Below are 121,896 nucleotides of genomic sequence, written 5' to 3'. Positions count from 1 at the left end.
CAGTTCAGAGGCATGGAGGGGGCGAGCAGGGCCCCACCAGTGAGCATCCCTGCAGAGCCTCCAGCAGGGCCCAGTGCAGCGCGGGACGCTGGGCGGGCAGGTGACATGTCCTCGAGGTCAGGGCCCAGGGGCCGGTGTCCGAACCGGACGGGCTGCAAAGGCCGCAGGGGTCACGAGGCGCAGCCGGGCGCTTGGCGCAGCCCCGGGGGCGGGGCGCCGGGAGGTGCAGCCCGGAGCGATGGTGCGCGCAGCCAACTGTGCTCCGGCTCGCGGCTCGCCGCCCCGCCCCTAGCCGCGCTGCCCAATGGCGAGCGCGCAGACGGTGGGGGGCGGGGCCTGGGCGGTGGCGGCGGCGCGCGGGCGCAGCACCCGGAAGTCGGCGGCGGTGGCGGAGGTGGTGAGTACGCGGTGGACTGCGGGCGGCGGGTGGCCGGCGGCGGGTGGCCGGCTGCACTCCCCGCGGTGCTCGGGGCTCGGAGTCGGGAAGCGGGTCTCGGGAAGTGGGGCGCGGAGTCGGGAGCGGCCGTACAGCCCGCCCTGCCTCAGTTTCCCCTTCTCGAGGCGGTGAATGCAAATCGAGCGGCCGGTCCGGGGAGACCAAGCCGACCCCGGCCGAAGGAGCGTCCCTCCCATTCCTGGAAGGCGTTTCCAGTGTCCCCGCCTGGGTGGGGCGTGGGCCCCGCAGGCAGGGCCGGTGTCCCTCGGTGGGGCAGACTGGCCGACCGGGAGCTGCGCGGTCATCGCGGGGCGAGGGTGGGTGGGCTACGCGGCTGTCGGCCCCAGAGCCCTGAGTCACGCTGCTCCCTCCCTGCGCCCTGCTGTGGGTGACAGCTGATGTCTCTCCGGGGAGGGAGCAAGTGCCAGGTCATCTGTGCGTCTGGACACGGTCTTCCTGGGGTGGCTCAATACTCAGACCTTCCCCCCAGGGCTTCAGGAGAGGAGACTGGGCAGGGCTGCACGCTGGGCAAGGCCTTGTAGCCTCTGGGCTTTAAGACGCCTTCCCGCCCAGCAGCTACCACGCTCACCTCTGGGCCACAGATTTGGCTTGGGCCTTCTGGCCTTGGACCGGTCCCTGAGGCTCAAGCCCCCGTCTGTCCTCCACTGGGGATGTCACATGGTCAGCCAGGCCTGCCCTGCCATCCTGCTGCGGACTTGCCCACTGATGTTTTGCTGTTGCTGTTTTCATGCGGCAGCTGTGCAGTAATGGTGCTGTAAGGGGCGCCTGCAGCTGGTAGCTCTTGGGAATTGCTTTTTGCTGCTTGTTCCTTAGTCTTCTGGGCAGCCTTTCACGGCAAGTGTTTGTTGGCCAGACACCGTTCACAGTGAAGAAAACTCAGGCCGAGGGCCAATGGTGTTCCCAAGGTCAGCAAGAGCCAGGGTTGGCCTCTCCTCCTGAGCACCTCTCCCAAGAACCTTCCTGCGTCGGGTGACCTTTCGTGTGGGGTGGGGCTGCAGGAGGGTGGCTGTGTTGGCAGGTGGACACAGCAGAGCTTCTGTTCCCCCCTCTCCAGGTTCCCAGGGCTCCCAGTGGGCGGAGCATGTTGCCCTGGTGCTCCCACCCCCTTGGACCCCTGACCATTCACTTCAAAAGCATGTGTCCTGCAGTCCTGTGGCTGTGTGTTACTGGTGTGTCTGCAGAATGCAGGCCCCTCAGACCAGACCACTAGCCGTCAGCTCTGCCCCGCTGCCCAGCCCCTGAGCCGTATTACTGCCTCATGCTTTCTTTGTTTTTTCATTTCTGGGCTGTCACTTTGATCATGTTTACCCTGGGTGTAGTTACATGTGGTGTTGTGGGGACTTATTCCTGTGCTGGCTGCTGCTCTAGAAGGCGCCTCCCGGTCCCACTCGCCTGTCCGTGGATGCTGCTGCTTCTGAGGATGTCAGTAGCCCGGGGCAGGGAGGTAGGCGGGCTGCTACAAATAGGGCCACGCTCGTCACTGACACCCCAGATGTGTGAGGACTGGGTCCATCCTTTGGCAACATGTCAGCCGGTGTTGAGGACAGTTTGTTGGTCTGGACTTCGGGGTTTGATGATGGGCTCTGAGAGAATGAGGACACCCCTGGACCACTGAGTTCCCTTTTCAGGGTATCGATGAAGCCTTTTTTTTTTCCCTCTCAACTTTTTTTTTAGGTTGCAGAAATAATGGATACACGCTTAAAAGTAAAGAGGCCAGCCCCCATCTCGTGGTGTCGGCTGGTACTCAGGGCGGCTCTGCTGGGTCTTCAGGACCATGCCTACTATAAGTATTTACTTCCACCCTCTTTCGAAGGGCTGGTGGGAATGCCCCCTTCCTCCCCTATTAACCATGTGAGCTATAGGGGCCACCATGAGGCCGGGCTGGCCCCCGCCTTGTGGGGAAGCTGTGTTCCTGCCAGGAGGGGCCGGGGTGCGGAGCATCCAGAGCTCACCGTGGCTCACTGTATCCCTCATTTGTGTTGCCCTTTTGAACCTTGAAGGGACAATGATACTTGGTATGAGGCTGAATTAGTGCTCCTAAGACATCTTGAAGATCTCAGGAAAGAGTGTCGCCATAGAAAATGTGTCATGGTGAAATGCTACTTATCAGCCAGATGACAGAGTGTAGATTATGGAGTTCTAGGTCGTGGGCAGGGAGGAGGGCACAGTGTTTGCGGGGGGGGGGGGGCGGTGGCGGGCTGCTTGGAACGATTAGGATGGCAGGGCTTTCTCAGCGAAGGCTCCGGAACAGCGACAATGTGTTCCCATGTGTTTACCTCCTCTGCTGGCAGCCTGGGGGGACGTCACACGTCACTTGTAAAGAGCAGCTCCTGCCGTCCAATTCCGCCCTGTGCAGGGTGGGTGGGGTGCCCAGCTCCTCTGCTCAAGGCCAGATGGACAGGCTGGCTAGCCTTGACCACGTTCCTCCACATGTGTGCGGTGCTGGGCGTAAGGAGTGGGGCCGCCGACTCTAGGGCTCCATCACCCCCTGCCCAGAGCCCTAAGCAACAGCCAGAGGAGACTGATTGCTGGGACCCGGGGCCTCACTGTCCCACTGGCCCAGGCCCCCTCGTTCCTGCTTGCTTGCATGTGTCCCCGCATTCCTCGCTGCCTCTGGCCAGCGTGCTCCCCTCTGTCTGACAGAGGGAAGTGCTCCCCGAGGGCACAGGCCCCCACCCCACCCGGTGGTCACCTGAGTGTGTGGGTCCTTGTGCAGAACTCAGGGCAGCCTGGCCGCTCCGTCCTGTTCTGAGGAGCTCTGAGCTGGGGCTGGATCCGCCTTGTCCGGTCTCCTGAGAATTGCTCTTCCTGCCTCACCCCTCAGTGCCCCCCCACCCAGAGTAGCAACTCAAAGCCAGCGGGGAAGGAGGGCAGGGTCTGTCCATGTTCTCCTCATGGGCAGCTTTCCAGGTGGATGATCCTGTTTTCCCTACCGGAAGTGTGCAGCGTCCAGCTCCAGGGATGGTGCAGAGTGAGCCCAGCATGCAGCCGTCATCCAGATCAGGGTGTGGACACCGTCACTAGCACCCAAACGTCTCCCTGCGGGTCTCCATTGTCCCCTGGCCAGGTGGCCTGCCCTGACTTCTGTACCCACGCATGAGTCTTGCTTCTTCCTTGCCTCGTACAAGCACCGAGTGGTATGCTCTCATGGGTGGGGTCCCGCTCTGCCCCACACTGCTCAGGCGGGTGGACACCGCTATGGACAGACAGCCTGGCTTCCAGCTCCGGGCTGTGGACTTCCTCGTCTGTGTCACTTCATGGACACGGGTACCCCACAGTGCCTGGTGTGCCCTGATCAGTCGGAGTTTTAGAAGCTTCTGTGAAAAGCCAAGAGGGAGACTCACCTTCCAGATACCACAGCATGTGCTGAAGCTCAGGGGCCGAGGGGCCGAGTGGTGGGGTGTCCAGGGCGTGACCCAGGTGGTGGCAGACAGCATGCCCGTCTGCTGGGAAGCATGGGGGTCCGTGGCTCACACCTCCCACATAGGCAGACCCTGGATACATCCTAGAACAAAGCCCAAACGCAACCACGCACGGAAATCAAGAGAAAGGGGCTCTTGCTTTGAGATGAGAAGGGCGAGAACCATGCAGTACAAGTGGGGGGACTTGCTGTGGAAGGACATATGGGTTCCGATGGAGGCAGCACAGGCAAAGGGATGGGCCACCCCACCCCACTGCCACCGCACTGTGGGACAGAGGCCCTGGATCCTGGCACGGTGTGCCAGTGGCTGCTGGGGGATGCCAGCAGACCACCTGAGCATCTCCTGCCACTGCGGTGAGGGTGGGGGGAGCAGTGGCGGGTCCCCTCGTGCTGGACGCCCCTGTGCCAGACATTGGAGGGAGTCGGCCGGGCGTGTTCATCTAAGAGCGCCACCCCCTGCCCAGTGATTCTGCCTCCCGGGTGTCTGCCTGGGAGACAGGACGACACCTGTTGGGAAGGTCCTCAGCCTGTTTGCAGAACGTGCGCACCGGGCCCGGCTGTGTTGCTCTGTATGGGTGGAAGCTGGATGGCAAGAGTGGACAGAAGGCGCACATGCCCCGGGCAGCAGCAGGCAGGTGGGGGACGCCGCTACCCCGGGCGTGGGCGAACCGCACGGCCAGGTGGCAAGAAGACAGGGTGGCGGGGTCCTGTGCATGTGATGGAGCATATGTCTGTGGAGTACGTGGAGCCATGGGCGGGGGCCTTCCTTTGGGGCCTTGCAGTGAGCACAAAACGACATGCCCCCCAACCCTAGTGGTGACAAATATGGCTTCTCTCTGCCACCAGGCCCAGAGACCCACTGCCACGCCACGTGGGCACCCTGGGCACTTGTCAGGATGTTCGGCCATCTCACAGCCTGCATGCTCCGGTCCCGGGAGGCCCCCTCAGACTGCTGCCCATGAGGCTTCCCCTCCGCCCAGGCCACCGTCTGGGGTCTTCCTTCCGTGGGGGCCCGTCTGAGGCCTGGCTGCACCCCTGTATGCGAGGCAGTTGTAAGGCAGCCCCCCAGCGAGATACACATGGGCACAGTGATTCCAGGACTGTGGCCAGGACGGAGCCGGCTGCCCCACTGTGAGCTTTCCTGGGGGCTGCTCGCACCTGGGGAGGGTCAGCAGGGATGCTCAGGAGCACGCTGGCTGCCGAGCATTTCCGCGACGTGGCTGGAGCAGCTCATTCGTGTGCCAGGGGGTGCAGATGGGCAGGTCCAGTGCCCGGGGCATCCTGAGAGCATGTACTGGGGTCAGGAGACCCCACGTGTGCCCACACTATCACCCCGACTGCAGCCAGCAGGCACCCCCATCCCCCAGAGCCCTCATGTGGCCTCTGGCACCACCTGAACTCTTGGTGAGAGAGGAGCCTGCCCAGGATGTGCCCGACCTGGGAAAGGGGTCCCCAGCTGTCCCTCCCCTGCCCCGTGGCACTGGGGCCCGGCCTCCTCCAGGTCAGTGTGTCACCTGCCCCATCGGGTGGGGGCCCTGCTCTCCTGGCCTGGGTCCCCCACTGCCATCCTGCTTGCCATGGGGCCAAGCAAGGGGGAGGGAGGGGGAGGGAGGGAGCCCCCTCACCTGCAGAGGGCAGGTGTGTGGCATCCGACTGCCATCCACACACCTGGCGGGGTGTGCACATCACCTTAGCGGCCTCCACACCCGTTGGGCCGGCACGGCTTCCTGTATCGCTTGAAGCCGCAGGCTTTGCCCACCTCCAGGCGGCGTCCACCCTGTGGTCTCTGAGGCCTGTGGGTGAGGCTCCTTGTCAGGCCCCGGGACCTTCCTGCCCACCTCTGGCTCTGCCTCTGACTCTACCTCTGGCCACCTGGCCCTCATGGCGGCCCCAGCAGCCACAGAGCTCTGACATGGGCGTGTGGACACCCCAGGCTCCAGGTGGAGGTGGGCGGGGCGGGGATGGCGTGAGAAAGCCGGCGTGCTTCTGCCCCGGTCGCCCCCCCTCCCTCGGCACTTGCCAGCCCAGGTGCTCTTCAGGGTGACTTCCTCCTGACAGGCTTAGGTGTCACCTGGTGAGGAGGAGCCCTGAGTTTACCTGGAGCAGTGAGACCTGTTGAACTGCTCCCCCGCCTCACCTTCCCACTCCGTGGCCTTGGAAGCCTTAGGAGCGGAGGGGAGCATTTCCCAGCAGCGGAGCGCCCCGGGCAGGATGCCCCAGTAAGTGCCCCGCTGCAGTGCAGTGGTGGGACGGCAGTGGTGTGTCCAGGGCTTGCTCTGGGAGCCCCGAAAGTCAGCAGGGGTGTCAGGGAGGACTCGCCAGGCCCCGAAGAGGGTGTTGGAGCTCGGCCTGGGTTGGGGCAGGATGGAAGAAGGGCCCTGCACCCACAGGACCTGCGAAGGAGGGTGCTGGGGGTGGTGGGAGTGAAGCGGGAAGGGGATGGGCCAGTTGGCAGCGGGCCTGGCTCGAGTGGGGGGTGAGGGATTGGAGAGAAAGGCAGTTCCTGATGGTCTCTTCCCCAGGGGCTGGCTTTCCTCTGGTCCTTCCCTCCCAATGACCGCGTCTTCACTCTTCACTGAGGCCGCAGCTCTGGGTTCCGCGCCCACACCACTGGCAGCAAGCTGCCCGGAGACCTCTCGGCAGCCTTCCTCTGACCACGGAGCCCTTCTTGCCACCACCTTCTGGAGGGCTTGTCTGCTACCCACCTGGGCCAGCTAGGGTGGTGGGATGCTGCAGCCGAATTGGGGGGCTCTGCATCTGGCCTGTGAGCAGCGGTGGCCGGCGACCTCGCCCAGTGCCGGTCATGCAGCCTGGGCTGGGCGTGGGGGGATGGCAGGCATGCTGGCCTCCTTTGACGGCCCAGAGTAGTGTGTTCCTGGTGACGCAGCCCTTTGTCCTGGCGGGGCCGGGGGTGGTGGGATCTCAGCAGGGCTTCTCCCATTGACCTCGGCCAGCCTGGTTGCCACAGATGACACAGGCCAACCTTGCCTGGAGCATCCTTGTGTCTGGGAGAGACCAGCCCCCTCAGGGTGGGGGACCTGTGTCTTCTGTGCTGGACTCTGGTCACGAGGCAGGTGCTGGGAGCCCCGCCAGCTACACGGGACAGGTGGGATGACGAGGCCCTGTGATGCCCAGCGTGCTTCCCATCACCCTGCACTGCATTCTGGGTGATTCTCATTCTCTGTGCCTAATCTGCCGAACATTCTCTGCCAAGTTTTAAGTCGTACTTACTGGGGCTGCTGTTTCTAAAGGGTCTTTCTGGTGCTGGGGTGGACACCCCATTTACTCTTTATCATGTCCTTTCCCTGCAGATATTCCTGAGCTCCTTTCTCCTGCACTCAGTGGCTGGTTTATGGGACGTGTGGGGACTACTGCTGGTTCTTGCTGTGGTGCTTTGTTTTATGTGGTTCTTTCTATTGTACTGCTTTTTGTTCTTGAAATTATTTGTGAGACTTCTCGGAAGTCTGGGATGAAGAGGAAAACTTTGGTTTGCCTGGTGCCCAGGGGCACTGCCAGTGCAAGCACCCATCAGACCAAGTCCCTGGACCCCCGGTGTGGCCCTAGCTCTGCACATGGAGCTTCTCAGGGACCACCCCCACTTCTGTGCGCCTTCCCTGCGGCCCTGGTGTGGCTGTGGATACAACCCCCCAACCCTAGCTCCCTGTCCTGGGGCGGTCCTGGGCCGTGTCTTCTATCTCCCTCATCCCTGAGGCCACCAGAGCCTGGTTTGCCCCATGGGCCACTGCCCTGGGGCAGGAACTGCTGCTGTACTCTGCTGTCTTTCCTCTCTGGGTTCCTGTGTTCTCTGAGATGTTGGCTAAATCCTGCATGACCTTGTCAGCTCTTGGTTGCTTTTAAGATTTTTCACCTTCTTTCAAGCGTTTGGAATTGCTTTTACCAGGGAGGTCGGTCCCAGCAGTCTGCCTACCAGTACTGGGATCATCAGGCACTCCTGGGATGATGGCCACCAGTGGACACTGCCAGGCCGCCCTGGCGGGAACCCAGCCTGTTCCCATCACCTTGGGGAACCCTTCTGCACAGGGCCCTTCTGCGTCAGCACTGCATGTGGCCCAGCATCCCAGGGTGGGGGGGGGGGCAGCGGCTGGCAGCCCATCTCACATGGCGCACATCCCTTAGCGCCCCGGGCTGCTGCAGATGGTGCTCGTCACCGCAGCAGCACCTCAGCTGCACAGCCACAAAAGTTGGTCCTCTGAGGCTGTCACCACATCTGTGCCTGGAGGAACACAGGGCTGAATCCTGGGGGTCCCTCCAGGGCCTGTGGGGGCCGACAGGGAAAATAGTGGGGTGAACCCTGCCCCTGCCACCCGCGCCAGCCAGACCAGTGAGCACGAGTGAGAGGAGGGTGGGACGCCCGAAGGCCTCGTGTGCTGGGCAGCTACTGCGTGGCTCTGAGCCACGGTTGTGTCTGTGGTGCTGGCCTTGGGCTCCAGCCCATCCTTGGCTTCTCTTTGCACGGTGGCCAGAGCCACCACGCCCGCCCACCCACCACGCGATGCTGGCATGGCTTTGAAGCCAGGGTCGGTGTGGTGGGAACATCCTCCTGTGAATCCCAAGGTGGGAAGGGTTCCGTTTCAGACCCCAGAACCAGAAGCAGTTGCCAACAATCCAGGGCCAACGAGGTCACAGGCGTCAGGGGAGTGTCTGGCCAGTGCCCAGGAGCGTGTTTACAGAGATGGATGAGTGTCAGGGCATCCGACACACGGTCTCCTCGTCCAGCGAGGGTCTGGGCGTCGTGAGCCCATTCCATTTGGGCAAGGGAGTTTTGCAGGTTTGGGAGGCAGTTCTGTCGTCTGCCATTTACTCAACTCATTTTTCCTTCTCCCACAGACCTCGTTACCCCGTGTGAGCCAAGCCACCCCTTGGGGACCCATGTGCATCATCTTCTTTAAGTTCGATCCTCGCCCCGTTTCCAAAAATGCGTACAGGTAACCCCCTCGTGCTGCGTCTGCTATCCTGCTTGGCCTTGGGAACACGCCATCCTCAGTGCCTGTTTGGGCTCCATGTGCAGGGTCGGGGGCAGAGGCCAGGCCCTGGGACACTCTGCCCGGGCCCTGCCCCTGCCCTGCCCTCTCCCACAGTGGCCACTCAGTGTGGGCAGGGACCCTGAGTCGATGTGCAGAGATGCTAAGACTGAGCTGCTGAAGGTGGCCATGTGGGCAGGATGGGGGAGTGACGTGGGTCCAGCACAGCCCTGCACCTCTGACTGGGGATCAGGTGGCAACAGAACAGAGTGATAGGGAGCGACACCTGGCTTGTGGGGCTGGAGCCTGTGGCCAGTGAGCAGTCTGGGTGGTGAGGGCAGAGTGTGGGGGGCGGGTCAGGGAAGCTGGGGGACCAGCTGGAGGAGGCGGGAGGCCGAGGCCAGTGAGGGGCCACACACGGTCCGGATTCCTCTCCTCCCCATGACCCCCGGCTCTGGACGGCGCCCCTCCATTCCCCGGCACCCTGGTGGGAATCCACCGACATTTATCCACACGGAGAATGAGGCTGGGATGTGACCCTCAACCACAGATGAGCCACTAGTGCGACTGCCTAGGAAGTTTACATCATCTCAAGATCTGGAACATTTCAACTGGCTTCTGGGATTCCGTGCTACCTGATGTGTGGCTGAAGTAACTCATTCCAGGCTGGGGAACGGGGAACAAGGGGTGCCCAGTGTCCCTTTCCTGCAGGGGAGTGGGCAGCAGGGCCATGCTGGGAGCCGGGAGCTGGCCCTGAGCAGCCCCCAACAGAGCATGCCGTGTGAGTCAGGGTCCAGCCAGGGGACAGAATCCCGGAGCAGTGATTCGAGCAGGGAACGTCTAACTCGTGGAAATATAAACTGTTGTGGGATCGGGGTGCCCGAGGCAGAGCCTGTCTTCCATCCTTGGGCTGAGACCCGGACCTTGCTGGGGGCACAGCCGTGGCACACCGGGCAGCCGGGAGCTCTCTGGGCACTTTCTGGAAGTCTGCCTGCTCCGCTCGCGCTGGCCGCTGTCTGGGGCGCTTGTTGCTGGGGAAGCCGCACCCAGAGCCTGGGAGAGAAGCCTCTCCCCCTGCAGCGTCCCTCCAGCGCCCTCTGCTGACAGAACTGGACCTGCAGCCACTGCAGAGCCCCCAGGAAGGGCGGGAGTGGGGCTGAGGCAACAGGTGGATCACTGGCGCTGTCACCTCCCGCGCTGAGAGTAGCACTCCTTCCTCCTGACAAGTGAGGACACGCGGCCTGATGGCCACCGAGTCCATGGCTGCCTTGGTTCTTACTCACGGATTCAGCCAAGCCCTGAGGTCACCCCTGTTCTCCTGGGAGTGAGAAGGAATGGAAGGGACGGGGAGGGGGAGCCTGCGTCCTGCCAGGACCTGCCTCTGACAGCTCCCGGGCTGGGACTCGGTCTCAGCATTGATCTCAAATGTTGTCCTAGCCTGATGGCGTTGGAGGGTGAGAGGGGCTTCCGGCTCCGGGGTGGGCAGCTCTCACGTGTGATGTGGGACTAGGACGGGAGGAGTGGGGGTGGGGCTGCTGTGGGAGGGACACTGCAGCAGGGCCGTGAGGAGAGCCTGGTGAGCCAACCCTGGGCCCATCGGAGACCAAGGAGGGGCCCCCAGCTCCTGGAGTTGCGGGGGGCAGGCACAGAGCCAGGAGGCCTGGCTGTCCTCACCTGGGCTCCCTCCCACCTAAGCTGTCGCTGCCCTGGCTGGCAGTGCAGCAGCTTCTGCCCCCACCCCAGTGCCCATCACTGTGTTCACTGCCGGCCCCCCACCCAGTGATGTCAGGAGAAGAAGTGTACTTTGTGTGTGTGTGTGTTTGTGGTTAAGTATACATGACATAAATTTACCATTTTTAAGCGCAGGGCTCAGTGGCATTAAGCACATTCACACTGTCATGTAACCGTCACCAGAACGTTCTCATCTTCCCAAACTGACACTCTGTGCCCAACAAACACTGACTCCCCATCCCCCTCCCCAGCCCCTGGCACCCACCCTCCTTCTTTTTGTCTCTATGACCTTGACTCTTCTAAGTCCCTCATGGAAGTAGCATCATATGTTTTCTTTTTGTGTCTGGCTTTTTTTCACTCAACATAATGTCCTCAAGGTTCATCCACGTTGTAACATGTGTCAGGGTTTCCTTCCTTCTTAAGGCTGAATAATGTTCCTTGTGTGGATGGACTACGTTTTGTGTCTGCGTCCATCCTGTCGGCGGACACCTGTACTGTTCCCGCTTCTCGGCTGCTGTGGACATTAGTGTACAAGTACCTGTCCCAGCCCTCCTTTCAGTCCTTTTGGGTATGTACCCAGAATCAGAAAATCCTGGATCACACGGAACCTCCAAGTTGATTTCCTCGTGTGTCTTCTGATGGCTGTACCAGAGGCTCCCTGCAGCGTTGGTCCGTGTCCTCATGTTGGGTGGTGGAGTGGGTCTTTGTGGCGCTTTGTCGTCATGCATCATTGAGACTAGGTCCTCTCCCCACAGCCGGAAAGGCCCAGACCCAGGGCCAGGGCCGCCGTCCACTTGGACCCCACTGCCCACAAAGCCTGTCCGGGGCCTGGGACCCACACAGGCCCCTGCTCCGGCACGTTCGACATCGCACCTGTTTTCATCTGTGTTTGTGAGCTAAGGTCACCCCTGTGTCAGTAATGCTCCAGGGTCAGCTGATTGCAGAGGACTCTTCCATCTGGGTCTGTGGCCATCCCTGCCGTGTGTAAGCATTGATCTAAACAGATCACCTCTGCCCTGAAGGACAGAGCGGGACATCCTCACTCTGATGCTGTGGGTGGTGCTGCTCCTGGCTTTGTCCTTTCCAGTCTCATGGGAACCTGTTTTCTGGCCTCCCTAGAATTAGTTCCTGAAAGATGAGGCCAGCCCTGCCAGCTCTGCCGTGGCTGTGGGGCTCTTGAAGCCTCTCTCCCCTCCTTGGGCTGCAGCCGATTTAGAGCGTGTGTCCTGTGGGCTATTCAGACAAGTGCCCTCGTGGGTGTGGGAAGGGAGGGGAGACAGCCCAGTGCGGCCGGGAGTACATGTGAACTGCCTCTGCAGAGCAGCTCCAGGCCTGATGTTGGGCTGGGCCGTGACTGTCATGGACCCCTCGTCTGCACCCCACCCCCATGTCACCAGCCCACTGCCCTCCATATTGGGGCACCCATCCCTCCAGACGTGGCAGCTCTCCCCGCATCATATCCCACTGCCATGTCCCCCCAGGCACTGCCCAGCATGATCCCTCAGGCGCCCTTGGGTTTGACCTGCCTTCCAGGCTGCATACCTGCCCACCCACAGGTGCCGCACCCTCCTGGGGTCACCCCTGGGGGGTCCCAGCCTCTGCACCGCACCCCCCACCACGCCTGAGGTTGCCCAGCACTTGGAACCTCCATATTTTGCCGACACGATGAAAGTCCCGAATCAGGGGACCCGGAGTTCATGGGATGGGGGTGTCCTGGGTGGGCCTGACCTCATCTGGGCGGCCTGCAGAGGGACCAGCCCCTCCTCAGGGAGTAAGCTGCTGCCCTTGGAGGGGCCCGTGGCCAGAGCTTGAGGGCGGCCTCCAGGAGGCGAGTGACCTCGGCGCACGGCAGGCGAGACCAGGGGCCCCAGTCACATGGCTTCAAGGAACTGACCCCTGCAACAGCGGAGACCCCGCCGACCAGCACCTGTGTCACCCCGGGGCTGAGCACCTGGCTGAGATGATGGGTGGGCGTTGCTTTAAGCTGCCGCATTTGTGTAGATGTTTGGCTGCATAGAAGACCAGCATACTCCCGTCAGGATGGCGCTGTCATGGCTGTCACGTCACCACCCTCTTTGTCAAAATATCATTTAGACCCACAGGCTGATGCTTTTACTGGCTCCACCTGGAGGGACTGCTGGGCCAGCTGTTGCCCTTTGGGGTGGCTTCCATGGAGGTTGTCACTACTGGACACTTCACTGGACCCTGGCCTGTGCACCCGTCACTGCTGCCAAACACCCCCCGGCGGTGTGCAGATCCCTCCCCTGACTGTGCCCAGACCCACCCCTCAAATGATGACAGACCCTTTCCATGACTGTGCCCAGTTGGACTTGGAAGTGAGGAGTGAGGGGCTTCCTCTCGCTTGGAGCCTCCACGTGGTACCATCATGCCCACCAGCAGTTCGGCTAAACAGTGACTCTGATGAAAGCAACCCAGCGCTTCAGGCTCCTAGCGATTAGCAAACACCTCGCTTCTTGTCTACAAATGGGCAGTTGGAGTAAGAGGACAGAGGCACTGCTCTTTCGCTTTGTTATTTTCCCTAAGTTTTCCTTTCTGGAGTCTTCACAAGAATGGGAACCAGAAGCCACGGCACCGGCCTGGTTCGGGCTCAGCCTCCCGTCCCCTGCGACTGCAAGGGTCAGGCGAGCGGGCAGGTGAGGGGCGCTGGGCACCTGAAGGAGGACGCTTGATCCTGGCACAGGAGCCACCGCACCCTCTGTGGGGCCCAGGCCCCACAGCCAAGTCTCCCCACCCGGGGAGGGGGGGGCATTGTGCTGTCCTTTTCCTGACTGCTGTTTAGCAAGCTTCTGCCAGGATGGGTCCCGGACCGGGTCCCAGGGGGGCAGGGCAGATGTGGCAAGAGGCAGGGGGTGGGGTCCGGGTCAGGGCCTGGCAGCTGGAGCTGCAGAGGATCCTTCCGTGAGCGGCTGCGGCTCGTTTCAGGGACAGTGAACCCCCTGCCCCCTGCGCCTGGACCCGGCGCAGCCCTAGAGCCAGCTGTGTGGAGGAAGAGCCAGGCCACAGGCTAGACGGGCATCCTGAGGGTGGTGAGGCTTCCAGGGTGGTCCCTGGCGGTGCCAGCGCCTGTGGCCGAGGTGGCATGGGAGGCACAGGTGGGGGGTGACATGTGCGCACAGGTGAGACACTTCCAGGGCCCTGGGGTGCCAGCACTGGTTTTGCCTTCAATTTTGTGAGTGTCTTTGTTAATTCACATTTTACCACAAGCCAATATTCATGAAATCAATGAGTCGATGCAAACAGTACCTCTGAAGACTTCTGAGGATCTAACCCCTGACTCAGCGAACTTGGTTTCAGACCCACTGTGGCCCCAGGTGCCGCGCCCGCCTGTGGTGCTTGGAGGGTCCTTCAGCGGCCACTCTTAGACCCCGGGGTCTCCGGGACCCTGTGGGGTGACCCCGCCCACTCAGTCACTGTCTGTGTTCGTAGTTATTTTAAATGGCAAAGCTGACCGAAAACTTCGTTTTCTTACCTTAAAACCAGGGCCCTGAAAACATCGACGTCTTTCCTAATTGCCAAAGAAATACTTGTTTGATTCATAATACAAAACACTAGTGAAACACAGAGAAGTCCTCACTCGCTCCCTCCCAAAGACACCCCAAAGTGCGGGATGGAGCAGCCCTCGGAGTCCCTGAGCGCTGGTGGGAGGCTTACAGGGTGTCCTCAGGGAAGGGACCGAAGGGCAGGAGGACACGCCCGCCCAGCGCCCTGTTCCAGGTGGCGGAGCGAGCAGGGCTGAGCCGGCAGCCACCCGTCTCCTCCTCCCAGTGGATCCCCGTCCTCTCTGGGACTTGCCCACGTTGCTGCCTACCAAGGTGCGTTGTCTTGGTAACGAGAGGAAACACGTGACTCTTCCACAGTCACGCGAGACCCTCAGCCGTGCTCTCTCCTCAGGCTCATCCTGGCCGCCAACAGGGACGAGTTCTACCACCGGCCTTCCAGGGCCGCGGACTTCTGGGGGAACAACAACGAGGTCCTCAGCGGTGAGTGTCCCCGCTGTCCACCCAGCACCGTCCACTCAGCTTCACGTGCCCGGATCCCCGGGGGAAGCAGATGGAAGGTGGGGGTTGTATTTGGATCCACCATCCACTGCGGTTGGTCTCGTGTGAGGCATGAGTTCAGACCGGTCACCTCAGAGCATCATGGTTGTGCGTGCATGCATGTGTGTGTACATGCATGTGTATGTGCATGTAATTCTGTTACACACCTGGCACCCCTTGGCCCAGGGAGAGCGGCCTGAGTTTGGGGAGCAGAGGCCCGGCTGGCAGGGCTGGGGGAGCCGATGAGGAGCCCATGGGGTGGAGTGGAGGTGACCGCACCCCACCTGCCCTGCCGGTGGCTTCCGCGGGCCCCTTGGAGGGAGCAGCTCCTATCCCAGCAGGCAGGGGCCACTCGGAGGACGTGCAGACAGGTGTCGGCTGGGCCAGGGACCCTCTCTGCCTGCGGAGCCTGGAAGCTCGTCTGGAGCATTCACGAAGGCCTCCAGTGTGGACTGGGGTCGGGCAGTGGTGCTGCGTGAGAGGAGGATGGGAGTGGGGAGACCAAAGCCGAGGTCTGGAAGGAGGTGGGGAGAGCTGTGAGCGGGGCCCTCAGGGTGGGAGTGCAGGAGGGTGGGAGTGCAGGAGGGTGAGGCTGGGTCTTGGCCTCACCAGAAGCTGCTCGGGAGACCTTGGATACCTGCTTGCTCGGGAGTGTGGGGTGGGGCTGGCAGGGAGGCCCCCGCTGCCTGAGCTCTGGGCACAGCGGTCGTGTGTGGGGTCTTCAGCCAGGCCGGCCATGGCTCCCCCAGAGGTCCAGGGGCAGGCCTGCTGGGCCACGGGAGGGGGTCCGAGGGGAGCCTGTGGGCATGGCCAGGACCATCCTGGGCTAGGACGGAACAAAGGGGTCGTGGGGAGAGGGCAGGCCGTGTGTGTCACTGCTGCAGGGCATGCATGGGAGGCTGAAGTGGGGGCTGCTCAGGACGGGTGAGGTGAAGGGCGAGGAGCTGATCCTTCGGGAGGGAGGCAGGAGGCACTGCTGGGGCACTTTGTAGATGAGGACACGGAGTCTCAGACGAAGGGTGAGCCTGCCTGGGCCCCTTGGCCGTCCTGGCCCCTGGGCTCCACACTACCTGCCCTGGTCAGTGCCCATCCCGCTGGGGAGCCCCAGCCACTCAAGTCCTTCACCCTTTGCAGTGGTTTGGAGGCGGCCCCTGGCGCGTTGATACAGGTCCTGCCAGGCGGGAGGGTGGCCCTGCTGCACCACAGTGCTGGGTGGACCCGTGGCCACTGTGCCCGGCTCAGGCCTGGGAGACCCCAAGGTCCACCCCCTCCCTCTGTCTGGCGTCACCCAGCGTGCACAGAATTGTAGCAGCAGCGTCAGCATTGCTGGGGACTTGTTAGGCATTCAGGAACCTCTGGGTTCTGTTTCTTCAAGTCCTCTGTCTCCTGCTGTCTCTCCTCAGCCCCACAGTCACACGTGTGTCAGTTTATCTGAAGTGGTCGTGCCCTTCGGTGATGCTCGGTTCACTTAAAAGCCCTCTGTTGTCCCTGCTCCTTTTTAGGTGGTTTCTATTGCCATATCCTTTACTCACGTTCACTAACCTTTTTTTCTTTAGTGTCTAATCTGCTTTTAATCCCATTCTGCATATTTTTCATCTCACACACTGTAGTTTTTATCTCCAGAAATTCCACCGTGGTATCTTCCTTGTCTGGACTCTGTTGTTTGGCCAGATGTGGAAGCTTCATTCACTTTCTAGTTGTTGGTTTGTTAGAGGCCTCTGTCCTCTGGATGTGAATCCTTTGCTGGATAATTGTGTCACTGTCTCATTTTCTTCATGATGTCCTTTGGTGAGCAGAATATTTTATTTTAATGAAGTGCTGTTTATCTTCTGTTTTGTGACTTGTTCTTTTTGTGTCTTACCCACAAAGTCTTTGCCTATCATGAGGTCGTAAAGATATTTTCCTCTGTGTGCTTCTGGAAGCCTCCTGATTTGGGTTTATGCTTAGGTCTGTGATTTGTCTCAAATTAAACTTTGCGTGCAGTACAAAGCAGGGACTGAGCCACGCCCACCTCTCCAGCTGTCCCTGCAGCACTGACCAGTGGGCCTCATCTGGCCTGTGCATGACTATGGCAAACTGGCTGAAAGTCAGTTGATCACATCCATGTGGGGCCGTTGTTGACTCTTGTGTACCACTGACATGTCTCGGGTGCTGCAGCCTCTGAGCAAGTCTGGGAACCAGCTGAGGTGAGCCCTATGGCTTTGCTGCTTGTTGGGACTGCTGTGGACGTCCTGAACTTCAGGGCCAGCTTATGAATTTCTATAAACACCAGCCCACGGGGTCTTCACTGGGATCATGGTCATCCTCTTGGTCATTTGGGGAGAACTGTCATCCTTTTTTTGTTTTGTTTTATTATTTTTTTATTGAAGTACAATTGATTTACAAGGTTGTGTTAATTTCTGCTGTTCAGCACAGTGATTCAGTTATACACGCATATGTGTATATTCTTTTCCATTATGGTTCATTATAGGATATTGAATATAGTTCCCTGTGCTGTACGGTAGGACCTTGTTGTTTATCTATCCTGTATGTAATAGTTTGTATCTGCTAATCCCAAACTCCCACTCCATCCCTCCCCCACCCCCCCCCTTGGCATCCACAAGTCTGTTCTCTATGTCTATGAGTCTGTTTCATAGATATGTTCATTTGTGTCATATATCAGATGACACATACAGGTGATATCATATTATATTTGTCTTTCTCTTTCTTTTTTTTTTTTAAACAGTTTTTTTTTAAATGCTACGTTTTTTGTTGTTGTTGTTGTTTTTAAATGAGCTTATTTATTTATTTATTTATTTATTTATTTATTATTAATTTTGGCTGTGTTGGGTCTTCGTTTCTGTGCGAGGGCTTTCTCTAGTTGCGGCAAGCGGGGGCCACTCTTCATCGCGGTGCGCGGGCCTCTCACTATCGTGGCCTCTCTTGTTGCGGAGCACAGGCTCCAGACGCGCAGGCTCAGTAGTTGTGGCTCACGGGCCTAGTTGCTCCACGGCATGTGGGATCTTCCCAGACCAGGGCTCGAACCCGTGTCCCCTGCATTGGCAGGCAGATTCTCAACCGCTGCGCCACCAGGGAAGCCCTGTCTTTCTCTTTCTGACTTATTTTACTTAGTACAATAATTTCCATCCATGTTGCTGCGAATGACATTATTTTGTTCTTTTTTTATAGCTGAGTAATAGTCCATTGTATATACGTACCACATCTTCTTTATCCATTCATCTGTCAGTGGACATTTAGGTTGTTTCTATGTCGTGGCCATTGTGAATAGTGCTGCTGTGAACATTGGGGTGCGTATATCTTTTCGAATTAGTTTTCTCTGGGTATACACCCAGGAGTGGGATTGTAGGATCATACGGTAGCTCTATTTTTAGTTTTTTCAGGAACCTCCATACTGTTCTCCATGGTGGCTGCACCAATTTACATTCCCACCAACAGTGTAGGAGGCTCCCTTTTCTCCACACTCTGGGAGAGCTGTCCTCTTAACCATGTGAGCTTCCCGGGCAAGGAACAAGTCTCCTCCTTTAACTAGGTCGGCCTGACGTCCATCCCTCAGCACACACATCTTTCCTGTAACGTTTTCCTAAGTGTTTTAAAACTCTTTCAGTGCTGTTGTAAATGATTAATTGAATTTTCATTTCCCAGTTCTTGCCAAGTATTCACTTATTCCAGTAGGTTTTTTTTGTAGATCCTTTTGGATCTTCTTTACATACGATCCTATCTTGTACAAATAAGGACAGTTTTGCTTCTTTCAGATCTTTGCGGCTTTTAGTTCTTCTACTATTATAACTTATTACTGTTATAATAATAATATGTTAATGACTTAGCTATTTTCACTCCAGTTGTCAAGTGAAATGCCCCTCTGGCCTGGGAAGACACTCTCCTGGGGCTGTAGTGGCCTTGCTGCCCTGTGGCGGGGCCCACGGTTATGGAGGGTTGCAGCCTGCGGGGCTCCTAGTGAAGGGCCCACCGAGGGCTGGGTCCTGCCTAGGGAGGACAGCCGGTGTCCCTACACCTGATCAGGATGCGGGGCTGGGGCCTGGCGTGATTTCTGCAACGGAGCTGGTGCTGTGCCCCGAGCCTGACGCCCACCCAGGCATCAGGATGTGTTGTGCAGGGGCCAGGGGCTCCCAGGGGCATCAGGTGTTGTCCCGGGCGAGGGTCTCTCCCACATACCCATGGTCCCCAGGGGCTGCCTCAGCCTGCGGAGTTCCAGTCCCCATTTCACCATAAGGGCTGCTGGGCTGGTGGTGACACTGTTGTTGCCACAGGGCTGGACTTGGAGGAAGGCAAGGAAGGCGGCACGTGGCTGGGCATCAACACGCGGGGCAAGCTGGCGGCACTTACCAACTACCTGCAGCCACAGCTGGACCGGGACGCCCGGGGCCGAGGTACGGGGTTGGGGGGGCGGGCTTCCTGAGCACCTGGAGGGACGGGAGGAGTGGCGAAAAGAGGGGCCCTGAAGCCCCATGGCTGGCAACGCCGGGAGCCACCCTCGGCCTGGCCATGTGGCTCCCACTTGTGGCCATGGCATGGCTCCCGACTGCCGTGTTGTCACTGCCCGTCTGGTGGACATATACTGTCCCCACTGAAGACTTTTCCCCTCGTGCTGGACTTCCATGTCGGGGCACAACAGGAAAAATTTTCAAAATCAGAGTTCTTGGTGCCCTCCTCCTTGGCTGCCGGGTTGCTGAGGTGTGGCCGTCCCGTGGGGGACCATCAGTCTCCCTGGGAGAGGGGCTCAGTCCTACCGCCCCAGCCATGGGCGTGTGTCCCCTGACGCAGGTGAACTCGTGGCCCAGTTTCTGACCTCAGACGTGGATAGCTTGTCCTACCTGAAGAAGGTCTCCGCAGAGGGCCACCTGTACAATGGCTTCAACCTCATAGCGGCCGACCTAAGGTGGGTCTACCAGGTGGGGACGCAGCCCCCAGGCGCCGCACAGGGCTGGGTTGCAGGCTCGGCAGGCAGCGGGAGCCGGGGCATCTGTGGCAGCCTCTCTGGGGACATTACACCTGGTGGGCTCAGGGAGCGTCCCGAGGGCCGAGCGCCTCCCAGACCCACTGTCCTGGGGACTCAGGGAGCCAAGCTGGGGCAGCGTGAGGGCCGCCAGCTCCTGCTGTGGGAGCTGGAATAGGGCCAGGGGTGCACCCGGGCCAGACCGGCCCCTCCGACTCATCTCCTCCCTGCGTCTGTGGCTGAGGAGCCCGTTTTTGAGCCATACCTCACTTGCCCTGTGGTCTGGTGGCAGAGGTGCCCCGGTGGAGAAGGCGGTGCAGGCACAGCTGGGTACGGAGACCCCGGGCCCCATGGTGGTCGGGCGCTGCCGAGTGCTAGGCAGAGTGGGTGACGAGGCTCACGTCGACTTCTGCAAGGGGCTCGGCGGACGGCTCCTGGGGCAATGACGCTGTCCATGCCACCCATGGGCCCTGTCACCAGAGGACATGGTGGCCGAGAGCTTTCTCCGCCCAGGGGTGGGGCAGACTGGCTGGGAGTAGGGCAGGAGCAGGGGCAGAGGGGCCTGTCCTAGAGGCGGGAGGAGCAGGTCCCCCAGGGAGGTGCAGGCCCTTGAGTCCAGGGTACCTGCGCTGGCTGTGAGATTCAGGAGTCAGGTTGCTGGGACTCTGCAGGAGGCTGGGGCCACGTGGGGAAGTGGCAGTTGGGGTGTGGCCGGGCCCATGTTGGCACACAGAGAGATGCTGGGCGGGGTGGGGGGCAGATAGCTCAGCAACAGTGGTGCCTGCACGGATGGTGCCACCTGAGTGCTGGGGCCCGGGCTGTGGGGCTTGCCAGGTGGCGAGGGTTGGGGATGCCCTGTGGCTCCCATCTGACCCTGTCTCCCCTCCGGTCCGCAGCACAGAGAAGGGAGATGTCATTTGCTACTATGGAAACCGGGGGGAGCGTGAGCCTGTTGTCCTGGCGCCAGGTGAGGCTGCTCTGGCGGGTGGCACAGGGTGGGGCTGCTCTTGTGGGGACCCCAGTACTTTCAGGGACCGGGTCCCTGCTGATTTCCCTCCTGGGGCTGTTTTTCGGCCGTTCGTGTACCTTGTGGCCGTAGTGGCCATGGCCTCACCTGGTCCACATGAGGCTGCCCACAGGTTAGGTTGCCTTCCCCCTGTACCGAGTCCCTGGCTGTCTGGAGAGAATTGGAAGCTAAAAGGCACAAAAGGACGCAGAGACCTCCCCCTGCAATTCTGTGGCCTTTGTGGAAGCATCTGGAAACCACCCCATGATGCCCTCAACTGTGACTGGAGATGCTTCTTTTCTGCTAAATTGCTGCTTGGAAGGAATTCTTTTGAACTCCGTCCTATTTCATCCCTGAGCCTGCCGCGCCTGATCCATGTCCCTTAAAAAAAAAACAACAGCTCCATTGAGATATAACCGCATGTCATACAGTTCACTCATTAGAGTGTGCCTTCAGTCGTTTTTACTCTATCTACAAAGTGGTGCAACCATCACTAAAATCCAACTCTAGAACATTTTCATCACCTCACCAAGAAACCACACCCACTGGCGCTGCCGCCGGCCCCTAGAAACCACTAGTCTCCTTTCTGTCTCTGTGGATTTGCCCGTCCTGCACATTTTACATAAACAGATGCAGACAGTACGTGGCCTTTTGTGTCTGGTTTCTTTCCCTTTATGTAATGCTTTCAAGGTTCATCCATGTTGTAGCGTGAGTGAGGGCTCCATTCCTTTTTATGGCTGAATAATATTCCATCGTGTGGATTTTCTGCCTTTTGTTTATCCATTATCCGCTGAAGGACACTTGGTTGTTTCCACCTTTTGGCTATTGTGGAAAATGCTGCTGTGAATGTTTGTTATATGTTTTTGTGTGGAAACGTTTTCATTTCTCTTGTGTGTGGACCTAGGAGTGGAGTTGCTAGATCATAAGGTAACCATTTAACCTTTTGAGGAATTGCCAGACTGTTTTCCAAAGCAGCTGTGCCATTTTATATTCCCAGCAGCAACTTATGAGGTTCCAGTCTCTCCCCATCCTCGCCAAGACTTGTCACTGTCTGACTTTTTGATCGCAGCTGTTCTGGGGTATGATGCGGTCTCACTGTGGCCTTGATTTGCATTTCCCTGATGGTTAATGACGTTGAGCAGCTTTTCATGTGCTTGTTGGCCATTTGTGTATCTTGTTTGGAGAAATGTCTATTCAAGTCCTATGCTTGTTTTTAAATTGGGTTGTCTTTTTGTTATTGAATTGTAAGAATTGTTTTATATATTCTAAATACAAGTCTCTCATCAGTTGCATGATTTGCAAATATTTTCTCCCATCCTGTGGGATTTTCCCCTTTCTCGTTGGTCTCTTTTGAAGTACGTCATTTAAAATTTTGATGACGTCCAATTTTATGTATTTTTTTTGTTGTTGCTCATGCTTTTGGTGTCACATCTAGGAAGTCATTTCCTAATCTAAGGTTGTGTAGCTTTTCCCCTATTTGGTTTTAGCTCTCATGTTCAGGTCTTTGAGACATTTTCAATGGACTCTTGTGTGTGGTGCACGGTGGGGGTCCTGCTCTGTTCTTTGCATGTGGCTGCCAGGTGCCTGATGGATACAGCGCGGTGATGCCGTGGCTGGCGGCGTGACTATGGGCCCCACAGTGCCAAGTGGCAGTAATCATGTCAGACTTGGCCCAGAGTCCGGTAGCAGCAGAGGGTGGTGGCTCTCTGTCATTGGTGCATCTTTTCAGGCCGCATGGCTCCGGGTTGGCTGCCCCTGCTGCCTCTTGAGAAGAGGCTCTGGGGGCCTTTCCACATTGAGGCTGGGCCTCTTCTTGAGAACTTGTCCTGAGAAACTTGCTCTAAGACCCTACGGCGCCCCCAGCCAGGACCTGGCCTACGCCTCGGGCCTGCCAAGGTCAGCGGGCTCCCTGACCCCGGCTGACCCCGGTGGGCCACCCCCTGGCCTCAGGCTGTGGTGCTCCCAGCCTTGACCTTCTCAGGTGGACTCCCATGTCGAGCTCCCCCAACTTATGGACGGACCTTCCTCCGCTGTTGATTCCGATCACCCACCCCTGAGGCCTGGCGAGTTACTGGACGCATGTAGAGAAGGGGCGGGTGGGTGGAGTTCCAGCCACAGCCCCGAACACCTCCGACGCTGGCCGAGCCAACCCCTCCTGCAGGGACCTACGGGCTAAGCAACGCGCTGCTGGAGACGCCCTGGAGGAAGCTGTGCTTCGGGAAGCGGCTCTTCCTGGAGGCCGTGGAGCGAGGCCAGGCACTCCCCAAGGACGCCCTGGCCGCCCAGCTGCTGGACGTGCTCAACAACGAAGAGGCGTGAGTGCCGTGCCACACACACACACACCCGCCCCCCCGGCTCTGAGAGGTGGCTACTGTCCTTCCACAGGGCCTGCACGGCTCTGACTGGACAGAGCCCATGAGCTCGTGCCCTGGGCCCTGGGAAGGTCCTGGTGGCCCCAGCACAGGGACTGGCCGGCAATCGCTGTCCTGCGGCCTGGCCCCCACAATGGAGCCCTGAGTGAAAGGCTAGATGGAGGTTTGAGGCCTTGACCTGGAAAGTGCCCGGAACGACCCTTGTGGTTCCCCTAGCCCCTCTCTGAGGCTGGAGGGCTCCTCAGGTGCTGCAGGGCTGCGGCTGAGCGTTGGTGGGGATAGGTGGGGGGCGGCCAGTGGTGACCCCTCCTCTGTCCTTCAGGCAGCTGCCGGACCCGGCCATCGAGGACCAGGGCAGGGAGTATGTGCAGCCCATACTTAGCAAGTATGCGGCTGTGTGTGTGCGCTGCCCGGACTACGGCACCAGGTACGATGGATGGGCCGCTGGTGGGCCCTCCTGTCCCTGGAGGAGCCCACCTTCCCCAGCTCCTCCCCACCTCCACTCTGCCTAGAAGCCACTGCAGGTGTCTGGGCAGTCCCCGGTGGTGGTGCTGGGAGCCCTGGGGGTTCTGAGCGGGGAAGTGCCTGCTCAGCCCAGGGCCTACCCTGCTGAGAGTGGTGGGCAATCAGGGCTCGTGCTGCAGAGGGTGGGCAGGGCGGCCTGGGGGTGTTTCAGAGGGGAGGTGATAGGACTTGTGGGCAGGGGCCTGTGGGGCCCGCGGCTCAGGGCCCTGATGCCTCACAGGGGACCCTCTGCTCACCGAGACTGAGGCTGCTGCTCTTTGTGACCCATCTCGAGCCAGGCCAGTGCCCAGCAAGGCCCCTCGCACCTCTGGTCTGATCCATTTGGGGCTCTGACTGGCGTGCAGGGGTCCAGGGGCAGCGGGCTGAACACAGGCCCCATGCTCTCTTTCAGAACCAACACGGTCATCCTTGTGGATGCAGATGGGCACGTGACCTTCACAGAGCGAAGCATGCTGGGCACGGACCCCTCTTGCTGGGAGACCAGCACCCACGAGTTCAGGCTGCAGAGCTAACCCCCACCCGGGTGTGGCCGGGGCTCCCGGGAGGCCCTGTCACAGGTACTGCCTGTGACTCGGCCAGCGTCCCCCAGGGCCAGAGCCCTCTGATGTGTGTGAACTGTTTGCATCCCCACGTCAAGCTCGGGGTCCAGCCTTGTGCCAGCGGAAATGACGGAGGCCCATGGACAGGTGTGCGGCAGGCCCAGGTGTGCCGTGCCTCCCCCTGCCCACGCACAGAAGCTCACACAAGGCACACGTGACACCCATCATGCACGTGCGCACACGTTACAGGCAGTAGACGTGTGCACACGTGCTCAGACACGCACACGCTCCAGGCATGCACCCCCCATGCGAGCCAGACACGCAGAGCTGTGCCTCTCAACACCCACACATGCTTCTGGCCAGTGAGTCTTGCTGTGATCCCGACAACAAGAGTGGATGTCTGTTTCAAAGTGGCCCCTCCTCTTCTGGGCGTAGCCAGTTCCTGACCACCAGCCCTGCTCTTGGAGAGGACACGGACCACATTTGAATGAGGAAAACCTCCTCCATAGCACAGGCACAGGCCGCTGGGTGGGTCCGGTGGTTCTGTGGGTGCCGGGGGGTCCTGTGTGTGGAGCTATCCTGTGAGGGGGCATCCATGTGCACTGGGCCGCCTCGGCAGGCTCTCAGGCCTCCACCTGTGCAGGGGGGTCATGGGTTCCGGGCAGGCCCATCTCAGGGAGGGGACACAGCTGCCCCTGCCATTTCCCTTCTCCTAGGGAGTTAAACTTCATAAGACTCTGTACTTGAATGTGAGACGCTGATAATAAAACTTGAGGCCGTTGTGAGCCAGTGCATTCCAGGCCCTTGACTCTGTGACAGGATGACCAGAGCTGCCGTGCAGGAGCCCCCAGGAGCTCCTGGGGCCCAGACCCCGGTGCAGGGCTCTTCCCCTTTTCCCTTTTGCTCATGGCCTCCTGAGCACTGTGACGGAAGCCAGGAGTTCATCCGGGTGCAGGTGGGAGCCCTGGGGAGCAGTGCACACGTGCTGGACCGTGGAGGCCGGGGGATGGCAGGAAGGGCTGGGCTTCAGGTAACAAGAGCAGGTGGAGTCTGTCCTACCCCAGGGCCCTTGTTTTGGGCAAGCACCCTGGAGCTCCTGTCCGCAGCTGGGGCTGGGCATTTGGGGGTCCTGTGTCCAATGCTGACACTCAGGCTTCCCTCCGCCTCAGCGGCCGACCCGACTTGGCCTTCTCAGTGCAGTGACAGCTCGGGTGGGCTGTGGACCTTGACTGGGCCCAACCTGCCTCTCCGTCACTTCTCCCTTCCTGCTCACCACCCCACAGCCAGGCATGAAGGGGCTCCCAGTGTGACGCAGCCTGTGCCCCCCACCCACGTGTCCAGCTGAGCCATGGCTAGCCAGGCTCCCAGCTCTGGCACTGCCAACACCCTCTGTCTGCTTCAGCAGGCCACCCCGCACCATGAAATGGACCAGGTCCCCACACCAGCACCTGCCCTGGCCAGGCAGGTCTGCCCTCGTGGGGTGCCGCTGGACTGGGTGCAAAGCCATCTGAAGAGCCTTTCAGATGTTTGCCACTGCCCCAGGGACGGGCCTGCACAGGAAAAGCTTCCCACACTTGTCACGGTCCCCTCTGCCCCTGCCTGCCCTGGGCTCCCTGGCAGCTTGGAACCCCTGAGGAAGGGGCAGCCCAAGACTTGTTTCTATTGTTATGGGCTGAGTTGTGTGCCCTCCAAAAGATATGTTGGACCCCAGCACCCAGTACCTCAGAATGTGATCTTGTTACGGTCTTTCCAGAGGTAATCAGAATAAAATGGGATCGTTAGGGTGGCCCTAATCCAATATGAGTGGTGTCCTTATAAAAAGGGGGAAACGTGGACACAGGGACAGACAGGCACCCAGGCAGACGCCTGTGAAGACTGGAGCTGGGCTGCCTCACGCCAAGGAACCCCAGAAGCTGGGAGAGAGGCCAGGGCACGTCCTCCCCTGGAGCCCTCAGAGGGAGCACGGCCCTGTGACACCCTGCTCTCAGACGTCCAGCCTCCAGAACTGTGAGAATAAATTTCTGTTGTTTAAGCCCCCTCACTTGTCGTACTTTGTTATGGCAGCCCAAGCAAGATTAAAAAATTGTGACCTTGCTTTACACACAAGGAAAATGAGGCTTGGGGAGACACAGTAACAGTCCTTCAGTCCCCAGGTGGGTGGGGAGGCAGAGTCACGAAGCCAGGAGAGAAGAGGATGAGGGCGAGGTGGTCCTCGGGGTCCTGTCACACCCAGCTCACCCTGCTGCCTGGCACCCCTACCTTCGCCTCACTTGCCCTGGCTCTTGCCACTGCTCCTGCTCCAGGGCCTTTGCTCTCGCTGTCCCCTCTGCCTGAAGGGCTCCTTCCCCAGACACCCAAACCGCACTCCCCCTCGTGTCCCGCAGGTCTTTGCTGAAGTCCCGGGCAGTCAACCTGTCTAAGGCAGTCTTCCCTCCCTTGGTCCCTGCTCTGCTTTGCTCTGTAACAGAAAGCGCTGTCTGATGTGCTGTGCATTTTGATTGACTGTTTCTTGTGTGTCTCCCTGTCGGAACAAGAGCTCCAGGAAGTCGGGACCTTTCCTCTCTTGTCTACCCCTGTATCCTGATGCCCAGGCCAGGTAGATGTTAGAGCTGAGGATGACAGTGCTGGCCCTTCCCAGGCCCCATTGGCTCAGGCCAGTGTCTGGAAGTGAGGTCGGTGCTGTAGGTGGGTTCAGGACCCTGGGAAGCTGTCTCCTAGAATTGCTTTTGACATGCCCAGAAAGGCCTCTGTGCTTGTCACCAGATGCATCTGATCCCTGAGTCCCCAACACGGGTCTCTTCTCCTGGGCAGAGGAGACTCTGCCCCTTCCCAGATGAGCTGCTTCTGTTCTCCGGCTCCAGGATGGCCAAGCGGAGGTGTGCAGGCACAGAGGCTGGAGGCGTGGAGCTGAGCGAGGCAGAGGCATGTCTACGAGCACACGTGGCCAGCCCAGGGACACAGGGGACCTTGGGTCTAATCCCATCAGGCCTGGGCTCCTGGCCTTCTGCCCACAGAGACCCCCTCCCCCCCCATCATCCCATCTTTTGGTCTCATCTGCCAGCAGATGGCATCATCCAGGCTCTCCAGAGGGAAAAGTTTCCTCCCCCAGCTTGGGCTGGAGTTCCAACTTCCAGGTGTTGATCTTTGTGACTCCAAGGCTGGAGCCAGGTGGGGATGGTGGGGAGGTCCCGTGGTAAGGTCCTTGTTCATCACCCGGTTGGTGCCAGGCCGAGTGGAAGTTGGCTGTAGTGTGCAGGGCTGAGGTCTCAGGTCTGACTGGGGTAGGCGGGGCCCCCACCTCACCAAGCAACAAAGCGTGGCGAGGTGGCTAGTTGGAGGGTGGTGTGCTGAGGGTTCCCATGGGCTCTGACTGCGCTGGACAAGGTCAGCAGCTGGCTGAGTCCAGGAGCCAGACCCTTACGGGGCTCGGTGTCCACTGGGGTTCCTGGTGCTGTCCCCTGGCACAGCCTGACAAGCAGAGGGGCAGGCAGGGAGGGAAGGGCCTGGGTAGGCCTCCAGCTTAGTCACCTGCAGCACCCCTGCCCGCTTTTCTTTAGGAAATGATTTCAACTTGCTACAAACTTGAAAAAATAGAACAAAGAATCCAATATCCTTTGCCCAATTCCTCCCAACTGTAACACTTTACCTAACCACAGTAAACTGTATTACAACCATGAAATTAGCATTGACCTTTTCTGAATTTTACCAACTGTCCTGCTAATAACCCTTGTCTGAGTTCAGACCCCTCATCCCACTTAGTTGTCTCTCCTTCAGTCCAAGACGGCTCCTCAGTCTGTCTTTGACTTGAACGATCCTGACACTTTCTGAAAAGCACTGGCCAGTTTTTTGGGTAGAAGGGGCTTCCTATGGGTTTGCTGGATCTTTCTTCACGATTACATTCAGGTTTTGCCTTTGGGGCTTTAATGTGGATACATGTCCCTCTCAGGAAGCCCTCCATACGTCCCTTTACTGGTGCTTTTTTCATTTTTATCGAGGCATCAACACACAAAGCAACACACGTCTTTCAAGTGCATCCTCTGATGTTGGTCGTGCGCACCTTTGGTCACCTGGTGAAGGGGTCTCCCAGGTTATTTCTTGCAAAATCACTGTATTCATTTTGCAGTTAGAATCTGGGGCGGGTGGGAACTCTGCAACTCTGCCCAACTGACAACCCCCGTCTGTTTCTCATTCTTTGCCCTCTGTCTAGCACCCCTGGCTTTTGTCTGCAGCAGCCACCGTGCCGGCTGCCGACGGGAGAGCGTGTTCCCGGCGTTCCTGGGAATTCCCGCCTCAGCAAGAACGGTCCCTGCTCCACGGCTCAGCACCTTTGTCAAGGCTCCTAGCGCAGGATCAGCAAATGGAAAAGTGCCAGACACTTGGCACACTTGTCTTTTTCCCCCTAGTGGTTACGTTTAATGCTTTTAAATGGAAAAATGGGTGATGTCTCTATGTGTACGGTCTCGTCCGCACCGTCCACACCGGAGAGGCACCCTCTACTCCCGGTTTCCGGCATCCTCCGCGTTCTCCCGTTCCCGGCGTCACCCGCGCTCCCTGTTCCCGGCGCCCCTCGCGGCCGCCGTCCTCCGCGCCACGAGCCCCGCCCCGGCGGCGACCGTTAGCGCGGCCCCGGCCTCAGCTCCTGGTCCCGCCCACGTGGCCGCGCCATTGGGCCGTGCGCCGTGGCCGGGAGCGCCGCGCGCCGCCGATTGGCTGCCTCTGCAGCCCGCTCTGCGGTTCCCCCAATGCGGGGCGGCCGCGAGCCGGATTGGCCGCGCGCGCCAAGGTCCGCCCTCCGCTCGCCCCGCGCGGCAGGCGGGTCCCGCCGACTGGAGAGCGCCCGCGCGGCCCTTCTGGAGGGCGGCGGCGGCGGCCGGGCAGTAGGGGTCTCCGCTGCAGTTGGGCTGCGGGCAGCTCGGGCCGGCCGCGGGCGCCGGAGGTAGGTGCGGGGCGCGAGGGGCGCCCCGCGGCCGAGCGAGCGGGCGGGCGGGCGGGCGGCGCTGCGGCCTGCGTGAGGCGCGCCCTTCCCCTCCCTCCCTCCCGGGCCGAGGCCGCGGGCCGGGGTCCGGCGGGCGGCGGGGGCGCGGGTGGGCCTGGCCTCTCCGAGTCCCGGCCTTTGTGAAGCATCATGGCCACGGGCCTCGGAGCGCGGGCGGGGGGCCCGCCGGGGCCGGGGTCTGGGTTGGGGCCGGGGGCGGCGGCGGGCCCCGGGCCGGGGGGCGCCGCGCCGGTCGCTTTCCTCCCGGGCAGACACCGGGGTGTGAGGAGGCCCCTCGTCCCGCGGGCCCGAAGCCGTAGATGGCTTTCAGGCGGGAAAGGTACCAACAGGGGCGGTGCTCGCCCAGGACCCTGCCGGGTGTAACACAGTTTGGGAAATCTGAGAAGTCGCCCGTCTTCACCAAATGCTCACGGACTGAGTGTCACGTAGGTGATCAGGATATGGTTTTGTCGTAACAATGACCAAGATAGAAATAAGTGGAAGGTGGCAACCTGTTGACAGTGGTACCTGTCAGGTGTCGTCCGATGGACTTGGGTTGCTCAGGGTAGGAACTTGATTTGTCATTTGCATGCTTGCATGTACCTTGTTACCCGGTGCACGACAGTCCATTCTGGGGCTGGGGACTGTGCCAGGCCAACCACTAGGCGGGGATCCTGTTTCCTGGCGGCGGTAGAGTGGGCCAAACCCTGCCACAGGCGGTCACCCACCAGAGGGAGTGAATGGCCAGTCGGCAGTGCCGCCTGTAAGCGCGGGATGTGAGGCCGATGGAGGATGACAAAAGGACGGGATGAGGTCATACTGCTGCTGGGTTGGGCGGGAGGCTGCAGCGCGGAGAGGCTTGAGCGAAAGGCAGCAGCCACAGCGCTGGACCATCACTGACGGCACCTCCATGCCAGCCCAGCAAACGGACTCCAGTGAAGGGCACTGTCCAAGCGTCTCGGTTTTACCCCGTGCCGGGATCCAGGGGAGCCTGCTGCAAGTCTGCTGCTGGCTTACGGTCCACTTGGCAAGCAAGGTTTGCATCCGTGTGTGCAGTCAGCTGAAGCAGTAGTGAGGCCGATGGCAGGAGAGCCACCCTTTGAGCCCTTTGTGGCCAGCCACTGTGCAGGGCACTTCCCAGGGGTTTTATAATCTAACCGTGACCTTGGGGGTAGGAAAGTGAGTCTGACTGGTTTGGCCAGTCTCGGCTTCAGGTTGGAGCTGCCCTCTACTCCTTGGTGATCTCGTCCAGTCTCCTGGCTTTAATGCCGTCTCTCCTTGACATCTGCATCTCCATCTCCAGCCCTCGCCTCCCTTCTGAGCTGCAGCCTTATGCCTGTGGCTGCCTCTTCCACATCCCCACGTGTTACTTTGATGCCAAGTAGCCATGTGTAAACCTAAACTGTGATCTTCACTCACCCCAAACACTCCCCATGCTGCCTTCACCACCTCTGCGCGTGACACCTCTGTCCTTGAATATAGAGTCACTCCTAGGCCTCCATGCAACCCTCAGGACAGTTTCTCACCACCTCCAGCTTGACATTCTGGTCCAAGCTCCCGGTGAGCCTCTTTATTCTTTTCTTTGCTTCTCACCCTTGCTCCTCCTACTGTCCACCCACCTGGGGTTTTTCTGGACCTACAGTGGTTCTTTTAAACTGCAAGACTGTAATCCCGAGGCAGTACAGACTGGAGCCAGCTTACCTGGGTGGTAAAGCAGCTCCACCACTTTCTAGCTGTGTGACCTCGAGCAAGTTGCTTCATTTCTCTATCCTTAACTTTTTCTCACAGTGCTGTGTGAGAGCTGGTGAGTGACAGTACATAAAGTGCTTAGAACAGGGCCTGCCTGAGGGTTGGTTGCCACTGCTGACCTTGGATCATGTGACCTCACCGCTTGGACCCTCCTGTCCAGTGGCCCATCTCTCAAGATAAGAGCCAGAGTCCTGCTCTCCCTTGCCCTCATTGACCTGGCCTCCTCTCTCCCCCCTGGGCATACTGCTGTCACCTGCCACCCCACGCTCCTACCCGGAGGCCTTTGCTCTTTTCGCTGTTGCCTGGAATGTCCCCTCCTCCCACCCCAGCTACCCACCCGGCCCACTCCTCTACCTTCGGGTGGACGTTGGCTGTGAGGCCTTTGCTGTCCACCCTTTTTGAAGCTGCCTCCCCTTCCCCAACTCCTTGCCTTGTTTTTTCTTGAACGGTTCTCAGTTTTTCTTAGTTGTTACTTGTCAGTCTCTCTGCTAAAATGTGAGCTCTGTGGCCAGGGGTTTTGTCTGTCTCATGTCTTCAGCATCTAAAATGGTATGTGTGTACCACCTGGAAGGTACTGATAGGTACTGACAGGCAACAGGAATGGTAAGGAGCTTGCTTAGGATGGCCTGCTGTGGAGCCCTCAGCATGAGCTGCTGCCCTTGGGGCTGGGCAGCTTCCCTGAGCTCCAAGGATCACACTCTCCACGGCTCCTTGGAGACTCCACTCTGCAGCTCTTCAAGGCTTCTATTCTTCAGTTTTTATCATTATCGTCCTGGCTTCGTGCTGCTCTTAGCCTTTGAACGTGGTAGCAGGTGTCCCCGTCCTATGCCGAGTGTATCTTCAGTGCCCCCCGTCTCCTCACATCTCTTCATGTTAGCCTTTTCAGCCCCAGAATCACGAGTTGGCTCTTGCTAGGGTCTCTGCAGACCTGCCTGGTGCCGAGGGGTTTGGTCCTGGTCACATCTGTGTTCTGTAGCACTGGGTATGCTGACCTTCTGTCCTTCTCTGAAATGATCTTTCTTGGTGCCAGGAGACTGGCCTTACTCCACTCAGTGTTCCTCGTGTGTGTCTGGCTACAGCCTCAGCGATCACTGCGGTTCTGAGTCTGTCATCATTTGTGTGCTATGTTTCCTTGGTCCTTAGCACCTTTGACAGACATACCTGTGGGGGAGGTATTATGTTAAATTCCCACTGAATTCAGAAATGTGAAGACATCTTAGAATCTAGGAAATAGATTGACAGTCAGTGGTCGTTGCCCTGTAGTTCATGGTAGCGCCCCCATCAGAGTAGGTAGTCTTTGGGTAGTTGTTGGATGAGTTAATCAAATCTAAACAAGTCTCTGGTTTTTATGTTATGTCCCCTTCAAAGTTCAACCACCACGCTCTGTCCCTTCACTGTAAACTTCTTAAACATGTGGTGTCTGCTGTTTCCTGTTCTGTCTGCAACCAGCAAGCTGCCCCGAGTGGGCGTGGGCACGCACATGTGTCTGCATCCGCGTGCATATGGCATGTTTGTGCGTGTGTCTGCACGGTGTGGGGGTGTACGTGTGAGCACATGCGTGCGTGTCTGCACGTGCTTCTGCTCTGGTGGGTGCCCTCCCTCCTGCAGGCCCCTGTGTTTGGATGGCCCCCTGCCCTGCCTTCTCAGCCTTGTGTCTTCCTTTCCGTTGTGCTTCTCCAGAGTTGCATCCTCAGCCCTCCTCTCGGTCTGCATTCCCTCTCTGGGCGGCCTCTCCTGCGGTTTGGGTGACCGCCTGGCTGATGTGTCCTGGCGGCCTCAGCCCCGTTGGCCGGGTCTGCCCAGAGGCTTGGGGCGCCCTCCTCTGCAGGCCCTGCTTGACTGTCCCTCCGGGGAGAGGCCTCATTGGTCGTCAGGGCCCCCTTGTCCCAGCTCTCCACCTCTGCCCACTCAGCAGTGCGGTCAACTCTGTGTCTCTGCTGTTCTCGAGGGCGCGGGCACTGTGCCTGGCGCAGCTGTTGGCCTCCCTTCTCGAGTAGGGACTGAATTGTGGCCTGAGGGTCTCTTCACTCCCGGTGGCTTCTTGTTGCCCCCCAGGATGGAGCCAGGCTCCGGGTGGCTCCCAGGATTCCCCGTGCCTTGGCTCCAGCTGTCTCCTGCGGCTCCCCCGACCCACCCTGGCTGGGCTCCCTTCCCTGCGGCCACCACCCCTACCTCTCCCGGGAACAGAACCCCGCCACCTCTGGCTCCCCCAGCCCGCTGCATCACTGTCCCCATCCACGTGCCCCAGGGTCCCGGGTGACAGAGCCCCTGGCCCTAGTGCCGCAGAGTTGAGCCGAGGGTCTCCCGCTTGCCCTCTGACTGACCCAGCCCTCGCAGGTGAGTGGATCCATGTCGCTCTGGTGCTGGAGGGAAGCCGCACACCTTCTGTGTGTTCTGGAAAGGGCAGCCTTGCATTGCATGCTGGCTTGCCTTGTAAACTGAGTTAGGGGGTGCTGCGGTGAAGTTTAGTGGAGGATTTTTTTTTTTTTAATCCTTTTTGAGCCAAAATATAATATGGTTTTTGTGCTTCTCAAGTTGGAATTACAGTGGACAATTAATAAAGTATTTAATTTGGGACTTAAGGTACAATTTAGGTTCTGAAGAAAAAAGTAAAGTTCGATTGTTTTGAAACATAGAAGGTTCTCTTTTTAGGCAGCATTCTTTTAAGTTTTCACTGCGCTGTCAATAGCACTGGGCTCTTGGTACCAGGACACGGAGGGCTCTGTTGCGTTGTGACGACGCCTTTACGTCTCTTTGCAGGTGGAGGAAGACGGGTGCCCCTCCGGCTTGAGGACAGACTCGCTTAGTCGTCAGTCATTTAAGCTGAGTGCATTGTGATTTCCAATAATTGAGGCAGTGGTTCTAAAAGCTGTCTACATTAATGAAAAGAGCAATGTGGCCAGCTTGACTAAGCCGCCAGCGTGTGCAGCGCGGGCAGGACGGCACCCGGGTCTCGACGGACTTGTGCATGTTAGCTGTATAGATTTATGTAAGGTTTTTTAAAACTCTGGTCTTTTAAAATAGTCTTAACCACTTTTACTATGGAGACATGTGAGAGCCCCTCTCCTCTCCCGCGTGAGCCCGCAGGAGGAGCGGTGATGGAGAACCAAGCTTGCCCCCTCCGAGCGCTGCCCCGTGGACAGTCTCCACCACCTCCCCTGCAAACGTCCAGTGATGCAGAGGTAATGGACGTTGGCTCTGGTGGTGATGGACAGGCCGAACCCCCTGCTGAGGACCCACTCAACTTCTACGGAGCTTCTCTTCTCTCCAAAGGATCCTTCTCTAAGGCCCGCCTCCTCGTAGACCCGAACTGTAGTGGCCACAGCCCGCGCACCGCCCGGCACGCACCTGCGGTCCGGAAGTTCTCCCCTGACCTTAAGTTGCTTAAGGATGTAAAGATTAGCGTGAGCTTTACCGAGAGCTGCAGGAGTAAGGACAGGAAGGTGCTGTACACGGGAGCGGAGCGCGACGCGCGGGCAGAGTGCGGTCTGGCCCTTAGCCCTGTCAGTGGAGACGTGCATGCTTGTCCCTTTGGCGGGAGTGTTGGTAACGGGGTAGGCGTAGGGGGTGAGAGTGCGGATAAGAAGGATGAGGAGAATGAGCTGGATCAGGAAAAGAGAGTGGAGTACGCAGTGCTGGATGAGTTAGAAGATTTTACTGACAATTTGGAGCTAGATGAAGAAGGAGCAGGCGGGCTCACGGCTAAAGCGATCGTGCAGAGAGACAGAGTGGACGAAGAGGCCTTGAAGTTCTCCTACGAGGTATGTCGGCGTCCCCTCCTTTGGAGCACTCTTAGCAAAACCCAAAGAGAGGTGTTTGGGAATCGCAGCATCTCTGTAAAGCTGATGTTGCAGAGGAAAGAACACCCACAGGAGGTGGAAACGTAAATGTGAAAAGAGAAAGCCATCAGGAGTCCAGGTTTTCAAACTTTGCTAATGAAAAGTTTGGCTGACAGGTCTGCCTCATACCCTTGTCCCAACTGAGTTGGAAGGAGCTGCTGGCCACGCTCCCTGGTGGCACGGGCACCTGCCTGAGCGTGTGCTTCAGCTGGTGGTTTCATCCCATTTGTTTTTCAGATGATCACGCAACATAGAGGCACACCTAGGCCCCCGAGAGCGCCTCCTTTCTGTGTCGTTGTCAGTGACACTGTGACACTTGCCTGGAGGGCACCGGGGGGCTGTGGTGTCTGAACAGCATATTTTGCAGGATGATTTTGACAACGATGTTGATGCTCTGCTGGAAGAGGGCCTCTGTGCTCCCAAAAAGAGGCGGATGGAGGAGAAATACGGAGGAGACAGCGACCACCCGTCAGACGGAGAGACAAGTGTGCAGCCAATGATGACCAAGATTAAAACAGTGCTCAAAAGTAAGTCGGGCCAAGAAGTAGCGAGTGTTCACAGGGCTTTGCACGTACGGGCATGAGAGCCCTCGGTGTCAGGCAGCAGGTGTGCGTCTGAGGCCAGGAGGGTCCTGTCTGGTGACAGGAAACAGACAAGATGTGAGGACACACCCAGATGCATGATGGCCCAGCTGCAGGTGGTGCAGATGCTGTGGAAACCAGAGCAGCTGGGCTTGTGCGGCGTGGCGGGAAGAGGCCTTCTGAGGGGGTTGGGCAGATCCCTGGGGAGGGGGCATCCAGAGGTGTGGATGGTGGGCCCAGAGGCGGTTGCTCGGTGCGGTGGCTGGTGATGGTTGCAGTCCGGGTTCTAGATTCTGTGCCAAGTGTCGAGGGAGCCACTGGAAGCAGGCAGGACTCGTTCCACAGTCTGGTCTGAAAGCACGGCTCGCGGTGCACGTGTGACTCCTGCACTTTGAGTGGGCAGAGGTGGAGGGGTCGGAGACGCGGTGGGGAGCGGTCAGGGGGCGCCCAGAGCTGGCCCGTGCAGCCCCCCTGCTGACGCGGAGAGGTCTGAGGGGGCTCCGTGTCTGTTTCTGTCTTGGCCTGGAGGCGCCTCTCAGTGTCTAGGTGGAGGTGTCAGGTGGGCGGTGGAAAGGGGCTGGAGGGACACAGGACTCAGGCACACAGGTTACACCTTCTGCTGAGCACCAGCGCAGGTGGCCAGCATGATGGGAGGAAACCGAGGGTGGCCGGCGTACAGTCTCCTGGCTGCGGAGCGGACATGTTGGCAGTGCTGGGCTGCGCGTCTGCCAAGTGGGCCGCAACAGGAACAGTAACAGACTATGAGATGCACGCGAGCTCTCCGGGCAGCCGGGCCAACTCTGTGACAGCTCACTATCGCAGACATGCCTTGTCCCATGATGTGCTCAGCTTGAGCTGTGTGAGTGCCTCCTTCTCCTTACTTAGCCCAGAGCTGGTTGCAGACAGCTCCCAGCTCAGCCCACGGTGGGCATGGGGGTGCCTGACGGGGTCTGTGCGTGTCCAACTTCACATTCCCTCCCAGGGCCGTCCTGACACAGGTGTCCGCTGGTGTTGGCCACGTGTGGGTGTCAGACCTGGCACAAGGGTGTCATTCCTTTTTTTGTGAGAGTAGCTGGTGCTGTTTTCATCTCATATGTGTCTTTTTAGATTTCACTTGGTTTTTCACTTTCGTTTCTGAATTTTTAACTTGTTCCCAATACCTGTAAGAAAAATAAGTTTTACTTAAGTCTTTGCCATGTGCTTTTTTCAGCAGCCAGGGCTGTCAGTGGCAGCTCGAACAGCACAGGCTTGTCACCTGGTCACAGGGAGCAGTGATCCACAGATGTGCAGTTACTAGCGAAGCCTACCCAGGCCCTGCGGTGCCTCTGGCCACACCTGTGGGAGGCGGGCGGGGAGTCAGTGTCCACGGTGCTTGCCAGCCATGGAGGCAGAGCTGTGGCGAGGCCCTGTGTCTTGCAGAACCCTGCTCTGGGCTCCGTGGTGTGCCTGTGCCTTTCTAGGCTGGGGAGTATAGCAGTGAGCAGGGTGGACAGCTTCCTGCTGCACGGAGGGACTTGGAGCCTGTGGGTCACACCCAGAGGGACAGGCACAGCAGCAGAGGGAGAGCAGAGTTTTGCAGGTGGGGCTGGCTGGGGCTTTCTCTAGTGGAGGGCGGGGTGTTCCCCCACTACTACTTCTTAGAGGTTCTCTGTAACGTTGGGTCCACCTTGCTGTTGTTTCTGACACGGGTTGTAACTTTGGAAACATCCTGACAGTTCTTACTCAGTTACAAGTGTCTTTAAGTGATTGCAGGGTGTTCTTGTCTTCTGTGCAGGTCGTGGCCGCCCACCTACAGAACCACTGCCGGACGGGTGGATCATGACGTTCCATAACTCCGGAGTCCCCGTGTACCTGCACCGAGAGTCTCGGGTGGTCACCTGGTCCAGGCCATACTTCTTGGGAACGGGAAGCATACGGGTAGGGGACGCGTCAGTCGTGAATTTAGTCTCGTAAGTTGTAGGAGGAGCATGCATGTCTGCCCACGTTGCATTGCAGCCAGACAGGCAGGTGAAAGGCATCGGACGTTCAGACATTTGGGGCCATCCTTGTAATCTGTGTTGCAATTTCACTATCCACAGAAACATGACCCTCCTCTGAGTAGCATCCCCTGTCTGCATTACAAGAAAATGAAAGACAATGAGGAAAGGGAGCAAAACAGCGAGCTCTCCCCCTGTGGGGAGGTGTCCCCTGCCAAGCCCCTGAGCCGATCTGCAGAGCTGGAGCTCCCCCTGGAAGACCCCGACTCCTTGGGGGCTGACTTGGGGCCCCCAGATGAGAAAGACCCATTGGGGGCCGAGGCCGCCCCCGGGGCCCTGGGGCAAGTGAAGGCCAAGGTGGAAGTGTGCAAAGATGAATCAGTTGGTAAGTTTCCAGAGTGAACTTGGTCCCTGAGGAGGAAGGGACCTGTCCGTGCTTGCCTGTCCATTCCCTCATGGCTGGAGAGGCCGTCTCCCCGAGCTTAGGAGATTCTGCCTGACCTCTTGCTCCCGACCCGCACACTGGTGCTGCCCTGCCTTTTTCTCTGGTCATGTTCGTGATCTTTCCTCAAGTCTGGCTTTTCATGAAAATGGGACATGCTCGCATGGAGTCCTGGTGTACCAGTGCGCAGAGTGGGCGTCTCCACCGTGTGGTGTGGGTGCCGCCCCCTTCTCAGACCCTCAGTTGCTCTCGGGTGTGGGGCGTTCCTCCCTGTCCCTCCTGCATCTCTTCCGTGGTGGCAGGCTGTCTTAGCCCCCATGCGTTTTCGGGGTCTTTGCCTCTGTCCTACTGCCCGGCCTGTCTGGGAACTCCTGCATGTGAGGGGCTGGGGCTGCTGCTGAGGAGGGGGACAGTGGTGTCTAGCTCCCCGTCCTGGCCAGCTCTGTCAGCGTGTGGGCTGTTCTCGGGACCCAGCTGGAAGGGAGCCCTCCCTATAAGACTCTAACTTGACGGTCTGCCTCTTCACAACGTCCTTCCGCACTCGCAGGACACACCTGAGTGTGCTCCTGTTTTTCTGAAAACACCTGCCTCCCACCTCTGACCTCATGGCGCTTGTTTCCAGACTCACTTCTCTGCACTCGTGTGTAAAGAACTATGTGGTTTCGGTTTGTCACTAAGTGTGCAAGCATGTTGTTCTGTAGCTCACGTGGAATCTCAGGCATCTGCCTGGGTGGGAGGAGGGGTGCAGGCAGGGCACCAGCAAGGCTGACAGGAAGCCCTGGGGTCCTGGGGGAGAGGTGGGACGAGTGCCATGGCCCTGAGCTGCATGCTTGCTGCAGGGCATGGGGGCGGCCACGGTGGGCACGTGGTGCCTCGGCTGCTGCTGGCCGTCCGGCACCTGTTTCCGTATGGGGAGAAAGGTCCCAAAGGCTGGTTGTGCTTGGCTTTTTTTTTTTTTTTTAGGTTCCTTTTTGTTTGTTTATTTTTGTATTCTTATTCTTGCTCTAAATAAACTAAAGGACATGCCAGAAATTTGTCCCTAGGGGACCTGGCAGGGTAATTTGAGCTGGCAGAATGAAGGAACGTGACTCTTTACTTCCCTCGCCCTTGGAGAGGAAAGGGGAAGGGGGTGGGTATCGTGTGGCTGGGACCTGTCCTGCTCACCGGGTGGAGGGTGTGACCTGCTGGTTGGGAGTCCGTGACTTGGGTCTCTGGTGAATCCCGTATAGACCTCGAGGAGTTTCGGAACTACCTGGAGAAACGCTTTGACTTCGAGCAAGTTACCGTGAAGAAGTTCAGGACATGGGCTGAGCGTCGGCAGTTCAACCGAGAAATGAAGCGAAAACAGGCTGAGTCAGAGAGGCCCATCCTGCCGGCCAATCAGAAGCTCATCACTCTGTCTGTGCAGGACGCGCCCACAAAGAAAGGTGAGCGGGACTCGCAGGTCTGATGTTCCTGGGATGTGTGCTCCAAGGGTGCTGCATCGGCCTGTGTCTGCCCTGCGGCGTAGAGGTCCTCTTCCTGCGGGCTGAGGTGTGGTCGCTGTGGCCCCCGCTGTTGCTGAGACGGCCCCTCTTGTCACAGAGTTTGTCATCAACCCCAATGGGAAGTCGGAGGTCTGCATCCTGCACGAGTACATGCAGCGCGTCCTCAAGGTCCGCCCTGTGTACAACTTCTTTGAATGTGGTGAGTGTGACCTTCCCCATCTCACTCCTAAAGCATCAAGCACGTCACTGGGGTCACCGCCGGGGAGGCGGGAGCTGACTGTCAGTCCCCTCTGCTGGGTAGGAACGAGAGGGGAGGTCGAGGGGGATCAGATGGTCACCTCCCCACACCCCCTCCCCACTGTGCCTCCGAGGGTGGAGGGGCCGCAGCCCTGCAATGGCCACCAGCTGTCCTCTGGATGCCCTCATCACTCTAGTGAAAACCAGAAGCTCAGCGTCCGCCATCGTCTTCCTGCTTCTCTGGCTCACAGTGTCTGCGTCCCACCGCTCGCGCTCCTCCATCCATCTTTCTCAGACGTTGGTCCCTGTCCCCCTCGACTTCCTGGCCATGCTCTCTGCCTGCTGACTGTCCCTCAGCCCCATCCCAGTGCCTCAGGGACCCCCCCGCCAGGCCTCTGCCTTCCAGCAGCAGCCCTACCCCCACCTCGTCTGTCTGTCAGCGTGAGCAGATTGTGTATGTGCACGTATGCTTTTAACGTGTTGGCAAGTGTGTTTTAAAATGGTAATTTTAATTTTAAGAGAACCCAAGTGAGCCTTTTGGTGCCTCGGTGACCATCGACGGTGTGACCTATGGATCTGGAACGGCAAGCAGCAAAAAACTTGCGAAGAATAAAGCTGGTAATGTGCCTGCTTGGTGTCAGAGACCCGTGTTGGCCCACCAATGGCTAGGGAAGGCTGTGGATGGGGCAAGTCTGTTTTATTTATGTAATCTACTTGGATCTTTTTAAATTATGTACTCACTGGAAAAGATTCAGATAGAAAAAGTAAAACGTGAGAAATGAAAGTAGAAGGCCCTTTTCCACTCAGATGGCTGGGCCAGCGCCTCCCGCCCCGTCCCCAGTGCTCACAGATGCTGGTTTCTCTGTGCTGCCTGAGCCCAGGGCACCGTCTGTTTAAACCCAGCAAGCCAGGGGTGTGCTGAGAAGGAGAACAGGCGGCATCTTCCTCAGGTGGTTTTGACGTCCATGAGGACCATTTTCCAAGTCCTTCCAGCTCCAGACTTGGGACTGCCACTCTCGGAACACAGCCAAGCAGGCCCTTGGGAAAGCTGGTGGTTTTTGGTGGACGCCTGATGCTCCTCCTGCCCGTGGCCTGCCGCTGGCTATATTCCTGGTACACCTTGTTGTTGGCGTGCTTTTCCAGAAGCCACTTAGCCCCAGCACCAGGGTTATTTGGCCTCTTCTGGGGAGTGGACCACATCTCAGGCACGCGATGGATGCACCCTGGGCCCTGGCGCCCCCATCGCCACACTGTCTTCAGAGCAGCTCTGCCCCTTACAAAGTGCGGAGCGTTTATCGCAGTCTAACCGAGTCTTGGGTTGGTGGAGTGTGCTCCGGGGCTCAGAGTGCCCCTGGGCCTTGCTCTCTTCTGGTGGCGAATGCCGAGGGTGATGGGACCCCACCTTACTGTCTGGCTGACCCCATGTGAAGCTGTGCTGGGCTCACAAGCTCTGCCTGGTCCCCAGGAGGCCTCCTGTCCATTTTAGAGAGATTCTCTCCAAAGGCTCTTCCTGCTTCACAAGTGGGGTGTTCCTGGGGTCTCGGAGCAGAAGCCTGTGAGGGTCCCATAGTGGGTGGGGCCATCCTCGTGGTGCCCCGCCTCCCACCCCCACCCCATGCTCCTCCCCACGTGCTCTTCATTTTGCACCCCTGTTCGTGGGGTGCCTGCACTCGGCTTCCCACCACCCCTGCGCTCGGGCCTGCGGGCACCTCCCCAGAGTGTCCTTTTGGCCCGGCTGCTGCTCCCCATCACACCCTCTGCCCGTGCCTCACCTGCAGGCTCTTGGGGCTCTGTCCCCGGGGCCCAGGCTCCCCTCGGCCGTGGGGACCCCACCCTCACCCTCAGGGTTCCTCTTTCCACAGCCCGGGCCACGCTGGAAATCCTCATCCCGGACTTTGTTAAACAGACCTCTGAGGAGAAGCCCAAAGACAGTGAGGAGCTGGAGGTGAGGGTCGTGAGCCCACCCTGGTGTCAGGCTGTGCTTGGGTTTAATCGCCCTGGTGCCGGGTGCTCCGTCTCTTGTACTTCATCAAAGAGACCTGCTTGTCGTTGTGCAAGCAGAGGAAATGTTCTTGTCGGAGATTTCTGTCATTGTGTCTTGCCATGGGTCGTGAGAAACCGCGGGTAAATGTTTCGGAAGGAAGCCACGCTCTGCTGACAGCAGATCCAAAGTGGAGTGAGCCTTTGAGGCAGAGGCTGCAAAAGCTAGATTGTTCTTTATGTTAAGAACCATTTAAAACTATTTGTTAAGTTTTTTGGGTAAATATGGTCCTATGGTTATTTGTAGCAAGGGCTTCTCACTCTGAAGAATGCATTCTTATTTATAACACCATAAATTTTTCCCTTTTAAACTACACAGTACAGTGGATTTTTGTACATTCAGAATATTTTCATCACTCCAAAAAAAACCTCTGTCCCCATTAGCAGCCACCCCCATTTCTCCCCGTTCCCAGCCCCTCAACCCCCAGCAGCCACTCATCTACTTTCTGTCCCTGGATTTGCCAATTCTGACGTCTTCTGTCAGTGGAATCATATGATGTATATTCCTTTGCGACTGGCCTCTTCCACTTCACGTGCTATGTGAGTTGTGAGTATTATCAGATTGAGGACGTTTCTTCCACTCCTGGTTTGTTGACAGTTTTTGTCAGGAATGGGTGCTGGATTTTGTTTTTTCTGTTTCTGTTGAGATGATCTCGTGGTTTTTGTCTTTGACTTTACTGATGTTGGGGGGGTGTTTCATTGACTTTTGAATGGTAAACAAACCTTGCATTCCTGGGGTAAATCCCACTCAGTCATGGTATATAATCATTTTTATGCGTTGACAGGTTTGGCTCACTGATATTTGTTAAGGATTTTTGCAGCTGTACTTATAAGGGATACTGTTCTGTATTTTCTTTCCTCGTGATGTCGTTGGTGTTGGTTTCAGGGTAATACTTGCCTCATAGAATGAGTTGGGAAGTGTTGCTTCCTCTTTCATTGTGTGGAATAGTTTGCGAAGGATTGGTATTAGTTTTTTTTTTTAAGATATACCACACGCTTCCTTGGTGGTACAGTGGTTAAGAATCCGCCTGCCAATGCAGGGGACATGGGTTCGAGCCCTGGTCCAGGAAGATCCCACATGCCGTGGAGCAACGAAGCCCTGCGCCACAACTACTGAGCCTGTGTGCCACAACTACTGAAACCTGTGAGCCTAGAGCCCATGCTCCATCACAAGAGAAGCCACCGCAATGAGAAGCCCGCACACTGCAATGGAGAGTAGCCCCCGCTTGCCACAACTAGAGAAAGCCCGTGCGCAGCAACGAAGACCCAACGCAGCCAAAAAAAAAAACGATATACCATGCAAGCACAATATTTATTCATTCATTCATTTATTTATTTATTTATTTATTGGCTGCACTGGGTCTTTGTTGCGGCACACAGGCTTCTCTAGTTGTGGCGTGCAGGCTCTGTGGTTTCAGCACACGGTCTTAGTTGCTCCGCGGTATGTGGGATCTAAGTTCCCTGACCAGGGATCAAACACACGTCCCCTGCATTGGAAGGCAGATACTTAACCACTGGACCACCTGGGAAGTCCCGTTATTAATTTTTTAAACACTTGATAGAATTCACCAGTGAAACAGTCCGAGCCTAGACTTTGCTTGGTTTTGAAGTTATTTATTTACTGATTCAGTCTTTTTGTTATACATCTTCAGATTTTCTACTCCTTCTTGAGCCACTTTTGGGATTTTGTGTCTCTCTAGGAGTTTTCCCACTTGATCTAGGTTATCTAATTTATTGCTAAATACACATTCATAGTATTCCGTTATGATCCTTTTGTTTAAACTATTTTTTTAAATAAATTTATTTTATTTTTATTTTTGGCTGCATTGTGTCTTCATTGCTGCGCACAGGCTTTCTCTAGTTGTGGCCAGCAGGGGCTACTCTTTATTGGGCTGCGCAAGTTTCTCATTGTGGTGGCTTCTCTTGTTGCGGAGCACAGGCTCTAGGCACGTGGGCTTCAGTAGTTGTGGCACGCGGGCTCAGTAGTTGTGGCTCGCGGGCTCTAGAGCACAGGCTCAGTAGTTGTGGCGCATGGGCTTAGTTGCTCCATGGCATGTGGGATCTCCCCGGACCAGGGCTCGAACCCATGTCTCTTGCATTGGCAGGCGGATTCTTAACCACTGCGCCACCAGGGAAGCCCCTTATTCCTGATTTTTAGCAGCTTGAGTCTTTCCTTTCTCTTGGTCAGTGTGACTAAAGGTTTGTCAATGTTGTTGGTCTTTTCAAATATCCAACTTCCGGTTTTGTTGATTTTTTTCCTATTGGTTTTTTATTTTCTATTTATTTCTGCTCTTGCCTTTATTATTCTTTTTTTCTGCCAGCCTTGGGTTTAGTTTGTTCTTCTTTTTCTAGTGTCTTAAGATTAAGGTATTGATTTGGGGTCTTCTTTTTAAATGTGGAGTTCACAGCTATAAATTTTCTTCTGTGTACTACTTTGCATCCCGTAATTTTGCTTTAATATATGTTGTGTTTCTTTTGTCATTTGTCTCAAGGTATTTTCCTAATTTCTCTTGTAATTTTTTTCTTTAAACCAGCGGTTATTTTAGGAGCATTTACTTTTCATATATTTGTGAATCTCCCAAATTTCCTTTGGTTATTGATTTCTAACTTAATTCCATTGTGGTTCAAAACATAGTTTTTGTGATTTCAGTCAATCCTTTTAAGTTTATTGAGGCTTGTGTTGTGACCGCCTGAGAGGATGTGCACTGTGTGTTTCTGAGTGGAGTGAATAGGCGTCTATGGGTTGAGCTGGTGTGGGGTTTGCTCTTCTCGTTCTTGGTGTGTCTTCTGTTCTGTCTGGACTGGTGTTGAGTCCCCAGCTGTCACTGTTGAATTGTTTATTGCTCTCTTCACTTGTCAGGTTTTGTTTCATGTATTTTGGGGCTGTTAGGTGTGTATGTGTTTGTGATATTGTGATATAAGATACACGTTTGGTCTTTGTCCTTGGTTCCTGGTGGGACCTTCTAATGTAGTAAATAAATTAACGTTTGGTTTTTGTCTCCAGTTCCTGAAATAGTTCCAGTTGATAAAAGTGAAGGGAACGTTCTATTCTAACCCCTTCAACTACGCCTGAGTTCATGTTCAGGAGGTGACTTTTGGAAGCCCCGAGGATGGGGGTTGGTTGCCAGGGGAACCATCATGTAGTCAGAGGTTGGACTTCCAGCCTTGTCCTCTGCCTCCCCCAGTGCCCGGGGAGGGGTGGTGCTGGGGGCTGGGTTCATCCTTCGTGGCCAGGGTCTGAGCAGCCTGGCTCACACAGTGATGCCTCCGCAGACACCCTGACTAAGGGGCTCGGGGTGCCTCTGGCTGGCGGACCCATTGAGGTGCTGGGGGGGTGGGGTTGTGCTCAGAGGGGGATGATTTCCTGCTTGCTGGAACCAGGGCCGCCTCCTGATGCTGGGTGGGGAGGAAGCCCCCTCCCTGCCAGAGCAGCAGGTTCCAAGGCTTCTATACGAAGAGGGCAGGGCTGGGGTTGATGCTGCCACAAGCCGAGGGACACCTGGGGCCCTAGTAACTGGACAGTCTGGGAAGGGACCTCCCTGAGAGGCCTCGAAGGAGCGTGTGGTTCTGCGTTATGGCTGCCCTGGGAGGGGGGCCACAATCCTGAGTGGGAGCCGGGGGCCATGGGGTCAGAGCCACCTCTGGGCTGGTGATGCCCCTGTCACCAGCTTCCTTTTTCTCCCTGAACCAGCTGGGCGTCGCCTCTTAAGAACCTTGGTCACGTTTCTGTTCTGCCGTATCTGGTCACTCTCTCTCTTCTATAACCTCACTTATGATGGTTTTCAAGCTTTTCTTCGAAGGTTGTGTGTCTTTAGACTTCTGACCGGTCGTCTGATCAGCCTCTGATTCAGGATGGGCTCCCCAGGCCAGCGGGCAGGCAGCCCGGCCCTTGCCATTCCTCGTTTGTGTCACGGGCTGCTGGGCGGGGAGGTGTGGGATGTGGGGTGCAATGTCTCCGAGAGGTAGTGGTGGGGGCAGGAGGCCCCTGGGAGAGGCGGCAGCACGGGAGCCGCTTCACGGGGCTGTGGGCGTGGCCAGCACTATGACCGGCTGCTTCATTTTGTAGTATTTTAACCACATCAGTATCGAGGACTCGCGAGTCTACGAGCTGACCAGCAAGGCTGGACTGCTATCTCCCTACCAGATCCTCCATGAGTGCCTTAAAAGGTAAGGGGGGTGGGTGGTGGGGTGCTTCCCTGGCCATCGGGCATGGGGGCCTCTCTGGGGTGCCCAGCACCCTTCCACACAAGGGGCCAGATGGCGTGTGGTGGGAGAGTCCCTCCTCTTGGGCGGAGCAGCGGTTTGGGGAGAAGGGTTGGTGCTGTCTTGATGGGCCCTTGGAGGGCTTTCTGGAAGCAGCCATTTCGTCCCCCTCAGCTGATGTCACCTACTGTCTGTTTTCTCCTACAGAAACCATGGGATGGGGGATACCTCCATCAAGTTTGAAGTGGTTCCTGGTAAAAACCAGAAGAGTGAATATGTCATGGCGTGTGGCAAGCACACAGTGCGCGGCTGGTGTAAGACACACACCCCTCCCCCAATACACCCACACACAGGCTTTCAGTGATCCCGGGGACCACTGCCCTGGCATAAGCCGAGCCTCAGCTGTATGCTGACTGCCCACGGTTGTGCCCACAGCATCTCGTGTCCACGTCTGAGTCGCAGCTGGCCTGAGTGCAGCTGTGGGTGTCCCGTCCCTGGGCTGGTCATTTTGGCTGGGCTGTGTTGCTCCCTGGCTGCCACCACTGCCCCTGTCCAGCCCTCGGTCCCTGTAAAGGGAGCAGGAGCCTCCTAAGACAGCAGCAGAGCCCCCCGCAGGGCCCTCTGCTGTTGCTGGGCACCAACTGTGCTCTTCACCTAATCTGGTGTTTGGATATAACCTTACCTGAAAAGAAACTTTGTGTAACTACTGTAAACACAGACCAGCACTGGGTAAGTGAGAAGGTCATGCCCAAGCAGGCCCTGGGTGTGCCCTGTGCCCTGCAGACACCATTCCTTGCTGAGACCAGCCCTGAGCAGGTGGGCAGGGCATAGGATAGATCCCCCATCTGAGCCAGAGGCCCTTGCTGCTCTCCAGGCCTGTTCTGCACCCTGGCCCCACCTTCTCTCCATCTAGAAACGTCCCCAGCACAGGATGCCCTCTGGATGCTCCCCCACCCCTGTGTCTGCCCTGCAGGTGCATCCTCTGTATTGGCAGATGTGGGCTGGGGGCCGGGAGGCCTCATAAGCTATGGCCTTGGGTGTGTCCTGACCTCCCCGAGCTTCTGATGGGCTATTCTGCAGGACGGGCAGGGCTGAGGTGCTGTGCCCAGTGCAGCGGCTGCGCCTTCTGCCCCCTCCCATCGGGAGTGCCCCTGTCTGGACGAGGTGGCCCTGTGGATGGCTGCTATCTGTGACTCCCTCTCTCCATGTTTCCTCTCAGGCAAGAATAAGCGAGTCGGGAAACAGTTAGCTTCTCAGAAGATCCTTCAGCTGCTGCACCCACATGTCAAGAACTGGGGGTCCTTGCTGCGCATGTACGGCCGTGAAAGCAGCAAGATGGTCAAACAGGTAATGGGGCCCCCCGCTGGCACGGGGGGCCAGGGGCAGAGTCAGGCTCTGGCTGCACGGGGAGGGGATGGAGTGCGGGCCGGGGCTAGAGGGAGAGCGAGCAGACCACACACAGCTCTCCTCGGCCAACTAACCCAACTTTCAACAGCCCGTGTGTGTCATCTGTTTTGTTTCTGCTCTTTGGGCCAAGATCTCAAGATTTTAGCCAATACCCTTAGGTTTTCGTGTTTGGGGTGGAGAGAAGTACAGGGAAGCGAGGTTTATGTTCTTTGATTTTTTTTTTTTCCCTGACGTTTACAGAAACAGTCTGGGTCACCAGCCACCCCAGTGAGTGGTGGGTGTGGAGGGTGGGGACTGTGGGTGGTGACCCCCAGGCCGTCTGTGAAGAGCTCCTTGCTCTCTCCCTGACAGGGTGGGTGAGGGGAGGGGACACTGGGCCCCAAGGTGCTTGGCCCTGCGTTGCTGAGCCTCTGCCTTCAGGTCTGTGCTTCTGTGCATCGTGCTGGGCTGTGAGTGAGGGGAGAAAGCTTGCTTGGGCCCGTGGTGGGAGCCCCCTGGAGCTGGCAGGCGAGGTGTCCTTCCAGGGGCAGGGGAGTGTGGCACCCACGGCCAGCAGGCATCCTCAGATATGGTTTCTTCACCCTGGACGGGCCTGCAGGGAGTTAAGCGTCTGGGCCCCACAGGCTCCCAGGGGCCGCAGTGCCGGGGCGAGTCCTGTCCTGCAGTGTGCTGTCCCCCCGGCTGTGGCTGTGTCCTGGTCGCTCCTGCCTGAGGGCTCTGGGCATGTCGAGTGCCTGGCCAGTGGCTATGTCAGAGGCCAAGGGGGCCGGGGAGGAGGAGGAGGCAGTGGCAGAAGTGGGGACAGCCGGCAGGCAGCCAGCCAGGCGGGTCAAGGGAGGGGTGGCCCCAGACGGTCCTGCGAGCCGGCTCTGCTCCCCAGGAGACTTCGGACAAGAGTGTGATTGAGCTGCAGCAGTTTGCCCGGAAGAACAAGCCCAACCTGCACATCCTGAGCAAACTGCAGGAGGAGATGCGGAGGCTGGCGGAGGAGAGGGTGAGGCCCGCCCGCATGCCCTTGGGCTGTGGCAGTGCTGGAGAGCTGGCGGCCCTGGCCTCCTGTGTGCTGATGTGGGGTCCCCGTGGGGCTTGTCGGGGCAGCTTCAAATCCCTGGTGGCTGTGACCTCCTTGACCCTGCACTCCCGGGCATACGTCTTGATGCCCACAGGAGTGCCAGCACGTGGTGCCCTGCGAATCGCGCACATTCTGCAGCCCCGCCACCAGCCTTTCACCGAGGTTGGGCTGCAGGTTCCCATGTTGCCTACATCCCTGACCTTGGTTGTTCTTCCAGGAGGAGACGCGGAAGAAGCCCAAGATGTCCATCGTGGCATCTGCACAGCCTGGCGGCGAGCCCCTGTGCACTGTGGACGTGTGATGGCTGGTGGTCTGGGCTCAGGGGCTGCCAGCTCTGCTGCGGGGGAGACCTGCCCTCACTCTGCAGCCCCGGGTCTCCAGTCCACAGTCCCCCGCCACTGCGTGTCTGACAGCCAGGTCCACGCAGCTCTTCGTTGGGGGCCACCCACAGGTCTGGGTGGCCGTGTTAAAGCATCGACTCAGCCTGCCACACGGGTGGACACAGAGAGGTGGGAGGTCGCCATGGACCTCTGCTTGTGTGGACATGCTGCAGACTGGTGTTATGAAGGTTTTCATGAATTTTAGTATGTAACAGGCGCTGACAAGAAATGATAGTTGGATGACATAAAATGAGAAAGCCCTGCGCCTGGGGCTCCCGCGGGCACCGTAGGGACCTGGCCAGAAGGTGCACGCTGGCACCCCATCCCCTTCCCCGCCTCCTGGGTTTTCCTTTTTTCTCTGAAAAAGTTATAGTTAGGAAGGAGTATTTCAGACCTCTTTGGTTTAAAATAAACACAACTTAGTATCAGAACTATTTTTCAGAGGCTGTAGGCAAACCACCAAGGTGATCATTCTTTGCCTTGAAATGCATTGCCCGTGATGTGGATGAAGGCACCTGTCCCTGCCCAGCTTGCTGCCCCTGCCTGGGCTGGGGTGCAGTGCATTCTTCTAAGTCTTAATGCCCCCAAAACATGCCTTCTTAGACACTGAGGCCCCTCACCTTCGCTGGCCTCTGGCAATTTTTTACTAGATTTTTGCACAGTCAAGTCTGTCCACCCATCAATTTTTAAAGCTTTTATGATATTTTAGCGTTTGGAAAGAAACTTTTACAGTGAGAGTAGAAGATAGATTTGGGATCGATAGATTTGGGATCATGTAGCAGATATGAACAGTTAATGCATTTTAGCTCGTGGACTTAAAGAGAGGAAACAACTCTCAGTGCAGTGCGTTCACATGCTGGTGCTCCTCGCCAGAGCTGGTGCGAGCATGTTGGGGCGGCACTGGAATTTGAGAGCAGCCGCCTGGTGCAGCCAGGTGACTAGGTGGCCCCTGTGGACAGGTGTGGGGTAGATCTGTCCCCTCTGAGTCCCAGCAGTCCAAGTTGGTTGTGAGCCGTTGGCTCCCCGCCCCTGGCACCTGTTCAGGGCACCGTGTGCTCATGGCACAGTGCTGGACACCTCCCCTTGTGTGGTGTTTTTACAGGAGACAGTATTCTCTGTCCCCTGCCACCCCCCATGACTGAGGTTGGCGCCTGTGCTGACCTTTGTAAAAGAGAGTCCGCAAATCAAGTTGCTATAATTACACACTTGCTTCTGTCCTGCCCCATCTGCAGTTGTGAATAACCATTTGACTATAACTGTTTGCCCTTAAAACAGTCAGATGCACCACCTCGAACCAAAGCTTTGTGCACACTGGAGGCAGGTGAGCCTCACTGAGGCCTCCCCGAGTCCTTCTTTCCTTCCTCTGTCCCGTGTGTGGGTGCAAGTATCCTGTGAACACAGCCATACTGTGGGGGCAGAGGGCAGGGGGAGCCTGTGCTGAGGCCACTTCTGGGTGGCCACCACCCTTTGTGTACCTCCCAGGTGGCGGCTGGGCCATGGCTGTAGGGGTGAGCCTTGACTGTCTGAACGCATAAAGCAAAACTGTCCAAAAGGAAATGGCTGGTCTGTTTTTCTTCTGGCCATGGGTCCTCAACTGGCCAGAGCTGCCCTGAAGGCCAGAGCAGCTGAACAGTGTCCCAACCCCACCCCTAGCTCTTGTGGTCACTGGGAGGTATATTCCTTTGGGGATGGGACTGCAATGAGGGTGGGGAAGGGCAACAGGGCAGCATCTTGCTCTGTGCTCCCCATGCCATGTGTACAGTTGGCCCTTGGCCACAAGGCCTGTCTCTCTCATCAGACAGCAGGCTCTCTGCTGGGACACCAGGACTTTTGGCCACATGAAGAGCTGGGAGAACTGTTCCAACTGGGCCAGTTCTTATGAGCGCTCCTGGCCCTGCCCCTTTGCACCTGTGGCAAGGGTAGAGGGGAGTCCCTGTGTGCCAGGCTCTTGAGTTCTCATCACAAACATTGGTAATTCAGCACTTGTTTATTCCAGCCCTTGCGGCCCATTCTGGGGGTGAGGGGGGAGCAGACCACAGGAGCCCACGGGGACAGGGGTTTTGTACCCTCTGTGGCTATTGCCTGAGTATGCCAGGCAGGGCAAGGACTTGGGGAGCCCCTGGATTCTGCCCGTGATGCAGTCTGGGTGCTGTTCTGGAAGGGCTGGTTTCCACTGCCCCAGAGGACTAAGAAGTGGGGGAGGCCCTGGTTTCTGGTGGGGTGTCACCTGGGGGCCCTGGTGGGGGCTGGACTGGAGGATCCTGGGGTTCCAGGGCCCCCACACCATTGGGGTGCTCCACTCTCTCAAACAGGATGAGCATCTCACAGTGTGGGGTCTGTGGGAACAGGTCCACGGCCACAGCCTTGACTGGCCGGAAGGGACTGCCCTTCACCCGGTTCGACGGGGCCCTGCAGAGGCTGTATGGGAGGGAGCGCCATGGTCAACTGCGTGGGTACAGCAGGGTCTCCTGGGGTGAGGCCCCGTCCACCCAGGCCCCACACTCACTCCACAAAGTTGCCCATGGCTGCCCGGGGGTTGCAGGAGACATATAGGAGTCGCTTGAGATTCTCAGCTCTGCGGACAGCCAGGATCACTTTGGAATCTGGGGAGGCACAGACCCCTCAAGGGAGAGTCCCCAGTGGCTCCCCCTCAAGGAGCGGACAGGGGCCCGAGGCCAGGCAGCCTAGTTGGCCACCCTCTGCCTCCCCGCACCACGCCTCAGGTGGAGACCACTCACGTAGACCAGCGCGGGGTGGGTCCAGGACAGCTGTGAGCTGCTGGGACGCCAGTCTGCTCACCAGTGCAGGCACCAGGTCCTCGGCCCTCCCGCAATGGAATTCGACGTTGCTCAACTCTGGAGGTGGCACAGCAGCAGCCCTGCCATGAGGCCCGGGACACCCACCAGAGAGAGACCTGCCCAGCCGTGTCCAGAAGCCCCCAGAAGACACCTCAGGAAAACCCTTCTCTGCGGGGCAGCCCCAGGCATTGTGGGTGCACAATAGGTCCACACAGTAGGGGCCCTTTCTGCCCTCACCCCATGAGCCCTAGGAGCCACTGGGTGGGTCCCAGGTGCCGTATGGAGGGACACACAGGACCTGCCACCCACTGCGAGGCCCGCTGGCTCTCACCGTTGTCCAGGGCATTCACCCGGGCGTCCTCCACAGCCTCCTGGCACAGCTCGATCCCCACGACTCTCTTTACCTTCTGGAGCAAAAACAGGTCAGACTGATGGCGCCCCTCCCCACCCCTGGACCTTCTGGGGGGGCAGCGGAAGAGGATCTGGAACAGTCTGAGGTTCTCTTGAGGGGTCATGACAGAATGGGTGACGACACAAGAGTGGGATGGGGGAGAGCCTGCTCTTGACCGGGGTAGGAGGGCTCACCCGGGCCAGAGCCAGGCCAATGGTGCCAGTGCCGCAGCACACGTCCAGCACCGTGCTCCCCGCGTCCAGCTGGGCCCAGTCCTGGATGAGCGTGTAGAGCACCTCAGCCGCGGGAGTGTTCACCTGGGCATGGGTTACGCATCAGAGCAGCCTCCCTGCTGCCCTCCAGCCCCCCAGTGTCTGCATCCCCAGGCACTTGTGCTCTTGGTCGCCCCCACCCCAACTCCCTTCCCCACCTCTAACTGCCTGAGAGCCCCAGGGTCCCTCCGTCCACACCCAGTCTCCCGGCCCGAGAAAGCAACTCAATGCCGCCCCCCTCCCACCTCCTCGAGAGCTGGACCCATGGGACCCCTGCAGCAGCAGATACCAGACCCCACCAGCGCCAGAGCCTGGTGTCGTGCCCACAAGCCACCCTCCCACAGGGTGGTCACCAGGGTCTAGCGAGTGGCCACGATTAGTAGCCCTTCTTCCAGGTGGCCGACCTCACAGCCCTGGCAGCTCACTGCCTGGATGCTCTCCCCTCTCTGCTGCACCAGCCCTGAGCCCAGGGATCTGGTACCTGGAAGAAGGCGTGAGGGGAAATCCGGAAGCTCAGCCCCAGCAGGTCCTCGCGGATGCACTGGTCCCCGGCCACATGCTCCAGAGGCAGGCCCTCTTGGCTGGGGGTCTTTCTGTAGGCGGGAAGGTGGGTCTATCGGTGTCACCAGTCCTCGGAGAAACCCGCCCAGCCTCACCTGAGCTACTAACCGCTGTCCCTCCTCCACGAAGTAGAGGCAAGTCACCCCGCTGGTCTTGCCCGGCCCCTCCATGAAGTGCTGTGCCAAAGAAGCCTTCAGCCCCTCCAGCTCCTCAGGGCTCAGGTTCTGGAGCAAGCAGTAGAAAAGACCCGTAAGATTGTGTCGAAGTCTGCTTTGGCCCAGACACCCCTCCCCCAGCAAGCCACCCGCTTGAGACCTGCGGGTGGAAGTAGGCAATGGCCATGGCTTGGCCACGGCGGCTGGTGCGCACGGTCAGCTGCTTCCAGTAACCCGAGTATGTCTCCGGGTCATACGCCGAGTAGGGAGTGGACCTGTGGGAGTCATAGATGATCCTAAGTCCCTGACATCTGCCGACCAAGACTGGGTGAGCAGTGTCCCTGCTCTCTCCTCCAGCCACACCCACCAGACCCCCCAGATAGGACCCAGGTCTTCTGCTCCCAGACTGCCTCGGGATGTCCCGGAGCCACCAGCCCAGCCACGTGTCCTCACCGGATGAACTCCTGGAAAGCCTTCACCACCTGCTTGGTGGCCCCAGGAATATGCACGGTGTCGAAAGGAGCTGCCACAGCACACGTCCCACCCTTGTATTTGCCAAGCCGGCAGCCAACCGTGTTGTCTTCCCCATCCACCCCGACACCAACCAGAAACTCACATTTGTTCCGATACTCAGTCTGCAGGAAGGGGAGAAAGAAACAGAAAGACACCCACCCTTTCCCCGGCGGTCCAGCACTCGTGCATGGAGGATGTACAGCAAAAGACGCTGGTGAGCGAGGCCCTGGTTCCCCCGCAGGCCCTGGCAGCCCAGGGCAAAAGGCTGACAACTAACGAACACTTGATGACGACCATAAGCAGATACGCAGAAGAAAAGAGAGATGGGACAGCCAAGCAAGAGGAGTTTCTGTGAGAGCAGAGGCCCTGACCTGCTGAGGTGACGGCCGGACCCCCTCCAGCGGGCAGCAAGCCTTGTTGTGTTTGTGCCTCTGTAAGAGCAGCCAAGGGAGCAGAGCGCGGTTGGTGCTCCCAATTTCCCTGCGGGGCAAAGGAGGGGCAGAGATCAGGCTCCAACTGCCCAAGCGCCTGGGCCCCTTCTTGGAACCTCACTGTCCCCACCGGTAACACAAGGTTTTTACTGGCTAGTTCCCCAAAGGGGTATCTGAGCAGGCTGAGCGCACAGGGAGCCACCGATGGGCGCTCTGCCCAGAAGTGCCTGCACCCACACTCACTTGGCGAGCTTCTGCAGCACCTGCTCACACTCCAGCCGCTTCCGTTCAAGCTGCTCCGCGTAAGGCATGGTCCAAAGAGGGGTCACCACATCAGCGATGCACGGGGCGGGGGTGGCAGGCGGCTCCCCCTGGTCCTCCCGTTGCCTCTTCCTGGCCAAGGGGTCAGCCTTGGGCCTGGCCAGGCGCACGCTGAGCGGCCGGCCCTTCCACAGAGCGCCGTGCAGCACACATAGGGCTTTGTCGCGCTCGGCGGCGCTGCGAAAGGTCACGAAGGCGCAGGGAGGCTGCCCGAAGAGCTTCGTCTTGTGGGGCTGCAGCCCGAAGCGGCCCAGGAAGCGCCGGACGTCGCTAAAGCTGGCGTGGCGCGGCACGTTCTGAAGCTCCAGCTTGAAGATCTCCGAAGTGAATAGGCCGGCCCGGATGTAGCTGTAGGGCCCCGGCTGAGCACCCGGTCCCGCGGCCCCTGCCCCCGTGGCCTGCTCCTCCCCCTGCTGGGGGCCCGGGGCCGCGGGGCTGCCCGGAGCGCTGCGGCCGTCCTGGTCGGGGCCCCCCACGCGCGACCGGCCCTGCGTGGAGACAGCAGACAGGCGGGCTGGCTGGGACCCGCGCGCCCCGAGCCTCTCCCTCTCCGTCCCATCTCACCACCCGCCCCCGGCTCCGCCAGGGTCTCCCTTCACCGTACTTCGCCGTCGAGCTCGTCACCCATCGTCCGCTCCGTCCGCCGCCTTGCCCGGGGCCTGGCACACGGGGGGGGCGCGCGGAGAGCGGCTGCGACTCGGCGAGGCCGGCCCTGCTCCGGCCCGGGCGGGGGCGGGACTCGTACCCTCCGCGCTCAGGTCCGGGTCTCGGGCACGGGCTGCGCAGCCCGCCAGGCAGGGGCCCGCGCCCGCCGCCCTCCTCGCCGACCGCTCTCTCGTCCGCCGGCGCGCGCAGCTGAGGCGGCGCGTCTCTATCGTCCCCACTTCCGTCGACGTCATCGCCACGCGCCGCTCGGACCCCCAGCACTGTCCGCGAGCTCTAGGGGCGCGCGCTGCCGCGGACGGAAGTGCGCGCGAGGGCCGCCGGGAGTGCGCGCTCCCCGGCCCCCGGGCGGGCCGGGCATGCGCCGCGGGCGTTTTGGCGGGAAGCGTGGGGCGGGCTGGACAATGAGAGTGTCCGCCGCCTGAGCCAATAAAGCTGCGCTGGTTTTGAATCGCGGCGCGTTTCCCGCCGCCGGGGTCAGGGGTCGGGGTTCGGGTCGCGGGGCGGAGGGAAGAGAGGGCGGGCGGGAGGTGCCGGCGCCAGACGCGGAGGAAGGAGTTGCGACCAGCCGCCGAGAGGCCGCGGAGCCCGCGACGACCGAGCCAGCCGAGCCGCCGCCGCCGCCGCGCCCATGGCGGCCGCCAAGGTGGGCCGGGCCGGGGCGGGGGCCGGACGGGCCGGGGCCGCTACCGGCGGCCACGTGGGAGGCCCGCGCCGCCGCCAACCCCCGTCGGCCAGCGGGCTCGGGCGCGGGGCCGCGTGACCTTGGGGCGGCCGGGCCTCGCGCTCGCTCCTGGTCGCCGGGCCGCGGTCGGGCCCAGGCCTCCCGCTCGATCTTCGCGGGCCCCGCACCGAGACGGCCCCCGCCCGCCCGCGGCCCGCGCAAAGCCCCATTCATCCAGTGCTGGTTCCCGAGCCGCCACCGGCCTCCGCTCCCGCGCGGCCCGGCGGGCGGCCTGTGGCGGCGGGGGCCCGGGGATGGCCGTGCGGCCCGGTGCGATCCGGCCGAGGAGCCGGCGAAGGCCTGCCTTTTTGGGCAGAGCCCGGGAGCTAAGTCTGGGCGTCTTATACTCCTGGGCTATGGATTGCCAAGCCACGTGCTCCGTGAGACAACCTAAAACATGATCCTTTGTGCTTTACAGTTTTTTGCAGTGGATTAGAATTCTGTGGCTCTTGTGTGAATTCTTTTGAATTATAAAACGTAATTTTCCCAACCTAGGTATAACTGCCGGCAGAACTGTGAATTCTGTATAAACGCTAGCAGACCCATCACAACCTTTTTTCCTTTTAAGCAAGAGCACAGATTTTTCTCAACCAGTGAAAACTCAAAGGGTTGCTTTGTTTTAAGGGTAGTGTTTGTTTCTAGGCGCTCTTTTCTCCATCATCGTGTCCTTAGTCTGTGCGTGGCAGTACCAGCATCTGCATCTTACAGATGAGGAGCCTGGGGCAGTTTCTCCCCGGCACTGGGAGTTTCAGGGTTTAAGGAGCTCAGTCAGTCTGTGCAGGTGTGGTTGTTGCATTTGGGGGAGGGTGTCAGAGTCCGGTGTCTCCCTGCGGATCCCGGAGAAAAGTTTTGAGTTGAAAGGCTTTTTTAATCCCTTGCTTTGTGGTGAGGCCCTTCACTAGTGGGGATGATGGCTCTGGCCACTGGTGAGCTCTGGCGTGGCCAGTAGGGTCATATCTCCACCCTCCTCCATAGGACACCCACGAGGACCACGACACCTCCACCGAGAATGCCGACGAGTCCAACCATGACCCCCAGTTTGAACCAATAGTTTCTCTTCCTGAGCAAGAAATTAAAACGCTGGAAGAAGATGAAGAGGAGCTTTTTAAAATGTAAGTAAGTTGGTGTTTTTTCAGAAGTAGGCATTTTCAGTATAAGATAGTAACTGGTTCTTACGGGTGTCAAGGTCTTGGCTTGACCTTTAACCACACTGAGGGTTTTGTGATGGCTACTCCCACGTGGAAATCAAGGCTGTTGTTAGAATCCACTCATTCCTAGGTCCTGGGTGTCCCTGCTGCCCTGAGGCCAGTCCTGGGGAGGGCATGGGCACTCCCAGGTGTCATGTTACCACTGCTCTGTCCACAAGGGACATCTCGCCAAGACCCCTGTCCTTGCCAGCCTTGCCTCTAAGACTCTCTCAGCCCCCTGCCGCTGGTTGAGCATTGGGTCTTTACTACTATCTCTTTTCCTTAAATGTGGGGGTACTTTGAAGTTTATGAATTTCAGATTCAGTACTTTTAGTGTACAAAACAATGCTTGGAATTACAAATGAGAGTGGGCGGTGCTATAGTCATTAAAGTTACTCTTTGAAAATCGTACGTGATTCTTGGTGCTTTCAACAAGAAGCTACGGTGGCCGTGTCACTTTGAAGCAGTGGTCACAGAAGCCGTGTATCCAGATGTGTGCGACAAAGTGACGGCACCGGCGGACACGCAGGATCGCAGGAGACGCTAATGTAGCTACAAGTTAGTGGAAATCAGGGGGAAGCAAACTCTCCACCCCTTCAAATTCTGTCCAAGATGCCAGGTTATGGTTTGAGTGCTTTGCTGTGGGTCAGGGGAGGGAAGCAGAGGGGATCACCAGCACTGCGACTCCTCTCTCTAAAGCAGGGAGGCTGGAGAGACCAGCCCCTCCCCACCACTCCCAAGGGCCTGGGGAAGGAGAGCTGTCTGCACCCCTTGGGTCTCAGAGGGTGCTGGGCGGCTCCATAAAGACACTGGTTTTCTGGGTCTCTGATCTGCGTAGAAATGCTGCTGCACCTCCTGGTGTCCTGAGGGAAGTGAGGCCAGTGGGTGGGGCCTTCATGATGGGCCTAGGGCTTCTTCCTGAGGATGCATCTCCCTTGACAGAGTTGAGTTCGGAGAGCAGTCTTCCACAGGAAAGGGACCGGCTGAGCTGGGGTCCTGTGGGGAAGCAAAGGGCAGGGCTGCTCTGGGCAGGAAGGCGGGCTGTTGGGCCAGAGCCTGGTGGCCTGAGCAGAGGCCTGCAGCCCCGTCTTCCCAGCAGAGGGAAGGCTCCTCGGCCCCTGCCTACTTCCATGCTGCCCTTGTGGTGCCAGGGACGCCAGGGAGCCCCCTGCCCCGTGATTGCAGCCTTGCCCAGGACGCGGTGGGCTCTCTGAGAGGTCAGGTCGTCCTGTTGGAATACGTTGCCACTGTAGAAATTCTTTTCCTTTTTTTATTGTGAAGTAAAAATCTGGAGTTTGTTGAGCCGTCTCACTCTTGTTGACGTCTTGACTTGTGGTACTGGGAGTAAAAAGAAAGGCAAGGGTGTCTTGTGACGCCGTGGGCGCAGGCTCGTTCGTCCCCTCCTGTGCTTGCCTAACCCCTCGCTCAACGGCTTTCCTCAAAGGCGGGCCAAGCTGTTCCGGTTCGCTTCAGAGAACGACCTCCCGGAGTGGAAGGAGCGGGGCACTGGGGACGTCAAGCTGCTGAAGCACAAGGAGAAGGGGACCATCCGCCTCCTCATGCGCAGGGACAAGACCCTCAAGATCTGCGCCAACCACTACAGTAGGTGGCCCCGGGCACAGTGTGGGGCGTCCAGGGAAAGCCACCCGCAGCTTGGCTGGTAAAGGGGTGACAGTAAGATTCCCCCCATGTCAGTCCCTTGGTCACTGGGCTGCTCTGGAGTCGCAAGTGTGTGTCTGGAAGCAAACGTGTCCGGCGGGGCAGGGCCCCTCCTCTGGGCACACAGGTGACCCTGGCAGGAACCAGAGGGAGCGGCCCTGGAGGGTGATGTGGCCAGATGAGCAGGGAGGGGCCTCCAGGCACCACAGTCCCCCCGGCCTTCACGGGCCAGACTCCATGTCTTTGCCCCATGGTCCTCCCACCCTGCCCAGGCCATCGGCTCTGGCCTGGTGCTCGTCTTCCAACCCAATTTGAGGTGTTTCCCCGGGCGTTTTCCCTGGCCCCCTGCTTTTCCCAGAGCCAGGCTGGTCACTGGGTTGTTTGCTGTGAGCTGCAGGTGGGTCCCAGGCCTGGTGCCCTGTAGGAATGTGGGCTCACTGGGTGTCTGTGGGCTGGGATGACCACTCTCGGTTCAGAATGTGACGTATTCCTGGGGCTGGGCATGTCCTGTATCTCAGGAGGCTTCTGCCAGGGGCGTGGGGTGAGCATGGCTCTGGGGTGCTCCTGTTTCTTGGGGAGCTCGTCCCCCTTGAGTCTGTGCGAGGTCTGAGGAGATGGACAGCTGTGCTTATTCCCGGCCGTGGCTCAACCTTCTGTGACATACGAGCAGGTCACAAGGCCTTCGGTGTCCACTTCCGGTGGCCTCGTTGCCCGTGGTGTCCCTGGGCAGTGCAAGGCTGAGAGTGGTTGGCCTGGTCTGACCATGAGCCTTCCTGGGTGATCACTCCACTTCCTGGCTTCTGCTCCTCTGCCGCTCCCCACTTTCTGTGGGCCAGGTCCCGGATGGAGTGGCCAAGCATGGGCACAGCCACTGGAAGGGCTGGGCCCACCAGGCCTTGTGGCCCATGTCTGCCCTGGGTCTGGGGGCTGCTCAGACAGGGGCAGGGCCATGGGGCTGAGCGTGAGCAGCCATGGTGGCATTGGAGGCCTTGGCTGAGTTGGGATTGGAAACCCTCGCTGAGGTGTCCTTGTGGTCAGGGAATGGGCCACCCTGTTCCCCGATTCAGAGCGGTCCTGGTTTTACATGAACATAGGGTGTTTTCAGAGGTTTGGGTAAAATCGGGATCTCACAGGACTTTGTCTAAGCCTGGTTGGCAAACCCCAAACCAGGCCTGTTTTGCCCCAATTCGGGCCTTCAGGGGTCAGGGTGGGTGGGCCAGCTTGACAGCTGCACCATCCTCATGGGGCTTCTCTCTCCAGTCACGCCGATGATGGAGCTGAAGCCGAACGCAGGCAGTGACCGTGCCTGGGTCTGGAATACCCACGCAGACTTCGCCGATGAGTGCCCCAAGCAGGAGCTGCTGGCCATCCGCTTCCTTAACGCCGAGAGTAAGCAGGCCTGGGCCAGCCTGCCGCTGCTTCTTAACGGTGTAGCGGTTTGGTTGCAAACGCCACTGCTGTTGCTTTCCCGGGAGAGTTGACGGCAGCTGGGAAGCGTGTGGTGGGGACTGATCCTGCCCTGCTGTCTGATGGGCCCTTGGGGAAGGGACCTAAGTGCCCTCGAGGTCTTGCCCAGACTCTTGAGTCCATGACAGTGCGGTTCCTTTGCTGAGTTCACAGGGGGCTGTGCTGGCAGTCTGCCCAGGGCCGACCTGTTCTCTCACCATGGCCTGGGTGCCAGCAAGGGCAGTGCCCAGGCAGACCTCTCCCTGGCTGGGACATTTTCCCAGCTTGGGTTGTCAAAAGCAGCACCCAGTGGGCCCTGGGGGGTTGGTTGGGTGCTGGGGCTCAGCACCCCAGTAGCTGAACATCCAATGCTGAGTGGACCTCGCCTCTGCTCTGGGAATGGGGCCTGCAGGAGCAGAGAGCAGAGCGCCTGGCAGGAACAAGGCTACCCTGCCCTGCCCAGATGGGTGCCAAGTCAGGCAGGGAGGTGGAGGGTTGGGGCACCCTGGGATGGGCCTTGTGAACCTTGGAGTTTCAGACCCACCAGGACACGTACTCCTCGCTGCTCAGGGACCTTAGGGGGGTATCTTCTCTTATCTCTGCAGATGCACAGAAATTCAAAACAAAGTTTGAAGAATGCAGGAAAGAGATTGAAGAGAGAGAAAAGAAAGGTGCCAGATGCCCATGGGGTGGCGGGCGCCCGGGGGTGCTCTGCAGACTCACTCTGCACCTGGCTGCAGCCCCAGGCGGGTGCTTTTTCCGTCTGCCACAGCAGCATTCCGGGGGGCTGTGACCACTTTGACCTGTCAAGGGCAACGCAGCCACCCCGGTACACAGGTGCTTTCTGAGGGGCAAGCCAGCCGTTGGGGCCCCGTGCACGTGCCCTCTGGCCTGGCCTAGCAGCCAAGTCACGACGTTGCCTGGAGTCTCCCGGGGGCTGCAGGGGCTTGGAGAGGTCCTCGTGGTCACCTGCGTACTCAGGGCCCCATGCTGGTCGCCAGCATCCTGAGCGGGGTCCCAGGCGTGAGCACGTGTTTACCTGGAGGCACACAGGGAAGTGGCCTGTCCGCTGCCATGGGGCTGGGCAGAGCGGTGATTCCTTCTTACCGCGTTCCTGTGTCTTGGCAGGATCTGGCAAAAATGATAGTTCCGAGAAAGTAGCTGAGAAGCTAGAAGCTCTTTCGGTGAAGGAGGGCAAGGAGCCCGAGAATGAGACCAAGGAGCCCGAGAACGAGACCAAGGAGGTGGCTGAGGAGGAGCAATGAGTCGGCTCCCGTTGTGTTCTTTCTCCCTGTCTTTTCCCTTTTTCTTTTTTTAAATTTTGCCCTGCACCCTTCTTTTTGGTTTGTTTTTATTCTGTTTTGTTTTTACAAGGGACTTTATATAAAGAACTGGCTTCCAACATTCAGGTTGTTTTTTTCTAAGTTTTTGCCCTAATGAAGACGACTTCAGAAAATCCATTACCCAGTCGTGAGAATGTACTGTGCTAACTTTCTTTTCCATAGTGGAAACACTTATTTATAGTCATCAAAATAGCAAATAAACAACACGTTTGAAACTTGCATGGAGGCAGGACCATGTGTGCGTCGGTCCCATCCTGGGACAGTGGGTTCCTGCCCCTTTGGCCGTCACACACGCTCTGCTGTGTGGCCTTTGGGCCGCGGTGCGTCTGAGCTGGTGCTGGTGGGGCAGGTGGCCTGGGGAAGCCAGTGCTGTCCTGGAGACCTAAACAGCCCTGCTTTGCCCCATGGCCAGGAGCAGGGAGGTTTTTTTTCCTGGCCTTTGGGGGAGAGAGGAAGCCCACCAGGTCCCCTTGGCTGCGGCACAGAGAGACCCAATGGGTCCCCTGGCTTCGGCCGGGCATCTTTTGTTGGCCCTCAGCCCTGGCGGAGCCACCCGTCCACAGCGTGCACATCTGGCCTGGTGCCGGGCGCAGGCGGGGCTCAGCCCCACAGCCATCCTTGGAGAAGACCTGTCTGTGTGCTCCTGGCCCTCCGTCTGGGTGGAGGCCGGGGACATCTGCGGGAGATTTCAGTAAGGGACGACTTCAGGGATGCAAGCGGGTTAGTGCCATTTGGAGTTTGTCCTGTAAGGCAGGTAGGCCTAAGCAACAGAGAGGTTTTCCAAGCACAGGGTCATGCCTGTAATGGCCTGTGTCCCGGGAGACCACCTGGGCTCGGAGGAGCTCCCGCAGGGGAGGGGGAGGAGCACGGCAGGAGCCGACCCTGGAGCATCTATCAGAGGCTTCCATCATGGCAGAGCCCTGGCCTGTCTTCCCTGTGTCCCGTGTCCCATTTAAACCTCACTTCCTTGGCCCCTCTGGTGGAGGCACCTCCAAAGGAAGCCAAACTGAAGACCTCACTGGCCTTGGTCACATGCTGGCATCCCTAGGCCTTGCTTGCTCGCCAGGCACCTGTGGTGGTCCTTCCCACCCAGGGAGGGACGTGGAAGCTTTTGCACCTTCCCATTTCAGTCGTGATGCTGGTGGAGGTCACGATGCATTGACCGGAAAGGCTGGTGCTGGGCCTTGGTCCTTCTCCAGGGAAGGGTGGTCAGACACCCCTGCCAGCACAGAAGGGACGTGGAACGCCTCTGCTTTGGGCTGTAGTACATGGTGAATCCCACTTGCTGTAAAATGCTAGGCTGATTTCCCTCCTCTTGGGTGAGGAGATGTGTCTCCAAGGGGGGAGCCCTGAGCGGGGTGGCCCCTCAGGGTGGCTGGGGCACAGCCGTGCTGTGACCAGGCTGCACTGCAAGGTGTGACAGCCAGGATGAGCAGGGACACTGGGGGCTTCTCTGAGCCCCCAGCCAGTATATGTCCAGGTGGACTCCCCGAGGCCAGGGTGTGTGAGGGGGTGTGTGATGGGGTGGGGGTGGGGCACGAAATGGCCACGCTGTTCCAGGTCAGTCCCCTGGCCTGCAGCTCAGGCACTCTGCTGTGCTCAGGAGAGGACACCTGGGCCATGGCCTCACTGGGTCCGTCCCACCCGGGACCCCTCTGCCCAGGCAGTCGGCAGGGACCTCTTCAAGGGGGACACGTGCCTTTCCTGCCCACGCCCAGCGACAGGTGCTCACTGCACAGCTCTCACCCCGCACAGACCTGGAGGCCCTCCGGGGACCTCCGTGTGCTGGGCCACAGAAGGGCAGGAGCCAGGGCCAGGCCCGGGGTGGGGCTACAGTGTGTCCTCAGGCCCCGAGGCCACCAGAGGCTGAGGCAGCCCGGGCAGAGCAAGGAGGTGTCTGCTCTCCGCTCACCTCTGGGCCCTGGGCCTCCTGGGGTGGGTGGGCTCCCCGATGGGCAGAGGCTGTAACTGGGGGTGGTGGGAGGAAGCCCATTACCACCTCTGCTGTCCAGCAGCTGCATTAATGCCTCTGTTCTGGCCCCCAAGCCCAGGTTCCTTTCTAACAGCTCACGGCCCTGCCTGCTGGGCTAGGACCTTAAGGCGAGGTGGGGTCTTCCAGTCTGAGGAGTCCCAGGGCCTGTGCAGCGTGGCCCGAGGAGGTGGCCGCTGGGCTGCGCGGGGTTCTGGCTGTAGAGAAGCAGATGCCCAGGGCCAGGGAGGGCGAGGGCCCCACATGGATTCCGATCTGGGGAGGGGGCAGATGGGTCTTGGTTTCAGAACAGAGGACCCAGGGACGTGCTGGAGGGGACAGACTTGCCGGTCCTCACTGTGGAGGCTGTGGTCCACCCACGCGCGGTCCAGAACTGCGAGGCTGCTGGTCCACCTTAAGCGACAGAAGTGGCGGTGCTGGTGGGGTGGGATTTCCTGCAGGAGGTGGGCCTGCCCGCGGGCCTATCCCAGGCACGGGCAGGGTGCCCGGCCCTTCCCAAGGGGCACTCCACTCTGTCCTGGGAGGCCTGCAGCCTGGGCTGGGATGCAGAGGGACCAGCAGCCCCGCCCTCCTTACCCTGCCCGCTGGCCCTGTGGCTCAAGGGCTGTGAGGTGGGCAGGGGATAAACAACCAAGGTGCCCCTGCAGTGTCACAATCCCCCACCCTCATAAATGCTGCGGGTGGGGTGGGGCGGGCGGGGTGTTGCTCCAGATGGGAGGGGCCTGGCCCTACCCAGGAAGAGCTCCGAGGTGTTTAGGGAAAGGTCGGTGCAAACAGGGACCCGGAAGGGACCTACATGCTCCAACGCCGCGGCCTGTGGGCTGGGGACAGAAGGCCTGGCGGTCACCGCGTGTACCCCGGTGGGCAAGACCTCAGGTGTGCGGCGGCCGCATGGCCTCAGAGGGTCACGGGCTCCCAGCCTGGAGTTGGAGGAGAGGTCCCGCCGCGGGAGGGTCCGCCACTGGCTCTGCCCCGAGCGCAGAGGGAGGAGGAGGAGGAGGGAGGTGGCAGGCCGGGCAGGTGGGAGGGGCCGGCTGTCGTGAGGGGGGGGGGGGCCCGCCCGGCCCCATGGCCCCTCACCGCCAGTCCACCTTAAGGGGCGTGCTGACATCAGCACGCTGTCTCCGCCGGCGCCTGGGAGGTGGGATTTCCTCTGCTGCCACCGCTGCTGCCTGGGTCCTGCCCGTCCAGCCGGCCCCGCCCGCCCGGCCCCGGGGAGGGATGCGGCGGCGCGGCGCCCAGGATGCCCCGCAGCCCCGGGACGCGCCTCAAACCCGCCAAGTACATCCCGGTGGCCACGGCGGCCGCACTGCTGGTCGGCTCCAGCACCCTGTTCTTCGTGTTCACGTGAGTCGGCTGCGGCGCTGGGGCCAGAAGGGGCAGGGCTGCGCACAGTTGTGGACGCGGCCTGGCGGGACCGGGGCCGGGGTTGGGCTGGCGGGCTGGGCTGGGTGGGGGCACCAGGGCCGTGGACAACGTGAGACCCCACTCTGGGCCAAGGCTGATGCCACGAGTGTGCCCGTCCTGGGGTGCCAGGGACAGGTGAGTCCTGGATGTGAGGACACTGGTGTCCGACGGCCACCCTGTGAGCATACCAGGCAGGCCCTGGGTGCGAGGCGCCAGCCTGGGCAGGGGAGTGCGTGCGGGGGCTGCCCAGGGTGTGGTTGCAGCCCTGCCCTCCCCACGAGGGGAGGGGGGCCGCCCAGAGCCACCAGCCCTCCTTGCGAGGAGCCAAGGATGACTCTCGAGTGCCCTCCTAGCCGTCCGGCCCCAGGCTGGAGCCAAGTTCTTCCCGCGTAGATGTGGCCTGGCCCGGCTGCCACGTGCCTGCCCCATGGCCACCGCCGACGCTGGCCTGGCAGTGCGCTCTGCCTTCTCTTGACCTCCTTCTCAGCAAGGCCCAGTGGTCACAGCTGGAGGGCCCAGGCCAGGCCACACCCAGGGACACTGGCCTCGGTGGGCGCTGGGACCCTTGAGGCAGAGGACAGGCAGGTCCCGGGCCCATGCAGACCAGGGTAGGCGCTGACGACAGTTCCCTCTGCATTGTCGTGCCACCCCCCTCCCCAGGGCTCCTCAGGCACAGGGAAGTGTTGGGGACCCCAGGCTTCAGCCATGCAGGTCTGCGACCACCTCCTGCCACAAGTCCCAGTCTGGGACACAGCCAGGTCACCAGAGTAACAACCACTCTAGCCTTCCTGGGGACCTGAGGCTTGGGGTGGCCGCAGCCAGTGGGGCATCTGTTCCAAGGCGGGGGTGGGCAGGAGCCAGCTGGGTACCCTTTCACCTTAGCCGGGGCGAGGGCAGCAGCACAAGGACGGAAGGCTGCATTGGGCACCTTGGAGGTAGGCGAGCCCCGACCTGGAGGCTGGGCTGGGTGGGCACCACAGGCTGCCAACAGCGTGTTTAAAAAAGGCCTGTGTGGACAGGCTTATTTCTGGCTTTGGCGAGCAGACTTGTTCTTGTCACTCAGATGCTGCTGGCTATGAGGCTGTGGGCAGCGGGCGCGGGCCGAGGTGGGATGCGTCCCGCTGAGGCTTCTGGAGGGTGGGGCCTGGGCAGGGGTCTTGCGGGAGTCTCGGCTTTGCTTCCCTGCAGCCTGGTCTCCACTTGCTGGTTCTGGTTTCTCACTCCCCAAGTGCAATTCAGCATTTGTCCTGACTTTAAAAGGAATATGTGTTCTCTGATGAGAACTTGTGAAACGCTGGGAAAAAGTTCAACAAGCAACTGAGATCAACCCCACCCCAGGGAGCTCACCCACCTCCTCTCCCCTTAGGTGCACACAGGCCCCCTGAAGGGTGCTTGTCCTGAGCCTTCCCTTGATTTCAGAGGGTCCTTACTGTCCTGTGAACTCGACCCACCCCAGGGGCTGGGCATGGAGGCTGCCTACCCTCCCTCTGCTCTCACCACTTGGGTTCTGGGTTCTGGGTTCAGTAACCCAGCGCTGAGAGGTTCGGGGTTGCCTCAGGGCAGCACAGGCGTGCCCTGCATCCTGCCCTGAGTGACTCACTCTGCCTGAGAGACCAGGCGGAAGATGGAGGTGCAGGGGTGCTGGCCGGCGTCCAGGTGCAGCAATCATCTTGCCAAGGGACCCTCACTCGCCCCCCGGAACTGGGATCCCTGCACCCCACGGCCACATTCCTTGGCTGAATGGCCATCAAGGACCCTGGCCAGCTCCCAGCCCGGTTCTGCTGGCGTTGTAGTTCCTGAGGGAGTCTGCTGGGTGGCCCAGGCCCAATGACACCACCTACAGTGGGCTGATTCCGGGTAAGCAGGGGGCCAAGCAGTCCCCTTCTTGGGACAGGCCTCTCGTCACCCTGGTACCCACACCTCTGCCCTGTTACTGATCCCAGGTCCACTGCAGACTCAGACACCCGCTCCTGGGCCCTTCCCACCCTGCCCTCGGGGCCCCGCAGGATTCTGTCTGCTCTGCTCCTTGGACTTCACTGGAAGCTGAGTGGTCCCCGGCCCTCGCTCTACACTCAGTAAATATGAGTTGCCCCTTTGAGACAGGTCCACGTAGGCAGCAGCTCCGGGTGTCACTCAGGGTGGGGAGCCCAGGCCTAGAGGACCAAAGACCCATCCCTTGAGCCAGCTCTCTGAGGGGCTCGGCCAGCAGGACACTCAGATATGTCACCAGGAAAGGCTGGGGTGTGGGGAGGATGCCCAGAGCTGGGGGTGTCCCCCACCCTGAGGATGGGTAGCATGCCTCAGGGTAGGTTCCTGGTGGCCCTCCTCCTCCAGGAAGCCTTCCTGGGTTCTTGGTACAGTACTGTCCCCCTGGGCCCCAGAAGGCTCAGCGTCAGGCCGGGTCAGGTGCTGGGAGGGGTCCGAGAGCGCCGGGGCCAGGTCTCTGCCCCTGCCCCTTCCCCTTCCTCCTCCTGGAGCCACCTTACAGAACGACAGGGACCCTGTGAACATCAGAGGGCCAGGGCTGCTTGGTGGGATACCCATGCCTGGGGCCCGCACTGGGCTGTCTTGTCTCTGTCTGGGGCCAGTGGGCTGACTTCTGGGATGTCACGGCAGGTCCCCAGAATGGGCCTGAGCCCTCCCTATGCTTAGAGGCCCAGTCAGCCACAAGGCCCAGCCTAGGACAGTGAGAGTTCCAGTCCAAGACCAAGCCAGCCTGTGGCGGGCCTAGGTGGATGGAGCCGCTGGCAGGGACCATATGCGGAGGGGGACAGTTGGTGTTAGCCCCCTGCCAGGACTTGCTGTGTGTACCCCTGGTCCCCTGAGCTTCAGTTTCCCCATCTGCTTGGGTGTCTGTAGGGGGTGCATGTGGCCAGAGGCCCTGCCTGGCTGGACCAGGGCAGAGTGGCCGCAGACCCTCTGGTTCCGGGTGTCCCGTGTGTGAGCTTCATTAGTCAGTGTTAATGAAGAACCTGATTTAAGTGAAAACGTCTGAGTTAAAATTTTCCATTCTGCATTTAGCCGAGGCCGCATGCTACGCTGCAGAACCCCATCCTGCTGGGCGGTGTCTCCTGCCGGCCCAGGTGGGGCCATGGTGGAGGCTCAGGAGGGGGGCCGGCCCGGGGGAGGGGCCTGCAGTGTGTCTGCCACCAGTGGGCAGTGTCCAACCCCTGCCCGGCAGGGCGAGCCTGGAGCACACCATTCCCTGGGAGGGGAGTGGGGTGTCATCCCTGAGGGCAGAGAGGTGCTCCTGGAGCCTGGCACAGATTCAGGCGGCCGGAGCAGTGCTGCCTGCCAGGCCTCACCCACGGAGCTCGTGTGTCCTCACACATCCTCACACTTGCCCATCCCACAGGGAGCTGAGAGATGTCCAGAGAGGGCTGGGGTGTGGGGGTCAGTGGAGGAGGGGCAAGTCTGCATCTGTGTTTGTGCGTGAATGAGGGTACAAATGTGCCATTGTGTGCACGAGTGTGCATATCCGTACACACGTCGGCACACACGTGCCTTTTGTGTTGATCACATGTGCGTGTGTGTATGCATGCTTGTGCAGTATCCACAGTATCCACACATGTACACCTGGAGCATTGTGTGTGTCTGCGTGTGTGCTACACACGTGTGCATGCAGGGGTCCCTGCATGTTCATGTGGATGTGCGTGTGTTCTTTCGTCTTCTCCCCTACTTAGCCGTTCCTGGGCCCTGGCAGCATTGGCTAGTGAGCCAGGCCTTGTTGGGCATGACCCAGGCCTCAGCCCCTCTTATGGCACAGCCTGGGCGTAGAGGCCCCCGGGGTGAGGATGGGGGGACAGGATGCGTGGCAGTGCCTGATCCTGGGTCTGAGTGAAGCCTGGGGGGCTGGAGGTGGTGAGTGGAGGGTAAAGTGGCTCAGGTCCCAGTCAGAGAACCCATACCCTCCCAGACTTGCCCAGCACCGGCTAAAGCCCCACCCTGCCCTCCCCGGTATGTGCTGCCCACGCGTGCAGTGGGTGGGTGGTGTCCAACCTGGGTAGAGGTCATCTAGCACCTCACTGCAAGCGTTACTCTGTCACCTTGCAGCTGCTGCTCTCCCCAGCCCCACCCGTGTCACTCAGGGTCATCGAGGCCCAGGGAGGACAAAGCAGTGTGGGCCTCCGGGGAGGGGGAGGGTGGCCTGAGCTGCCCGGCAGGTCACTGCAAAGGGCCGGTGGGCAGTGGGCTCTCAACATCTTCCGGTAAAACTTGGAGGGCGATGATGAAGGGCCGCGCTCGGCCCTCGTCCCATGTCCTCCCGCCTTCAGCGCCCGCCTGCCTGCTGCACTTCGTGTCTGCATGTCTGTCCGTTCTCGGCCAGTTCCCTCCTCTCGAGAGCAGGCTGGCTTCCCAATGTGCGACAGTGCAGGTGCCTGAAAGCCACGTTTTCCTTTTGCACAGACTACGTGGTCAGCCCTCCCAGAAGGCGCGTGGGGAGCTGGCTCACAGAGCCAGGGTGGGTCCGCGGTGCCCACCTCTCCCAGGTTCTGGCTGTGCCTGGCTCTCTCTCACCTGTCTTCACCGGCATCTGGGCTCCTAGCCCCCTCCCACCCTGTTGGGAGACCATGCCTCAGGGGCCCACCATCATCCTGCCAAATGACATTGGATCTGAGGTCACAAACATACATTGAGCGCTGTCTGCACGCCAGGCTCCAGCGTGCAGGGATGGGGAGTGTGGAAGGTATCTGCTCTGGGCCGCCTGGGCAGGGGTGGTGGAGGAAGGCCTCCGGCAGAGGGACCCCGTGTCCTCAGGTTGTGCATCACTTCCACGACGGGTTCTGGAGAAGAGGAAGGGGCAACTCACGGCTCCCAGCCCGCCGAGTGTGCTGCCTGCCGTGGGAGCGGAATCTTTAAATAGCCTCTTGCTTTCCACTAAAAATAGAGAAGTTCCGCTACCATGGAGGTGGTTGCTGGGGTGGCAGGGCTGGCTCCCAGCCAAGGCAGGCGTGGGCGTGCCAGTGTGGCCGGCATATGCTGTGGGGGTGGGCAGGGCCACGGGCACGACTCACTCTGCGGGTGGCCACAATGCCCTATCCACATGGTCAAGTCTGGTGTAGGGGATCCCCACCGGCCCCCCAGCTCCACAGAGGGCCTGAGTGCGGGGAGGGAAGCAGAACCACTGGGTGCGCCCTGCTTATCACAGCAGCCATGGGAGAGATGGTGAGCCTGAAGCCAGAGGGGCTTCGTAGTAGCCTAGTGGGCAGAGACCCACCACAGGGTTGGGGCAGGGGGTCACAGGCCATGTGCCCAAGGACTGGCGAGTCTCCACTGAGGGGGTGCTCTGGTCAGGTCCTGCGAGGCCTGAGGAAGATGCTCTCTGTGCTAGAGTGTCCACCAGGGAGGCGTGTGAGACCTTTGCAGGGAGCCAGCAGTCTGAGAAGGCTTCATGGAAGAGGGGGCAGCCTTGGAGCCAAGTGGCGAGGGGTGATGAGAGATGGTGGAGGGGTGGGGGGCGCCATGCTTTTAGAGTCTCCAAGTATTCTGCACTGCCCTATGGAGAGTAAGGTGACAAACTAAAAAGAAGACGCAGCCTGGGCAGGGATGCACCCAGGGCCCAGGTCCTGAGACTGCACCCCTCAGGGAAGAGCAGGCATGATCCCCCCATACATTTACAGACCGAGGATTGGGGCTCCCCACACCACACCCCAGAATCTCCCTGGCAACAGGGCCCTGCCAAGCTGGGGACAGGTCTGGGTGAGGCCCAGGGCTGGCCTGAGCTGCCCGGCAGGTCACTGGCCTCTACCCGTCAGAGCACATGGGCAGAGCCAGCTCCTTTCCCATCCTGGGCTCCCACCTCCTGTCTGTGTCTCCCCATCCAGGGCAGGGGACCCGGAAAGATGCCCAGCTGGGGCAGGAGGACGTGGCTTGGCTCTGGCCTATGGGCCTCTCTGAGCCTCAGTCTGCTCAACTGGGAGTTGAGCTCCTAACAGGTGCTCAGGGGTGTCTGGGTCAGGGCTGACACACACGGAGCCTGTGCACAGCCCCTGAGGGTTGAGTAGAGAAGCAGGGGGCCCGTGGCAACAGTGGTCTCCCTGACTGCCATGCTGAGCACTGCACGTGTGTGGCCAAGCCTAATTCCTCTGCCCCGCGTCCCCTCCTCACACACCTGCCACACCCCCAGACCCAGCTCTGCACTGCTGTCCAACACAGGTGCCCATGGTTGACACGAGCTGTGTCCCCAGCCGTTCCTGTCTACAATGGCATCCTCTTCCTCTTTGTGCTGGCCAACTTCAGCATGGCCACCTTCATGGACCCTGGCGTCTTCCCCCGAGGTAGGGCCCTGTGCTGGGGCAGCTCATCTGGCTCATTTTTGCTAGAGTGTGAGTGGCTGACGAAGGAGACCCTGGCTGGGGGTGGTGTGGGGGGTGGGGGGCTGGCTGGAGAGGGGCTCTCCTGCCAGGGAAGTCATTTTCGTGCTGCCCCCGGCCCACAGCGGATGAGGACGAGGATAAGGAGGATGACTTCCGGGCCCCGCTGTACAAGAACGTGGATGTGCGGGGCATCCAGGTCCGTATGAAATGGTGCGCCACCTGCCACTTCTACCGCCCGCCGCGCTGCTCCCACTGCAGCGTCTGCGACAACTGCGTGGAGGTGACCGCCTGCCCCGCCCCCAGCCCACGCCCTCCTCCCCTGCCCGCCGTGTGCCCTGACGCGCTGTTCCTGCCCAGGACTTCGACCACCACTGCCCCTGGGTCAACAACTGCATTGGGCGCCGCAACTACCGCTACTTCTTCCTGTTCCTGCTGTCGCTCAGTGCGCACATGGTGGGCGTCGTAGCCTTCGGCCTGGTCTATGTGCTGAACCATGCCGAGGGGTTGGGCGCCGCGCACACCACCATCACGTATCCTTGGCCTGACCACAAAGGCGATGTGGACCGGGGATGCTTCTCACAGGGGAAGTCGAGGCTTGGAGGGGTGGGTCGGCAGCCCAGAAGTCCCCAGGGAGTGGGTCTCCTTCCCTGAGTGGGCAGTGGGGAGGGGGTGGGTAGTCTGTCCACAGGCGCCTGCTCCATCCTCACCCACGGCCGTTGGCCTTAACGGGCCAGCATGGCCGTCATGTGTGTGGCCGGCCTCTTCTTCATCCCTGTCATCGGCCTCACTGGCTTCCACGTGGTGCTGGTCACTCGGGGCCGCACCACCAATGAGCAGGTGCAGACCCTGGGTGGGGACATGCAGGGATGGGAGTGGGCATGGGAGGGTCCCCGATGGGCTGAGCGAGGAACCAGGGCTGCACAGGGACTGGTGTGGGGCGGGGCAGGGCAGGGCCGTGGGGGCCCTCGGCTGACGTGCAGCTGTGGTAGGGGAAGCTCTGGCCCTGGAGACCCCAGGTGGGGTTTGGCATGTGGGGTCTCACCTGCCCTGTCCCCCTCCTCACCCCCATCTGTGGGCACTGCAGCCACCAGTGAATCAGAGCCCAGAAATTCCACAGCTGCATGCAGGGGCAGACCCTGGTGACCTGGGTGGGGGGCACCCCTGGGCTGACCCTGCCCAACTCACCTCTGCGGAACCCCTGCTGTCCCTGCCTGTCCCCCTGCCCTCCTTGGCCAGACCCTGGCTAGCCAGGCTGGCTGAGGGGTCCCATGTCCACAGGTGACGGGGAAGTTCCGTGGGGGTGTGAACCCCTTCACCCGCGGCTGCTATGGGAACGTGGAGCACGTGCTGTGCAGCCCCCTGGCGCCCCGGTGAGGCCCGGCGGGTGTCCAGTGGGCCTCCTTGGGGTTTGGGGTGGGCAGCCATGGGCCCTCAGCCTGATCCACTTCTGCTTTTGGCAGGTGGGGTCCTGCCCTTGACATGCATTCTGGCCAGGTTGCCCTGGCCACTGACCCCTCTGCCCCTGGTGCAGGTATGTGGTGGAGCCGCCCCGGCTGCCGCTCGCCGCTCGCCTGAAGCCGCCCTTCCTTCGGCCGGAGCTCCTGGAGCGAGCGGCACCGCTCAAGGTCAAGCTTAGTGACAATGGGCTGAAGGCTGGCCTGGGCCACAGCAAGGTGGGGGCCTAGGGGTGGGGTAAGGGATGGGGTGAGGTGGGAAGCGGTCAGGTTGGAGGGGCCTAAGAGTAGAAAGGGGAAGGACTGGGTGGAATGGGGGAGGGGTCTAGGTCCCAGGCCCCAGGATGGAGTCCCCAGTTAAGCCCTGCCCGTGGCCTGTACCCTACACACCACTGACCGCGCCCCCTCCCAGTCCAAGGGCAGCCTGGACCGGTTGGATGAGAAGCCGCTGGACCTGGGGCCGCCGCTGCCCCCCAAGGCGGAGGCCGGCACATTTGGCAGCGACCTGCAGACCCCACGCCCCGGCAGTGCTGGTGAGGCGGGGTCGGCCAAACGGAGGGAGGGGCACAGACTGATCCCAGTCTGACAGTGGTCCATCTCCCCCAGAGAGCGCCCTGTCGGCGCAGAGGACCAGCCCCCCGACACCCGCCATGTACAAGTTCCGGCCCGCCTTTCCCACGGGTACCAAGGCGCCCTTCTGTGGGCCGGGCGAGCAGGTGAGGAGGCCTGGCCCTGCCCGGAGGTCCCGAGGCCCCGCCCCGGAGGCTCCACCCAAGAGGCCCCGCCCGGGAAGCTCCAGAGCCCCGCCCCCAGACTTCACCACACCCTGGAGGCCACGTCCCCAGGAATCCTACCTGAAGCCCCGCCCCAGGCCTCACCCCTGAAGGACCCGCCTGGGTCACAGAGGGTGTGGGCATCCCAGCTGGAGCTGGTAGAGGGGAGCGGGGCCGGGTGTCCTGGGAGGGGCTGGCGCAGGCAGTCCTAGCCACCTGGCCCTTGGCCAGTGTTGCCTGCTGGCTCTAGGCGCTGCCCCCGCGGGCACTGTGTGCCAGGATGCCTGGAATTCCACCATTAGTCACTCTGTAAGGTCCTCAGGGCCCTCGGGAAGGCTTCAGAGGAATCTGAGATTGTTTGAGGAAGCACATTTATTCTATGCGTTCACGTGGAGCAGCGGACGGCCTGAGCAGTCACCCAGACCCCTGAGGTTCCCAGGCTGCCTGCCTCCTTCATGCCACCAGAGGGCAGGCCCGTGGCTGAGCCAGCACACTTGGACCAGCCCCTCTCTCCCAGGGAACTCCCTCCAGGACTGATATCCCGTCTGACCCTGCCTCTGGGGCCTGCTGGTCAGGGCAGTGAGTCTGGGCCTCCCTGGCCAGTGTCCGGTGGCCCTTCTTGGAATGAGGGGGCTTAGGTGGGTTGCCTCCTTCCTGGGATTGTCCTGGATCCCATGGAGGGTCTGGCTTGTTGGTCAAGTGCCCTGAGGCCACATTTGTCCCCACCCATGCGCCTTCTGGGTTTTGAGGTTCTGCAGGCTCTTGTCCCAGTCCAAGTCTGTGTGCCTGGAATCACGGAGAATCAAAAAGTCCCCTCTCTGTCACTGTGGCTACCCCCTGGGCTGCTGGGCTCCGAGGGCACTGCCCTGCTGTCTGCTTTGCACTGCCCGCCCAGACCCTCAGCCGTGGGGTGCCTGGGAGAGGCCCTGGGTCACTGTGCGTTTATTAAGTCTCTTCGAGGTCCTGATCCCAAGGCTGCCCCAAGGCCCCTTCCTCTCCCTGGGGAGTTGGGCTGGAGCAGATGCACAGCCTTCCCTGGAGAGATACTGGGGCCCCCTGCTCTGCTCCACCCTGTCCCCACTTCCCTCCGTGGGGCGCAGGGGATAGAGAGCTTCTGGGAACAGCTCATCGGTTGCACCTGCCGCCACCCCTGATGCCACCGGGATTGCAACTTCCTAGTGGGCACAGAGCACCTGGTGAGCTGGCAGGGCACAGTGGGTGGGCCAAGATGGATGTGCGCCATCTCCCCCTGCAGGTCACGGGCACTGACTCCCTGACGCTGGGGGAGGACAGCATCCACAGCCTGGACTTTGCATCCGAGCCCAGCCTGGACGTCCCTGACTACCCGCCCAGCGGCCTGCATGCGGCCTACCCGCCATCCCCACCACTCAGTGCTGCTGACACCTTCTCAGGCGCCTTGCGCTCCCTGAGCCTCAAGGCCGCCAGCCGGCGGGGCGGGGACCATGTGGCCCTGCAGCCCCTGCGCTCTGAGGGTGGGCCCCCCACGCCCCACCGTGGCCTCTTTGCCCCCCACGCGCTGCCCAACCGCAACGGCAGCCTGTCCTACGACAGCCTGCTGAACCCTGGCACTCCCGGGGGCCACACGTGCCCGGCCCACCCCTCAGCTGGCGCAGCCAGCTACCGCTCGCCCTACCTGCACGCGGGGGCAGCGGGCGACCCACCAAGGCCCCCGCCCCGCAGCTTCAGCCCCGTGCTGGGCCTGCGGCCTCGGGAGCCCTCGCCTGTGCGCTACGACAACCTGTCCAGGACCATCATGGCCTCCATCCAGGAGCGCAAGGACAGGGAGGAGCGTGAGCGGCTGCTGCGCTCTCAGGCTGACTCGCTCTTTGGCGACTCGGGCGTCTACGACGCACCCAGCTCCTATAGCCTGCAGCAGGCCAGCGTGCTGTCCGAGGGCCCCCGTGGCCCCACGCTGCGCTGCAGCTCCAGGGACGACCTGGTGGCCGGGCCCGGCTTCGGGGGCGCCCGCAACCCTGCGCTGCAGGCGTCGCTGTCCTCGCTGTCCAGCGCCGTGAGCCGGGCGCCGCGGACCTCCTCTTCCTCCCTGCAGGCAGACCTGGCCAACAGTGGCGCCCCGGGGGCCCGGCCCGCCAGCGGCTCGCACAGGTCACCCGTGCGCCAGGTCCCTCCGTCCCCACCTAGCACTCCCCGCTCGCCCTCCTACGTGGGCCCCAAAGCCGTCGCCTTCATCCAAGCGGAGCTCCCAGAACCGCCGCCCTCGCTGTCTGTGCAGAGGTGGGTGCTCAGGGTGCGGTCAGCTGCCGGGCACAGGGCAGGTGTCTGGCTGCCTGCAGGGCCTCTTGGCCAAGCACGTGGGGGCTGCCCAGGAGGCCTGAGGCTACCTAGGGGGGTGGGCCTCACCCACCTTGGAGGATCCTGGCGGCCAGTGTGAGGGTAGCCCGGCTACATGGACGCCCTGGCATGTCCGGGGACCAGGGGCAGGAGAATTTGCATCTTGAGCCCAACACCCACACTCTCCCCTGGCTGGCACAGACCCAGCATGTGGGGGACCCTAGGGTTCTTCCTCTAGAGATGGTGCCACTGTCCATGTCCAGAAGGCCAAGTCTGGGGGACATCCTCCCACAGCAAAACATGCCACTGTGGGCACCACAGTCCTGGCCCTCGGGGGGCACACAGCCGCAGGAAGCAAGGGCTTCCCTGCTCAGAGATGGGCAAACCGAGTCTCAGAAGGGCAGGCTGGTCCCAGGCCCAAGTACAAGAGCTGAGCACCTGCTGGGCATGTTTGCTCACCAGGGCTTCACCTGGCTGCCGTGAGCACAGGCTCAGTTGACAAGGAGGTTCCTGTTGTGGGTGTAACAGGCCCAGAGGGGGCAGCTGTGGGGCAGCCCAGGGAGGGAGGGGCTCCTGCCCACATGAATGCTGGGCAGCGAGGTCCATGCTACTGGTCAGTGCTGGGCAGGCTGGAGGGCAGAAGGGCAGCCCCTCGTTTCCCTTGGAGGGAGCAGGGAAGAGGCCACATCGTCACCGCTGGGCTTCCCAACTCAGGGCACCAGGACAGGGCAGGGTCCAGGGACTCGCCTGGCCAGCATCCACCTGGCCTCCCTGTGTTCTGTGGTCTGTGCCGAGAGGCCTGGGAGGGGATGGCGGCCATTATGACATCTGTCTGTCCTGTGACAGCACTGCCCTCCCCTGGCAGGCTCTGCTCCCCCACCCATTTCCATGTGGGACCGTCCAGGGTCAGAGGCAGGGGCTGCCCAGTGCTCCGTCTGTGTCTGTGTCCTCTGTCCTCTTGCCTCCGCTGGCCCCTGTCCTGCCATGGTCCTGTGTTCACCGTGTGTGTGCGTGTGTGTGCTTGTTTTGATGCAGGGACCACCCTCAGCTGAAGACCCCCCCAAGTAAGCTTAATGGGCAGTCCCCGGGCCTGGCCCGCTTGGGGCTTGCCACCGGCCCCCCAGGGCCCTCCGCCAGCCCCGCCCGGCACACGCTCGTTAAGAAGGTGTCCGGCGTGGGTGGGACCACATACGAGATCTCGGTGTGAGGACTGACTGCCACCCGTCGCCGTGGCGCCATGGGAGCCAGGACCCCCCCCCCAGCGGCTGCCCCCACTCCCAACTTCTCTGCCCTGGGAGAGGAGGCCCAGGCTTGGTGTGGACGCATCAGCGGGAGGAGAACCACGCCTCCACGGGCCTATCCCTCGTCCTCGGCCTGTGCATCCACTCATCTGCTCACCAGGGCACGGCTGGGCCAAGGGCCATGAGGCTGCAGGATCTGCGTGTTGGTGGCCCTGCTCCCACGAGCTGGGGCAGCAAGGGGGCATGGACTGTACAGGTTGTCACCAGGCCAGTCCCTACCCACTTCCCTTACACATGGGTCACCATGGCCCAGAGATGGACAGAGAGGCCTGGGCCCCTGGCCATCCTCCCAGACCAAGGGCCCCACCGCCCAGCTGCTCCTAACCATTGCCTTTCAGGGACCCGCTGGAAGCTTGTAGCTTGGCAAGGCCCACTCTTCTGCAGGGAGTCCAGGCCCGGCCCACAGGCACCCAGCTCCGGGACTGCTCTGGGTTCTGACGGACAGGTGCACAAATGGACAGACGGACGGACAGCCAGCTGTGGGTGGGGTCCTGGCTCCGTGTGTCTCGTCTCGCCCAGCTGGTGGGCGCGTCCCCGTGTCTGTGCGCTGAGCTGCCATGCCACGTCCCATGTGTTCACGCTCGGGCCCCCGCTGCCCCCACTGCCCGGAAACTCGCTTTAATTGAAGCCTTAATCTTTGCTTTATGCTCTTGTGGGAGGTGACGGGGGCAGGGGGAGCGGGCACAGGAGGCCGGATGCCACCACAGGGGGCCCACGCGACCCTGAGTCCCCTCCCTGCAAACTGGAGACTCCCACCCGAGGCATGCAAAGTCCAGGCCCTGCTGGAGCCTGGGCGCCCACGTGGAAAGCACATCGGGGAGGGGTCGGAGTTTTGTCTGGCGCCAGGGACCCGAGAGTAAGCACACGGCAGCGTCCGCTTGCGTTGTGTCTGTTTTATGTTTTTATATCTACATCTATATATCTATAATTTTATTAAAAAAAGAAAAAGAGTCATTTCGATCCTTTCCTTGAGCAAGGCCAGGGGTTCCGGGCGGGGGCAGAGGGGGTCAGGCTCCGGGAGAGGTGGTGGCGGACAGTCCGGGCGTGGACGTTCTGCGTGGGTGTTTCCGTGGACTGAAGCCATGTTGGAGACCTGGTGGGTGGGGGCTGGCCGCCCCAGCGTGAGGCTTCCCTGGGTCTGCGTCATCCCTGGCAGTAACAGGGCATTTGGAGAGAAGCTGGGGCTGTAGCCGCCCCAGGGGCCCAGGATCCCAGGAGCAGGGAGTGCCCGCCCGTGCTGCAGCTGCGCGGACTGGAACTCATCTCCCGTCCCCCCTGCAAGTGTCTGGGGTGGGGACGTCGGGAATCCACAGCTTTTCAGGGGCTGGGGAACTGGGGCAGGGGCTGGCCCCGCGTGGTAGGCCAGCGGGTCCTCAGACCCTGAACCGGGCAGCTCTGCCCCTTGCTGACCTCCGCCTTTCTGCTTCTCTCTCACGGGACGCTGCAACCCGCAGGGGGCGGATCAGCACCTGCAGCCGTGGATGGGGGCGGCGTGGCCAGCCCAGGGTGCCCCCCGGCCTGCACCTGTGCCACCTTGGCCTCCCGGTGGACCGCCCGTCACTGCGGGTCCCCTGGAGCCCGGCCACTGGGGCGCCCCCCCGGGGGGCCGTGTGCCGTCTACACTCGGCTGCCTCCAGCCTCTTCCCCAGCCTCTCAGGGCCCGAGCGGGACACCAAGTAGGAGACTCCGGGGCCCAAGAGGCCAGGCTGCCGCAGACCCTAGGGTGTGGGCTGGGGGTCCCCTCTCCACCAGCTGCACCTTGACTGACCCCGAGCCCACCAGGGCCCGTGACCCTGTGCCCTCCCAGCTCAGGAAGTCCCCACCTGCTGCAGAAGGTCCGAAACCCCAGGTGGGGGCCCTGGAGCTGCTGGGACCAGCACAGCCTTCCCGGGTGTCACCATTACCTGACTCCTGCCTGACCAAGCACTTTACACGCCACTTCCTCCCAGGGAGCCCCGGCCTCTGTGGGTTGGGCTGGGTGGGGGTCTCAGGTCGCCCCTGCAGGTCACTACACTCCCCCCTCCCTGCACCCAGCACATGAACAGATGCCTTAAGCTCCTGGAGCCGCCAGCTGGAGGAGACCCCAGCCCACCGGCCCTGCCCGGGTGGTCTTCACTCCTTCACTCTGAGATGTTGCACCTGGCGAGCTCAGAGGGCCCTGCCACCCCCAGCCTTGCAGCCCCCAGCCGGCTGGGCCTGGATGCTCCCAGGGGCAGGGCCGGGCCCTGGCCATCCCCTCTGCCTGGGCAGCGGCTCTGTTTCTCCCACTTGGGGATGAGCAGCCACAAAGCTATTCTCTATTGTTCTAAAAGGTATTGCCCCGCCCCAGTTTAATGCACTAAATAAAATTTTTGGTGTTTACCTCCATGGCTCTGTCCACCAGCGTGGTCCCCCTGTCCTCCAAGCCTCGGGGAAGCACCAGGAGGCTGGACTGGACAGGGACCCTGGGATGGGGAGGGAACAGGAGCCGGGGGCTGGGTGGTGGCTGGGCCGGTTTGGGAAGGGGGGTGGTCGGCCAGACAGGGACGTGGGTTATGTGAAGGGTCAGCAGAGCCTGGGCTGAGAACCTGATCCCCGAGGTCCGCCAGTCCCAGGGGTGAGGCCTGAGGACCTCACTTTCAGTGGAGGACCTCACTTTCCCTTCTGCACACCTTCTGCTCAGAGCCCTTCTGGTGGCCAGGGCGGTCTGGGGGCGTCCTGCGGAGAGGCTGCCCTGGCAGCGGATGGGGCTTGGGGGATGAGGCAGGGGCGCCACCCCTAGGGACCCTCACTGCAAGACTGGCCTCAGAAGGCGGCAAAGCCTCCTGTGCCCCGCTCCCGTTTCCATGGAAACAAGTGCACAGGCCTTGTGTCACTACTATATGTCCAGCTGCAGGCCCAGCCCTCAGGACAGACCCCGCCTCCACCCTCCTCCAAGGCGCCGGGCTGGGAAGATGCGTGGCAGTGCCATGAGCGGGGACTGGCACGGCCGCTGGGCACCCTGGGCCACACCGGCCGCCTTGCTTCCTCCTTGCTGGGGCTGCTGGGCCTCCGGCCTAGAAGGGCAGGAAGTCGTCCACCTCAAGGCGCAGGAATGGGCCCAGCAGGGTCCGGAGCTTCCAGATGGTGGCGCGGCTCAGCAGGGGCGGCACCAGCCCCTCGAAGGGCGCGGGGTCCACCACGTACACGTAGGCGGCAGTGCAGGCTAGCAGGGCACCCAGCAGCAACCTCAGGGCCAGCAGCCTGTGGACGGCAGTGGTCAGGGGGCGGGGGCGCCCAGGGGACGGTCCCTGGGGACTGGGTTCTGCCCTTGAGCTCGGACAGCCACCTACCAGAGCTGGCATTTGAGGCCCTCGGAACATCCCAGCTGCGTCCGCGCCTTCTGCAGGAGAGGGGCTGAGTCAGAGCAAGTTCCTACTCTCTCCCAGGACAAGGGTGATTCTGGTCACAGGGATCCTCTCCCGCTCCCTGAGTGGGGCCTCCAGGGAGAGGGTGGGGTGGGGGACTTACCCCTATGCACACCATCTGCTGCTCCTTCCTGACCTGGGTGCGGCACTGGGCCCGTTCCCTGGCGGGGGGGTGGGGCGCACAGTCAGTGCCACGTGTACCCCCCACCTCAGCCTGGCACCACCTGGTCTGGTGCAGGGGAATTGGGGAGGGGTCAGGGATTGGTCCACCCCATCCTGACTCGGACACCTACCCCCATCCTGGCCCAGCCAGGCCCTGCTCGCTCCCAACCCTGCACATCACCCCAAAATCTCCAGCTGGATGTCCTCCATCTGGTTCAGCACACCCCGGATGTCCTTCTTGAGGTTCTGGGGGGCAGAGAGGGTAAAGCTGGTCCCCCAACCCTACTGCCCCCACCCAGCCCCCTCATCCTCTGGGTGTCGCCTTCAGGGACCTACCAGGAGCCCGGTGGCCTGGTTGTTCAGGGCCATGTGTACTTCGGCCACGCCGTCCCACACCTGGTGGGAGGGTGGAGGTTGGGTCACGCCCCAAGGAGCGGGACCCACGCAGGATGCATGTCACAGGTGGGTGCCCCAGCACCCCCTCCCACCCTTGCAGGTGGGCACCTCGGTGATGGTCATCTTCTTCCTCTCAAAGGACAGTCGTATCTGCTGCAGCTCGTTCTGGGGGCAGGCACAGTGTGGGCAGAGGGAGGGCTGGCGGGTGGTCAGCTCCTTCCTCCCCGCGCGCCCCCGGTCCCTGGGGCCCACCTGGGACTGTTGCACAAAGGACTCTTTCCCCCGGCACAGCTCCTGCCGCAGCAGCTGCAGAGGGGCACTGTCCTCCAGGGGCCGGGCACTGGCCTGCTCAAGGGGCTGCAGAGGAGCCACCGGCTCAGCCCCAAGGCCATCGGCAACATCCGTGGTCAAAGACTGCTTAGGAGTGGGGTGGGGGTAGGGCATGGAGCCACAGGGAGCTCCCCAGAGCCTCCCATTGTCCTGCTGGGGCTGCACCCTGCCACACACTCACCCAGGTCAGGGCCGTGCAGCTCAAGTGCTCCGGGCACAAGGGCAGGAACTGCTGCCCTGGCCCCAGGAGGGCCCCCAGCTGCTCCTGCAGGTCCTGGTTCTGCCTTTTCTGGGGGTGGCGGCAGAGAGATGGGAACAGCCACTTCACAGGCAGGAGGCCGAAGGGGGCGGTGGTGGAGGGCTTGGGGCCTGGGAGGGCTGGGAGCGCACTCACCAGATTCTGGTTCTCCTGCTCCATCTGGAGAAAGGACTGCTCTGCAGGCCCCAGGAGTACGCTCTGGAGCTGGGAGGGGGCTGCCCTGGGCGAGGCCGGGGTCCCTGACCCCGGGGTCAGGGGCGGGCAAGGGCAGGATCTGGGCCCTGAGCTGGGCCCCGCCCCCTGCCTGGGTGTCCCCTGCTCTCGGCCTGAGTGCAGGGGCCAGCCCCACTCCAGCCCCATCTCTACTTGTCCTTGTCTCGCCCCCGCCGGGTGGTCTCGCGGCCTCTGTCGCTGCATCTCTCCCTCTTCACCTGTGATAAAGTTCCCAGGTACTTCGTCACCGACCCTGGGCCCCCCACCCCCTGTCCCCGGGGCCGGGAAAGGCCTGGCAGACTCCACTGAGTGGGTGGAGCTGAGAGGCATCATGCAGGGCCACCTTACAAACCCCTAGCAGGGTGGGTCCAGGCATCCTCCATGGCTGCTCGAAGCTGGGGGTTGGGGGCACTGTGGGTGGGAGTGGCCACGGGGTCCCAGGGTTTTCGGCCCCTCCATACCTCCCTGTGACCCCTTCCTGACCCCAGGTCCAGGCTTTGTCCTGGCCTGACCTGCCACCCTCTTACTGAGGGCCCTCTGGGTGTCATGGCTCACAGGTGCCTCAGGGACACCTGTCACAAAGGCCTGGGCATGGCCAGGGAGGTCATAATGGGCTGGGGCGGTGGTCAGAGCAGGGCTGGCAGGGCCCCTCCCACCATGTCCCTGTTCCTCAAGTAACCTCAGGGGGTCACCCCCTCTGCATCATCCCCACCACACCCACCTCAGCTATTTTCTTAAAATGTACAGCAGATCATGCAGACACGTGGTTAGAACAAAGTCAAACAACAGGAAGTGTCCAGTGTGACCCTGCCCCCAGCCTGTGATCCCAGTGGCTGAGATCTTTCTGGAGGTGGCCGCACGTCTCATGGTCTCTCTCTCTTCACACAGAAGAGATCATCCTACAGCCTGGCTTTTTCATGTAACGTATCTCCAAGTTTTTTTTAGAAATCATTTATTGAACATTCGATGGTCCTGCAAGGACTATTATTATCCTCTCCCTGTAGGCGAGGGACTGAGGCCTGAAGACACTTGCCTGAGGCCATGGCCTATTCAGTGATGGGACCAGAGTCCAGCCTGCTCTTCACCACTTTGGGGGTCTTTTCAGTGACAGCAGAGCGCGCCTCTCATGCAGAGCCAGATCCAGCCCCTGCCCCCCAATGGTTTCTCCTCCCTTCTTACAACATTGTGTTGTGCTATCTGCCCCACTGCATCCCCGCTGCTCCTGGAGCCCCTGCCTCACATCCTCCTCTTTCTCAGTTCCCTCCCTTGTTCTGTGGAAGCACATCCTCAAGCAGCATCCTCAGAAAGGTGGGTCGGTGGAAACCCGAGTGCCTGTGTGGTGGAAACAGCTGCAAATCCCTCCTGTCCCCGGGTCCTTGGCCCTCTGCAATGTGACCCTGGGCTCTGGGCTAGCCTGGGAGTTTGCTTGGGCCAGTGGAGTCTTACCAGCAGAGGCCTGAACAGTGCTTGTGTGTTGGGCTGTGACTGTCCTGCTGCTCTGGGGACCCTCTGTGGTGGGAGGGGGGCATGGCCTTGCTCTCAGATACCAGGTCGTGGGGAGGGAGGCTCTGGTCATCCCAGCGGGTCCCCAGCTGCCAGAAGCTGGGTTGAAGAGCCCAGCGAGACCACAGAGACCCACCCCGTGGGGCCGGCCAAGTCGCCAAGGCCTGACTGACTTGTGCTTGTTTTAGCCTCTGAGATTGGGAGCCATCTGCCCCTTGGGACTAGATCATGAGACACCTCACAAGTCTGAAAGCATCTTACTCTGACCTCACGCTTGTTGGCTGTGAGTTTGGGCAGAGTCAGCTCAGAGGGCATTTTCCCACAGGAATTCAGGGGCCCCACAGTCCCTGGAGCTGCTGCCCACAGGCCATGCTGCGATCATGCTTTAAAATTTCAAGACATCTCCATTGTTCTTTGTGTGCCCTTATTCTTTTTTCAGAGCTTCCTGTTCTGTTTTAGGGATAACGTGGATTTTGGAGGGAGGGGAACTTTTGCTTCCTGCTTTTTCTCTTTGTGGTTCTTTTTTTCTGTTTGGTAGGACTTCCTATTAGGCCCTGTCCTCAAATGTCTGGCTTTTCTACTCCTGTGCATAGGGGGCAGGATGGAGCTGAGGAGTTTCTCTCCCCGTTAGCAGCTGGGGTGTCCCAGAGTCAGTCCCCTGGAAGGAAGGCTTCCTGCCTCTGGGCAGACATCTGGAGAGGGGGACAGCTTGGGGAGTTTGCCTGGCAGTCCCCGTGTCACCTGCCGTCCCTCATACATGCTGGAGGCCACCCCAAGCCGTCCCATAGCCAGCCCAGTTTTGCTGCCCTGCCTCATCCACACCCAGGTGATGTCAGACCCTGTCCTGCTATGTCAGTCCCCGCTTCCCGTCTGAAGAAGTCTGTCAAAATCCCTTATCTGCTGGTGGTCTCACTCCTGTCCTCTTTGTAGGACAGATACACTACAGGGGCTGCCGGACGGGGGCCACCCACAGAGGAGGGGGCATGCACAGCCCACAGGCTGTGTCCACCTGGACACAGGTGGCCCAGCCCCAGGAGGTCACTCTGTTTCTAGGGGTGCATCTGTGAAGCATTAGCAACAGGCTCTGGCTGGGGATGGGCCGGGAAAGATGGGCCTGGAGCCTCACTCAGGCATCAGCGGCCCCCTGAACTCTCCCCTGAGCAGACTCTGCTTAGCCACCAGGGGAGGAGGGGGCCTCCGGGGTAGGGCAGGGGGTGGCGCCCTGTCAGGTGACAGCAGGTGCCTGGGAACGTTAAATGGGGAGAGGGAATCTCCTCATGGTGACTGGGGAACCCCTGTAATAACAGCAAGGACAGTGGCGGCAACCCGGGGACTGCTAGCAGAGGCCTCAAGTCTCAGGAGCCAGGCAGGGCACCCAGGCGGGGCTGCAGGAGGGGGTGCCTGGGACACCTGATGACACAGGAGCCTCGGCCCCACCCACCGTGTCCCAGCCTGGAACCCCATGCTCCTGGATGCAACATTTACCCTGGCTGCGCCCCATCTGGGAAGTTTGCTGGTGGCTCACAGCCCAGCCCTGAAGAACCCAACACCCTGAAACCTTCCTCACACCCTCCCTGTGGTCCTTGCTAAGTGGCCCTGAGCTTGAGAATGGCCCAAAGGGTGGGGGGCTCTCAGAGGGAACCTCAGCTTTGGTGGCATTTCCACAAATGGGGACAGGTAAAGTAATGTATGTGGGGCACCCTGCAAATCCGTGTTGATTGGGGTGGGGGTCTGAATTGAGTCAGGGCTCCAGGATGGGGCGGGGGTTAGTCTGCATCGTCAGATTTCCTTGCCATGGCGGGAAGCGAGGCTCAAGTGCGTTGTGGAAAGAGCCAGGCCAAGGCCCTTCTTGTCATGCAGCGTGCACCTCCCTGGACACCAGTTGCCATGGCAGCTGCTTCCTGCCCAAGTTGCCATGACGCCCAATAGCCTCAGGGAGCCTGGAGCCTGTGAGTAGGGGTTGGGCTGCGGAGGGAGAGGAGGTGTGGAGGCCCGCGCCCTTCCTGCTCCTGCCAGGACTCACCGTGGCCTCAACATTCAAGACCCCACGCTTATTTCCAAAGCTGGGAAACAGACCTGGAACTTGGGGTCCCTGGACCAGCCACAGACCCTCAGGAGGAGCCCCATCTCTGTATCCCCTAGCCAGGGCCCTGGCCCAGAACCACCCCCTCCAGCCCTCAGACCCTCAGGCCCTGCAGGCTTCCTGGAGCAGCCCCAGGCTGGGGATCACCCCCTTCTCTGGGGCTTCAGGTCACTCTTGGGATCTCACCTCCTCCCTGGCGGTTCTCCTCCCAGAGCCTCCCAGTTCTCCTGTGCTCTGAGTTTGTAGCAGACACAGATGGCCTGAGGCTGGGGCCCATGGGGCTCTGAGGGTGGTCTTGTGCCCTCTTGGGGCACAAAGGGGTGGTTAGGCCCATAACCAGGAGGACAGGTCCACTGGGTGTGACTGCGTGAGGGGGGGCGGCCTGGGGAGTGACCGCCCCACCCCAGGGCCAGAGGGCAGGCACACTGCAGGCAAGTGGTCACAGGCAGCTGAGCGCTGGGCAGCTCCCTCCCCTCGCCAGCCTGTGGGGCAGCCCTTAGGGAGGGAAAACAGGCTGGGGGTGGGCCCTGGGAATGGGTGCAGGTGAAGGTGAGAGGAGGTGCTGGGGGTGGGCCCATGGGGTCCTCCCACAGTGGTTCTATTTCAGAGGCTGTGACTGAGCAGCTCCCAGGGCATGGGCTTGGCAGGCCATTTGTCTCCCCTCCCTCGGTGACTCTTTGGACAGCTGCTGCTCACATTTTCTATTTAAGAATCAGAGGAGACTGTACATTTGAGATTCACCATGAGATAGTGTCAAAATGTATTTTATCATAAGATCTACAAATAATTTTCTGACAAATCTGTGATACCGTATATGTGTAACGTAAAATCACAACCATGGAAACTGTTACTTTGGAAAACTATGCCTAAATCTAAGTATGATTGGAGCTTTAAAATTTTTTCCAGTAATAATGCTTGTTACTTGTTCACTTATTTTGTCAAGCAGAAAATCAATAACTGATACTACAGATTTAAGCAAAATTTATGAGAAAATTATTTCAAACTAAGGCAATGCTCTCCATGAGCCTAACTTTTATCTGCAAATTAGGAAAGACTTTTGATTCAATCAGTGATCAGACCCATGGATCATTGGTGCAGGAAAAAAAAAAAAATCAGAGGAGATAATGTCAAGGAAAATACTCTCTATAAATTACCATCAGCCAGGGTGTTGAGGGCTGAAGCCTGGGGAGGTGGCTGCGCTGCAGCTGCAGGGCCCCCTGCACCCCAGGGTGGGTGAACTGGGTGTGCCTACCCTGCCTGAGCCCAGAGATCCCCCCCAAGAGGGTCTCACCCAGCTAGGCTCACCCTCTTTTCGATACCCCCATGCCCATCTGCCCCTGATAGCCCGACAGTGGTGCCCGGGAAGCCAGCATGGCCAGAGCACCTGATGGTCAATGCTGGGCTCACCTCACCAAGTCCATACTGCGGCCAGAATCCATGACATCTGCCCACCTCGCTCTCCACCCTCTGCCCCTAGCCAGCTCTTGCTGGGCCGTGAGCTCCTGGGGTCCATCCCTGAGTCCAGGCAATGGGCCCAAAGGGGTTGAGTGAGACTGGGGGTAAGGTGAGGGACGGAGACCTTGGTGCCAGGCGCTCCCTCCCTATGAAGGACGCTCCATCCTCTCCCTGCTGGCCCTGTGTGGGTCCCAGGATCCACCACCAGATGGCGCCAGAACCCTGCAGACGGGCTGCAGGCTTTGGGGAACACCAAACCCAGGGCAGGGGGCAGCACTGGGCTGAGGAGGAGCCAGGGGTGGTTCCACAGAGGCCTAAGCTTCTGGCAGTGCTGGGGGAGAAACCCCCTCCCCACTTGGATCTGCAGTTCTGTAGGAGTCTGATTGCCTCCTGCTGGTTCCATCCCACTGTTCACACTGAAATAAATGACCCTGGGACTCACCCCCCACTCCTTCTGGCCCCTTGCCTGCTCCCTCCCCAGGGTTTGGGCTCCCAGAGTGGGGGGGGGACTTCCCCAGTGTGGGAACCCCGCCCCACCCCCTGCCAGCAGCCCTGGGCTGGCCACATGATGCCTGGTTGTCAGTGGGCAGCCAGAGTTGGTGAGGGGGGTTCCAGGTTCAAGGCTGTGAGGCCTTGGCTAGAACGTGGCTCAGGAGCTGGGAGGTGAGAGCCCATCTGCAGGGGGCAGGCTGGGGCGTCTGGCACCCTTAGGGGGCCAGTGCGGCAGGGGCAGGTTGTGGTCACCTGCATGGTCTCCAGGGTGTCTGGGAAGCTGTGCAGGGGGACAAGGAAGGAGACGGAGGGGTTGGGGAGAAAGAGCCCCCACCTCCAATCGTTGCCTCAGCCCCCAAGGCAGCAGTGGCGGTGGCGTGGGGATGGGGGACGCTGATGCTCTGTGCCCAGAGATGCTGCCCCAAGCCTTGCCCTGGGGTTATGGGCTGGCTGGGCAGCAGGGCACAGCCACTGTTTGGGGGCGACCACGTGGTGCTGGCACAGAGAACAGGCCTGGAACCATCTCTGCCTCCCACAAGATCATCAAGGTGGACACACCGGATATTTGCTTGCGTGCTGGGGACAGGGCCTTGGACGGGTTCTCAGTGCAGGCTCTCCGGACTTGGGACTGGACCCCCAAGGCTTCTGCGTCTCAGCCCTGGGGGGGCCCAGCCCTTTCTAAGGCCTTCAGGCCCCTGGGCAGCCACCCTACTCTTGGAGCCAGGCCAGGGGTCTGGGCTCTGTCCTGGTGAGATGGGGTTTTGGGGTGCGGAACCGATTGCTGAGGTGGTGAAGTTGGCTGTCTGGGCTCTGGGAGTGGGCCTCAGAAGTCGGAGGGAAGTGGGCCAGGACTGGGTCATGGGTTGGGGGTTCCCGGGTTGGGGCCTGCAGGCTGGAGGGGACACAGGCTCTCTCAACCCTGGGCTTTTGGGGCCTGAGCCTGGCTTCCTTCCCAGGCAGGCTGTCCCTTTAACTACAATTCCTGCATGAATGGGGAGATGTGATGAGGGAGTGTCAGAGCCTCCCTTGGCCTGGCCCAGGACACACAGCTGGGAAGTGGACCGAGGTCACACTGTGCACCTGACCTTGGGGCTTCAACACCAACCATACCACCAGAGCCTCCAGTTGAGCCTGGGCTGCAGGGCCACAGTGGTGGGGGTGGGGGGAGCCAGTGGGGGATGGAAAGGAGGCAGGCGCATAGTTGTGGGGTGCAGTCATCCCATCACCCACCCCCACGGGGCTTCCATCATCCTCCCTGGCTGCCCATCTGGTCCCCTCCAGGGCTCCTCCAGAGGGCTCAGCTTCAGGGGAAGGTCGGACCTCCAGAGCCAGTATTCCAGGGCCCTGGCAACCCCAGGTTGTAGCCCTTGGCCAGAGTCCGCCCAGACATCCACAGTGGAGACTGATTTGGGACCTTCCCCCTCCCCTCCCTACGGAGCAGAGACCAGCACCTACCCCCCAGTTTTCTCTTGTGAATAGTCTCACTGTCGGGTCCTTTGTCTGAAGGTGGGTCAGCTGAGCACAGCGGCCAACACTTGTAGCAAACTCAGTCTCTTGTCTGGGCATCTCAGCTTCCCCACCACCTGAAAGGCCACCCACCCACCCAACCAGCAAGAGGCACGTTTCCGCACCCACCAGCCAACTGTGACCACCAAACCCACCAGCTAACCAGCTCACAAACTTACTGACCATTCAAACACTTGTCACCTACTCCGCCCTCCCTTCTGGCACTGACCCTGAGATGCCCCAGGACCCTTGGGTGCCCAGCGCAGCCCAGTGGGCAGTTAGCTGCTGGGGTCAGCTTTGGTCAACAGGAAGGGGCAGGTGGGTAACCCCCCTCCCTTCTTGCCAGGCCTGCTCTCTGCTGCCCTTCCCTCACCCCTCTCCGACTCCGGTCCCCTACCAACCACCCACAGCTTCCAAGCAGAGGAACCCACCGCCCACACACCTCCAGAGCTGACCGCGGCCCACTCCGGACTGTGCGGTGGAGCCCAGGCGCCCCCCGGGAGGCAGCGTGAGGCATTCTTCCTAAGAAGGCCCCAGGTCAGTGATAAAGGGCAGGATCACCCCTTGCTGATGTGTCATGAGCCGCCCGCCATACAGGGAGACGTTCATTTATCTCAGGAACTGGGCACAAGTTATAAAAATGGTAATTTCTTGGAGATTCAATTACGTGTTTTCACTGTTACCCTCAGTAATCAAGGAAACGATTTTTAAAGAAATTCTGTGGGATGATAGGAATCTGGAGGGGAGGATCGGGCCGGGTGGTCGCTGGTTTGAGGACTGGGAGAAGGACGGTGTCTGCTGCGGGCAGGTGGGCGGAGTGGGGCTGGGCTGCCTGGCCTCAGTCTTCCACCCAAGATGGGCCCATCTGGGACCCTGCCAGCCTGCAGCAAGACGAAGTGATCCTAGGGCTGCCGAGGACGCCCACTCCCCGCCCAGCGCCTGGGCGGGCCTCGTCTGTCTCCCAGGGCCTCTGTGGGAACAGAAGTGGCTCCTTGTGGGGTTTGGACTTGATTTTCCCTGAGTGATGTCTTGGCTTTAAATAACATCCCCAGGATTAATGGTGCTGGCAGCCAACAGCTCCAGGTGATTGGAAAAGGGTTTTATGGCCCCTCGGGTGAAATTGAACTTGCTTCCTTCGTGTGTTTCCGAGATGAGATTGTCCTCCCTGGCAAAGGCGGCACGTTTCACGCTAATTACAGCGGCTCTTGTTGCTGCTCATCACCCACACTGCCTGGGGTCGGGGCTGGGGTCACTGCCAGGTCCCCTAATCTCAGCAGACCCTGGTGCCAGTTCTGGGGAGGTGACCTCACCCAACCAGGGGTCAGGGAGGCCAGTCACACCGGGGAGGGGGCTGGAAGGAGGCCCCAGCCTGTGGGGTGGGTGGTCTGGGCTCCCTCCCACCAGGCCCACAAGGTGGCCCTACCTGCCAGTGGTGACCCTGACAGCAGGGGTTGGTGCCCAGAATCCCAAAAAGGGACTTTTCCCAGAGTAATCACCTTTGATTCACTTGCAGTAAATACTAGGCTATTTTTTTCCTTTCCAATAATTGAACTTATTTATTGTTAACTAAGATTAAATGTTGTCTGTCAGCTCAAGATATACCACTGTGCTGTCAGGCCTGGTCTAGGCTCTCTTACCTGCTGCCTTTAGGGACAGCCCACAGGCAGGGATGGGGCCAGTGGCTGGGGTGGGGAAAGTGGCCAAGACATTGTTTGGGAAACTCTGGGTCCTGGAGAATCAGTTTTCATTACCATGCTGTCACCATGAACATGACCATCATTACCATCACCTCTACCTCCACAGCTGCCACCATCACCTCCACCCTCACCTCCACCACTACAAACACCATCACCACCACCACCACCACCACCACCATCACCTCTACCACCACCACTACCAACAATACCACAACCACCACCACCACCACCACCACAAACACCACCACTACAACCACCATCACCTCCACCACCAACACCATCAACAACAACAACAATAACACAACCACCATCACCTCCACTGCCACCACCACCAATACCACCACCACCACCACCACCACAACCACCACCACCACCACCACTACAACCACCATCACCTCTACCACCACCACCAACAACAACAACACAACCACCACAACCACCAACACCACCAATACCAACACCACAACCACCACCAACAATAACACCTCCACCACCACCACCACCAACACAAACACAACCAACACCACAACCAACAACACCACCAACACCTCCACCACCAACACCAACACTTCCACCACCACCACAACCATCACCAACACCACAAGCACAACCAACACCAACACCATAACCAACACCAACACCAACAACACCTCCATCACCACCATCACCTCCACCACCACTACCAACAACAATACCACCACCACCATCACCACCACCACCACCACCACCATCACCACCACCACCAATACCACAACCACCACAACCACCACAACCACCACAACCACCACCTCTACCACCAACAACAATACCACCACCACCACAACCACTACAACCACAACCACCATCACCTCCACCACCACCACCACCAACAACAACAACACAACCACCACAACCACCAACACCACCAATACCAACACCACAACCACCACCAACACCTCCACCACCACCACCACCAACGACAACACAACCACAACCAACACCAACACCAACACCACCTCCACCACCACCAACACCTCCACCGCCACCACAACCACCACCAACACCACAACCACAACCAACACCAACACCACAACCAACACCAACACCAACAACACCTCCACCACCACCACCACCAGCACCACCTCCACCAGCACCACCTCCACCACCACCGTCACTTCCACCATGACTGCGATCACTGTGCCTGTGCCATCAGCACCACTGTCACAGCACCGTGTTGACATGCTGATTCTGGGTTCAAGCCTCCATCCGTTGCCACTAATCACTCCAGCACAGGCACCTTTATGCGGTTCTGGTCACACTTGAGGGGAGGTTGGATGTGGCTGTCTGTGGGGGACATGTGGAGCAGGAGGGAGGCAGGCTTGGCAGGTCTTGAAGGACTCAGGCTTTGGGGGGCCCCAGCCCAAAGACACTCCCAGTGCCCCCTCCTGTCTCAACACTGACCCACATTCTGTCTTTGGCCACATGGGGGCAGAGGAACTGTTAGTCCTTCTGTCCGTCTACACCCACGTCACACAGGCTGGCCTCCCTAGGGCAAAGGAGGCCTGGACGAGATGCCCAGCTGTCCTCCCCTTCAGACCCCAGCCAGTGCTTGGGGAGCCAAGGGGCTGGGCGCTGGGCAGAGGTGGCCCTGGGCGTGGCAGCCAGAGCTGGGCCAGTCTCCTGCCTCTGAGCTCGGTTTGCTCATGTGAGATGGGGTGACACAGTGCCCTCTATGCAGCAGGCCATGAGGGCAGGGTGGGAAGATGCCCATGAAGGGCAGCAGGAGGGGCTGTGGACCAGCATTAGCTGGCGGCCTCACTGTGTCAACTTGCTGAGAACAGCGGGAAGTAAGCGGGGAGCTCGCATTCACTGTGGTTCTAGGTCATTGGTGTCACATAATGTTACCCCACAGTGCCAGCTCTGTCCCCGCTGGGATTCCCAGCACCAGTCAGCTGCCAGCACCACTGTCCTGCCCTCAGAACCGACACATAGCGAGAGAGGGGCTGCTGGTGGCTCCTCCCTGGTCTGCTGGTCACAGGGCTGCAGCCAGAGTTCCTGGGGATACTGGATGGTGGTGGGGCTGAGTGGTCAGTGAGGCCTGCGGGGTCATACAGGCCTGGAGCTGACCTGGGACAGCAGGGCCCTCAGTGGCACCTGACCTGTGATGGGCACCCTCCCGGTTAGCCTTGGTGCCAGGGCCTCAGAGAGGCTGACGGGTGTGGGGTGGGCATGGACACCACGAGTGGGCCACTCTCCTGTCCAGGTGTTCGGGGGCCCTAAGGGGAGCTTGGGAGGGCTGGGTCACGGCTGAGGCCCAGGACACACGCGTGGGGGAGCAACCCTGCCAGGGCGGCCCGGGGGGGGCCCCTCCCTGCCTCATCCAGGCAGGGGGGAATATATCGAGGTGCGTTAAACCTCTCTCGTGTTTGGGAAATATTATTAACAATCAAAGATCTTAAATCTTCACGACACTCCCGATGACCAGAAAATTAATATAAGAGCAGATAATAATTACTTAATGATTAATAATTACACTTAATAGTTTTCGAAGTAATTGTGATAAAGAAAAAGTTAAATGAAAACCCATCAAAATTGCTGATGCTCTGCACACTGCAGGAATCTTGGTGCTGGGGCGTAGGGGAGGGGTAGACAAGTCATCCGGGCCACGTATGGTTCCTCTGGACCCCTGAGTGGCCCACTTTCCGGGCCTGCACCCCAGGGGTGGATGTTACCCACACAGAGACGGTGAGGACCCCACACTCGCCTTGCATGTCTTGCCCAATCACTGGGCCTGGTGGATGGAGCCTGTCTCCCTCCCTTGAGGGCTAGCGGAGTGGCTACAGGGTTGCCTCAGTGAGCCCATGAGTCTCTGCCCTGTGCCTATAGGTGTCCTGGGTCTCAGGGCTGGCAGGCAGGGACATACGCTGCCCCCATCGGCCGATCCCTGGTTCTCCCATGGCCTGTAGACGCTCTGGGCCCTGGGAGTACCCCTCTGCTATCAGACTTACCCTGCCATCTCCTGGATCAACCCACCAATTCTCACTAAAGTGTGAGTGGTTGCTCAGTGCTGCCCTAATCCTCTAGGCCTGCAATCTCATGAAGCCTTCACCTGAGGGAGAGGAACAGGGCAATTCCAGGCAAAGGAGGCCTGGTACTGGCTGCCCTGAGTTTCTGGACTCTCCCAGCCCTGGACAGCATGTCAGGAAGACCAGAGCCCTGGTAGGGGCAGGACCTGGGGACCTGCTGCCCTTCATGTCAGTCATTTTTTCTGATCTTGGTTTCTGGCCCCACCTGGTGAGACTACCAGCTGACAGCGCTCTGCAGCCCCCTCACCTTGGCCTCAAAGCAGGACCACCTTAATTATGCCCCTCCTCCAAGTCATCACAGCTCCCAGAGCCCTCAAAGCCATGTTGTGCCCTAGCCAGGGCTAGTACTGTCTCTGCACAGCCTGCCACAAGGCGATGGTGGGACAGAGAGGTCCCCCAGCGCCTGCTCTGGGCAGGCAGATGGCCACTTAAACTGCTCTTGCAGCTTTTGTGAGGGTTTAAAGTTTTTCAAAGCACAAGTTAGGAAAAGGTGGCAGCTGGAGGAACGAAGAGAAGATGGCAGCCCCACAGGGAGGGCTGGGTGGGGATCCCTGTCACTCAGCACAGACAGACAGTCGCCACGCGCAACAAGCAGGCAGGCGCGGTCCTGGCATTGGCTTCCGCGTCTCCCGCTGTGGAGCGCGCCCTTCCCTCATCAGCCCTGTTCCAAGGGCACCCCTGGATGGGTAAACTGAGGCCCCAAGAGGTTCAGGGCTGCCCAAGGTCCCAAAGGCCCTGCGCCCAGCCCAGACACTCATATTCAGACCCTCTTGACCTCTGGCCTCGGGTGACTGCTCTGAGTGTCCCTCAGTGTCCCCTCATTAGGCCCGTCATGGTTCCTTCTGAGTTCAGCGGCTCTGAGGCCATTAGCGGGATTGCAGCTCCTACAAACTCAATTGCTCATTAAGGCTCCTCCACGGGCCCACCCTCCCTCTGCTCCTGGCGAATGGCCTTCCCAGGGCAGGCATTGGCTATCCACCCACGCGAGCACCCAGTGTCCTTGGCCCTGACCCATAGGTGACACAGCGGGGTGGGTGAGTCTGCCCACCACCCACCCTTCCCACCTCTGCCTGTCACCACCCCACCCCTGACTCCTTGCATCAGCTGGGAAGGGACAGATGACCTCGGGCCGGGCTGTCCCAGGATGCACCCCAACCGATCCCAGGAGCCAGGAGGGGGCTGGGAGGGGCCTGGTCCCAGTCTCTGCTCTGTAGTTGGGGCTGCCTACCCCTGGGTCTCAGTTTCCTTGTCTGTGAAGTGGGTTTGGGTAGCCGTGAGGCATTGACCTTGATGCTGAAGTTCCTGTTTCCCAGGGTCCTTGGAGCCCAAGCCGTCCTGAGGGCAGCCTCCACGCAGCCCTGGGGCAGGGGTGCAGGGTGCGCTCAGATTCTGTCCCCAGCTTCCCTCTCACTGTGAGGAGACCGAGTCCCACTGTGGGCCCAGGTCAGAGCAGAGGCTGCCTCTGCCCCCAGGGGAGGGGTGGACAGTAGGGGTCAGGGCAGGCCCCGAGGGCAGAGGACCAAGGCCGTACTTGGACACATTTGTTGTGGGCAGTGCCTGTGCTGTGGACCCTACCTCGGCTCCCCTGCTGGGGTCAGAGGCTGGGGGTGGGGTGCTGCCCACGGCTGCCCCTGGCCCAGCAGTAGAGGCTCAGCTGGTAAAACGTGTGGGCTCAGCCAGAGGCGGACGGAGCTGGGGGTCCCCAGGGCAATGGCGTGGGTAGTCCTTGGGCCCCTTCCCCGAGGCCTGGACACCACTGGGGTCCTTGGTGCTCAGGGGCCCACCCCCCTGCAGCCTGGTGGACCCCCCTGAGGGCTCGATGACTCCCTGTTAGTCTTCAGGGATTCGGAGTGAGACTGGTGATTCAGTGGTCTGCCTAATTAGGCCTCCTCATTAATAATCCATTCCTGCTAATGACCTTCTCTCCTCCATGACATTAAAACTGTCAGTGGGCTGGTGGGTGGAGGGAGGCAGCCAGGAGGCCTGGGGTCCCCAGGGGTGGGGCGCTGGGGGAGGCTGGGTGGAGCTGTGTGCAGGGTCCCTGCTCCTGGCATTGTCATGAGACGCTCTGGAGGGTGGGTGAGGCTGGGCAGGGAACCCAGGTGAGGCCCCTGCGTCCTGTGGTCAGCAGGCGTGGGGTGTGGTCTGTGGCTGGGGTGACCCAGGCCCTGGGCGGAGAAGCCTGGGGATGGTGGAAACGACAGGATGAGGTTTGGAGGGAAGGAGGCTTGGAGCACATGTTTGGGGCAATCCCATGAAGTGATAGATAGAAGTAATGGCAGCCCTTCCTGTGGAGTGGGGCCTGGGCCACGGGGCAGGGGGCAGATGAGGAAACGGGTCGGGTGGGGAGGCACCCAGCACCGGCCACTTCCCACCCGACCAGGCTCTTTCCCCAGGATCCAATCCCCACCCAGCCAATTCTGCCCACGGGCTGAGAATCATAGCAGATTGAGGACAGAGGACACGGCGGCCCTGGGAGGTGACGGGGGAGTCAGGCCAAGGCCCAAGGACGCCCAGGTGCCAGCCCTGCCCACCTCTGGGGCAGGCCGGCTGCAGTCCTGCTCCCACCGTCCCCTCGGCAACACAGAAAGGAGTCCTCTGTCAGGTACAGTCACAAAACTTCTAAGACTTAATTAAAATCAATCTCCAATTACTCAGATGCCATTGACTCGGGTCTCGACTGGTGGGGAAAATATGATCATCATTATGGGAAATGTCGATATTAGGCCGTCGACCATTCTTCTCCGCACAGAGCTGGCCAGGGCCCTACTGCGCTCTGGCCCAGGCCACTCAGCCCTGGCTCAGAACCCCCGTCCGGGCCCTTCTGGTAGGGATGGCCCTGTCACTCCCCGGCTGGCATCCACGTCCGTGCCCCGCTGGCTGAGCTCCAGGCACTCACAGAAACGGGAGCTGTTGGCAGGCTTGACAGTTTCTGAAAAGTGCGCATCTTGGGGTGGCTCCATGGAGGTGGCTGCGGTCTTCTTGCTGTTGCAGTAGGGACGCCTGGCTGAGTCTCACTGGGGTCCACGGCTCCTGCCGAGTCAGCCCCATGGCCTTGACAGAAACCCCTCTCACTCAAGTGGGTTTTGAGGCCTGGAGCCCATCGGGCAGCAGCTGTCCAGCGACCTGCATCGGACACCTGGGCCTCTGTGCCCCTTAGTTCAAACCCCTAGGTTCAGCCTCCGCAGGGGAGTGAAGATGGAGAGCAGGACACATCAACAGAGGTAGATATCCAGGAGGAAGGAGGTGACGCTGTGTGGGGCTGGGAGAAGTCGCTTAGACCAGGGACCCTTGGGCCTGTCCTGGGGCCGAGGGGCAGCATACCTGTGAGGCCTCAAGGGCAGCGGGAAACCCCGGGAGACAGTCAGGGTTGTGGGAGAGTAAGCCACCTAATCTAGTTTTCTGTTTTTCCTTAGAGAAAGAAATATAAACCCTCAATTCTCCTGCCCTTAAAATAAAAAGTCAGATAAAGCGCTTCTCGTAAATACTCAAGCCTCATGCGATTCTTGATCAGGGTGCTGGGGGTGAAGGCCAGGCAGGGGTTAGAGGGCGGGAGGTGAGGGGACTCAGGCAGAGGGAGATGGAGGGGCCTTGGCCTGTGCTGGCTGCAGCGTCCATGTTTTGTCTCTGTATCCCCCACCCCCTCCCCGGGCCGCACGTGGCCCGTGGCCGTGTGAGGTCAGGACGCGAGGCTCCAAATGGCCTTTGACGTGTGGGCCAGGGTGGAGAGGATTAGAGGACACTGGGCTAAGGGGGTCGAGAGCTTGCGGGACGAGCGTGGGGCCATCCCTGCTGGCCACGCTTGGCCTCCCCTGACCACCTGGCCACAGCCTTTCCAGCCAGGCCCCGCCCGTGTTGTGCTGAGTCTTTGTTACTTTAATTAATGCAAAGCTTCCTGACGCCTAATTAAACTGGAATCACTCCATGTCCATGCGTCCCATTAGATACAAGTTAATGCAAGCGTCGCTGTGGCAGTGCAATGAGGCTGGCGTGTCCCCGGGGAGGGGCCCAGAACACAACGGGATGATGGATGGATGGATGGTGGCACACAGGGAGGGCACCAAGCCTGGGCCCGGGAGGGCACCCTTCACTGGACCGCGCGTGTGGGGGCCCAGCCCGAGGGAGCCTGACCCCCTTGGGGCCCTGGGCCTCCAGCTTCCGCCGCCCGAGGGGAGCCTGGTTTCTCCCTGCTGACACTCTGTTCTGATTACCTGAGAAACTCGTGCCCATGTAAGAAAAATTGGAAGTGCAGAAAAATGAGAAAAGGGAAACTGCAAAAACAGGTGCCCATTTTCCTGCCTTGGGCTCCTCTGCAGCTGGGGCTGGGGGCTGGGGCAGGGGTCCCAGGAGTGGGCCGTGGGCACAGAGGCTGGTAGGGAGAAGCCCTGTACCCCAGGACCTGACCGTACCAGAAGGACCCCTGGGCAGGAGGGCAGCAGGGCCGGGAGCAAGCTGGGGGTCCGGGCTCCTACCCTGTTGGCCCTACTGACCAGGGCAGCCCTTGTGAAGGTTCTGTCAGGGGCCAAGGGGTGTCCTGCCTGGTTGGCCTGTCACCCCTGAGTCTTGGTTCTGTTCCAGGAGGAATTGGGTGGGGTGAGGAGTGGACTAGAGGAAAGGCCACTCTGGGCAGCTCCATGGAGGCCATTACATGGGCGCCAACTGTCCTCAGGTCTGGGCTCCCACATAGGGCCCGCAGGACCCCCGAAGTGGGGGCGGCCCTGGCCGGAGGGCAGAGCTCAGGGTTGGGGTAGCTGCACCAGTGGTGGGGTAGGCACAGGTGTGGGGGCCCGGGCTGGCGTCGGGCTGGTGGTGCCACGGGGCTGGGCACTCCCTCTATAGCTCGTACGCTGTCTGGTCCCCTCCTGAGGCCAGGGCTATGTCCACCCTGTCCCTACGGTCCTTCAGTGTCCAGCTCGGTGCACACGAGGGCTGGGTGGGCGTGTGTCTTAGGAGATGTCCCATGCCCCCAACCCAGGGACACCCCATGGCTCGGTGTTCCTGCCATGTTCCTGCCCGAAGGACTCGGCCCCCAGAGCCCCACTGTGCGTTTGGCTCTCCAAGCCCCTCTTTGGTGCTGTGGCATTGCTCCTGTTTGCACAGAGCTAATCCGGGGCGTGTTTGTTTAGCGAGATTGCCTCTGCCACTGGACGCGAAACAGGAAACGTGTGGGTGGTGGCCCGAGGGTAGCTCTGTCCGCTGCCTGCACTCTGCAGCCACCCCGGAGTGCAGGAGGCACGGTCCTGAGGCGGCCACCACCGTGGGTCACTGGACCCGCACAAGCGGGTCCCTATCCGGTGGTCCGTCACATCCAGCCCTTCGTCCAGCCTCCAGGGCTCTGAGCTGCCCAGGGAGGGGCCTGGTCTTGGGCCCGAGGTCAGAGGAGCAACCCCCTTCCCTGGGGGAGGGTGACCCAGAGCAGCCCGCCCACTTGCAGGTACGGGAAGAGTGGGAGGTAGCAGATGTGGACTCTGGGGACCTGGCTGCGGGGAGGGGCAGTGCCAGCCTGTGGCCAAAATGTGGCCCTAGAGCCAGGGACAGGGCTCACCTCCTCGCTTTGCCATTTATTTACAGGCCGGGGGACCTTGGGCAGGTGGGTCTCCTTTCTGAGCCAGTGGGTGAGGACCAAGATCTGGGATGATGGGCCACGTGCTGGCTAAGCTTGGCTGCCCGGGCATCCTCGGCAAACAGCAGCCGGGCAGCAGGCGTTGAAGGCAGCCGGCCCTGCCTCTGAGCCCAAATCCCACTTCAGCACCAAGACCCCATCTTGGCAAGGGTTCACCTGCTGAGGTCCTGGGTTTACCACACACCTGATCCACTCAGGACTAGGAGGCCTTGGGCTGCTTCTTACCCACAGTCTTGGGGACGTTACTGTTCATTTTTTTCCAGAAAGGAGCCCACGAGGGGATCTGCCCAGAACCTCGGGAGCTTCAGTTGGACCAATTTTCCAGGGGTCTGGGGTCCAGGTGGGCCTCTGCCCCTTTGCCTGCCCCGGCACTCTGGTCTGAGGCAGGCCTGTGGGGATCCAAAGAGGTCCCTGATCCTCCATAACCTCGGTCTTTGTTCCTCCCTGGACCCAGGTGGCCTGGGATAGCTCTGACCACAGATGGAGGGCAGATGTGATGCTGAGCTGGGCCCTGGGCCTTCAGAGCCTGGAGCTTCTGCCTCCTGCTCTGGGCCTCGAGCTGCCACTTAAGGAGTCTCACCACTGGCATGGCCACATGGAGAGGGGCGACCTGCTGAGCCTGGCCAGGCAGCCAGCCCTCCCTCCAAGGCCAGGAATGTGCTGAGTGGCACCCAGGGACCCAGTGGACGCCACACAAAGGGGAAACTCAGCCCCCACAGCCCAGCCTGGATTCTGACCCCCAGACTGAGCACATGGGAGCCATTGGGCCTGTCTGTCACCTGCGGAAGGTAACCAGGCACAGGCTCTCCCCTTTCCTTGACTTCCCCTCAAAGCCTGTGGGGAAGTGACTGGTCCAAGGGCTGAAAGCTGGTGCCCAGGAGCCTGGCCTCCTGAAAAAGTCCCCAGCCAGGCCGGCCTGGGGGTCCAAGAGGGGTTGGGGTCAGGGTCTGACTCAGAGCTCCCTTTCTAACCCTAGTCTGGATCCCATCCAGCACCGGTTCTCACACTGGTGAGCTCCTACTTATGCCTCAAAGCCCAGCTCCACAAGGCCCCTGCGATCCCGCATTGGGGCATCACGGTACCCATGCCTTCCTCTGCTACAGCACCAACCACGCTGTGGTTTTTATTTTTAAATTTTTTTTTTTTTTTAATGAGGATCTTGAATCAGATGCGTATGTTTGATTGATTGATTGATTGATTGATTGATTTTGGCTGTGTTGGGTCTTCGTTTCTGTGCGAGGGCTTTCTCCAGTTGTGGCAAGCGGGGGCCACTCTTCATCGCGATGCGCGGGCCTCTCTCATTGCGGAGCACAGGCTCCAGACGCGCAGGCTCAGCAGTTGTGGCTCACGGGCCCAGCCGCTCTGCGGCATGTGGGATCTTCCCAGGCCAGGGCTCGAACCCGTGTCCCCTGCATTAGCAGGCAGATTCTCAACCACTGCGCCACCAGGGAAGCCCCACGCTGTGGTTTTAAGTGTTTAAGGAAAGTCCTGTGCAAGGTTTAGCTGACCCGGTCTGTCTGCCTGGGAGGCCATGAGCTGCTCAGGGCGCTTGGGTCCCCTATCTTGCCAGGCACACAAAGGACACATGGACGAGAATACAGAGCGTGCTGGTGAAGGTCCTGGTCAGGGCGGGGGGACACAGCAACCCCCTGGGAGGGGCAGGGGCTGGCGGGGCTGGCGGGGCACCCGGCTCCCACCCTTCACCTCCCGTTGTTTCAATAGCATCTGAGGAGAAAACAAGGACTTTCCAGCTGGCACAGATATTTCCTCCTGCGCGTTTTACAGTCCATGGCTGCTGTGAACTCTGGGCTCCTGTCGGAGCCGGAAGATTCATAGATTATGCCTGAGTTTTTATGTTCAATGATCCCAGTCCCCATGGGGGGCCCATGAGCTGCTCCATGTACCACCCAGGCCCCTGATTCTGTCTCAGCTCCATCTCCACCCTGGCCCCCACCCGCCTTTCCAGGGGCTCTGGTGAGCTCTGAATGCTATACCCGTCCCATTACCCTCCCACTTCTCTCCCCTGCCGTGGGGCTGGGTGACCTCCGTTGTTACAGCCAGGGCTGGGGGACCTGGGCCTGGGGGTCGGGGGTGGGAGTGGGGGCTGTGTGCCCGCCAGGACCCATTCCTCAGGCTCAGCCTCCCTGGGCCTCAGCTTCCTCTCCTGGAAAGAGGGTATATGAGTAATGTGGTTGCTGAGAAAATTCTTGTCCAGAGCTTGACACTTGGAACTGTGATGGGGCTGGGCTGGCGCCTCGGCAGGACCCCCCAGCAGGCGGAGGGCACGGGTGCAGCTCATCAGTTGCGGCCTCACGTCCCTTCGTTATGGTGCCGGCAGAAGATGTTCTCTGATTAGTCCGCTGAATTATGAATTAGGTTCCAGGTCCCTGTGCAGCTGTTCCCGGCTTGTCATCCCCACCACTTTATTTCCCCATCTGCTTATAAAACCAGGAGCGCCGTCCTGCAATAAACACTTCAAACTCTTTTTTTAGGGGCTAATTAATCGTGTTGCATTTCTCTGACACAGCAGCAGGCTGGACCTGCCCCGAATTCCCAATGCCGGCGCAGCTCACCGAGGGCCTGGGGAGAGGCTGGGGTGTCTCGGGGCCCAGAGCCTGGGGCTGCAGGTGGCCTCCCCAAGTGCACGTCCCTGCAGGCAGCGCCCACCCCTGTTCTGGCGGGTTCTCCCCGCTGCCTGTCCCCTGGACCACTGGATGCCCCTCCCCTCCAACTCACCGTGACACATCCAAGGTCAAGTTCATGCTCCTCCCCTCTCCCCGCCGCTGGCAGTGCAGACTCTGTGGCCCCCAATCCCCCTCCTCACCCCCAGCATCCAAGCCCCCTCGGCGCCCATGCTCATGCCTCCTGCCTTCGTGCAGCCCATCTCCCTGCCCCAAGCACCCCTAGCCTTCATCTGCCAGAGTTTCTCCTGCCCCTGAGATCCTGTTCCCACGTCCCCCTCTTTAGCGGAGTCCCCCTCTGCTCTGCACTAGGAGGCCCAGTACAGAATGTGGTGGAGGAAGTTTAAAACAATGACATAGCTCAGTCCTCGAGGCGTCGGTGCTGTGGTGTTGGAATCTTGTTGATTGTCGGCCTGTGCGCACGTGCGCGGACATGGCCTCAAACGACTATACCCAAAAAGCAACCCAAAGTTATGGGGCCTACCCAACCCAGCCTGGGCAGGGCTATTCCCAGCAGAGCAATCAGCCCTATGGACAGCAGAGTTACAGTGGCTGCGGCCAGTCAACGGACACTTCAGGCTATGGCCAGAGCAGCTATGGTAGTTCTTATGGACAGACCCAGAACACAGGCTATGGCACACAGCCAACTCCCCAGGGACATGGCTCAGCTGGTGGCTATGGCAGTAGCCAAAGTTCTCAGTCGTCTTACGGGCAGCAGTCCTCATACCCTGGCTATGGCCAGCAGCCAGCTCCTAGCAGCACCTCGGGAAGTTACGGTAGCAGTTCTCAGAGCAGCGGCTATGGGCAGCCCCAGAGTGGGGGCTATGGCCAGCAGTCTGGCTATGGTGGACAGCCTCAAAGCTATGGACAGCAGCAAAGCTATAATCCCCCTCAGGGCTATAGGCTGCAGAACCAGTACAACAGTAGCGGTGGAGGTGGAGGGGTTGGTGGAGGTAACTATGGCCAAGATCAGTCCTCCATGAGTAGTAGTGGTGGCGGCGGTTATGGCAATCAGGACCAGAGTGGTGGCGGCGGCTACGGGGGAGGCCAGCAGGACCGTGGAGGCCGTGGCCGGGGCGGTGGCGGTGGTTACAGCTGCAGCAGTGGTGGCTATGAACCCAGAGGTCGTGGAGGCAGCCGTGGAGGCAGAGGCGGCATGGGCGGAAGTGACCGTGGTGGCTTCAATAAACTTGGTGGCCCTCGGGACCAAGGATCACATCATGACTCTGAACAGGATAATTCAGACAACAACACCATCTTCGTGCAAGGCCTGGGCGAGAATGTTACAGTTGAGTCTGTAGCTGATTACTTCAAGCAGATTGGTATCATTAAGACAAATAAGAAAACAGGACAGCCCATGATTAATCTGTACACAGGCAGGGAAACAGGCAAGCTGAAGGGAGGGCAACAGTATCATTTGATGACCCACCTTCTGCTAAAGCAGCTATTGACTGGTTTGATGGTAAAGAATTCTCTGGGAATCCCATCAAGGTCTCATTTGCTACTCGGCGAGCAGACTTCAATCGGGGTGGTGGCAATGGTCGTGGAGGCCGAGGGCGAGGAGGACCCATGGGCCGTGGAGGCTATGGAGGTGGTGGCAGTGGTGGCGGTGGCCGAGGAGGATTCCCCAGCAGCGGCGGTGGCGGTGGAGGACAGCAGCGAGCAGGGGACTGGAAGTGTCCTAATCCTACGTGTGAGAACATGAACTTCTCTTGGAAGAATGAATGCAACCAGTGTAAGGCCCCTAAACCAGACGGCCCAGGAGGGGGACCAGGAGGCTCTCATATGGGGGGTAACTATGGAGACGATCGTCGTGGTGGCAGAGGAGGCTATGATCGGGGCGGCTACCGAGGCCGAGGCGGGGACCGTGGGGGCTTCTGAGGGGGCCGGGGTGGTGGGGACAGAGGTGGCTTTGGCCCTGGCAAGATGGACTCCAGGGGTGAGCACAGACAGGATCGCAGGGAGAGGCCGTATTAGCCTGGCTCCTGAAGTTCTGGAGCAGCTTTCTTCCTGTACCCAGTGTTACCCTCATTATTTTGTAACCTTCCAACTCCTGATCACCCACGGGTTTTTTGTGTCGGACTATGTAATTGTAACCATATCTCTGGTTCCCATTAAAAACCATCATTTTAGTTAAAAAAAAAAATGACATTAATAAGGAAACAAAATCACAATTATTGAGTTACAAAACAGGGAGCTCTGAGGCAATTAAGTTATAGCAACCATTTGACTGTTCCTGATGGCGGGGGAAGGGGCTTTTTATTGAGATGATTCTCACGGTGGGCTCTGCATTGCTCCAGTAAGAGGTTTGGGTGTTAAGCCCACGGCCAAGCGCCGGGGTCCCCATCTAGCCCCTGTGGGACCCGAGAGGCATCTTTCCCCAGGCCAGGAGGGCTCCCGCGGGTGGTGTAGTCATGCCCTTCGGAGCTGGTTCCTCATCTTCAGATGATAGGAAGGCAGGGCCTCGGCGGTGTTCCCCAGGAGAGGGTCCTGCCGTTCAGAGCACAGGGCCTGACAGGGGCTGAGCCTCGGCCCCGCTCGCCTGTTGGGCCTCCAGGCCCAGGGTTCATGGGTGCCCGCCCTCACCTCGGTCCACACCACGGGGACCCGGGAGGGCTTTGCTCCTCGTTCCATCTTCACAGGGTCTGGGGAGCCTTGACCAGCGAAGGAGGCCGAGGCAGGGGGAGGCCGGGTGAAGGCCGGGCTCCCTCCCCATGAGCCCCAGACCCCTCAGGCCAACGGTGCAGGGTGACGGAGCTCGGCCTGGGAGAGGTGGGCCCCCGGAGACTTGGGGGACACCAGGACATGTGAGTCCTTGCACATGCGGGGAGCACGCTAGCCGCTGTCTTGCTGTGGATCCCCCAGAGCGGCCCTGACCCCAGGCTGGTGGCGGGGGCTGGTTTGGGGGCAAAGTGGGGTGGGGCAGGGTGGGGGTGGGGGACAGAGAGGCCCGCTGGAACTGTGAGGCCTGGTGAGGACCCCCTGGAGGGGATGTAGACTAGCGTCCCGCTGGGCCAGGCTCTGCTCAGGACACTTTGACGGGCTGTTAATCTTTACGCCTCCATTTAATTCTGAGTGTCATTCCCTGTCAGCCAAGCCCGGTGGCCGGGATTTACGCCCCGAGTTACAGGGCTCAGGCTGGTCGGAGGTGAAACAATCACCCATCAATCAGCACTGACTGGCTCCCTCGGGGCTGGCGGGTGCGGAGGGGAGGGCAGGTGTGTGGGACCCCAGTCACCATCTCCGGCTCCATTTCCGAGAGGTCGGCGGCCCGGCCTGGAGGAGCCTGGGGTCTGCACTTGGACGTTGTAGACGTGGACACTGTGACACAGGAGGCCCATGTGTCCCGTGTGATGCTAACCCTAACCTAACCACCCAGGAAGCGAGGTGTCCAAATGACAGAGGGGGCCTCGACTCGCCTTCTGAGGACCAGCATGAGGGACGGGAGCCGCTAGGCGGGGATGGGAGCCCCAGATCAGCTCCTGAGCCCCTTGGAGATATTCTGTGCCTCGGTTTCCCTCCTGTGAGCTCCAGGCAGTGGAGGGTGGAGGAGCCTGGGGGGCCCTGTGAAAGGTGGGCTATGAAGATGCCCAAGCTAAACCTTGCAGGGATCTTCCTGGGGAATGAGAGGGGCAGTGACCTGGGAGCTCAGAGGGAAGAAGGGTTGCAAGGTGTTGGGGTGAAGTGAGGGGTGAGGTGAAGGGTGAGGTGAGGGGTGAGGTGAGGGGTGAGGTGAGTGATGGACATTCCCACACCTCCCAGTCTGGTGCTTCGACCTCCAGGGTGAAGGTGCCTTGATTTTGGGTCCCTGGAAGGGCTGCTCTGGGCACAGGGGTTGGGGGGCAGGGCTGACGCTTGCCGTCGGGGAGGGGCCTTAGGGACCCCTGCAGCTCTGGCCCAAGAAGGCAGCGGCTCCGTCGCACTTGCACTGGCAGACCAGCTGGGCACCCCTCTCCCAGGTGCCCTGTGTCATGGTGCCTGCTGTCCCCTGACCCTCCCCCCGCCCCCGCCATGCCCAGGCGGCTGCACTGGCATTTGGAGCCCTGGGAGCCTGTCTGGAAATGTCAGGCTGGGGGTGGGGGGCTTCGCCAGAGACCACAGGGGGGCTGCTGGAGCTCTGGGGCCGCTGGAGGCGCTGAGGGACCAGGCCCGTCCCCATGGCTTTACCGCCCCGCTAGGTCTCTGGTCAAAGAGTGAGGGTGCCCTGGGGCTGAGGCGTCTGAGGGAGGCTTATTGGTGTCACCGAGTCACGGGGCCCCTTGCTGTCAGGCACACGGGGGTTGTGATGAGGGGCACTGGGGGCCGTGGGCTGCCAGGAGGCGGGTGGGAGGGTCTGTGCTGGGGGAGGGCAGGGGTGGTTATGGGATGGGGGCACCGGGGGACACAGTGAGAGGGAACAAAGTGCCCCGGGGAGGCCCCTGAAGGACAGAACCGCTGTCTCCGTGCTCTGCTGCCCAGTCTGGCTGACCAACCCGCCTGCACCGCCCCGTGGCCGCCACCTTCCCGGCCCCAGCGCCCTCCCTGGAGGTCCTCCTGGAGGGCCCCTTGCTCCTGACCCCAGGGAGGGCCACCCACCCCCAGGCCACGGCTCTGGTTGGGGAGAGGCCAGTCCCTGGCAGGTGGCTCTGAGGAGACTTCCCCATGGGGCCGGCTCAGTGATGAGGGGCAGGACCTCAGCCCACCGTCACCATCATGGTCCACGGGGCCTCCGTGTGGCCTTGCTCCCTGGAGAGTCCGGGGCTCAGTCAGCCTGTGACTGTGGGCCCCTCCTCCAAGCAATGGGTTGTGTGGGCCGCGCTGTACCCCTCCCACTCCTACTCTCCACCTCTCACTCCTCTGGGTGACAAAGTCCCCTTTTCCTGGACTCGTGTGTCCACCCTAGAGAGGGGCCTGCATCTGCCCAGCCTTTGGGCCGCGTGGGATCTTTCAAGTGCCTGGACGCTGTACCGACGCTGACCTGGGCCCGGTCCCGGCCAACATGCTTCCTGTGCACCTGGCCCTGTCCGTACCCCCGTCTGCCTGCCTGCCCCATGGCTGGGGACATCTGCCTTGCCCATATCGCTCAGGCAGTTCGGCCATGTCCGGTGGGGCTGCCCTTCAAGTCCAGCCACTCCGAGACGTGCTGGGCTCGGCCCTGTGTCTGCCCCATGTGGCCCCCGGCAAGTGCTCCCCGTCCCCCATCCCAAGCTGGCCCAGGCTCTGCCCCAGGTCAGACTCGAGGGTCCCCCAGGACAGTGACTGGCTCCGAGCCGAGCTGAGCGTGGCCCAGGGGTCCACAGCCAAGGCCCAACCCTCTGTGCAGGGCCTCTGGGAGGTCCCTGGCCCCTTGAGGGCTCAGGGTTAGGCAGGGGGGACAGGTGGCTGTTTTGAAGTCCCTGGCACAGGATCCCACCTGGGGTGCCTGGTGCACAGTGGGACAGATGGCTCTTGGCAGGACAGGAGCCCCCACCCTTCAGGGCTGGCTGCCCCCAGCTGGCATGGAGCACAGCTTCCGGCAAACCCAGAGGGATCAGATCCAGCGGTGGCCAGGATACCGGGGATTCTTGGGGCCGGCATCTGGGGCTTGAGGTGCACAGTAGGGTTGGGACCCAGGAGTGCAGGGCTGCAGAGGAAGTCCAGGAATGCACATATGTGTCTGTTTCCTCTATGGGGTCAATTCCTGGCAGATCACCGGTCCCCAGTGGACCTGGCCGTGCTCACAGCCTTGCCGACACCGCCCCTGGGAAGCAAAAGTTTTGCTGGCTCCGTGCCATCTCCCACCACATGGGGCCATCACAGACGCAGCCCCCCGGTGCCCTTGCCAGCCCAGCAGTGCCTTTGGGGCCTTCACCTGGAGCATCCCTTTTGGGGCCCATCCCAAGCGGAAAGACCCTGCTGGGAGTCCCGAGGTCTGGGACTGGACCCCAGGGGGCGTGAGTCCCCGTGGGGTGCTTGGGGACACCCCAGAGGCCCAGCTGGCCCGTGGCCTGGCAGCTCCATTGCACTCTGGGTCCAAAACCCGACATCCCCAATCCCAGGAACACCTTGGAAACCACATAAAACAGTGACAGGCTGCCAATTGTTTGAGCAGCACACAGTGGCTGGGGCCAATTAGCTGAGATTCTCAGGGGCTCCCACGGGCTCAGGGCTGGGGTGGGGAGTGTTGGCTCTGGTGCCACTCCACCAGCTGGGCCTCGTTGACTCCAGAGATAGAGCCTGCCACCCAGGAAGCGACTCCTTGCAGGAGTGGGATGTTTTTTCTCTCCTTTTTTGGTTCAGATAGAGGGACGTCAGTCGAGGTGCTGATAAGGCCTGCAGGGAGCACACGGCCAAAGGCTGGAGCTGGGTGGGGCCACCTCTGGACACAGACACAAGGCACAGAGAAGTCCTGCAGGGGACCCCTTAACCTTGTCTAACCCAGAGTTCCCCGGGGGACCTTCTTCTTGGCTCTGCCCTGGTCAGTGTGTGGATGCTGCCAGGCTGGGGCTGCCGTCTTCCTGCTCTGCCCTGGGCCTTGTGCAATGGCTTGGGGTGAGGCTGGGACTGCCCAGGACGGTGGGAGGTGGGGATCCCAATCCCCAGACACCTCCTCTGAACTGGAACCAAGATTCAGTCATTTCATGTCCCCACTAGACAGTGCTCACAGGAGGCGCCCACTTGGGTAAAGGCAGAGCTTTCTGACCCTCTGGTGGGGCGCCCCCATGTGTCGGGACCAGTGCCCCTCCTAGCTCTGCGTGGAGTTGAGCTGCCAGATCAGGGCTGCAGACCTGCGGGTACGGGCCTCGCAGGGTTTCATAACATGTTTTGTTTTCATTCTGTTTGTATGGATACCTTCTATTTGTCGCCTGCAATGCTTGTTTTCCATTTCCAGTGGTGCTGTAAGATTTCCTTTCAAAATATAATCATTTAAGTAAAAAAAATCTGTTTGAAGAAAACCCTCCAGTAAATAATAGTGAAGCAGGTGGGCAGATGCAAGATGGAACAGAGTGTGGTGGGCCTTGGTGGTGGGCAGGGTGAGGGTTGTAGGCAGGGAGGGGTGGGGAGAGGGTGGGGAGGGGTTGGGGAACCCCCTGTTGCTGCCTGGTCAGCTGGGCCCCCTTGGCCGCTATCCTGAGGCCGCGGAGCCATTGGCCGTCTGCGTGTTGAAGTGGCCGTGGCCATGCTTGTCCAGCCCTGGACTCCCCTGGATCTCACACCCACTTGTGCCCTTAACTTGTGTCTAACTGTGCTTTTTATTTACCTGTTAACCTTCCAGCATATGTATTCATCAGGAAGGTGCCCAGGAAAGGAGTGTTTGGGGGAGTCTGGGGTGCCCTGAGCCAGCAGGGGGCTGCTCCCAGAGTCCACCTCAGTCGGGGCCTTCTGCCCATGGACTCACACGTAGTGGAAGGTCCCGCCTCCCCACACACTCCCTCTTTGCAGGGGTAAACTGAGGTCCAGGGTGCTGCCCCTGCCCGAGGTGTGTGGCTGGGGGACAGGCCCTGACCTCTGCCCCACCCCCCCCCGAGGGCTGGCGAGGCTGTGCACAGGGCAGACCATACAGGAACTGCATGTTGGGACTTTGTGGCTGTCGTCCTGTTCTCCCCACACTTTCCTGGCCTGTGGAGCAGAGGTGGGGTGGGTGATGAGGCGGGGGATGGGCTGGACCTGTCACCAGACGTCACGTTGTCCAGCTGGTGAACTCACACGAGCGGGGTCCAGAATGGACACTGTCGGGGCCTGGACACCCCTTATGGGGGCAGGAAGGAGGGCACGGAGCCTGGCACAGTTGGGGCATCTGTGGGCCTGGGTCCAAGTCCTGACTTGGCTGCCCCTAGGTGAGGACAGGCAGGGCTTGGCCTCAGTGTGCCCAGCTGTCCCCTCTGCCAGGGTCTGTGGGCGTGGTGGGCCAGGGCTGCAGAGCCTAGGGGACGTTCACAGGAAGTGGGCTGGGGAGCCCTGGTGGCACTAGGCCCTGCGGCCTCTCTCCATACAGACAGGATGGGGGTGAGGGGTGCTCTGCAGCCGACTGTCTGGGCCTCACTCCCTCACTCCAGTTGTCCCCCCAATCCCGCAGGGAGACCCGGCCCAACACCCCCTTCCCACCAACTGAGGGGTGACTCCCACTGGGACTCGTGGGTGAGACCCACTGTGCACCCCCCATCCAGGCCACGCCCTCCTGGGACACCCTCCCCCAGCCCCATCACCCGCTGCTCTGTCCTGTGCCAGACCAATCCTGGGGGCTACACGTAGGTCATTTCCGGGATTTCATGACAAGACGCTCAAGCAGGTGTTGCCAACCGGTCGACCCCAGGCCGCCCTGTGGGGCATCCCCTGCAAGCAGGGGCCTTTCCAGAAGGTCATGGACTCCCGACCCAGCTGGGAGCACTGCCGGACAAGCTATAATCCCTGGGCGGGGGCAGGGGGTCAGGGCACCAGGGGTGGGGGCACCCAGGGGCTCCCTGCGAGCCAGCCTGGGAACCAGGCTGGCATAAGGATTAACAGAGGGTGTGTTGTAATAAAGAGAAGGAAGTCACTGGCAACCCTGCCTCACCCATGCCCCTCAGGGCCCCCAGCCTGCCTGACCCCTCCGCATAGGTCAGACCCACACGTGGCCTCTGGGGCAGGCGCTCTGCCCGAGGCTGTGCTGGGCTCTGGGGGGTCTCACAGCACAGAGCTCCTGAAGACCCAGCCCAGCACCCTAGGACCACCCCTCCCATCTCAGGGCCTGGAAAGGGTGTCAGGTGTGTGAAGCCAGGCACCCCGTGAGCATCTACAGTGTGCCAGGCTCTTGCAAGTGCATGGCCTCCCTGTGAGTCAGGCCTGGTCATCCTAGGTGGGGTGGGGACACGGGGGTCCCAGAGGTGCTCTGTGCTCATGGTGGACCTTTGGGGGTCCAGGGCCCCTGTGCCAGACCGAGGGTCACCCCTGGGTCTGGCTGTGTGTCCTGGCGTGTGAGCTCTGAGCACTGGTTGGGCCTTGGGAAGGTGGGGCTTCCCAGGGGCAGGGGCCGGCTCTCAGCTGGACGCGGCCCTATTTCAAGCCTGGATCAGTCTTGACCTTCAAGCAGGTGTTTCTGCACTGCCCACTGCTTGCCTCCCCTGCCAGAGGCCTGCGACCACCTACTTTGTGCCTACCTTTCACCTAAACCTTAGGATAGGGCCTGTTGTCAGCCCTGGGCCACCCACCCACCCCGTCCTCCCCCTCCCGGCCAGGACACTCCTGGTCTGACCTCCAGCTGCCACTCAGGGTCTGCAACCCAAGGGCCCCACCGAGACACAGGGCTTACTGTCACCACCTTGGCTCCCTGAGCCCTGGTCAGCCCAGGGAGGTCCGAGAGGGACCTTAGTGAGTGGAGCCCAGCCCAGCTGTTTATTTCCCTGTACAAACCTGTCCCTGCAAATGCTCAGCACCAGCCGCTGGGGCAGTGGGCAGGGGCAGCAGGCGGTGGACTCTGTGGGCCGCCCAGAGGCCTCCTGGAGCCTCACACCCCAACACATAGGAGCCCTGCTGCCTCACCCGGCCTCCTGAGAGTCCCTAGGTCTGCCCTCCTCCACAGGCCCCTGACCGTGCCCATTGGCCTCTCCCGGGTCATCACCACCTCCTCCACGCTGGCCTCTGAGGCTGATCATATGAGAATTAGGGGCAGAAATGAAGAACAGGCTTCTCTGGGGACGAGAGTTCAGGATGCTGGTCCTGGTCACCGCTTTGGCTAGTGGCCTTGGGATGGTCAGTGCTCCTCCCTGTAAGTGGGGTCATGAGGACTGTCCTGTCTCAGAGACCATGTGAGCCCCAGGGGAATGAGTCGGGGGGCACCCCCAGCTCCTCCCTGCACGTTTGTGTCCTCTATCAGTGGCAGCTGCCTTCCCTGGCACTCTCCCTGGCCCCAGTCAGGGCTGGCCAGACACCCTGATGGGCTCTGTTCCTGCTTTGAGCCCATGTCTATGGTGGTCCCTGCTCAGTGCGAGGGGGAGGGAGTAAGGGTCCTTTCTGGGGGTGGGGGGATGCTGCTATCAGGCGAGAGAGTGAGATGCTAGTGGAGGCCCTGGGGACACACCACATGACCGGCTCTGCAGGAACCACTGGGCAGGTCACCCAGCCTCCAGGGTCCTCATGCTTCTCTGCCAGGTGGTCAGACACCAGGCCTGTTGTCCAGGCTCACGCATGGGAGCAGGCCTCTCTGAGGGACCGGGAATGATGCCCTACAGACAATATTGATGCTGTTTCCTCCCTAAACAACCAAATGCCAGATATTAGTTCCAGCTCTGCTGGAAACATGGAAATCGATGCCCAAAGACCAAGGAGCACAGACCTGAGATGTCCTTCGTGGTGGCCTCCTGGTGGGAGGCAATGTCAACAGGAGGGTCAACAGAGCTCTTGACAGGTGGACCCATCCTGTCACCGCCCCTCCCCCAGCGCAGACATTCCTGATCAGGCTCCGGGAGGTGGGGGGCCCGGCTCCCCCAGCACCGTGAGGTTGACTCAGCTTCCCCAGAGGCAGCAGTGGGACCCCATCCCAGCACCTTCTCACTCCAGCACGGGGCATGCCTGGGGCATGGGGCATGCACCTTCCCGCCGACCTCCTCCTGGGAATCTCCTGCAGGAGGTTCCCAGTGCTCCTGGGCCCATGGCTTGCCTGCAGCTTCCAGGAAAGGCTCCTGGCCTCCTCACTCCCCTACAGCCCCCACGCTCCATCTAGGACCCCACCTCTGTGTCCCCCCGCCCTGCCCCCCTGCTCGGGAGCTGGTGCCTCTGTCAGAAGTGGGAGTGGGTGTGGGGCAGACTCAGGCTGGCTGGTCAGTCAGCCTCCTGGTGCCTGGCGCCCAATGTGAAACCAGGGAGGTGCCAGCAGCCTGGAGAATGAGGGCAGTGGAGCCTCTCGGGCACCCTCCGCACCCTGGGGGTGGGAAAGCCAGGCTCTGAAAGGTGGGGGCCTGCATGGAGTCCCCCAGCTTGTGAGTCTGTGAGCTGAGTGCCTGCTGGGTGGTGCAGAAGGAATGTCTCTGTCCCCCTAATGCAAATATTGGAATCCTAACTCCCAGGGCATGGTATCAGGAGGCGGGGCCTTCAGCAGGTGATTAGGTCATGAGTGTGGAATCCTCATGAATGGGAGTAGTGCCCTTAATCAAAGAGCCCCAGAACTCCCTCACCCCTTCTGCCACGTGAGGACCCCGCAGGGACCTCTCACTAGACACCCAATCCGCCTGTACCTTGATCTCAGACTCCCAGCCTCCAGAACTGCGAGAGATTCAACCCCATGGTTGATAAACTGCCCAGTTCCTGGCATTTTGTTATAGCAGCTGGAATGGACGGAGACAGCGTCCACTGCAAAACGGGGATGGGGTTGGGGGCATCTCCTGTAGACACACAGCAATGCTGGGGGTGCATGGTGGCCCGCCTGCCCAGTTCCCCTACTGCCCTGTCCAGCTGGACTGCTGCCATCTCCCAGGGGTTTCTAAGGCCCCCATCTTGCCCAGGCCCCTCCCCATCCATCCTGAGACCTCCTGGCCCCACTTGGGCACCCAATCCTCCTTGTGGGGCTGCCTCTTGCGGCCCTGAAGACGGATGCTGCTCCACCTGCACGGCCTGTCCTCTGCCCCTTCCTCTGCCCACAGCGGCCCCTCGGTCCCAGCATCCCTGGAGTGGGGTCCCACCTCCCAGGCCATCCTGGCTGTGCTCCCAGCCCCTGCCAAGGAGGTGTCAGAATTCCTGGCTTTTTGGAAGGAGTCCCTGAGCACAGCTCTATTTAATCTGGAAGGCTGAGATGCTTGGAGCACAAGCAACAGGGTGTTAATAATAATGGGCCAGCAGGTAGTGGAGCCGGAGATTTGCCCCCAAGGACTGCACAGGAGGAGGGATTTGGCACACACTGGAAGGAGGTGGGAGGGAAGGGCAGGGCCGCTGCTGTGACTGAGACTGAACCCAGCTACAGAGCAGACAGTCTGCTGGGCTCTGGCCTCCTCCCTGACTTTCATCCTACTTTAAAGATTGTTCCGGGATCAGAGGAGTGCAGGAGTGGCCAGGGACGGGCCTCCTCCTCCAGGAAGCCTCCCAGAGATGTCTCCAGACCTGGGCGTCCAAGCTGCAAAAAAGAAGCGTTTATTCAGGAGACACAGATTGGGGTAAAACAGAAAGAGCTTTCTGGGAAAGAGAGAGGGGCTTATAAAGGCTAAAGCCTTATATGCTCTGACATAAGAACCCCTTTGTCTTTAAGGGGTGGCTGTCATGAGTTGTTTTAGGGTAAGTGTCCAGTAAGTATCTTGAGTTTCTGGCAGATGTTCTGGGTGCTGCATTGGGACAGTAAGCGTTAGAGACGTCAGATTCTACCCGCCTGAGATGGGCGCTGCTCGCACCTCCTCGATGGCTCTTGTGGCAACACTGACTGTGCCTTGACTTTCCTTCCACACACCAGCCTTGGGAGGGCAGGGAGCACACCATTCCCAAGAGACTGCCCAGTGCACGCCACCTCCTGAGCAGCCCCAGGGATCAGGACTCCAGGATGTCTGAGGCTGCGCGAGGCCTTGGTTCCTCAGAAGCTCATGGGAACAAGCAAACAGCCCCAGGGATCGGGACACCAGGATGCCTGAGACACAGTGACCGTGCTCCATCCCTGGGTGGGGGCAGGGCAGGCGCTGAGGTAGGCAAGGCCTGCCGGGTGGGGTGCCCACTGGCTGGCTGCTTGGCCTCCATTCATCAGCCTGCAGCTCTCCTACCCCAGCCTTTGAAGCTGCAATAAATATTGATTCGGGCAAATCGATGTGTTTCTGAGGACCCAGCTCGATAGCAAAGTTACAAGGATCAGGGCAAAGTCATCCACTCACTGAGTGTCCTCGCTGAGCCTAGGGCTGGGGGAGGGGATGGGCAAAAAAGTGCTGTCCGCCCATCCAGGGGCCAGTGCCAATGGCTGGGTCCACCTGAGGGGAGGGGAGGAGCTTGGCAGGTACCGGCCCCTGGCCCTCACCTGGCCAAGGCCGAGGGGCCTGTTTCATGCCACCCCTGTCTGGGTGTCTCCCGTTGGTACCTGAGCAGTTCTGTGCTTGGTGGCTGAGAGTCTAGGCCACAACAGAGGACCCTTCCTCAGGGCTCTCTCTGCAGCCTCTGCTTTCCTTCCCTTGGTGGCACGGCCCCCCAAGACAGGGAGCTCCCTACCTCACAAACTGTCTCTTCCATCACTGCCCGCAGCAGCGCCTCATGATGGACCAGGGCCCCAGAGGTGGCACCCCTTCCCAAATGCACACTCTGGGGTGGGGGGCAGCCTCTGCCTGCTCTGGCCCCTCCAGCTCTGATCACTTCCTCCCTGAATCAGTCCGAATCCCCGGCTGGCCCTTGGGGCTCCCGGGGCCCCGGCCACCTCTCGTTGCCTTTGCATGTGCTGCTCCCTCGGCCTGGAGCTCTCATCCCCCCGTCTCGCCCCCCTATTCAACACCTCCCCCTCCTTCCTCTGAGCTCCGACCTGCCTGGAACTGGGCCCCAGACCCTCAGAGGATCCCCTCGGAGTCTCTCCTGGGGGGAGGCGGGCAGGACTAACTCCAGGCCACCTGGGTGGGTGGGCGCCTGGCCCTGCCTGTCTGTCTCAGGGACATTCCTTCCCTCTCCTCCCCCATCCCCCGCCCAGGCATTTCTGTGTCTCCAGCCCTCTCTGCCTCCTCCCTTCTCCTGGAACTCTGAGGCTAGGTCAGGTGCGCTCTGGCGGGCGGCTGTATTTATGAGAATTGGGGAAATGCAGATGTGATGTTTCCAGCTAATAGAACCAAATCACTCGCACCTCCCCATTAGCGAGGAACCCGGCCCGTGTACATGATGCCCCGCACTGCCAAAGTGGGAGCCAAGACAGCGGTTTTATGACCCCATAAAACTTTGGGAGTTTATTGCTATTGAACAAACATGTAATCCAATGCTTCAGGTTCAATATATGTAGCCAACGACATCCCGAGCCGGTGGGGCTGCGGCTCCCATGGCCAGGCCAGGCTGCCATGCAGGCCGAGCACTGAGACATCCAGGGGCTTTGGAGCTGGTCAGTGATTGATTGGCTGCAGGATGGGAGCAAGATTTATGGTGGCCAGGCCGAGGCCTGTCCTTCTGCACACTGAACAGCCCAGTGGTGGGGCAGAGGGGAGGAGCAGCACCTGGGACCTGGGCTCTAGGCAGAGGGTCGGCCTGCAGCCCCCAGGCAAGGGGCTGGTCTGAGGGTGCTGAGGTAGAGGCCACAGCAAAGGGAATGTGTGTGTCCCAGAAAGAGGTGGGCCCTCCCCTAGGAGGGAGGGGCAACAGGACAGGCTTGGGGAGGGGTCAGTGGCTACGTCTTACACGCCAGAGACCCCCATCCACTCCCCCATCCATTCACCTAGCCATCCCTCCGCACACGTCTGTCCATCCACCCCTCCATCCCTCCAACCCTCCACCCGTTCATGCATCAACCTGGCCATCACTCCACACAAGAAGGGCCACTCCAGGTGAAGGCTCAACCTCTCACCACTCAGGATGCCGACGTCCCACCCAGTGAGCCCGCCCCTGTGGATGGTAGATGGGGCCCTTCTGTGCTGCCCGGAGGGCGGGCTGGTGGGCCAGGGCTGGGGCGTTGGAGGGACTCCCCTCTGGGGAGGCGGGTGTTCCCCTGGCTCCAGGGCCCTCCCTCCTCTGAGTTTGCTCGCGTCCTTGGTGCTCCGGCTTCGCTTAGGCTCGTGCTGTGTCAATGGTATTAACTTTGCCGGATTCATCCCTTGCCTTTTCAGTGTACGGCTCCATTTGAGCACCTGAAAGTTTAGCTCCCGGTGTCCCTGCCTTTGCTTTTAGGAAGTTCTTCCCCCTGGGGCACTCGGTCAATATTTGTCTGTTGGCTTCAGCTCCTTTCAGTGGCTCCAGAGCCTTGTCAGCAGGCAACCCCCATCGCCACTCGAGACTCAGAGGTCCCCCCTCCCAGTGGAAACTTTCCTCCACAGCCTGAGTTGTAGCTACTGAGGGGACGGACGCGCAGAGCAGAAGGCAGGTGTGGAGTCAGGGCTGAGGACGGGGCGGTCAGAGCTAGGGGGCTGGAGGAGAGGGTGGTGGGGCGAGCCGGGGATGCCCACAAACCCTTGGAGCCACGACTGCCACGGGGTGGGCAGGACTCGGCCAGGTGGCAGGGGGTGGACGGTGCTCTGTGCAGGCCCATTTTTTCCCTGTGTCAGGTGTTTGGGACACCTGGAGAGGAGGGAGGTGGCGGAGCTGGGTGGCTAGACAGGGAGCCATTGGAGGTGGATGGAGGGAGAGAGGGAGGGCCTGAGGCAGGGGGCCGGTTGATGCTCCTGGGTGGTGTGGCTCCCTCGGCCTCTGCCCCCTTTTGTGAAGACCTGAGGGTTTCTGGGGATGAGACCCTGACTTTGTTTGCAGCCGATGGAGGCACAGCTGGGTGACCATCCTGGTTGGAATCCCAGCTCTGCCTGTCACGTGTGGTGCCAGACGAGCCTCACTTTCTGCACCTACGTAATGGAATGAGCAGGCATCGAGGAAACTCAAGATTTGCCCAGCCCAGTGCCTGGTGCACAGAGGTACTCCCAGAATGTTCTGGGAATACTTCCTCCCACCAAGGACTCCTGAGGCCCCTCTGTCGTAGGTTCTGCGCTGTCCAGGCCGGGGACGGTCTCCGGAGCCTCCACCCTCTCCTTCCGGTGCTCCCTGCAGTGTGGCTGGTGGCAGACACCCAGGCCTTATCAGCGCACGTCCTCCCCGCCCCCCATAACTCAGCCCCACACAGCTCAGGCTCCCAGCCGACCTCGGCAGGGTTGTGGGGCTGGGGGGGGCAGGCCCAGTGGAGGCAGAGCAGAAGGATGGCCTCGTTCCTGCCCCTTGGGGGGTCACGTGTGGGGGGCCTGGGACGCAAGCCTGAACCCGGTGGGCTCAGCCTCAGCTGATGACAGCGAGAGGGATGGCACAGCCGCTGTGGCCCCTGCGAGGAGTGAGCTCAGGACATGGACCAGCCCCCAAGAGGGAGCTCCACCCCACGGCCAGAAGGAGTCTTCCTGGGGATGCTGCAGAGATGCCTGGGGACGCTGCACAGGTGTTACCAAGCCAACCAGGGAGCAGGGGGCACAAGGCGTGGCCTGCTCACAGCCTGGACAAGATGGGGCTGACCATGGTGGACTGGCTCGTCTTTGCCCACAAAACCCAATGACTCAGGGTCAGGTGGAGAGGCAGGCTTGGCCGGTCACAGAGAAGGAGACTCAGAATCAGGCTACAAAGTCCCATGAGTCCCCAGTGTGGTTGGACGCTGGCTCAGATACCAGCACTGTCCACAGTAACAGAAGTCGGGGCCTAGAGGGAGGGAGGGGACAGGTCTGCTGGGTGGGGAGGGGCCTGAAGCTGCGGCAGAAGCAGGTACGAAGTGGTCTATACCTAAAGCTGGACATGGGCCTGGTGGCTGCCTGGGCCAAAGGGCGGGGGAAGAGGAGAGCTGCCCCTGTGCAGTGGCCAGTGGCAGGGAGGCAGCCCTGGGGGGGTGGGGGGAGTAGGAGGCTGTCGTGTCCGATTGGCTGTGACACGGGACTGCGACAACCTGCTGGGGTACCCCACCCCAGGGGTGTGAGACGGCCGATTCGGGAGCCAGTGAGCAGGGCAGGGTGGCCATCTGGGACTGGGGGCTGGTTCTGGGGGACCCTAGCCCCCAGCCTCTCCCCGTTCAATGGTCTTGTGGTTACAGCTGAGATGCAGCCCCGTTAGCTCCGGGGCAGGGCCAGAGCCACGTCCAGAGGATTAATGGTCAGAGAGGAGGGGCTGGGCCTCTTCCCAGCCTCCCCGAATTCATTATCAGCCTCCATTAACTCTCGACCTGTGGCCAGCAAGGGCTCCGGTCACTCATTACCGCTAATTGTGGGGACTGGGTGGCCCCTCTGGCTTCTGTCACCTGGGCCTCAGCCCCTGTCCTGTGGGGGTGGGGAGGGGAATGCGGTGCCTTCAGCAGCCCAGTCGCCATCTCCGGGCGGCCAGGCTGCTCTGCCCGGCAGACGTTTAGGTCACCGGCCTGGAATCACCAGGACTCGGAGCCTCTGTCTTGCCTTGAGCCCAGGGGGTTTAAGAGTCGCCCCCTGGGTAGAGGGTCCGCCGGGAGGGGCTCTGAGAATGGACCCCACTCCTCCCCGGCCCCCCCTTGTCCTGCCTTGCGACTGCCCCCCACCCCGGCCCATGTTCCACTTCTCGCTGGGCCACCCCAAGGCCAGTGTGAGTGGGGGGGCTGTTCTGGCTGTGCAGGGGGTGGACGCAGCTGAACCCCCGCTGACATCATCATCCTTCTGTTTTCATTGGGACACATGCCCGGCTGGAGGTTTGGGGCTGTGAATGGCCCCCCTCCCTGCTGCCCAGGCAGTTAACTATGGTGGCATGGAGGATGGCTCTGCTTTTTGAAAGGCACGGCTTCCTCCCTGGTGACCCTGCCCTGGGTGTGGCAGAGGGTGTGCAGGGGCTGCCCAGGCGTCCCCGCCCCTCGCTTGTCTCTTCGGCTGCCCCGCCCCGAAGAACCCTCAAGGTCCTCCCCTGTGAGCCGGGCTCCGTGACTCATCTGGAACGTTCCACTGGCTTGGATTTAAACACAGCTCCTGAAACTTGGGGATCCTGAGAAGTCACCCTTGCAGCCGAGCGCGGTCATGGTGGCGGGCGGACTCTCCTTGCCATGGCCCAGGATGCGTCTCCTCGCCATGAATGATGGGTTTAATAGCAGAGGGCAAGCAGGCAGCCCGGGGTTCTCCACGCTGGCCCGGTGGCTGGGGCTCGGGCTGCCCTCGTCTGGCGCCCGCCTGCTCCCTGTCAGCCGGGGGAAGCAAGCTGAGAGGAGATTTATCTTCCCCGACTTTCCGAGGTACTAGCAGAGAGAGGCTGAGAGGCAGGAGCTAAATAATTGATGACCTGGCTCTGAGGGCTCAGAGAGGCAGCCGGGCCGGATGTGAGGGAGGGCGGTTGGGCGCTGACCGTGGAGAGATGGGAAACCAGCCAGAGGGCTGGGGGACCCCGACTGGGGGTCCAGGGGTCACAGACGCCTTGGGGCATGTGTCCCCAGGAACAGAGCTCAGAGGATCCCAGGGCGACCTCCCCTCCCCACTTGCGCCCGCCCACCCACCCTGCAACCTCGCAGCTCCATCAGCCCAGTGACCACCCTGACGGTGGCCTGGATGTGATCCCTGCCGGGCCCCTGGGCACTGCTCTCAGCCATGTGAGCCGTGGGAGATGACTGGAGGGGGCTGTGAGGGTGGGCTGTGGTATCCCTTAGCACCCCTTTTCGGGCAGCCTTGGCCTCCCTCTGAGGAGACCACCCTCCACCACTGTGCACATCTGTCCTCATCCGCATGCACTCTCTCTCCTCTGTCTCTTCCTGCCCCCCCATCTCCTGCAGCCTGGGGACCATTCCCCTGCCCAAGAGCGGTGTGCCCCCAAGGAGCCAGTGGGTGGGGATGGGGGACCGCGCTTGGCTGCCAGGACCTGGGGGCAGGAGCCACGCCGCCAGGACCAACAGGCCGCCAGGTCGGACCCCAGACCCCACTGAGCCACTTTCTTTCCTGGTGACAGGGCTGTCGGTGACCACATGTTTGGCGCCCAAGGTGGAATCCTCCAGGAGGGGGGGCTTGCAAACCCACCTGCCCTCCCGTCTCTAGTTCACTTTGCTCTCCCAAAGCCAGCCGGGCTGTTTAAAGTGGAGGGATTTTATTCGTATTTTTATTAAATAAAAGTTTGTCATCCTCCCTCCTGGCCGGCCCGGGGTCAGGAGGGTTGCATAGGTGGGTCATTTCCTGTGGCCCAGGGCAGGGCACCGGGGAGGGTGAGGCCAAGAGGGCCCCCTGGGCGCTGCTGCCAGGATCAGCCAGGAGGCTCCATGGCCCCCCAGGCTGCACCCGGTGCTGCCTAAGTGTCCCCTCCAGGCCCAGGCCTGTGTTCAAAGCCCAGAAACGGGGTCTGGCCTGCGGGGCCTCGGCCTCCCCAGATGCTGGAATGGATGTGATAATAGAACACAAATCACATTCCCTCGTGACAGGTCCTGGGCCCTCCAGAGGGTCACAGGCACAGGAGGGGACTTCAGCTGCCCCATGTCGACCACCCCACCTTCTCCTGGGGGCAATCCTGGCCCGAGGTGTGGCCTTGAGGGCCGGCGGCTCTGACTGACAGTGCCTGCTCCCTGTGGTCCCCAGAGCTGAATCAAACTGAGGCAGACCATGCCCTTGACTTTATTTTCAATTAACACCTGTTTTAGTGCCGTTTCCCTGTCAGATCCCCCTTCACGCAGCATGGCGCCCTCTTGGCCCAGCATAATCTGCACTTGCTCAAATATAAGAAGCTTTGCCGCTTTCCAAACACAACTAATCCAGTTTGGGTTTTGGGGATTGGAGGTGGGCAGCGCCGGCCAGCAGACCACCTGGGAGGGGGCGGGGCCTGGGTTGGCATGAGTCCCCTCCCCATGACCTGGCAGCGGCAGAGGACCCCTGTAAGGACGCCCTTGAGGCAGAGCAGGCCTTCCACCCTGTGCCACTGCCCCCCTCATGTTACCGTCCCTCTGTGTGCCTGCCCTGAATGACAGCCAGCATGGTGCACGGTGTGGCCCTACAGCCTGACCGCTGGGAGACCAATGCACCCCTTTCCTGAAGGAACAGAGGGACCCAGGATTGGGGGTAGGGCCTGTGTGGTGGGACCTCAGCACCACGGGGGCCAGGGCAGACCCCCCCCTCAGCCTGATACCCCAGCTGACCCACCCACTTCTGCCAGGCTTGGCCTCTGCCCCCGGCCCACCCAGCCTAGCTGGCCATGCCTGGAGGACACTGGGTCAGGCTCCAACTGGGGCCTTCGAGGGCTCTCTTGCTGGGTTACCCGCCCATGGCAGAAACGACAAAACTAACCAGAACACACACAGTCCCCAGGAGATGGATTCAATTCAATTCCACAAATATTGACCTCCCTCTAATCCACTGCCCCTGGTGCCAGCTTGTTCTTCTGAGGCGCGAAGCGCGGCAGCCGAATCAACCCATTTAATCCAGGCCCTGATGATGTGACAATATTGCCGGGTCACGGTGAGGGAGCTGAGGCCTGGCCAGGCTCCTGGCAGGTGGGGCTGGAGCTGGGGTCTGACCTCTGCACCAGGTCAGTCCCCCACAGCCATGGCACATGCCTAGAGAGGGAGGGGGGCCTCCGGCCACACAGGGTGGGCCGGGGACCATGCTGGGGAGGGGCTGGGGGCTCTGCCTGGACCCTGGGGGAAGCTGGGTGAGCCCCTGCCCAGAGTCCAGGCCCGCGTGGGGCACCTCAGCAGGGCTGGGTGGCTGGACAGAGACCAGGACGAAGCCAGCCCTGGTGAGGGTCCCTTCCCTGCTGCAGATGGGTCCCGATGCCCTGGGTTCACGGCTGTGCTCTCGGCCCCTCCCGTCCCTGCTCCTGGCAGCTCCTCTGCTCTGGGCCACTCACCTCTGCCCCTCAGACGTTCTGTCCAGGATTTGCATGCTCTGTGTGGCTTCCAGGCTTGGGATGGAGGGGAGGGGGTCAGAGAGGGGCTGAGAAGGGGAGGGTCCCAGGGCCCAGCACGTCTGCTGGGCCACGTGTGAACCCCTTGTGCCTGTGGGGGCTCAGGGCTGGGACCGTGGCAGGGTGGGATCTGAGCCAGGTCTGCAGGGGGCCTGGGGTCGGCTCC

General features: G+C 60.4%; 7 protein-coding genes and 1 non-coding gene across 20 annotated transcripts; 6 read left to right on the top strand and 2 right to left on the bottom strand.

Moving 5' to 3' along the window:
- Window positions 1-341: 341 nt before the first annotated feature.
- On the top strand, window positions 342-26,067 carry TANGO2 (transport and golgi organization 2 homolog). 4 transcript variants are annotated; one of them, XM_057526788.1, is made up of 10 exons: window positions 342-397; window positions 8,727-8,824; window positions 14,504-14,592; window positions 18,918-19,037; window positions 19,432-19,546; window positions 20,500-20,570; window positions 21,607-21,688; window positions 22,771-22,924; window positions 23,304-23,408; window positions 23,898-24,035. In XM_057526788.1, the coding sequence occupies exons 2-9, from the start codon at window positions 8,769-8,771 to the stop codon at window positions 23,361-23,363; spliced, it is 747 nt and encodes a 248-aa protein (XP_057382771.1). In that variant the 5' UTR covers window positions 342-397; window positions 8,727-8,768; the 3' UTR covers window positions 23,364-23,408; window positions 23,898-24,035. The 4 variants fall into 4 exon arrangements, with proteins under 4 accessions (XP_057382771.1, XP_057382769.1, XP_057382770.1 ...); XM_057526786.1 differs by lacking the exon at window positions 21,607-21,688 and having other exon boundaries at window positions 23,898-26,066; XM_057526787.1 differs by lacking the exons at window positions 342-397; window positions 21,607-21,688 and adding an exon at window positions 5,959-6,097 and having other exon boundaries at window positions 23,898-26,067.
- Window positions 26,068-28,845: 2,778 nt separating this feature from the next.
- Window positions 28,846-49,185, top strand: DGCR8 (DGCR8 microprocessor complex subunit). Of its 3 annotated transcripts, XM_057526160.1 has the most exons (15): window positions 28,846-28,981; window positions 33,530-33,758; window positions 33,857-34,530; window positions 34,976-35,135; window positions 36,964-37,106; window positions 37,268-37,550; window positions 38,837-39,034; window positions 39,192-39,293; window positions 39,851-39,949; window positions 41,194-41,276; window positions 45,438-45,538; window positions 45,782-45,888; window positions 46,794-46,921; window positions 47,862-47,975; window positions 48,271-49,185. In XM_057526160.1, exons 3-15 carry the CDS (start codon window positions 33,868-33,870, stop codon window positions 48,352-48,354), a joined length of 2,265 nt encoding a protein of 754 aa, XP_057382143.1. In that variant the 5' UTR covers window positions 28,846-28,981; window positions 33,530-33,758; window positions 33,857-33,867; the 3' UTR covers window positions 48,355-49,185. The 3 variants fall into 3 exon arrangements, with proteins under 3 accessions (XP_057382143.1, XP_057382142.1, XP_057382141.1); XM_057526159.1 differs by having other exon boundaries at window positions 33,530-34,530; window positions 47,865-47,975; XM_057526158.1 differs by having other exon boundaries at window positions 33,530-34,530.
- Window positions 49,186-50,390: 1,205 nt separating this feature from the next.
- On the bottom strand, window positions 50,391-54,770 carry TRMT2A (tRNA methyltransferase 2 homolog A). 2 transcript variants are annotated; one of them, XM_057526155.1, is made up of 12 exons: window positions 54,480-54,768; window positions 53,798-54,363; window positions 53,495-53,603; window positions 53,064-53,245; window positions 52,771-52,885; window positions 52,564-52,679; window positions 52,376-52,487; window positions 51,817-51,939; window positions 51,563-51,638; window positions 51,172-51,288; window positions 50,940-51,036; window positions 50,392-50,851 (listed from the first exon to the last, which is right to left on the bottom strand). In XM_057526155.1, the coding sequence occupies exons 1-12, from the start codon at window positions 54,501-54,503 to the stop codon at window positions 50,620-50,622; spliced, it is 1,869 nt and encodes a 622-aa protein (XP_057382138.1). In that variant the 5' UTR covers window positions 54,504-54,768; the 3' UTR covers window positions 50,392-50,619. The 2 variants fall into 2 exon arrangements, with proteins under 2 accessions (XP_057382139.1, XP_057382138.1); XM_057526156.1 differs by lacking the exon at window positions 51,172-51,288 and having other exon boundaries at window positions 50,391-50,851; window positions 54,480-54,770.
- A 254-nt stretch (window positions 54,771-55,024) lies between these two features.
- Window positions 55,025-61,116, top strand: RANBP1 (RAN binding protein 1). 2 transcript variants are annotated; one of them, XM_057526157.1, is made up of 6 exons: window positions 55,025-55,184; window positions 56,238-56,374; window positions 57,894-58,051; window positions 59,369-59,497; window positions 60,160-60,225; window positions 60,683-61,116. In XM_057526157.1, the coding sequence occupies exons 1-6, from the start codon at window positions 55,170-55,172 to the stop codon at window positions 60,817-60,819; spliced, it is 642 nt and encodes a 213-aa protein (XP_057382140.1). In that variant the 5' UTR covers window positions 55,025-55,169; the 3' UTR covers window positions 60,820-61,116. The 2 variants fall into 2 exon arrangements, with proteins under 2 accessions (XP_057382140.1, XP_007196297.2); XM_007196235.2 differs by lacking the exon at window positions 55,025-55,184 and adding an exon at window positions 55,211-55,642.
- LOC114235780 (small nucleolar RNA SNORA77) lies at window positions 60,268-60,393 on the top strand. The gene has a single exon (XR_003621878.1). It is a non-coding gene; the product is annotated as a small nucleolar RNA SNORA77 (small nucleolar RNA).
- Window positions 61,117-63,985: 2,869 nt separating the features above from the next.
- ZDHHC8 (zinc finger DHHC-type palmitoyltransferase 8) lies at window positions 63,986-78,752 on the top strand. 6 transcript variants are annotated; one of them, XM_057527068.1, is made up of 11 exons: window positions 63,986-64,234; window positions 70,451-70,572; window positions 70,734-70,891; window positions 70,969-71,141; window positions 71,346-71,448; window positions 71,890-71,981; window positions 72,143-72,284; window positions 72,478-72,598; window positions 72,672-72,781; window positions 74,094-75,094; window positions 77,907-78,752. In XM_057527068.1, exons 1-11 carry the CDS (start codon window positions 64,131-64,133, stop codon window positions 78,130-78,132), a joined length of 2,352 nt encoding a protein of 783 aa, XP_057383051.1. In that variant the 5' UTR covers window positions 63,986-64,130; the 3' UTR covers window positions 78,133-78,752. The 6 variants fall into 6 exon arrangements, with proteins under 6 accessions (XP_057383051.1, XP_057383047.1, XP_057383050.1 ...); XM_057527067.1 differs by lacking the exon at window positions 77,907-78,752 and adding an exon at window positions 76,187-77,402 and having other exon boundaries at window positions 63,987-64,234; window positions 70,734-70,807; XM_057527066.1 differs by lacking the exon at window positions 77,907-78,752 and adding an exon at window positions 76,791-77,402 and having other exon boundaries at window positions 63,989-64,234.
- A 735-nt stretch (window positions 78,753-79,487) lies between these two features.
- On the bottom strand, window positions 79,488-81,657 carry CCDC188 (coiled-coil domain containing 188). Its single transcript, XM_028162349.2, is given in 9 exon segments — window positions 79,488-79,674; window positions 79,764-79,813; window positions 79,942-79,999; window positions 80,182-80,246; window positions 80,337-80,396; window positions 80,505-80,561; window positions 80,649-80,753; window positions 80,908-81,015; window positions 81,121-81,657. Coding segments are annotated over 9 exon segments (1,227 nt in total).
- Window positions 81,658-101,672: 20,015 nt separating this feature from the next.
- LOC103015565 (RNA-binding protein FUS-like) lies at window positions 101,673-103,449 on the top strand. Its single transcript, XM_057527433.1, is given in 2 exon segments — window positions 101,673-102,703; window positions 102,706-103,449. Coding segments are annotated over 2 exon segments (1,542 nt in total). The 5' UTR covers window positions 101,673-101,736; the 3' UTR covers window positions 103,281-103,449.
- The last annotated feature ends 18,447 nt before the right edge of the window (window positions 103,450-121,896 follow it).

This window comes from Balaenoptera acutorostrata, chromosome 13 (assembly GCF_949987535.1).
Source record: "Balaenoptera acutorostrata chromosome 13, mBalAcu1.1, whole genome shotgun sequence".
Lineage (NCBI taxonomy): Eukaryota > Metazoa > Chordata > Mammalia > Artiodactyla > Balaenopteridae > Balaenoptera > Balaenoptera acutorostrata.
This window is presented reverse-complemented; position numbering and strand designations above follow the sequence as displayed.

Coding starts and splice junctions, on each gene's coding strand:
- RANBP1 (XM_007196235.2), top strand. CDS start 55,517: ATGGCCGTGCGGCCCGGTGCGATCCGGCCGAGGAGCCGGCGAAGGCCT. Junction 55,643..56,237: donor ATTGCCAAGCCACGTGCTCC/GTGAGACAACCT, acceptor CCTCCTCCATAG/GACACCCACGAGGACCACGA. Junction 58,052..59,368: donor GATCTGCGCCAACCACTACA/GTAGGTGGCCCC, acceptor TTCTCTCTCCAG/TCACGCCGATGATGGAGCTG.
- TANGO2 (XM_057526787.1), top strand. CDS start 8,769: ATGTGCATCATCTTCTTTAAGTTCGATCCTCGCCCCGTTTCCAAAAAT. Junction 19,038..19,431: donor CCGGGACGCCCGGGGCCGAG/GTACGGGGTTGG, acceptor CCCCTGACGCAG/GTGAACTCGTGGCCCAGTTT. Junction 20,571..22,770: donor GCCTGTTGTCCTGGCGCCAG/GTGAGGCTGCTC, acceptor CCCCTCCTGCAG/GGACCTACGGGCTAAGCAAC.
- ZDHHC8 (XM_057527068.1), top strand. CDS start 64,131: ATGCCCCGCAGCCCCGGGACGCGCCTCAAACCCGCCAAGTACATCCCG. Junction 70,892..70,968: donor TCTGCGACAACTGCGTGGAG/GTGACCGCCTGC, acceptor GTTCCTGCCCAG/GACTTCGACCACCACTGCCC. Junction 71,449..71,889: donor GCCGCACCACCAATGAGCAG/GTGCAGACCCTG, acceptor CCATGTCCACAG/GTGACGGGGAAGTTCCGTGG.
- TRMT2A (XM_057526155.1), bottom strand. CDS start 54,503: ATGGGTGACGAGCTCGACGGCGAA. Junction 53,246..53,494: donor TCCGGCCGTCACCTCAGCAG/GTCAGGGCCTCT, acceptor CCCTTCCTGCAG/ACTGAGTATCGGAACAAATG. Junction 51,289..51,562: donor GGTGAATGCCCTGGACAACG/GTGAGAGCCAGC, acceptor TGCCACCTCCAG/AGTTGAGCAACGTCGAATTC.
- DGCR8 (XM_057526158.1), top strand. CDS start 33,811: ATGGAGACATGTGAGAGCCCCTCTCCTCTCCCGCGTGAGCCCGCAGGA. Junction 39,035..39,191: donor GGACGCGCCCACAAAGAAAG/GTGAGCGGGACT, acceptor CTCTTGTCACAG/AGTTTGTCATCAACCCCAAT. Junction 39,294..39,850: donor GTACAACTTCTTTGAATGTG/GTGAGTGTGACC, acceptor TTTAATTTTAAG/AGAACCCAAGTGAGCCTTTT.